Here is a 126,256-nt window from a genome sequence, read left to right on the forward strand (position 1 = left end):
AAGCTATACCCCCGAAAGATCATAGCCTGCGAATAACAGAAAGTTTCCCCCCACCGTGGAACAAGCGTATAAATAGATTCTGTTATTCACAGGCTAGAAAGATCACTGTGACCAACTGTTTCCAACTGCCAACATGTTATTTGGTCCTGGAAACTATATTCACGCAGATTTGTCGCCGTCTTGATAACCGAAGTTTGCTAGAAAAGTTCAACGGTTTCATACTAGTACAAACATGGAAAAAGAAATATCTTCACAGGAGAAATTAACACAGAGCTAAGCGGAAATAAATTAAAATTAAGACTAAAGACTAGCGTACACTGGTGCATATTGCACGCACACATGTCACTGCAAGTTCATGCCAGCCAATTCATATAAACTGTACAGAGGTTATCGTGTACAGACAGACGCTTTGCACAAAAAACTACATCCTTTCAACAGCGTATTTCAATTGCTAACTATGGCGTTTTTATATACAAATAGTGTCATAGTTTACTCACAGAATTCTGTGATCGTGGGAGAGAAAATAGGCTTCGCATTATTGATTGTTTCGATTCAATGATTGAATTAGTTTTATCCATGATGTAATTATAAGTTATCAAAGTCTTTCGCCTATAAAATGTAGGATATTTTAGTATGACATTATCTTAGAATCCAAAACTGGACCCGCCTTTTCTTGGATCAGACTTGGCGAAGATTTTTCCATCTAACTCCTTGGAAATTGCTTGCACAACACAGTGGAAAGATTTGGTTTCGATGGTGTGTCCATAGCCTTTCAGTTCTTTGATGATATATGGTGACAGGTTGCGAGGTGGTTGTTCTATAGCTGTGTAATTAGGAAGAAGTTGGTTGTGGAAATGAGGCATGGTAACGGCTTCACTTGTGTTACGACCAAACCATATTTTGTTCATCGTTACCTAGATTTAGTTTAAATATTAGAAATTAACATATTAATAGTCTGGTTTGGCAAGTGTGGTGTAACATGGTATGCGTATGGTATGGTTAAACATCCTTACCAATGCAGTACCCGTGGTGATCCTCGTACCCCCAGATGCCCCTGCAATAAACACGACATCCCCACTTGTTCTGTTTGTTAAAATGACAGGACTCATGGACGACATTGGTCGTTTGCCAGGCGCGATGAAATTACTAGGAGACGGTTCAACTCCGTATGCATTGGTCAATCCGGGTGTTGAGAAATCGTCCATCTCATTATTGTACGTTATCCCTGTCACTGTCGAACGCACTTTCGAACCAAAACTGACATGAAAAAAATATTAAATGGTATTAAATTAGAATTAATTATTTGTTGGAATTTGATATTTTAGTAACTTAAATGTAGATAGTTTGTAGTTTAGATATCCTGTATCTTGCCAATTTTTAAAAATAATTGCGGAAAAGCATAGACCACCCCAATGCGGGGATACTATTCTCTGAACCCCCTAGTGGCCGGAGTACTTAATCCTCCATTACTTGTGTTCCATGTAGCAAACATGTTGTCTTTTGGTACTCTGGTCTTAGTTGCATCTGGAGTGATCTGAAGTGTCCACGTGGGTTAAATTTGATAAATATTAACTTACTAAGTGTTGATGGTACTGGTAACTGACACTGCGTCTCCATTCGGCGCTAGAACTGACAAGTGAGATGTCCCCGGGGGATCGTAATTTGCATAATATCCGCCATAGTGCCTAGCGTCGGGATATGTTTGATTGGTAATGTTCATACGAATTCGTTTCGCGTAATCCTCATCTAAAAGGTCCTTTATGATCTTAAATAGACGTAAAAACCATGGCATTCTTCACTTGCAACTTTAGGAAGCATTTTGACTTTGTATAGCTGACATGTGTTACATTCTCCATACTAACCTGTGTATCATTTAGAAAGTTTTTGTCGCCTAGCAACGCACGCCTTGCGTAGGCATATTTGAAAGTTTCAATAATCTTGTGATAAACATTCGCTGTTTTTGAATTGCTTGATACGCTTTCGGTAGTGAAATTGTAGCCTAAATGTGAGAAAGTAAATATGTTAAGAGCTATTCAGTATAAACAAAGTTAGTTTAGCTTAGGTTTCTTCTTGTAGTAACACTAAAGAGATGATCCTTACTGGACCTCTACAACTATTTGACAAAATCCTATTTTGTACATTTACAAACCTTTCAGTATATTGAGCATGAACGCAATCAAGATACCGCTGGACGGTAGACCAGATGTATGCAGCTGATAATCCCCAACACTGGCATTGAGTGCTGTCTCAACTTCAACATTATAATCGTTCAAATCTTTTGCAGTGATGATACCACGATTTGAATCAATATCGTTAACGATATCTTCTGCAAGGGATCCTTCGTAAAACGATAAAGGATCGTAACTTATTCGTTCTAATGTTACAGCGAGCTTTCTGTTGACCAATCTGTCGCCCAGTCTCTTTAAACAACCATCTTCCTTCACCAGAAGCTCTCTGAGAGTGGAAAGAAAAGGCCAGGAAGTTTGCACACGGAAATTCCACATGCACCTGTTTTTAGCTCCTTTGTCAAGACTTACAAACTTACTTTAACCCTTCACGTTTTCTGATTTCTTCCTCTTCGCTTCTAATAGCGTTGTCCAGTGCTTTGCTGATAATAAAACCTTCTCTTGCTAGGTTCATCGCAGGTTTAACGAGCTCTTTCCAGTCCAGTTTTCCATATTTCTTTTGAGCTTCGTACATTCCTTTCACCTCACTCGGCACAGCAATTGCCAAACCACCTATAAGAATTTACTGCTTTAACAATTATTTAGCTGTGGGTCAAATTTCATGTTTGTTGTTTTCTTTCCGTTTGCTTGTCAGTTGTAGCTGTAGTTTATTTGTTTATTTGTAAGTAGCAAGAAGACAACATGTCACCTGTCTTAGACGCAGAGGTCGTATCATTCACGAACATGCTCTCGTTTGCCAATCCAGGTGCCTTTTCTCTAAAGTTAAAATACTCGGCAGTTCTTTTTTCCTTGATATAAACAACCATTACGGCTCCACCTCCAATGCCAGCTGAATGCATATTAACCACACCGATACAGAATAGAGCAGCAATGGCTGCGTCTACCGCCGAGCCGTTTCTTTTGAGAATTTCAACTCCAATCTTTGAACATCTCACGTCATCAGCAGACACCGCGGATTCATTGTACGGCCCCTGTTGTTAATTATTATAATTTCTACTGAGCAAACGGCTGCTTGGTAACCAAGCACTCGTGTGCTCGTAACACACATTGTCTCGTAACAAAATTAATTTAAGTGCGATCATAATTAACATGAATATCTGAAAATTTCAGGAATAGAATGGTGACCTAGATTCCTGCTTCTAGTCGTTCAGAGGTTGTACATACATGTATCTAACTTCGCTGAACCGAGTATGTTTCTCAGGCCAGCGATAAATAACAAACAATAAACCCGATAGTTGTGTGGTTCAAAACGCCTAAAATGACTGAAAGATTTGGCGGTTTCGCTAGTATTAAGGCTATGCGGATTGAATGTTGAAACGAAAAGCTTCATCTTACATAAATCATTTGAAATAATAATCAAAATGTACGCTTGCAACCTTCACTGTGAATTTCGTTTCATATACACGCGTCATGTAGAAAAAGTAATGCAACTTCAGCAGGCTACGAGCGTAACTTTCTTTTCAAGATTATCAGGATCTTTTCAGAACTTGGATGTCTGTGCTATATTTACAAAACGGGCCGCCACGAGTATCTTGGCGAGGATAAAAGCTGATAAATCAACAGGTAAAAGCCTCATTTATTTTCATATTCGCCAAACATGCACAACATAAGGCTGCGTTTCCACTTGGAAAACCAGCGAAATATTTGCGTATTTTCTTTTCAATTGAGATTCAGTATTTATGCTGTTGAAATTCAAAAGAAAAGAATGGAACCATTTTTCTCATTCTCTCATTCAAATGATCGTCTCCGTGGAGAATATTCTGGCATTTTTCAATTGTTCCAACTTACCTCCGGATTGTCCGATGGTCCTGGGGGAGGGGAGTCTGTGGGTGTTTGTGAGCAGTTGACACTCGTGGAGGTGGTTTGTTTTGTTGGGGAGAGGATGGTAGTCCTTGGGGGCGTGGATTTGTATGTCGTGGGGGTTGGTCTCCCACTTGGTGACGCAGTACTTGTTGGACTATCAGCACCATTATTTTTCCCTGTTTGACCGCTGGACTCATTTGAATCTGAATCCTTATTCGCGTAGAGGACAGCCAATGCGATGACAGCAGCAAGCAAGATTACGATGACGACAAACGAAATGAGAAGATCCTTCTTGCTATTTGACCTGTAACCACTAAATGAATATTGAATAAGAAGGGAATGTTCATGTTTAAAGGTAAGATTTTTTTAAGAACATGCATCGAAAGTCCAGCGAACTCAAGAAGCTGTTATTAGGTTATTCGCATAAATATTCGGATTTCATGGTCAAAATTGGCCTGGTTAGCAAAATTGGCTTGAATTTTTTCCACCTCACCTTTCCACATTACTTCCGCCTCCCAAAGACAAAGCTGTATTTGACATCGCAAAGCCCTCGTTCTTCATGATTTCTTTTCAACTTTCCTATAAATGAATCGCTATGGTTTGCTAATGTGTTTACATAATATTTACTAATAGTGTAAAACGTTAGAAAAGTTTTTTTTTCCGTGGTGCCATTAGTGTCATAATAGACTTTAGAGTGCCCATCTTTCCAAGTAGGTATTTTAGAAATTATCCTGGCCACTGATCTAAAAATGTCACTGACTGAATGTGACAGATTCAGGGGTCAGTAAGAAAATAAGCATGATATTGTGGGGTGGAATAGGATAGGATACGATAAAGTAGAGCAAAGTAAATTGTGAAAGTATTTACATGTAAAAAAAAGGGAAAAAAGGTGGTTAACTTTTAACTACAATTATTGGCGGAACCAAACAATCAAAATATCTGTATATTTTGGTGCTAACTACGATTAATTGACTACTTGTTTAATACAACTGACACCTGGCAAGATCTGGGCTCAAACATCATTTATGGAGTGTACATCGATGAAACGTTACTCAATCGGCCGTTTCTTCGAAGCCACAAGGGTCACTTAATAGTTAATATAAACCATGAAACAAACGTCGTACCATTTCACTTCACCTAACACAATATAAAACGGTTCAAATAACGTTTATCAATTGTATGATCAATATTGCGGACTATGGAATGAAACTTTGACACAATTTGCCAGCGCTCGTTAAGCCGATTAAGGATAAACCTTCAATGTTTACAGTTCACCTGCCGGTATATGATATTTCACTACCATAGTAATACTCAGAGCAATTCATTATTTAAGCATAAATAATATAATACAAATTATTGGCAAATGTTGATTCCTCTTTTACCTGTCTTTTAGATCGCAGAAGAAAGTCACACCACTGTTCAGCCGCCTTCCGCGCCTTGTAAACGAACTGCCGATGGCAAACAAGCTAAACATCATTTGTTGTATCGCCTCAAAGTTGTGTCTTTCATGTGCATTATTACCATTTGCGTTCAAGCTTGCGTAGTGCGGTTTTAAAACTTACGTTTGAGGTTCAAAACGTACGTTTTGTCACGCCCCCCTCTCATGATTGTAACGAAGTTCAAACGAACTTGGCTAATATCCAAAAACGTTTTTATTTGTGTAACCACAGATGTAACGTTTGCGGAAAATGTTCGTTCGTCCGTTCCACTGTGGCTAGCTGTCTGCAATGTGAATCGGTCACTTTCTCACTTTCGCTTTTACACTTGATGAAGAGCCTCGAATATTCTCAATTTCGGGCGATGAATATCCGTCCCTGGACTGATACATTTTAGTATAGGTAATAGCATGGTTTCGAGTGCAATTTGGATATAACATGCACCATTGAGTTTTTCAAAGACCTCAAAGATCTTTGAAAAACTCACGAGTGCATATTATATCCAAATTTAACAAGAAACCATGCTATTAATAACTTAATAATAATGTATATAATTTGATTCGTTCACAGTGATTACAAAAAATTGCACTTTAGTTACAAAAAATTGCACTGTGATTACAGAAATATTGCATTGTGGTTACAGAAAATTGCATTGTGATTACAGAAATTGCACAGTGATTATAGAAAATTGCACTGTGATTACAGATGTTTACACTGTAATTACAGATTTTTGCGCTGTGATTACAGTTTTTTGCACTGTTGTTTAGGATTAACTGCACTGAAATCAATCACAGTCAAGTGTACTTTTATACAATATTATATTACTCATGTTACTGCGATTGTATGACCTTGCCGTGGCCGTGAAAAAATACGTCGTGTTTCTCCAATCTGAACTTGCATTTGTATTTGGTCCACAATCATGGATTTCATTGTTCAAATTGCTGTATTTATTTTTAAACCGTATGTAAAAAGAAACGTCGTTATAAAAAGACAAGGGTCTGAGCCAAATGATGGCTTTGTTTCATGCGAAAAAAGGAGTACGTCATTCGTGTTAGTAAAAGCGTCTCCCTGTCTTGCAAACCAGTTTAGTTTACTAGTATTTCCCAATTACGTACAGGACAGGAGTATGCACGTAGGTAAACCTCAGCAGAGGAAACTGACATACGATTACCGTTTCAGATCGACTAAACCTGCCAATGGAGGAGACAATACTTGCTTTGATCCGCCGCGAAACATTTCTTCATTTGCCTCTGGGGAACGCATAGTTAAGGAATATATATGGTAGTATGAAAGAGTTCTTTTCAAATTAAAGCACAGTTGGTGCTTTTGAAAATTTAGAAGTAAGTAGTAGCAATATGGAATTGATGTTCCAGACATATAGATTGCTGTGTCAGAGTCAGACTATCAGTTTTCCATATGTTTATAAGTTTGAGGTTTCAATAAGTTTGAACATCAAGTCCATCGACAGATATTACATCAAGTCCATAGATGCCATAGATATTGTCTTTTTGGTAATATATTATTATCTTCTTGAAGAAAGATCACTTTAATTCTTGATCAGTTTCCGGCAACGCCGCAACGGACTTACGGACAGGGATCGGACCTAATTTCCCAACTGAGTAAAGTCATCTCCAGGTCGTGCATATGATATTCGTGCCATAATTTGGCCATTCAATAGTGATGGCAATATGGAAACTGAGATAACTGCGCTTATCATAGACAGCCAATATTTCGTTTACAATTTTGTCGCCGACAAGTTAACGTACAATTTTAAAAATATAGAACAGCAATGACATAATCGCCGACAAATTCTACCCGCATTATTTGTCAGCCTATGTGTTCATTTCAGTCCTTTAGCCGGCCTTATTTCGGTAATAATTCAATGTTTAATATGCCCTATTTAATCTTTAGATTAGGTTAGGATTGTGGTCAGGATTGGGCCTTAGGTTTATAGTTCATCAGGGTTAACCCTAATCCTAGATCTAACGGTAATCCTTAGTCTAAAGGATTAAATTTGTGAATTTAGGATTTGCTCATTATTGATCCTTGTGTGCATGCATGGAAAATTTTCATACTGTAAAATCTTCCGTTCTCTGATGACTCCAGTGAATATAACAAGATCCTTAGTCATATGAACCGATGATGCATTTAGTTTAGCGGCCAAATTTATATTTGGCTTAGACTGGGATACTCCAACTGAAGAAGTACGAACGAAATACAACTGGAAAACATTGAAAAATACGTACTTAAAGTTATTAGTAATATTAGTACACAAATGTTATTATGGTAATGCTCCAGTTCCAAATCAAGAACAATTTGCTAAACGAACCAGCACATACAATCTTAGAAACAGGAACTGTTTATCCTTGCCAAGACCAAAAACAGAAATCATGAAGAAATCCATAACTTACAAGGGATCAGTGCTATGGAACAAGCTTAGTAATGAATCCAGGAATTTAGAATCCTTGGGAACCTTTAAAAACACTATTGATAAACAACAGTACTTAAGCGCTACAATGTTTGACTAATTTTCTTATCTGGAAACATTGCATGGTTCTTAAAATTGTGGGTAATAACTAAATTATTTGTATATTTGTTTTTTGTAAGCGTAATTTGAACTGTTAGGATATAAGTGCACGACCCCATCAGCTTTTGCTGTAAATACATATCGTGTTGAAATAAATGCTATAATAATAATAATAATAATTTTGATTCCCGTGTGAACGAGGTAATGCTGATGCATGCCTTGTGACAATGTGACTTGTATATTGGTCCAATATACGGCACATACTTACTTATATAGGAAATCTAAATCAAACAGAATTTATCGGTATATTGATAGACTTTTAAAAGGAAGTACAAACGATCACTTTGTGATCGTTTGATTTTCACAAACGCTAAACTGTCCTTAGGTAGATTTATGATTATAATTTATGCATGGACGCCAGGCACTGGGTACTATACTGCGCATAATCTGTGCTATAATAATTTTCGATTAGACTAGCAAAAAATTGTTGGGAAACTTGCAATTATATTATTGACTAGAATCAATGATTTTATTTTGAAAAATGATGAAGTATGAAGGCAGAGGTTGGAAAACCAACCAATACGTTGTAGCTTTCGTCTGAACAGAATTTGAATAGCAACGATAATCCAAACGAAACTACTAACTAGACGGGTGCGTGGATAACAAAACGAACTCGACAGACGATTCTGATAACAATGTTCTGAGGATTTAATATAAATCAACGATACTACAGGTATAGACTGACAAACACGAACTCGTCGTTGGGATAACACAGTCGAGCTAGAAACGATTGTCCGTAGATAATACGACTGGAAACGGACTGTAGATCGATTGAGAATCGACTGGAAATCGATTGAGAATCGACTGGATATCGGTTCGAATTTGGTTTGCGCACGCACCAAACCTTTATAGAAAAATAGCGTAGAGTATGTAGATTTCTAGAGTACCAACGTGAATAGATATTGACGCGCCAATTATTTTATAAAGGCACCAACGACAGTTGCTTACTCACAAGCAGGTCCACGTTAAACACTGACTGAAGTTTGCTTGAGTCTCTTATATTTATGCAGAGCGATACCGGAACGTGCAATGGATCTGGAAATGTTGTTTTGCGCAACGGACATTGCTAGGTTAGGCTGGGAAACCGCATTGCGCATTTGCTGACTAAACTTACGCATTTTGGTTTAGCGGTTGTGGCTGCGGAAAATAACAAGGTTGTTTTTGCCAATACAATATTATAGAAAACATCCGTTGGTTAGTCTCTTCCGTTTCGAAACCAACATTCCGGCCCCTTAAAGGCGTTAAATTAGCCTTTACAAACACGTACATGGGTTCGAAACAATTGATAATAATCATTAACTATATAGAAGCATCACCGTCCGTGTGATCTACGTTAAACTTAATTGACGCATGCGCTAGGTATTTTAAGGTTTACTTATCGTTCACTGTATCTGCCTCGGATTCCAGGAATATGATCTTGTCCACGGGTCGCACAAACACAGATGTGCTGGTCTTTACCTTCACCGAACGTACCAGTCCGTCTTTCCGATTTTTGTAAACCTCTAGTATACGTCCAAGAGGCCATGAGCATCGCGGCGTCTTTTCGTCCATGATCAAAACGACATCGTCAACGGCCAGATTTCGTCTCTGTTTGTTCCATTTCTGTCGCTCTTGTAGTGAGGGTAGATATTCCCGTATCCATCGCCTCCAGAAAACATTTGCGAGATGTTGCACTTGTCGCCAACGTCTTCTATCATAGCTATCATCCTTGGAGAAAACGCCTGGTGGAACCTTCGTACCACTTCGCAAAAGTAACAGGTGGTTAGGGGTTAAGGGTTCTAGGTCACGTGGATCGTCTGATAATTTAGTCAGGGGTCGTCCGTTCACGATCGATTCAACCTCGCACATCAGCGTGTTGAGGCCTTCTTCATCTAACGTTTGTTCTCTTGTGATTGATCTCATAACCTTTCGAACGGTGCGAATACATCTTTCCCACACTCCGCCATGATGTGAGCCCGCAGGTGGGTTAAACGTCCACTTGATACTTCTTTGGACAAGAAAATCATGAATCTGAGACTGGTTCCACTTTTCAACTTCCTCGCGAAGTTCTCTTTCTCCCTTAACGAAATTCCCCCCATTATCTGAACGAATTTCCTCTGGCTGGCCTCGCCTCGCAATAAACCGTCTCAACGCGTTGATGAATGATTCTGTATCCAGCGAACTTGCTACTTCAATGTGAATGGCTCGAAGTGTCAGGCACGTAAATAAGATGCCATAACGTTTCGCTGTCCCTCTACCACGACGAATCTGGAATGGCCCAAAGCAATCGACACCAGTAAATGAAAAGGGCGGCTTTGCCGGCGTAACGCGGTCCTTCGGTAGACTTGCCATTTTCTGTTCTACGGCCGATGCTTGTCTTTTCTTGCAGCTAACGCATTCGTTCAATATTTTCTTTATGGTTGATCTTGCCTTTATGATCCAAAACCTTTGACGGATTAAGGATAGGGTGTATTCCAAGCCTGAATGCCCGGACATGTAGTGATAGAATCTGATCAGCAGATAGACTATATGATGTTTCTTGGGTAGTATAATTTGGTGTTGTGCGTCGCATACGATCGGTGCTTGTTGGAGACGACCTCCAACACGGATTAGACCCTCTTCCATGATTGGGTCTAGTTTGACTAAAGTACTGGACTTGTTAGATGTGCTTGGATGACTTGTTTTACTTGACGCGGAGGGCCTTTGAAGACGACGGATGTCGTCTGCAAAACAACTTGCTTGTACACTCTTCAAGATCCAATTTTCTGCTTTTGCCAATTCTCTCAAGGAAAGTGGAGATGTTCGAATATCTGTGGCTCGATTCGGCTGTTGGCGACGTATGTTTGTGATGAAGCGGAGCATCCATGCGATCACTCTTTTTAATCTTGTCCAGGATGAAAACCTTTGGAATATTTCCGCAAACGGTTCTTGCGCTGGCTTCGGTGAATTGCTTGCACATACAACCGAGCTCTTCTTTATCTCGAGATCGTCGTCAGGTACGTTTGAACTTAGTTCAGCTGGTCTTTGTGGCCAGGATTCGGTAGATTTGCGCAAAAAATCCGGACCTTCAATCCAACGTTGTAGAGAATTGGCTGAAACTCCCCTCGACGCGTCATCGGCAGGATTCGACTCAGTGTCAACGTAGTTCCACTGATTGGGTGTAGAAGCATCGTGTATCGAAGCTATTCGATTAGCAACGAAAGTTTGAAAACGTTTCTCTGTATTTTCTATATAACGTAAAACGCATGTACTGTCTGTCCAGAAATACGATTGATCGATAGGTAGAGTAAGTTCATTCTTTACCATTCTTTCTAATTTCGTTGAAACAACGGCAGCTGACAGTTCCATTCGTGGAATCGTTACAGGTTTAATGGGTAGCCTTGATTTTCCCATGACGAATGAACACGTCACTTCACCCGAGCTGTTTTCTGTCCTGAGATACGTCACTGCCCCGTATCCATTCTGAAGCATCAGAGAAATGGTGAAGTTGAATGGAGTTGATTCCTGGCTGATTCGCAGTTTTTGGTTTAAAACAACGATTAATGGCTAACTTTTCCAAGTTAGGAAGATCAATCAGCCACGCTTGCCAACGGTTTAGATGTTCTTCAGGGATCTGGTCATCCCAATCGAGCTTCGAGCGACAAAGATCTTGCAGAATCAGTTTTGCAATTAGTATGAAAGGAGCAGCAAAACCCAAAGGGTCGTAGACAGAACTAACGACCGAAAGTATACCTCTCCTAGTCGAGGGTCGATCCTTGATAACGACTGAGAAGCCAAATGTGTCGGATGACACTTCCACCCGACACCAAGAGCTCTTTCGATGGAGGTTTGATCGAAATCTAGGTTCTTTACTTTTGCCGCTCTTTCAGATTCTGGTACCGATTCTAGAACTTTCTTTGAGTTGGAAACCCACTTCGTGAGTTTGAAGCCACCCCGCGCGAGCATATCTCGTAAATCCTTTGCGAGTTTGACGGCTTCGTTTTCGTCAGCGACTGATTTTAGACAATCATCTACGTAGAAATTGCGTCGAACGGTCTCAACAGTTTTCTCATCAAAATGTTCAACGTTATCTGTTGCCGTTTTCTTCAGCGCATAGTTAGCGCAACTTGGACTTGATGCGCCGCCGAATAGGTGCACATTCATTCGATATTCTTCAGGTGGTTTATCCAAGTCGCCGTTGGCCACCATAGAAAACGTAATGCATTGCGGTCGCTTGGTCTTACGCGTACTTGATAAAACATGGCTTCAATGTCGGATATGAATGCCACGGCTTCTTGCCGGAAACGAGTTAGTACGCCTATGAGTGAATTGGTAAGGTCCGGCCCCTGTAACAGCTGGTCATTCAAGGAAGTATCGTTATACTTTGCAGAGCAATCGAAGACCACTCGGACTTTATCAGGTTTTTGAGGATGGAATACCGGGTGATGAGGAAGGTACCAATCCATTCCTTTCGGACCACCATTATGATCAACAACCTTGCTTGCGTGATTGTTGGTTAAGAGATTAGACATGAATCCCTTATACTTGGTGTGCAGATCTGGATTTTTCCGCAATCGTTTCTTCAAGAGCTGAAGTCGACTTTCGGCTTGAACTCGGTTGTTTGGCAGATTTGGTGGATATGTTTTCCATGGCAGAGCCATCTCGTAGTGACCGTTCTCTAACTTCGCAGTTTCATCCATGATCTCAAGGGCTTTCAGATCATTTCGAGACATCGTTGGGTTTGGATCGTACTGGTTATCGTTAAACTCGAGGTTACAAAAACGTTCAAATTGTCGATCTAGTTTGCTGTCAGCTTGTATTGAATTCACAGTTGGAGTTTTTGTTGATTCTCTTCCCAATGGACCGTTCAATGTCCATCCGAGAGCTGTTCGAGTTGCAAATGGTCCTTCGCCGTTGCTTTCTCTTACTTCAATAGGCTGTAACGCTGAGGGAACGTCGCTTCCAATTAGCAGACCTACGTCCTGGGCGATCGTGGCAATTTTGACTCCGCTCAGGTGGGGCCACCTGTCGACGTCTTCTTGTTTACCAATCGCTTCAGATGGGATCGGTAAGCTGGGTCTCGAATACACCATGGGTAGCTTGATGTCGGCGTTTCCTTCCATATCGGAGACTTCCAAACTGACAAAGGAGCATTCGATTGGTTCATTTTCGCCTTTATTGTCGTGAGCGTTAATTTTGTCTTTTTCCCTTTCGCGCCGAGTCTCTTCAACAGGGTGTCTGTACAAAACGTGGTGTTGGATCCCGAATCTAGAAATGCATATGTTTCTACTGTCCTAGAACTCCCGGCTACTTTCACCTTGACTGGAACGACCGCGAGACCTGTCACAGAGTTGTATTTTGGGATCCGTGACTTTACGTAACCGTTGGTTGCTCCATCTGAGGCGTCTTTAATACCTTGATCTTCTGGAATCCTTTTATTCTCGTTTCTCTTCGAGTCTTCGCTTTCACGCTTGTCCTCAGCGAGTTTTGGGTGGAGGAATGTTGAATGGGTTCCGGTACAACCTTGCACCTTACAGAAGCTTTGTTTGGTGCAAGAACGGACGAAGTGACCAGTTGAGAGACAGTTGTTACAGAGCTTCTTTTCTTTCACGAATTTTTGTCGTTCCTCCAGCGATTGCTTTCGGAATTTGTCGCAGCGAGATAACCAATGGTTTGACCCACAAAGCGGACACTTCAGCGTTTGTTTGGTAGTCTGACTCGAAAACCCTGCGGCTCCTCCATTTCTTTTCATCTTCGGATTTTGGAACTTCGGTGCCTTCTCGGCGGTGGAAATCTTCCCGAAGATGGGATGGGTCGTAGCTCTTGCCTTTGCGGTGACAAAGTCATTTACGTCCCTAATGCTGACATCTCTGGCTTCTCTTTCGACGATCCGATCAACGTTGTCTCGCCATTTGATCCTCATTGGATAAGGCAATCGATCGATTAATTTCTTTAGATTATCGGAGTTGTTCAATCTGTCCAAGTATCCGATCTTTTCCAGAGTGTTTGTACAACTTGTCAATTGCACCGAAAACTGTTGTAGGGCGATCCCATCTTCGTTCTTAATTTGCGGCCCGTTTATAAGCCCCTGTACGTGTGCAGCAGCAACTCTATAGTCTTGTCCAAATCTTTCCTTTAGCAGCTTTCTCGCTTTTTTATAACCTTCATCTTCTCCCATTGTTAGGCAACTTTTCATTAGTTCTTGTGCAGCACCAGACGTGTGCTGGATCAGGTAATACAGTCGAGCACTTGAACTTGTAGTTTTAGCCTCGATAAGATGCTCGAAAGAACGGATAAAATCACAATAATCTATGGGGTTACCGCTGAATACTTGCATGCTTGGTTGAGGAAGGGTTAGGGCTTTAACTCCCTGCTGTTGCTGTTGTATAAGTAGTTGAAGGGCATGACTCTGTTGATCTTGCACTTCGACCAGTTTCTTAAAGGACTCTTCGTGGAAGTTATTCAAAGTACTGTTTGCCGAAACAGGTGTGGAGTTTGACATCGAGAGTTTAGGTGGAGCTGGGGTCGTATTAAGTTCATTGTGTTCAACTTTGGCTGTTGTTACTTCAGGTTCGAGTTTTCTCGCTTGTAAGTTTCTAACTTGAGAGGGTAAACTTCCACTTCGTGTTTCGGATTCGGCCTTCTCGTAGACTTCTCTTTCAGCCTCGGCTGCTGCAATCTCCCCACGTAACTGAAGCTGTTTCCTCCGTTGCTGAAGAGCAAGCTCTTCCATTTCGATTTGCTGCAAACGTTCGAGAAGTTCTACTTCGACTTGTAGGGCAGCCCTTTTAGCAGCAGCTCTTGCTCTCGCGCTGGTTACGCTTGTCTTCGACCCACAAGTTGAGCGCGTACGATACGAAGCACGGGATCCCACTTGACTTATCGAGTCTTCTGGTTGAATGTTCACAAGTTCAGAGTCGGATTGACGCTTGAAGGATTTTTCTATCTCTTGAGCTATTTCAGCAAGCCATATGCCTGTCTCGTGTTCGAAATCCCTCGCAATTCTTTCGACAGAACGACGGTAGTCATCTGATTCACGCAAGTCGACATCAGATTCTAACTGACTATGGTAGGCCTCGTGTACGCCTTTGAACGCTTTTAGTTCATCGTGCAGTTCTCCTAATTGATCCTTGACAACAGCTAAGTTATCTTGGTTTTGCATAAACCCTTTGATTGTGTTTATTTTTCTGGTGATTTTTGATTTTGCGGTACTTCGCGCTTTCTTAAATTGTTCTATTGAACGTGCCTTCTCAGCCATTTGTAGATTTTCTTTAAGCTTCGTGGATAAGAAGGTGGTAATTGATTTATGATTGCGGTAGCTAATCGGATCGGATCACAAGCTGTCAACACAGTCGTGACGCATTCAATTGACCAGTAACAAATTCGTCGAATTCCTTTTGACAGTGCATCAAATTCGAACTAAAATGTAGCTTTCGTCTGAACAGAATTTGAATAGCAACGATAATCCAAACGAAACTACTAACTAGACGGGTGCGTGGATAACAAAACGAACTCGACAGACGATTCTGATAACAATGTTCTGAGGATTTAATATAAATCAACGATACTACAGGTATAGACTGACAAACACGAACTCGTCGTTGGGATAACACAGTCGAGCTAGAAACGATTGTCCGTAGATAATACGACTGGAAACGGACTGTAGATCGATTGAGAATCGACTGGAAATCGATTGAGAATCGACTGGATATCGGTTCGAATTTGGTTTGCGCACGCACCAAACCTTTATAGAAAAATAGCGTAGAGTATGTAGATTTCTAGAGTACCAACGTGAATAGATATTGACGCGCCAATTATTTTATAAAGGCACCAACGACAGTTGCTTACTCACAAGCAGGTCCACGTTAAACACTGACTGAAGTTTGCTTGAGTCTCTTATATTTATGCAGAGCGATACCGGAACGTGCAATGGATCTGGAAATGTTGTTTTGCGCAACGGACATTGCTAGGTTAGGCTGGGAAACCGCATTGCGCATTTGCTGACTAAACTTACGCATTTTGGTTTAGCGGTTGTGGCTGCGGAAAATAACAAGGTTGTTTTTGCCAATACAATATTATAGAAAACATCCGTTGGTTAGTCTCTTCCGTTTCGAAACCAACATACGTAGGTTCAGAGCTGAAAAACGTTTGGTGTGGAGATGGCTGGATCCAAGGCTGAAATTAAGCATAGGCTATTTTGGCCAAGAAAATCAACAAACCATAAGATTATTAGCTTTGAAGTAGTTTGTAAAGATAATTAACGCAGTACACATGGATTTCTCCATTGATAGGTTTATATTCATTGACGTAGCTACACTGGATTGGCAGGTTTTGGTCTCCGGGCGGGGGACTTATTGTGATGACAGATACGTTATTGAGATCTCCTCGACTCTCCTGTTTGTACTTCGTGTCATCCTCGGCGCCTGACGGATTATCCACTCAACGATTGTCTCGTCATAAAATAGGAAATTAAATCCGGGCAAAAAACAGGGCACTTGTCAGTGTTTGTCGGCGAACGGAATTGCGTTGAGGAAAAGCGTAGATGAGCAAGTACCATTGTATGTAAAGATTTATTGTATAACAGCGTTTTTTAAACCTTGAGTTAGGCCGTTAAGATAGGAAGTAATTTGGTGTAATGGCACTGAGAATATGTTGTGTTTTGAGATTAATTGAAGGCCCACTTCAAGCATTCAACGGGATGAACTGCAGAAATACCCTGCACTACAGCACTTTATCACCAAGAAAACTCTTCGGGAAACAAAGGTTCTCAGTATTGAGATGGTTATATTGAGATCAGCATGCATGTCAAGTATCAGTATATGGGTAAATGCTCGAATGCTGCATTTAGCCCCAAAAGGGGAAATGTTTTTCGATTTCTGACAGATGCTCTTGAATAACCGATAAGATGCATTAAAGTTTAATTGAATATTCCGACATCACGTGAGAAGTCACATGCCTTGCGCAAAGATGGCCTGCACGCTATGCACCCGCCCGCCCGGGTAGAGCGGGAAGTTAGTCATAAATAGCGGAAACTTTAACCCAGCATGCGGGCGCTCATTTGCACACACTCGACTGTCTCGACGAATTTTACGCGCCGTTTATTTTCTTTCTTCTCTTCGCCCAGCGGGAATCTACGTGATCATAGAGTTATAGTTCTCTTTATTAGCACTGAAAAAGTGAAAAGATAACTTACTGAACTTGTTTGTCCAGTGTAGGTAGTATTCTACAATAAGCTGTCGTGGTTTGTGTCTGAACTACCTGAGAAAGACATCTCAAACGTGGTGGTCCAGTGTAGGTAGTATTCTACAATAAGGTGTTGTGGGACACAATTGTGTCTGAACTACCTGAAAAAGATATCTCAGTCAAAAGTGGTGGTCCAGTAAAGGTAGTATTCTACAATAAGTTGTCGAGGTTTGTGTATGAACTGCCTGAGAAAGATAATAACTAACCGGCACCAAGGACCAGTCACCAATTGCAGGCTACGATTGCTAGCGGGGCAAGTAAAGCAAGTAAAGCAAGTAAAGCACAGGACCATATACAGTTACAAAAATTTGCATTTAGAAAGAGATGAGGTTCGAAAATGTATATACTACATAGTCTACATTGCATATGTTAGCATGGCTTGATGATTCCTTGTTTCCTTTTTATCGATTATACTGGTCTCGCTCGCTGTGAAACGGCGGGAGGGCAGATGTGACGTCTCGTATACGAAGTGTATCAAATTAATATGTTAATATATGTACAATTTCCAATACTGATCACGTGCCCATTGAGGCAAGCACGAGGTGCACGTTCCAAACAGCATTTCTCGAGCAGCTGAAAGTACATTTATGATACGGAAGGCGAGAGATTGTGGTCGTAATAATAGGCTAAATAGAGAGCAATTTCGCAGATGAAAGGCATGGAGAACTCCGCAGTCGAAGTCGGTATTGATCGTATACAATCGACCTTTGCTGAGCGAGGTAAGCCATATACTCGGAGATACTGAAGAGTGAAGTCTGTGACACTTGTGTAAGTTGTGTTGCAATTTTAAATAATGTATCAAATGTATTTATACTTATATTCCAACTTATTAGAACCCGAAGGAATCCGAGATCGTGGCACATGCATTTCCACCTCTGAAGTCGGAATACAAGCAGACTTCTCCGAGGAAAGTGATTTGGAATGCTACTTGAGCGAGGGCGACCTTCTTACTACAGCCGAGGACAAAAAGAGGCTAAATGCAAGCTCTATTCCTGCCCATTCTCAGTCTGCCAATGGCCCATTGGCTGTGGGAACCAGGACGGCGAGAAAGGCAATTGAATTGAAGTATATTTATGGCGATGATCTCTCAAAGAATGACATTGAAAGACGTATGTGAAAATACGTGTCGTATGCAAAATGATTAGCTATATCTATGGGGGGTTAGAGATCAGTTCAGTCTCCATGAAATTTATGAATTGCCTAAATTTCCCACAAAACATATTTCTTCACTTTTAGTTGCCTAATTTCCGTAAAGTTTATTAAACAGACCACAAATATGAACGTGTTTGTAGCACTTGTTACCTTGCCAGAACCTGTCTACCAATCAGTACTAAGGTGCCCTTTGTACCTTTGTGCAGGCCAACCTACCCATTAAGGCAAAGGACAATGAATATCAAAATCCTAAAATTTTGTACTCTTTAGTTTTCTTTTTGTATGATGACATATTCCAACTCAGTGCAATCAGCTCATAAAACTGATAAAAGTGTGCATTTCATACAATGATCGAAACATTAAGCTGAAAGGTCTTGCTGCATAGTTTCTTAATGGGTTTCATTTTGAGGTATTAGTTAACCTACCTTCAATACCTCTGGGTTTTCCCCAATCATTTTGAGCAATTCACAGGGAGAATAGTGGAAATTAATGTGACTTAGGGTTTATCATTATAAAATGACACAAAATATGGCCACTGAACTATATTCATTACACCGTACTGTGCCAATTAATGAAGGGCTTGGCATTTAAGTGCCTGCAGAGGAGGCAACCACTGCCGTATTCATCATTCTAAATGTAAATATTTATTCTCAACTACATAATTTCAGTCAAAGATGAGGTATGTAGAAATTATATACAATGTATAGTAACCATGATTCCTGCATTTCTTTCACTAGTTAGCAAAGCTGATGTCCTTGTCCCACCAGGATTGCTCATTAAAAACTCCACTATACCTAATGCTGGTCATGGTGTGTTTGCTAATTGTGAAATACCAAAACATGAGTTCTTTGGTCCATATCTTGGCAAAATCATTGATGCGAAGGATGCAAAAAACTATAAACAGTCACATTACGTATGGGAGGTGAGCTTTAATTCTAAACAAGGCATATTAATAATGTACTTAGCTATGGTGGCCGGTCGTTCTCATAGTAGAAATTATAATAACTTGGATATATTTAAAAAGAAATAAAAAATAAATTTCATTAAATATAAAAATAAATTGATAAACAATAAAAATAAAATAATAAACAATGAAAAATATTTCGTTATAATTAAATTACAAATTTTATTTTGAAGGTAAAATAAAAAATAGATTTAAGTCTTTAGATCAAAGTACATTTTAAAAATATAGAGACGGAAAATTATTTGTATGGTGAACTTTGAAATTAATTTGCAATTTTACTATAAAAGCAATCCGTAATGCCCTGGCCGGTCGTTCTCATTTGAAAACATTTCGCAAAATGAAATGTTCCAAGCGGCCGGTTGTTCTCATAGCCCGCGATTATTGTGACCTGTGACAGAAGTAACCACTGACGTCACCTGTTATAGCTCAGTTATATAGCTCAGTGGAAGTAACTCAATAAAAAGTAAGATGGCGGAAGGAAATATACGAAATAACGATTGGGAAAATGACGACGATTTAAAGTCTTTTCTAGAGAAAAATGTTATGCAAAATCTATCACGTAGAGAGATTTTGGATTTGTCCGCCGAGATTTTCCGCAGTACGCGTGGAGCTTAGGAACATTAAGCAGACGTTTGAAGTTTTATGATATCAAGTACGTTCGGTATGATACACCACTCGAAGACGTGGAAAGGGCAGTGCGTCAAGAGATAGAGGGTCCAGGACAATTGTTGGGTTATCGGGCGATGCAGCGAAAAATAAGAGAGCACATAACTTAGCTGTACCCGAGACCTAGTACACGACATAATGGGTTATGTCGATCCAGAAGGGCTGGAACGCCGCGGGAACGTTGGGGAAAAAAAACGACGAAGAGGTGCCACCGTACTTTTACATCATTGGATACCATTGGTTAATTACTCATTTGCCAAGGTCCCCAAGTAGGCCAATAAGACAGTATACGCATATAATTCTTAAATGACATATTGTCCAACTATTTAGGGATCCAATCATACCCATTCAGCAGATGGGCATGATAAGCTCATGGGCTTTATGAATGGCACCTTTCCTCTTGCCGTATATGGGCTACAAGACGTGTTTAGCAACTATATTATATTTGAAGCTTTGGACATCAAACTCAGACCCAAAACTGGTGGGACGATGGTACCTAGAACAATTATACAGATCAAGAGGTAGAGTAGAGTAAGGTATTTTTAGTTTATCATAAAACTCAAATTACCACCCTTATATTTTCATAAATTATCTGGTGAATAAAGCAATTTTTTTATATTCTTTATTTAACAGTAATAAGTAATCACTTGAGGCTTGACAAGGGAACTGAAACAGGTCATATGGCCACTATCCATGCATTTCTAAGGCAGCATCAAGATGAAGAATATAATGTAAATGGTGAGGACACTGTACATTATGGGCCATCAACCAACAACAAGGTAAGATATACAGGGTGTGTCAGAAAAAGGTAGACAATTTTGAAATAACAAGGTGAAATTTCTTTTCTTTTTTTTTTAGTGTTACATTGAGCCGACGATTCTAACATACCAATATTTGCACAATTCTATGCGATATATATATATATATATATATATATATATATATATATATATATATATATATATATATATATATATAGTTTTTAATTATAATATATATATATATATATATATATATATAGTTTTTTAACTATTCCAAAATTGTCTCCTTTTTTCTGATATACCCTGTATACATGAGATCACTTGGATATATAGCAAAACAGTCTAGTAATTAAATAAATACAGTATGTCATTTGAGTATGTTATTGCAGATTGAACGCTGGTGGCGCGAGTTGCACCATCGTCTCGAGAAGTATTTCAAGAGACAGTTACTAATGTTATTAGAACAAGGCCACTATGATCAGCACAATCAAACTGATAGGTAATGCTGCTTTTAATTATTCTATTCTGCTTACTGCTACCAGAGATTACCAGTAGGAGTAGTTATGTCATATATTCGTCTTATGCACGACTAATTACTTTTGTATGCTATTGTTCCTACAATATGTAAACATGAAATATATGAATATACACCGCCCAATTAAGCAGTCTAGCTACGGCCCTGGTGGTTATTACAAATAAAAAACCATTTTATTACAAACTTATGCAAGTCTATTTTCCCTAACAGAGATTTGTTGGCATTTGTTTATATACCAATAATTGGAAAAGAACTGGAGGTGTTCAGAGAAACTATATGGAATTCACATAGAGTAAGATGCCAAAAGGAAGCTCAGTTACCCAAGGGAATACCAAAACATTTATATGCATTTCCTGAGCAATATGAAGCCGAGCAATGTGGTATGTAATTGTATTAAATTTAGATAGTACGTGAACAAAGAGAAAGAGAATATAGTGTTCCTTGTTTGGTCTCAAATAATTGTATGTTTCTTTCACTTCATTCCCCTATCTACATAAACACAGTGAAAAGTGCAAAACCTGAAATATCCAATATGCAATTATATGCAATTGCTTTAATCAAAACTGTACAATTGCTTTAATCAAAACTGTACAATTGCTAGCCTGACATATTCATATACCATACTACATGAATTATATAAATTTAGTTTTTATGCCTGGTGTATCAGAAACTTTTTGTTACATATCTGATTAACAGGTTTCAGTGTAAGAAAAGAAATACTTGATGAGGCAGCCAATCTCTCTGAAGTCATGAGTGTTGGGGATGATTATTTAACTCATGCTGTACGAGAAGAATGTGAAAGAATTATACCTGCAATTGATGATGTAAAGCCAAATGATGCTGCAACAGCTTATTTATTTCTGAAGGCACATTACAATGTGCCATCAGCCAGTTTATCAGAAGTTAGTGAGAGCACCTGATATAGAGCCTGCATGCTGTCCATTCAAGTCTACAAAAATGCTACAAATGTACACAAATAGCAACTCTATAGTGATTTTTTTGAACAATAATAGTATATTTGTAAAAAGACAAGGAATGGGAAGACTTCCATCCTGAGCAACATAAGAAATATTACAGCTTGCAATCTATAAATATTAACCAAAATTTAAGTGTTTTACTGTCTTTACATGTATGGCAGTAGAACAGTGCTTTGTGTTTTAATAACGTGAAGTAACACCTGGATGGGGACAGGTTTTTTCAATGTAGGATTGCGAGTTAGACACTGCCAACTTTCAGAATAGTATCTGTCCAAACCTTTTTGCTCATCAGCTGCTGGTATTAAGTTCATTGATCATATTGCAAAACTTGTTGCAGATGTGTGCATCCAGAAATTCTTCAATACTTATAAAGGAAATATTGCCACAGCAAAAGTAAGCTTCACCACTCTCTGCACGTAATTCACTAGTGGCAATTTCTGGGTCATAAAGGTGGTAACCTGAACCCTGAAGATCAACAAGCATGAGTTTCTTGGAACTTTGAATGTGAGAATAATGCACTAGGCATTCAGCCTTGTCAATAATTGTCATCATGTCAGCATTGCAAACCTATTTACAAATATAGAAGCTATAGTCATATGTACTATATGTTGTATATTTTTAGACTTTTAGTATATAAAGAAATGTGTTTGAGTACTCTGTATTTTGCCATTGAACATCTACACATGTTAATCTCATAATATAACATAATATATATATGCATGTAACTACATCATGACAGTTGGCAAATTCACTAAAAAATAAAGTAATGTAACCAACCTCAGGTCTGCACACTTTTCCATTGTTGTTGACATATTTTCGGAATGTTCCTTCAACAAATTCTTCAACAGTTGCAGGTTGCCCTTGGTAAACTGTGTAGTAGGCTCGGTTAAAAGTGAAGCATTCGCCAAATTCTTGTGGGACTTTGTTGCTAAACACTTTAGTTAAATGCCTTGCAACCGAATGCATTTGTATTTGCTTTCGAGTATGGTCTTCAACAGTTGAATTGAGTGTACCTGTTATTACATTGACAGCCTTTTCATGGTATTTCTTGATTACCCATTTCTCTTTATCTTTTGTCACTCCAAGAAATGCATCCCTGAATCCACCAGAAGAAAATTTCTCTGAGTCCACCAATAAATCAAGAGAGTTTTCTAAAGACACCCATTCTTGCTCATCAAGATGGAACTTTTCTAACCTTAATGATACCTGATTCTTCATCTTAGGTTTTACAAGTTGTCCAGCTTTTAGCAACAAGTCTATTGAAACTGAATTTGGATAGTGGGTATCCTCAGTGTCTGGTGTCTTACTGACATTTATTGGCCCAAACACCATATCTTTAGGATCTGAAACCTCTGGGCTATCCGGATACCCATCACCTAATTGTTCTGTGACCATAAACCGCACAAGGTAAACCTGATAGAAGGAAAATGGTAATATTATATGTCATGAATATAATCACATAATTTAATGCACCACCCTTGGGGTATGGTGCAATGCCATGGTATCCATGGTATCCACATATAGCTTCCAGTACCTTGTCCTTCCTGTGAGGAATTTGGTTGATATTCGTACAAGACGGCCCCTTATTCGTTACCAGTACGTCGCACGAGCTCGCTGGCAGGTGGAAATGGGCTGCACAAGCTTTTTTAAGATTTGTTAGGCTCAAATCCTCATACTCGTAGGCCACAAACTCCCTTGGTTGGACTGCTTTGTATGTTTGCTTGTGATCTGGTTCGGCTGCTAGACGCTGCACGATTAGTTCATGCGGTGCGGAACCTGTCTTTTTTCCCCGTTGATCATTACTAGCCTTGCTTCGCTTGCTTTTCATTTTGTTGTGCAGTTCAGCCCATGCTTGATGTCTTTTGGGAGGCATATTACGATGTAAATAGGTGAAGCAAACCCGACTCTTCCTTGTAAAGTTTCTGTGAAATTTCTTTTATAAACGCGGATTGACAAAATATTAATGACGGAAAGTGGCGGGAATTATTGAAATTATCTGCTCCTGTTGCAAGTCGGTTAGCGGATAGCCCATGACAACAGAATATGAAGTACAACGTATTCATCGAGGAATATCGCGGGCTATGAGAACAACCGGCCGCTTGGAACATTTCATTTTGCGAAATGTTTTCAAATGAGAACGACCGGCCAGGGCATTACGGATTGCTTTTATAGTAAAATTGCAAATTAATTTCAAAGTTCACCATACAAATAATTTTCCGTCTCTATATTTTTAAAATGTACTTTGATCTAAAGACTTAAATCTATTTTTTATTTTACCTTCAAAATAAAATTTGTAATTTAATTATAACGAAATATTTTTCATTGTTTATTATTTTATTTTTATTGTTTATCAATTTATTTTTATATTTAATGAAATTTATTTTTTATTTCTTTTTAAATATATCCAAGTTATTATAATTTCTACTATGAGAACGACCGGCCACCATACTTAGCATTATATAATAACATTACATGGAAATAATTGCAAAATTAAATTTTATTATAGTGGCTGGTCTTTAATTCCTAAGGAAATTGATATAGTGTGGTGGGGGTATTTTTACCACCTTCAATACCATCCTATCTGACATCTTATGTCTGTTCAATAGGTAATCCAAAAACTCTGTATCTGGCATGTGAGCAACCTTAGTGGGTTTACACTCATTCCCTATCATGTATTTGTTTATAACTCCCCTGATTTTTAATTGTTAATTGTTACACATACCCCTCACCTCAGTCTCAATATTTAAGGAACCTCATAGGTTCTTTGTTTTGAGGAGGTTAAGAGGATGGAGCCTTAAGAGAGAGGGTGGATGAGACCGAAAGGAACATATTTTGCATTCTCAAATTTGTATAGCCCTAGGACTTCGCCTGTGCCTGGAAATATGATTTTATAACTTCATGTTTGAATTGCACAACGTTTTTTTAATTTTATGCCAGGGATATTTCTAAAGTGGTTTCTCTATGTAGAGCCATGTTCAAAGAGATTGCAGAAACCCTAGAATTGCATCCTCTTTCAGGTAAAGGATGACTTTGGCAAATTAGTCCATCTAGTTGATGGAAGTGATGCTTCTCAATCGAATTGGTTACGATTTGTAAATTTTGGGAGAAAAGTTAATGAACAAAACGTTCGACCGGTACAATATGAAAACAATATATACTACATGGTGACACGAGATATCTTTACCAATGAAGAGCTGCTTTTGCATCATTGGCAGAAACAAGCGAAGAACCAAGGAACGGGTATTCAGAAAAGAGATGCAGATAGTAAGTTCCATGGCATTAATGCATTGCAAGTTTCAAGAACGATAAATTCATAGGAAATATCTTTAAAAAAATGTTTGTAAACCTCATCATGCACACTCTTTCTCTTAACTTATTGCCGTATTTTTTTGGATAAATAGCTATCACCTAGAGTCAGTTGTTCAAGGTTAGCGCTAACCCTGGGTTTCCCTAGTTTCCGTGCATGTGCACCGCCGCTTGTGTTAAAACTTTACAAAATATGATTTCTATTGAACCAGAAAATACTGATGGAAAAAATATTCAACTTTTGTAAACAAGCGATGAAAAAAATTAATGAAAAATTTGCGTTAACCCTGGGTAAAGTTAACCGGCTTTTGAATAACCGACCCTGAAGTGAAGATGATTTAGCCTTTGCGTCAAAATTTAGAGAGAAAATATTTCTGCGGTGAATCGATATGGATCCGCTGGTTTGTGTTCTGCGCAATTGTCAGCTAACGGAAATATCTCATTTGTTCTCATCAATATAGAATCAGAAACATTCCAGTGTCGAAATTGCAACAAGACGTACTCTGAAGCATCGAGTCTGATCGGCCATTTGAAGTACAAATGCAACAACGGAAAGCAGCGAAGCATCTTCGTTCCACAGCCGACGGACCACGAGGACCCGTTCAAAGTCGACATCCCGGACGAGGTGGTGGTTCGCGAGAACGAGAAGATGAAGAAATTCCAGTGTTCAACGTGCGGCAAACGATTCATTCGTAACTACACTCTCCAGTGCCACATGTTGATACATACCGGAAAGAAAGATCACGTGTGCGAGACGTGCGGCAAGGCGTTCTCGCTGGCCAAGCACCTTCAGCGTCACAGCCTCGTCCACTCCGGCCTCAAGCCATACAAATGTCACCTGTGTGGAAAATCGTTTTCGCAGCAAGGCAGCCTGCAGGCGCACAGCCGTACGCACACGGGCATCAAGCCGTACAAGTGCGATGTATGCGGCCGAGCGTTTTCCCTGCAGTCTCCATTGCTGTCCCACTTGAAGACGCACAATGCTGAAAAGGCGTACAAATGTTCCACGTGTAACAAGGAATTCACGCATCGGAACACCCTTCTTCGCCACGAGCTCATTCATTCGGGGACCCGCCCTTACACCTGTACGGTGTGCGGCAAAGCCTTCACCCAAACCAACGACCTGAAGCGCCACAGCCGCATACACAGCGGTATACGACCGTATCAATGTCACATTTGCGGGAAAGCGTTCACCGTGGAGTTCACGTTGGTCTGTCACGTTAGAACTCACACCGGTGTCCGGCCGTACTCCTGTGATTATTGCAGTAAGACATTCACTCAGCCGGGCGCGAGATTGAAACATATAAGGAAGGCTCATCCCGATAAGCCGTTGCCACCATCAGCAAAAGGAAGAAAGATTCGCGGTAAAAGAGAAGACGCTGTAAACAAACAAGGAGATGTAAAAACGGGAGATGATTTTGTACGGTGATCGTGCGCACACTCTCACAGTTGAACCAGATCCAAGATTATGATTACGGACACCTCTGAATACAATTAATGATTAATTTAATAATGAAAAATAATTTTTTTTGCATTTATTTCAATTGTTTATCTCTAATATGTGATTTTACCTGCATTTCACATTGAAGGGTTGCTGTTACTTCCCATTTACCAAAACTGAGGGCTGTTGTCTTACTTAGATCTTAGATTGAAGCCTGGGTTAACGCGATACCGAATATTGCTGTCGGAACAGCCATAGAACAGCCAACAGCAACGGCGCATTTCCTGCTAACCGTTGCTTTAGCCTTAGATGTTGCGACGGCCAAATCTGGCACCTGGTAAACGAAGCCGTAACCTTCGGCTGGTTGTGGGGAGTCAGACCTTGTAAAATCCCAGACTGATTTTCCTTCAACGAAGGATCCAATACACTTCTCTTTACTAGGAACGGAACGGATTCGCCTAAGAAGTCTTCGAGGAGCGTGTTTTGAGGCAAAAATTTGCGAAGCCGTTGGGAGTTACAACGAACGCTACAGTACAGAACGGAAGTTACACTTAATTTAGTTCTTTTCCAACATTTAAATTTTTGAAGGTTGGTTTCTTTAAAAGTTGTTTCTCTTCGGGTGGTGGTAAATAAACGTCTATAGTTTATAGTGCGAATGACATGACGTATTGCGGTGTGTGCATGTGCAAGTGCATGTCTTGCCAACCTCGTACCCAGGGTCTTTACTCTACTCGTGGGGAGAAAAGACCCTGGTTGGGGCTGGTCACGTGAGCAATTAAAATTCTATCGCCAGAGGGGGTGTGGCCACTGAGCTATATAATAATTCCTGGAGGACCGGTTCTTGACCAGAAAGTGAAGCAAAAAACATGGCGGATTTCGGCGTTTGGTGACGCCACTTGGTTCCTTTTGCTCATGGTAGTTACCACTGACATACCGCGATACAAAGTGAGAAATTGAGTCCGTCTCCCTCCTGGATTTTATGAAAATATTTTCAGCTTTCCGTATGTATTTTTTGTTTTTCATATAAAATGGATAAAAGTATTTCTCTTTTTCCCTGTTCAACAAATGGAAAGGACACGTAGCTTCGTGCTCTGCGTCTGACGTTGTGAATGGCTTAATTCACTTATCGGTAGAGCGAATTTTCTCATTTTGCTCTTATTTTATAACATCCAGGTAAGCCGTTTTTCAACTTTTTTTACTATAAACAATTTCGTTTTTGGCCTTTCGAGTTGGACTATTAGTATAAACTGATTACCAAAGCCTCTGAGACAATAAATCCATCAAAACGTGTGGTACAAACAGTCAATGCAATGTTATATACCCAAATTTTATCATTTTTTCTTAACTTGTGTGGGAAAAAAATTATATTCCTGGCAGTGTCAATCTTTTGAGTTTGGTCTATGTTGTTTTCATGATAGCAAACATCAATGCTAATAGGTAAACCATTCCCCCAGTGAGTCTACTATAGTCACTCTTCTATTGATCCCACCCAGCATCAATTAACATGATCTGAGGGTGCTAATACAAAATAATAAGATGCTGTAAACAGTGTAAAATTCCAACCTCTGATAGTGAGCCCTGTTAAAGCCTAGTTAATACATTATCTTGTTTACCTTGTCAAATCCAAAGTGAAATGATCAATTATCACAGCTTTTAATTTATTTTTTAGCTTCTTGCACCTTGGGAATAAATCTTGATCATATCTCCATTTTTATTTTTCAGGATGAAGTTCATGCATTTTATGACTGTGCATTGTTATTCTTCATTTCCATGTTATCTGATTTTGTTGTTGGCTGGTGTTTTTATACCATTTGTGATATTTATTAATTAATGAAATAAATATAAACATGCATTGAGCAGTGTGTCTTCAATCTGCAGCAACTTTTGTAATTTTCTGTTTATGGTATCAAACTCCGAAGGGGTTATATTCATTAGGCTAATCAGTGGAGCCTATGGAGGGATATTAAAATGTTATTCTTTACTATGACCAGAGGTCCAGGGATGCAATTTGAGAATGCTGAAAACAGGTTTATTAAGGTACAAGTTGATGACTTTAATGAAAAGTATATTATGCAAATATGATTCTTGGTTGAAACTATATTCCTGCACTTAGTATTCGTCAGCTGCCCAGCATTTTGCCTGAGCTATGGCCTCTGTTTCTTTGGATTTTGGATTGTGCATAGATATAAAGTCTTGAAGACAGCATCACATACTGAATACTGTATTACATACTTCCTGCGCAATTCATCAGTTCAGGGTTTAGAAAAGTCAAATTGTTGCCCATAAATTCCTAGTTGTCTTCAAAATATGCGAGGATAGTGCCAAAACATTCAAACATTTGTAAACGTTCATATTGAAATGTATAAATAACAAAAATATTACGAAAATAAAAAATAAACCTGTCAGTTCGTGTCAGTATTAAAATCTTTAGTTTGTCCACATTTTTCGATATTTTAATATATATTTGTTCCCGCATTGGCAAAAACAGCGTGTATGACTTGTATTCATCTTAAAATAAAACTTTATTGTATGTCAGTGCGAAAAATATCAAAAAAACAACCAAAAAACATTTCAAAACAAAAAAGATTTGACGGTAAAAAAAATAAAAACCAGGGGGGAGAATTGTTATTTACAAAAACCAGGGGGGAGAATACTGCTGTAGCGGGCTCATAATTGAGCCTGGTCAGTGGTAACTACCATTGCCAAAAGGAACCAAGTGGCGTCAGCAGAGCTTCTGCGGTTGCGCAGAAGGGCGAAGTCCGCCATGTTTTTTGCTTCACTTTTTGAGAAAAAAACATTAGGAGCACTGAGCTATATAATAATTCCTGGAGGACCGGCTCGTCATTTTTCGGTAACTTCGCCGCCATCTTTTTGAAGCCACCAATATGGCGGATTTCGCCTTCTGCGCAGTGCGCAGAAGCTCTGCTGACGCCACTTGGTTCCTTTTGACCATGGTATTTACCACTGACCAGGCTCAATTATGAGCCCGCTACAGCAGTATTCTCCCCCCTGGTTTTTTTAAATACCAGTTCTCCCCCCTGGTTTTTATAATTTTTTTTGCCGTAAAATGTTTTTTGTTTTTGAAATGTTTTTTGGTTGTTTTTTGATATTTTTCGCACTGACATACAATAAAGTTTTATTTTAAGATGAATACAAGTCATACACGCTGTTTTTGCCAGTGCAGGAACAAATATATATTAAAATATCGAAAAATGTGGACAAACTAAAGATTTTAATACTGACACGAACTGACAGGTTTATTATTTTATTTTCGTAATAATATTTTTGTTATTTATACATTCCAATATGAAAGTTTACAAATGTTTGAATGTTTTGGCACTATCCTCGCATATTTTGAAGACAACTAGGAATTTATGGGCAACAGTTTGACTTTTCTAAACCCTGAACTGATGAATTGCAGGAAGTATGTAATCAGTATTCAGTATGTGATGTTGTCTTCAAGACTTTATATCTATGCACAATACAAAATCCAAAGAAACAGAGGCCAAAGCTCAGGCAAAATGCTGGGCAGCTGACTAATACTAAGTGCAGCAATATAGTTTCAACCAAGAATCATATTTGCATAATATACTTTTCATTCAAGTCATCAACTTGTACCTTAATAAACATTAATAGGCTTTAAAAGTTTTCAGCATTCTCTAATTGCATCCCTGGACCCTTGGTCATAGTAAATAATAACATTTATCCCTCCATAGGCTCCACTGATTAGCCTAATGAATATAACCCTTTGGAGGTTGATACCATAAACAGAAAATTACAAAAGTTGCTGCAGATTGAAGACACACTGCTCAGTCAATGCATGTTTATATTTATTTCATTAATTAATAAATATGACAAATGGTATAAAAACACCAGCCAACAACAAAATCAGATAACATGAAAATGAAGAATAACAATGCACAGTCATAAAATGCATGAACTTCATCCTGAAAAATAAAAATGGAGATATGATCAAGATTTATTCACAAGGTGCAAAAATAAATTAAGAGCTGTGATAATTGATCATTTCACTTTGGATTTGACAAGGTAGAAAAGATAATATATTAACTAGGCTTTAACAGGGCTCACTATCAGAGGTTGGAATTTTACACTGTTTACAGCAACTTATTATTTTGTATCAGCACCCTCAGATCATGTTAATTGATGTTGGGTGGGATCAATAGAAGAGTGACTATAGTAGACTCACTGGGGGAATAGTTTACCTATTAACATTGATGTTTGCTATCATGAAAACAACATAGACCAAACTCAAAAGATTGACACTGCCAGGAATTTAATTTTTTCCCCACACAAGTTAAGAAAAAATGATAAAATTTAGGTATATAACATTGCATTGACAGCACTGTAATGCACCAAAAGGCGAAAATATATCTTTGCTGTTTGTACCACACGTTTTGATGGATTTATTGTCTCAGAGGCTTTGGTAATCGGTTTATACTATAGTCCAAACTCGAAGGCCAAAAACGAAATTGTTTATAGTAAAAAAAGTTGAAAAACGGCTTACCTGGACGTTATAAAATAAGGGCAAAATGAGAAAATTCACTCTACCGATAAGTGAATTAAGCCATTCACAACGTCAGACGCAGAGCACGAAGCTACGTGTCCTTTCCATTTGTTGAACAGGGAAAAAGAGAAAACGCTTTTATCCATTATATGAAAAACAAAAAAAATATACGGAAAGCTGAAAATATTTTCGTAAAAATCGGGAGGGTGATGGACACAGTTTTTCACCTTGTATCGCGGTATGTCAGTGGTAACTACCATGAGCAAAAGGAACCAAGTGGCGTCAGCAAAGCTCAAAATCCGCCATCTTAGTGGCTTCACTTTTTTGACAGGAGCCGGTCCTCCAGGAATTATTATATAGCTCAGTGATTAGGAGCCGGTCCTCCAGGAATTATTATATAGCTCAGTGGGGTGTGGCTGAGTGTCGGATTCAGTGAGCTCCACATATATCTGGAGTAAGAACTTAAGACTTCCGTGAGGCCAAAAAGTGAAGCCAAAGATGGCGGATATTGAGGCGCTATAGTACGTCAGTTTCAGTCTTCCTATGTGTGCGCGGTCAACTAAATTCGTATTTTTTATCTTTATTTTTTCATATTTTTGAGTAAAAAATGAGGGGAATTTCAATGAAAAGTATAATATTAATGCTTTGTATTGAGATACTTTTATATTTCAATTAAATTAAGTTAATTAACAAATAAATAAGCGATATCTTACAAAGAAAGCTAAGGAGTGGCAGCGGATTGTTGATGTTTTCGGCTTTTCGCAAATCACAACATTTTCCCATAGAATATGCTTCCCAAAAAAACATAAATAAAACTTTTCTCAGTTTAATTCATCTATATGAGGCTTTCATTCATGTAAAAAAAAATAGGAACTGAAAACTATGCTGAAAAACGTACGAGTTTGAAATAATATTAATATATGATTATGAAATTTATAAACAAGACTCATAATGCACGTATAAAAGAACCTTAAAAAGAGCCCTATGCTAGGAAAGCTGGCCAAAAAATAAAGGAAAACTAGTGTTAAAGCGTTTCGAAACAAACAACGAAACAAGAAACTCAAAACATAAGTTGGAAATACATGAAAATAACTCAAAATTAAACAAATCTGAAATGCGTAGTTGAATTTATGGCGAAAAATGCATATTTACTCACACGTACAGTCGGAAAATGCGGCACCCACATCGGGTAGATGCAGAGAAACAGATTGTCAGTAAAATGAGTCAATTTTTTCCATTCTTGTGGTCTCAAAATGATGAAAAACACGAAAATCTGAGGGTTTCGGGAACGTCACTCCCGGTCAAAAACAATGAGAAATATTTGGCCGCGCGAGTTAGGAGACTGAAACTGACGTACTATAGCGCTTCAATTTCCGCCATCTTTGGCTTCACTTTTTGCACCCAAAGTTCTTACTCCAGATATATGTGGAGCTCACTGGTCGGATTACATGCTTCCACTTGTAGCGTTCTTTCATTCGAAATCGCTATTATGTTCTTGCTTCGACCATATCGCTTTTTTGTTAACAAACGAGTTATTCTCAATCCAAAGCATGCTTTTTTGTCTGGAAAGTGCCTATTTAGAGAAGAATGTAATGTCTGCATTGAGAAGGGAAATGCAAAGTCCGTAAATTTTCATCTACTGCCCATATTGGTGTTCGCGAAATACAAGTTGCGCGACAAATAATATGCTAATGCTTTCTGGAGAGAAGTATTAAAATTGCCCTGTAACATCATTTCTATTGTCGTTTCGCCCTTAAATTAGACTATTTAATGAAAGACCAATATCTGGCCTAAACATGAGCAGAATCCAAGCGTGTGATAGTTGAAGAGAAATTGCATAGTTTACTGGTATATTACCGTATATAAAACTGTGCATTTTATATTAAATATAACCCTGTTGCACCCAAGTTTACTTTTACAGTTTATTAATTAATGCCATAAAATTTTTAATTTTTATGCTAAATAATTGCAGTTTGCTTTTAATAAATAAAAAATAATCATCAGTAAACTAGTTAAGATTATAGTCCAACTATACTATGGCTAGCTGGACTTCCACACCACCACTAGTTAAATGCTTGTGTGTTAAAAGCAGACAAAAAAATTAGAATGCTGTTCAACAAACTTAAAATTTCCACTTGATACACTGACACATTAACAAATGAACTTTATTTTCATTTTAATATTGTGGAGCATTTTAATTTGATTTTCTAGTTCACTTAAGGTAGTTTTGCAGTAAAGACACAAACTGTGTACCATTTTATACAGATTAAACTTGAGTAAATATACTATTCTAAACAGGAAAAGCATTAGAAGTTAGAACAAACATTAAATGACAAAGAAAATATATTTATGCTAAAAATCAATTTTGACACCAGGCTTTGTAGTGCACAATTCCATGTCCACAAACCTTTAGATGAAGCAAGAAATCCTAATGCAACTTTGTTCATGTGAAAATAAATGTAATGTTTACAGGAGACATTGTAGTTTGCTGTAGAACAAGGGTGTTGATAGTTTGAGACAGAAAACAATGCAGTGTTAAGATTGATATAAGGCTTCAAACTTCCAAGGGCATGCAGAAAGTTATGTGCTTTTAACAATATATCTTAATTTCTTTATTTAAGCTAATTATGTTTGCACATCACTATACATTGTGTTTTAAAAGAAGGGACCTTATTGGCTATTAGATTAACATAGTTGTGATAACTCTTGTGCTTGACAACATTTTATTAGTTTGGAAACATCTTGTTTTCTTTATACACCCTTGGGCATTCAAATTCTAACAAATAATCCTCTTCATAACTTGCAGTTTTTTTTTGTTCACTATGTTTTTAGAATGTTCAAACGTTTCCATCTTATGTGCATATGTAGGAATGTTCTATCTACATAAATAAACTTATTTTATCTACATATTTTTAATAAGCAATAATGAACAGTCCTCAAGTTATCCTAATATTAGTGAGGTTGCCTGCGTTGAAATGTTTTTCCATGCAATGTTATATTTTATATTTCTGATCTTGTCAGCTAATTCACCTGTAAGGTTGTGTATAAGAATGTTTTCTTGTGTCAGTTGATCCATCTGGTGGCCAACTCTTCCAACACCATCTGACATCCATATATGTCTTGTGTTGTCCCCTAAACAGATGGCTCAGTTCTTCTGGCAACCTCAAGTTCTTTGTTTGCCATATCCAATACTGTGCAGTCTATAAAAAAGTAATATATCATTCATACTATTTAGACAAATCACAGTTTTTATGATTATGTATCAATTTTTGAAACACTGCAATATCCTGAACCAAACCATGGTTCATATTTATATTATGAAACATGAATCTGATTAAAATGCATCATTTATTTAAGTCTATCATAACTCATTATCAACGCAGAATATTCTGTAAGAAACAACATAAATAAATTTTAATAAATTTACTTACGTGCAATTCCGATTTCGAACTAGGCGACTGATCGCCGGCAGTGGCAATATTGAAATCTTTGCTTCGCTCGAGCCTTGGCTGACGGTTTTGCCACAGAAGGTGAAATTTCGACACAACGTTTAATACGTGTATCTTCTTGTAATGATCGCCGTGTTTCGGTAACAATATTCTTGAACTGAATAAAGTTTAATCTCCTATTAAACACACGAGGCGCAAACCAAATGTGGAAGGTTGTTTATGTCTTGTCGCAACTCGTTGCCATAAACGACCTCCGCGTTTCGTAAAATTGTCTAATTCCTTTCACGAAAGAGATTTTTACTTTGCCCTGGATCAGCGACACAGTTACAACGTCTACAACGAGAAATAGCTGTCGATTCCCAGTCACTCCCTTCGTTTTGTGTAGAGTTTCTTCGGCGGTCGAGACCCGAGATCGATTGAGTGAAATTTGACCGGATTCACCGGAATTTTTTACTTGTGTAATTTAATATTACTACATGAGTGATGCGTTTGACAACAGGATGTATTTAATTTCAATCCAAGATTTATATAAGTTCATATTAGCGAAAAAGAAATCCAAACTTTTGCGAATTCTGTATAATCAAAACAAAATGATGGCCAATCTAAATTTCAATTTTCAATACAACTCCTCTGTCACCCCTCCCAGATAAGAATTTAAATTTACCACGCGAAATCCGCGTGACACGTGACCAGCCCCAACCAGGGTCTTTTCTCCCCACGAGTAGAGTAAAGACCCTGGGTACGAGGTTGATGTCTTGCAACCTTGTAATGAGAAACATGAAAATAAACGAAAGTCAGAAGTACTGTGTGTGATGATCGGTTGGTCGTTCCGGTTCACATGTCGCGGTTTTTCGTACACTTGTCAACGTAGTAGTTTCTTAAGAAGATCGTGGCTAATTGCTCAAAAGGTTTCATACCATTCGAGGCTTTCGATCATGAGCGATCAGCCGAAGAGTATATGCCTTGTTGGCTCGGGCAACTGGTAAGTTTGACAGCTGGGTTGAAGGACATGAGTGCGGGTATCGAAACTGAAGCCTATGGATTATAATTTTCATTGAATTACTTGTAGTAAGAAGTGAAAGTAATGCTGTAATTCAGAGTACGATTAGCCGGAAGCTCAGCTTGTTTATTAAATTTTTTAATACATCATGATGGGGTATCCACCAGTCTATCTATTACTCTATTAGTCTATTAATTCTATATTAAAACACACACACAAGTTATATAACGTTTGTGTGTGTATAAAAATTTAGAGTATAAGTTAGTTAATCAGATGTATTAGCCTTATGGCCAATTAAGGCTAAGCCTAAGCCCAAGCCCAATTAAGGCTAAGCCTAAGCTCAATTAAGGCTAAGCCTAAGCCCAATTAAGGCTAAGTTTTAATGTTATAGTGAGGTTTGCACCGATATATATGCATGCCTAAGGACTATACGTACTCTACTAGCATGCCTCTTTGCAGTCCTTTATTTTGTATGAATTTGTGTGTTATATTTAGGGGTTCTGCCATAGCCAAAGTCGCTGGAGAGAATGTTGCACAAAAACCGGAAAAATTCAAGCCTCCTGTGACAATGTATGTTTATGAAGAGGTGGTTGATGATCGCAAGTTGTCCGAAATCATAAATACAGATCATGAGAATCCAAAGTATATGCCTGGCATAAAATTGCCAGATAATGTGGTATGTTAATTGCCATCAAGTGGTATTCACCCAAGCATGAACACATGTAGTATTTAATTCTTTTAGGATGCTTAACGTTCATTGGTAAATTTTTGTTTTAGGTTGCGATTCCAGATCTGGTAGAAGCAGCTAAAGAGGCAGATATATTAATCTTTGTGCTGCCACACAATGTGAGTTTCATGAGTGAATTAAAGGTCTCTCACTAGGAATTGACAATGTTTTTAACTTCTAAATTCAGCTGTATTTTATGACAAATTAGTAGAAATTTTAACTGAACAGCATGATTATATGATTACAAAACTGTAAATGTTTTACAACACTCCAATCAAGAACATCAATGTCTGCATGCAACTACCACTAACAAATTAAATTCACGATCAATCTGTAAACAAAACTTTGTAATGATCGACTACCAGCAACAACTTGAAGCATAATTTTTCCCATAATTTTTCACATAATTTTCCCACCTTTTTCCAAATTTAGAAGCTTGCATGCAAAGCCCTTAATTTGTATAGATCATGATCAAAAAGAAAATGTGATTAAGTTTCTTCATTCCATTTAGTTTATTCGGGGTATTTGCCAGTCTCTGAAAGGCAAAATTAAGAATGATGCTATAGGCATCTCCTTAATCAAGGTACGGTATGACAACTTGATTTCCACTTGTGGAATTGAAAAGGAAAGAAATTCAAGATCGCTAAATTCTTGATCAATGATTGCAAATTCTAACCAAAAAAAACAAGGGTTTGTTTTTTTTGCCACTTTGCTTTGGGAAATTCCACTTTTGCAACATGTTAACTAGGTTCATATTGATTAATTTTAGGGACTCGATTCAGCAATTGAAGGCATTTCATTGATATCCAAAGTGATTGAAGATGAGCTTTCCATTCCATGCCATGTTCTAATGGGAGCAAACCTCGCAGGGGAAGTCGCTCAGGAAATGTTCGTAGAAGCAACCATAGGTAATGTTTACACAGGGCCTCATTGGGGGGGGGGGGCATGGTGTGTGCAAGTTCAAATATTCTTCTTAAACCCATCTGATTTCTTTTGAAAGCCATTATCCCTGGCTACAGCTTGACCCCTTCACCTAAGTCTGCCCCTTTACCCCACCTACGTCTGCCCCTTCCCACGTTAGGCGAGCGTTCCACAATTATATAAGGTTCTTTTTTTAGGTTGCAAAGTACCAGAACATGGTCCAATTCTCAAAGATGTTTTCCATTGCAGATACTTTAAGATAAATACTGTCACAGATTCAGCCACTGTCGAGCTTTGTGGGGCATTAAAGGTAGCTGCCGTTAGAGACATCATTCCAATTTATTGAATTACTCCACGTTGTGTTTACCCGACCCGATCATAATATTCTTGGCGTACTTTTGGACTGAACAAGAATCGGAACTAATCGAAAGTCTCCATGAGTGGTGAAAAGTTTCAAGAGTTTTGAAATTAGAACTGTCGGAAAACTTCACGCACTGTTTTTTAATTAACGTATTCTGGAATATTCGACCTTCACTTACTTCTTTCATTAGCAAGGTCGAGTATACCGTATACCGGTATTAAATCTCCAAGATCTAGTTTACCATATCCTGGCATATTCGGCCTTCACAATATTTTATTACCACGCAAGGTCGAGTATACCATATTCCGGTATATCCGACCTTTATAAATGTCTTATTGCCATGGTCGAGTGTACCATATTCTGGTATATTCGACCTTCGATATTTTTAATTACCAAGGTCGAGCATAGCATATTCCGATATATTCGACCATCACAATTTTATTATTACCAAGTTCGAGTATACCATATTCTGGTATGTTTGATCTTCGCTATTATTTATTACCAATGAGTTTATGCAAACTAATTGGATATTTCTGATTGTGCAAGTACGCAGGGACTTGTCGCAGTTATCTTGGGTCGTTCCGTTATCAGTGTCGTTTTTATACTAAAATAAGAATATTTTTTAGAATGCTGTTGCAATTGGGGCTGGAATGGTTGACGCTTTAGAGTAAGCGCTGCATTTTATTGTTCCTTTTTTCTCATGCATTGTTCCTTTTGTCTATTTAATCCTTGTTGACAATAAGTTAAATTAAATTAACCGCTCTCACTATTCTGTGCATGTGTGTATAAAAACATGAACCAGCCATGATTATCATATGTGTGTTTGTAATTTCAAATTTACCTCAACAAATTCGAGAAAAAACATTTATGTTTTTCAAAGTTGAGAAAATAGACGAAGAGAGAGCTTATAAACCTCAAAGCATCCAGGATTCAAAGAAATAGGGAAACAGTGTTTTACATGAGTCAGATCATTTCAGTGTAGGCCTTGAGAACTTGCACTAGTTTGCAAGGATGTTGTTTGCGCTCATATTTTATAGCGAATCATCGCTAAGAAGGGTTATTTTCGAAGTAGAAATCCATTCTGCAGTATTTATAATCCATTATATATATTTTGTTATTTTTATGAAACCCATGATGAATTTTATTTGACGAATTCTCTTAGTCCTTCCAGCCATTTCAGATCACCTGGATACTGAATGACTAAACTTTCTTTATATATAGCTGTGGGGCGAATACCAAAGCAGCAGTTATTCGACTTGGAATGGTCGAAATACTGTCATTTGTTGAGAAATTTTATGGCGATGTGAAAAAAGAAACGTTCTTCGAGTCTTGTGGTGTTGCCGATCTTATTGCCACGTGCTACGGGGGTCGAAACAGAAAATGTGCAGAACTCTTTGTAAGAACCGGAAAGGTAAATAAAGTAGATGTTATTTGTTCACATCAAGCCTACTTTCAACGCCAGTATAAGTAACCCTGGCTTATCCATGCAAACGTCATAAAATTTTCTAACTGCATGCTTGTGAATGATACATGTTTTCACATATGATATTTGCTCTATTTAAATGCAATTCTAAAAAATTCAATGTCACCCTTATGAATATTTGGTTCAATAGTTATTGCAATAGTGATAACATATCAATTTCTGTGTGCGTTTGTGTAGAGTTTTGAAGTTATTGAGAAGGAAATCTTAAATGGTCAGAAACTTCAAGGACCCCACACACTACACGAACTATATAGAATAATAAAAGATAACGGGTGGACAGAAAGGTATTGTATTAAGAATTTTGTTTTTTAAAGCATTTTAATCATCATCATTTTCGTATACATGCACAAAAACGCACACGTTGACATTGTAACAAGTCTGCAAAAAAGCTATGTACTAGTCTGTTCACAAGCTTGTAACTAGATTTTTCGCAATGCTCGCTCCAATTAAATTGTTGCAGCAAGTCGATGGCATCATACAGTACTTGTTCCAAGATATAAACACAACAAGCTTGGGAGCACAAGATTGTAGCAATATTAGGTCATGTTTGTACCAGACCTTGTAACAATTAAATTCAACAAGTTTGTTACAACTTGGTAACAAGTTGTCCCATATTTGTCGACAGCTCGGGACAAGCAGTGCGAACACAAGGGTAATGTTATATATGCATGCATTGTGAAGCTGTATGTCTAGTCACACGTCATGCTCGGCAAACAACAAATTTATTCTAAAACTCTATGTTTTGCTTGTTTCAGCTTTCCGTTATTTACAGCAATATCTAAAGTTGTATACGAGGGCTACCCGCCGCCATCACTAATTGAAATGCTAAAGGATCATTTTTAATGTCTGCTGCGGCAGAATAATCTAGTTGTAACCATGTTTTACAATGAATATGTTAAAAATATTTTTCTATTTAATGTTATAAAACCGAGCAATCAGATGCTCTTAGAGCATTTATCATTATTAACCACGTTTTGCCTGTTATGTACCGATGCATGTTTTAAATCCGAACAAATAAAATCGGACTCTTAAACTTTTTCGAAAAAGATACATAGCATCAAATTGGATGAATTGACGAAACAAGAATATACTTAGAGGGGTAGTGGAGTTCAAGAAAGTACAGTAGGAGTGCCAAAGAGATAAAATAAAGCTTTAAATTTAAAAGGTTTCAGCAAAAAGGATATTGCAATATTGAGCCATTTAGATCCTCTGACCTCCAGCAAGTTTTTAGTAAGTGTCCGTTCTTGCTGTTTTGGAGAGGGGTGGAAACAGTGTTCCGCTAGAAAACGTACTTTTGCCAAACTCGCCCCTAGATCTTTTCAAGCCCTATTTATCTACAGAGAACACCCTGGCCTGGGTACGAGCTTGGACAAAGACAGTTTTCCACTAATAATCAAGGTCAGTGGGAATTTTGTGTAAATACAATGTGATTATAAATTTAAAAAGTAAGAATTGGACTAATGAGCCTGGGCAATTCTTTACTGCTTAATTATAAAAAGGGTGTAATTAGGTATTTGCTTGACGTTATGACGCCACGCTAACGACGCAATGCACGAAACCAGGCCCATTTCAATACGATTCAGTATAGAGGCACACAACACAAAATTTAAAGTTTGTAAGATTATATTTTCGAAAAAACATTTGACGGACATGATGCAAAAGTGTGAAAACGCGATGTCATTAGCAAGAAAATGTTCACGAAGTTTGATGTGTTAAAACACTCCCTATTTTGTTCCATATTTTCCTTTAAGTTCTTCGACTTTTGCTATGTACGTCTTCTCTGCATCATCTGGGTTTGTTCCTGTCACAAAAACGAGTGCACTTCAATGAATATGAAAAACTAGGGACAGTGTAAAATTGTGCGCACTTTGCTCAAAGAAAGCCGTTGTGAAAAATAGGTACGCATTGTGTACTGACGAACACTTGACGACTTTTTTCGGATTCATTTTGGGAAAAATGACTTGAGTTTAAGTGTAAAAATTATGCATGCATATTACACAATATGCTTGAACAATACACAATATTTTTTTCTATTTTGATTCTCTCTCAAGAGCTTGTAAGTACATATATAATCAATGTTCAGCACCTTAAACTCGTCACATGTACAGTATTTATACATTACACAAATTAACATCAAATCCAACTTGGCAAAAATTTCAAACAAAAATGCTGACCTTTTAATGCATTCCATGCATCCCATTTTGCTTTTCCAGTAAAATCAAGGAACCCAGGTCTTTCTAGAAAGCAAAATATACCAGTTTGTGTTATACCAGTTGCCAGATTTATTAATAATAGAAGTAGAGGGTAATATTACAATGATCATTGCCATTGTTGAAATGAAGTCACTTGGGCTGGGAGTCATATCCAAAGAGTTGGGATTCACAAATCATGACATACATACAAGTAACATTCACATACCAGTGTTACAATCTCCTACTGTCACTTGCTTATAATTAGCATACATATCTAGCATTTCTTGATCTGTAGGTTTTTGGACTAAAGTTTTTGCTTCACTGGCAGCTTTCTGAAATGCCTGAAATAGAATATCTATTTGATAAGCATTAATCAATTGTATTATCTGGCCTCATATTTTTAATACATGTTGATGTACATATTGTCAACCTTCATGACATAAATTTTATTTTCTGCAGGCCGAGTTTTATACTTAAGATCTAAATGTTATACAACTAGCATACTGTTTTTTTAGCAAAGATATATAGTGATATGCTAATGTTCAAGAAATTAAGAGCACAAATTAAGGGACACATCCAAGGGGGGTAAGACATCTGATGAGCAAGATTCATCTTGGTTTGGACTTTGTACATAAGTAATGGAATAGAAGATGAATATGGCTATATCATTTGCCAGAAAATTTTGATCGCAGTAACAGATCCCAAGCTATAGCTTGCCTTAACTAACACCACAGCATGCAGCAAAATTGTGACAATCCACTGATTATAATAATGATTGTGTGCGTTCTTTTTTTACAGTGATTGCACAATATGAATACTTTATATAAACGATGTTCTGCATTTATGCAATACATTACCTCTGATCCCTGTGACATTATGCTTACTCCTATGTATCCTTGTGAAACTAAATTTAAATATTTGAGTACTTCTACCCCAAGGACCAGGAGAGCTTTTTCACTTATAAATTTTGGCCAATTTACTAAACAAAATGCCCTGGGAACGAAGTTGTCCAATATAATGTGACCGCGGTGAGCGTGACCACGAGGTGTGACGAGTGTGTAAGATTTGCAAATTGCGCAATCAGTTCCACTGACCTACAAGTGGGTGTAACTGGTGTAACCCACTAAAGTGTGACAAGATTTTAGCAATAAGCCAATTACAAAAAATTACAATGAGAGTTAAAAAATTACCACTAAGAATTTTGCTGACCGACCTCGTGCGGCTCCTAGTGCCTAGTACCCGACCAAGTGCAACCTCGCAAGCCAGGCTCTTTTACCTACGCTCCACGGCCCACGCTGCGGCAAAGATTTAAAAAGTAAAAATTGGACTAACGCTGTCTTTGCCGCAGCGTGGCCGTGGAACGTAGGTAAAAGAGCCTGGCTTGCGAGGTTGGACTAAGCGAGGCTAGTGAGCCTAAATTAAAAATTTCCTGATGTTTTATAGAGCGCCGACCGTGCACTTTAACATAGAACCAGTTAGACGAAATACGATTTTTTATAGCCTGGAAAATGTCTAGGATTTTATTCTAGACGAAAGACCTAGTATTTGCGCCTAAAATGCAGGAAACCCATCTTCAAAATAGGCAATAGGATACATTTGTGAAAATTTTCAAATCCAGGCTAACAGCTATTAAAGAAATAATGGCGCTTTGTCAATTCGTCTGGTAGAGTATCAAATACCTGGTCATTATTCGAGTCATCAGTATTGTCGGATCACTGTGTCGGATTCATGAGTGTAATGAATGGATGTAATGATGCTGGATGTAATAAAGAATGCGGAATTTATGCGGTTGCGGAAAGTTAGGTAATCAAGTGGAAACAGATAGTTAGAGAATTGAGAGTGACTGAGAGGTTACAAAGTGTATTATAGTTTATAAATATTAGAATATTTATATTAGAATATTTAGAGTTTCATGTTCTTCCGTTCTTGTATATTCTTTGGTCATGGTTTGAATGACTTAAACTCCCTGGGAACCTTGCAATGTGAATAAGCTTTTCATGGGTAAACGTTTTTTAATGAGAATCAAAAGTAGTTGTGCTGTTGTAGCAATGAGGTGGTCGGAAGTTTACGTTGGTTGTGCATTTCAATGGTGAAAGTCTAAAAGATAATTATTATTGGGTAGCTGGCAAACACGATCGGGTATGGCATTGATACAGAGAAGGGTGAATTTTGATGAAACGTGGCAAAAAATATCTGATACCGTTGATGCAGTTATCTGCTTGAAGAAGGTCACAACAAAAGATTGGAATGAAAGATTCACATATCCTTTTAAAATTGTTTGTTTATTATATGAGATTTCAATATCTTCGCACTAAAAAGTCAAGGGAAATGCCATATAATATTTTTAACTAATGTCATGTAATATTTTTAACTATAATGCATGGTGTTAAGATTGTTTATAATATTTCCTGTGTATATACATGTATATTAATTAATTTTAAAATAATAACAAGGGGAATCAAAATAAGGATATAGGCATGGCATGATATAGGATTGTTGCAGAAAACAAAATTAATTGGCTGTACATATTTGATAAATGAATCTACCATGGGGAATTCAGAAAATGTAGCTGCTATGTTAATAATGCAAGCCTATTTAAAATAATATTGCAACAAGACTAGTTTGAAGTTTATATATAAATTGGGTCCAGGAAATGATAAATATATAATTTCATTATTTTTAAACTAGAACTAAATTTCGTCTGGAGAAGATACAGTATGATATATTCTCTTGATTTCATGCATTGACATTCGGAATGCACCTAATAATTAACTGTGTAATAATAATGCATTGTTATTTTGAAATTATCATTTTAATTTTATTCCTTTACTGAATCTTAAAGATGTGTATTCCATGTGTGTTGCTTACCCTGAACCTCTTGTGGAAAGGTTGTATGAGGAAGTTAAGAAGCTACTCACTTCCCATGTAGATAAAATTTATAAAGTAAGTCCATAAAATATAGCCATGTGTAATGGATAAAAGCACATAGGTAGAGGCATGTCCTATCCTTTCTTTTTTTACTTATTCTTATGTTCGGCACCTTAAGGAAAACTCTTTGGAAAGACGTAGCTTTTACTGTTACCTTTCATTTTTTGTTCATGCTGGTTATACTGGTCATGCTGTACCAATTATTTGGTTTATTTAACACTAAAAACTGACAGAACTGTAAATGATTGAAATATTTAGACCAATACAATTGAATTTATAGTGATGTACTACATTACCTATGTATATTTCTATATTGAAACACTTAATTAGTACTGCATATGATTTTTCAATTGGAGATGACATTTTATTAATCCTATACTAAAAGAATCCTATTTAATGAAATCATATCATTCACACCTGATTTTCATGGAATTTTCCAGGTGACTTTCCATATTAATATCCTGAAATTGTGTCAGAGGATTAGCACTAGGATTAAGGATTAGTGTTTGGATTAGGGTTCAGCTTAGGATTAGGGCTGTGAACTCTATGTGAAGCCGTAGTCAAATCTAAAGCTTCCTACTACAGCAGTGTACTATGAATAGTTATGGCAAAGTTTTAAAGATGTTGGTTGTCATAGTGCAAAGATTGTTGGCTACATAATGTTCATAATTTGCATATTGTTAAAGATTTATCTCTATAGAGAGTTGGTGGACTAGCTGGTTGTACTGCTCTTGAAATATTGTGTCTTTTGTTTTATTGACTGGGGAATGATTATTCTACTTTCTCATGTTAAAAAAATGCCTTGTTTTTTAGGAGATATCTTCTGAAACATACTACCTTCAATTGTATCATAAACATTGGTCGCAATATTACGGCGGATGCCGCTTTTTAAATCTGCTATTTCGGTAATTAATTACGAATTTTTTTGTGTAATTAAACAAATAACGGTGCAAGGAGTTGGCAAAACAAAACGAATTAATTATATATAGAGACATATCTATGATCATTAGGCAGGGGCGTTGAGTCAATGTTGCTAACAGATCGCAGAAACCTTTTTGATAGGGTAAATCAGTTTTTTCTCGTGTAAATTAAATTAAACGTTCTTGATTGAGAGAACTAACGCATTTCGTCTATGTGCTCATTGTGTTATACATTGGTTGGATTAAGTTGTTTTAACAAGTAAGGAATGTGTCCAATAAGTAAAATTGACTTAATATTTAACAGTACACAATTCAAATGCATTAATGGTGGGCATGATAGATGGAAAAACAACATATAAGTAAATGCGACCGATCAAAATGATCGGCAAAAGAAAAGCCCTTATTTTAGAAGTAATTTTGCTTGTATTATTTTAGCCATTTAAATCAACATATTAAGAAGGAGAGACAAGATGGTGGAGATATTTCACCGTTCGTCGTCGCCGGTTCCGAGGTTGAAAATATGCTTGAAGTTGGTGAGGTAACAGTGTACTTTATTCATTTTGACTTGTTGCGTTTTATGGTTACGGGTCCCTTGAGCGCCAGTCGTCGCATAGGGCAGCTACAAATTCCACTGTTTCTCCACCCGGTCGCCCGCCATATGTGCAGCCTCGCGCCAGGTCGCCCACTCAAACGATTGTCTCTTTTTGTCCACCATTCGTCGCCATGTCTTCTTGGGTCGGCCAACGTTTCGTCTCCACGCCAGTGTCCATCTCAGAACCACTCACAGTCATTTATCGGTCTCGTTCTCAAGACATGCCCTATCCATCCATCAGAATATCTGATATCGGTCCAATTCCGTTTGCTTATAAGGTTCGCGTTAGATATTGTTCGTGGCCAAAAAATTTCCATGACTTTGCTCTTGTTGATGTTAATGTACAGTCCGGTTTGTCGAGCATAGCGTTCCAGTTCGTTCGTTTTTCGTTGCAAACTCGTTCGTGACATTGATAGTAGAGTTAAATCGTCGGCAAAGTCCAAGTCTTTTTGTGTGTCCAAAACCCACCTCAGTCCTCTCTTTACTCTCGTGGTGTTCCTCATTATCCAGTCGATGACTAATAAGAAGAGCAGTCCTGACATCACGCATCCTTATCTCACACCTGATGGCACATCAAACCACTCTGACAACTCTGCCTCGTGGTCGACTGCACATCTAAATGCACTGTAGAACATTCTCACTAGATTGACGAGTTTCTCCAATATTTCATAATTCGCATTTTTCCACAAGTTCTCACGGTGTATACGGTGTGTCAAACGCTTTACGGAAGTCGACAAAGTTAGCTAATAAACGATGGACCGTTCCATCCCGCGCACTGCTCGATGATACTTCGTAACAGGAAAATCTGCTTCACGGAGGCCCGCTAGCTCTTTCCTCATGCAACGTATGCTCTCACTCGTCTCTAATTTGTTTGATGACACTCTATACTCAGCACTTTCCCAGGGACAGACAGCCTTTATTATCACCCTTTTTGCTAGTCTTCAGGGGTCTCCTCATTGTTCCACATCAACGCGAACAGCTTTTCCAACGCTACGGCCGTTGTTCTTGTGTCTACCTTCATTAGCTCCGCTTTGATGTTTTCTATTCCTGGCGATTTACCGTTCTTCAATAGCTTTAATACTTTTCTCAATCTCCTCCAGTGTCGGAGAATTTGTATTGATGTCAATCTCAACTTACTCTGTGGAGTCAATCTCTACCGGTTTTGCTTTTCAGCATTTAGTACTTTCTTTAAATGTTCTTTCCACCTTCTCATCTGTTCGGCCTCACTCTTGTTTCAGCTTGTTTCGTGCGATAACGACCTCATGGTCACTTCCCATATCGGCGCCTTTCTTCACACACACCGCTCAGTGATCGTCGGAACTTTAGGTTTATGATATGGTCCGCCTGTCCACTGTCATTTTGATTCATTTTTATCATTTTGTAGAAAAGTCGGAATGTTTGTGTCTGTTTCTGTAAAAACGTTCTTTTACGGGGGTGAGTTTTTGGCCCACCGCCCAACCCCCAACCTGGGGGACCAGTTGGTTGTATTCAGTCTGGAATCTTCCCCTCGAGCTGTCCGACATGGGTAAACCTGCAGGCAGACATGGCGTTCATTTTGAAATTTGAATCGCTCCAGTGACTTGACGCTCGGTAGAGTGCCGTGCATGTTTTCTCAGTTTTGATTAAAACGTTTTTTTTATGTCATAGTGTTTTTAAGGAAAATGCTCTGAACACTGGTTAGAATATACTTACACGAGTTAGTCAAGGGGCTGCTTAAGCGAGTATGACCGGTCTTTAGACATCGTAGTTTTGACTATTTTAGGCCAGTCATAGTTAATTTTCGCTTTCCACCCTTTTGGCTATAAAAATCCTCTACTTCTTTGTAGCTTGCATTGGAAATTTGGAGAGAAGCCGTAATAGAACCCATGAAGGAAAAGTTAGTTGCAGAAATCTTGGTCGAGATAGGAAGGTTGGTATAAACATTACCGGTGGTAGTTATATATGATGTTAATAAACTTTTAGATGGATTGTTAAACTCTATCAATCGTTTCTATATAGAGATCGAAATGGTGAGAACACCCAGCACAGCGTAATCAAGGCAGCCATTGAATCATTTGGTAATTCACAGGAAATTGGGATATACCACAGCATGATTCACATGAGTTCTAACTGTAAAACAATTACTATTTATTTTTCTTTGGTAAATTGGTGTAGCTGTGAAAAAGTTAGCTGCTATTTTTTTCAATCAAACTCAAAATAATATCCGGGTTTTTCCTAACAACCGATTAATTGCTATTTAACTGCCATTCAATTTATTCGCAGTTGTCGTTCAAGAGTATTATATTCGAGGGAAACTACAGGTAAAATTTAGTTATAAATATAAACGTGAGCAAAGACTGCCAGAAAATTCGTTATAGTGCAATGTAACCGACTCATTGTCTCTATATTGAAGTAATAAGTATAGAGATGCCCGAGGCTCAAAAATCTTATACCCGACATATTTCTTTCTCGGTAGCTTTACGAATCTGAGTTCGAACGAAAACTGCTGGAAGAAACACGAGAATTTTACCGAACGGTGTCTGCGCGACTTGTATCTGAATTCACATGTTCCGTTTACTTAGTCAAGGTACTGTATGTATATAAATAGCGCATATGTCGAAATCATGCATGGATGTGTTTATATGTAATTAAATGCAACTTAACTAGTGTAAAATTGATTCATATACTCCAAAAGGCGTACCGAAAATATAAAGCGAGTTATTAAAGGAACGATGTAACAGTTCTCAATTACTGTAATTCACATTATCTTAAATGCAGTATGTTTGAATGTTTGAATTTACAATCTCATTGCTATAATTCCAGGCAGATAATTTGATTCGGGAAGAAAAGATCCGAGCTTCACGACTTTTTCACAATTCTTCCACAAACAAAGTGAACAAAGAATGTGAGGGACAGTTGGTTGAAAGTCATGTAAATTTACTGCAATCTGAATGCAAACAAATGATAAGAGATGAAAATCTTGAAGGTGAGGAAGATTAGGATCTAATCTAGTTTTCCCTTTATGGTAAAAAAGCAAATTTAAAGCTTGTTGGAAGCTGTCGATTTCATTGTGGATAAAAAAGCAAGCAAGAATGCTCTCCGGCCCGTACTAATAAAAGTTTAACACTACTGTTGCATATTATGAGACACTAAATTCATTGTTGTATCACTTGCATGTATTCTCATGTTCAGATCTTGGAAGAATGTATTCCTTGATGAAATCTAGTGTGACTGGTTTACGGTCGATGGTTCAACTTTTGGAGGACAACATAAAAGAGAAAGGTACCGTATGCATGTATTTGTAGGAAGAATACTATTTGACATTTAACATTTCTGTGGTACTTTTTACTGACATGTGAAAAATACTTTAAAGAAATTGATAGCTATGGCCAACAGTTCCATAAATTGCTATCATCCTGCCGAAAAAGTTCATGAAAACTCAGCCTTGCACAGTTAAGATTGTTCAAAATATATCTTATACATTAATTACAGCAAAAAATTACTACAAAAACAAAATATTTTACCCTATTTGATTAAGATGTAGATATTAGTGTAGGTATAATCATGCGATGGCGAGTACAATTTGGAATTAATAGTACGAGTGATGTTTGAAAATTTTGCCAAAATTGGACGAGCCGCCGGGGCAATAAAACCTTCAAACATGACGAGTCAAAAATGTTAAATCAACTTAGGCTATGCCAGATTGTTAGTTAGAAAAATCTTTGTAAGTAAAAATTCAAACATTTTTTACGGAATTATGACTTTTGCGTGACGTTATCTGGTATTTTTATTATCCTTTGCTTTAACACTGTTTCTCTTGTGTAGGATTGGAAACCGTACGTTGTATTGACGCTGAAAAGGTAAACGAACTCCCTTATCGTATTAATGTTGGTCATGCACGTATAAGATCTCTTTATATTATACTGCATGTCAAATTTAACCTAATATTTTAAAAGAGGGATATATATTGAGGATTTAAGTACAACTTGTTAAATGAATTGGTCTTTTTTGCTGATTGATATTTTCCTGTTTATATTTTTGTGTGTATATCTGTTTATTCATCTTTTTTTCTGTGATTTTAATTGTATTAGAATGCCATGCAGTGAATTTGTCTTTTTTTAGACTCCGCATAATTATGTCGATGCTTTACTACGAATACACAGAAAGTATTTCAACCTAATCAACAACACATTCAATGGCGATAAAGCATTTTTTAAGGCTCTGGATCAGGTAGGTCGACGTATTGGCCTTTGTAGAATTTGTTCTTTTTATTCCTGAAATATTATCTTTTGTCCATTTTTCTATTTAAATGCCAAATGATATCTTTTGAGAATTATTGGGTTCATTTTGTCATAATATGTAAAGGCAGTTGCGGTGCCCGTAATTTGTTTTGGGCCAAGTTACATGTGGTCGGTGTTATGTTTTGGGTATTTGTGTATAGAATATTCTTTTGGCATTTAGGCATGTTACGTTATTGTCAATACCGAAAAGTCCTCAAAGAAGAGCTCTCAGTCTGCAGAATTGGTAAGCATCGCGACGTTGTTAGCGCTTTGTACTCGCAAAAGCATTCGTATTATTTGACACTTAATTGCATCCCTTACAGTTGGCGCGCTATGCAGATTCGATTTTAAAGAAAAGCCAAAGAAATTTAAACGAAAGCGAACAAGAGGAGAAAATGGCTGATATAGTGAGTTTCCCATGATAACGAGGAAATTATTATACATTCACCATATGCTAGACCCGGATGGATTGGTGTCGATTAGTAATCATTGACAAGTGATGCCACCTATTTCTATGCGTTTGATTTTTTTAAAAAAAATTAGAAACATTCAAAGTACTGACACAAATGCATTTCAATTTCTCATCCGAATGGATAAGATGATCCAGAATTAGCACTATAGCCTAGTTGAGGAAATACTAAAACTGCAACACATCGAAAAATAGTACACTGTACACATACATATCTTTTGTGGGTGAAGCATGAAAAAATGTCTGAAAATATTATCACCGTTCGAATGAGCCGATTTGAATCTTTTACTTTTTACGTTCATGCTGACGTGTTATATTTACTTTCATGAATCACTACCGTGTATTGTCGAGGCCTTTTGCAGCGACAGTTATTGTAACTGTAAGCAACCTACAACCGTAATGATTTAACGAAATAATTTTTATTTATAGATCATAGTATTTAAGTATCTTGACAATAAAGATGTCTTTCAAATGGTAGGTATTTTCACTATTTTGATAGCTTGTTTGATAGAAATTGATTACTTTTACAGTCAGTGAATGCAGGGCAATTGTATCGCCACCCCGAATTTGCATCTGTTTACAGCTGTGAAGCTCGGTATAAAAAGATTGCAAAAAATATCTTACATATTTTAACACATTTTTTGTCAACTCAATTACCTCACAAATTTTGTTCTATTATTTGGTCGTATTAAGTATGTGTCGTGGAATTGGAATAAATACTATATTTTATCCTGTTTGGCATCATGTATATTTCACATTAGATACGTTATCTTAGATGACGAAACACATGCATATTTATTCGTAAATATTTTGATACGTAAAGAGGCAAATGAGAACCTGTATAAGATTACTATAACAGTGTAACGTTCTTTCATTAATCAGGAGGCAAATACAGTGGCGTACGGGAGACGATAATTGGGGGGGGGGCACATATTCATATATTCCTGTTGTGCAAGATTACAGGTCTGTTAACATGAATATATGAATATGTGCAACACCTCCCAATTATCGTCTCCCGTACGCCACTGCAAATATAATTCCCATTCCTTTGATTTCTAAAGATGATGTAAATGAATTCATCACAAACTATATAAGCAGGTTTCCAAAAGTTGCTCCTCCACCGCTCCTCCATCTGTGATAATATCTCTGATTAATCGTTTAGTTTTTTGCGAAGATGTTGGCAAAACGTCTAATTCATAATCTGTCAGTTTCCATGGATGCAGAAGAAAATATGATCAACCGCCTGAAGGTAAAAATTCCAGGAACTTTGTAGTAATTTAAATTATATGCAATGGTTGGTATTATGGGGCAAACATGTCAATGGAACATTGGAACTTAATCATGATATCAAAAGGTTTCTTCAAAACAAATATTGTGGGCTATGAACGTTGGACTTGGGACTTACCAAGAAGTAGCTACTACAGAAATGACAAGTCTGTTTTAGGCCTGTACGAAAAAGGCAACTCTGGTTAATTTCTTTTTCGGTTGGCTATAGCTGCTGTAAAATAATATAATTTTAATGACGTTTCAGTATGCATTTTTTTCAAAATATTGCAATCATTTCATGATATAAGCAGGGCGTCTATAAATATAAGTTTAGATTTCGCTTGGTCCGGAAATTGTTTGTTTGGATTAAATTGGCGAGGGGTTATTGCATGCATGTATTTCTAGTTTATAATATTTTGTAATTTATAACTGTTTTCTTGTTCCTTTGTTTCTTACAGCATACTTGTGGCTATGAATATACGAACAATCTTCATCGAATGTTCACCGACATGAGCTTGAGTGGAGATCTAAACAAAAATTTTATTGATGGGTTGAAGGACACTGATCGCAGACTCGAAATCAGCACGTCGTTTCTTATACTGCAGGTTTCGTATTAAGGCCGTGCACCTTGTGACTTAGGGTACTACCGTACTACGGCATACCGAAAAGAAGTCGTAAACGTAAACCCGCATGCATGCAGCATTTCCATCACAATTTTCATTTTAAGAGTTTTTGCTATTTTAAGAAACCAGCTCTTGATAATTTTCATCTAAGAACAATCATGGACTTAGTTCCTCTGCCCTTTAATCCAGCATGTGAGAGATAAATAGTTTTATTTCCTTTTACACCGATGTAGTTGGCATTGATTTCATTCATTGATTTCATTCCGCTTTTTAACGTTGTACCTCGGTATATGGTATTGGATAATGTATAGGGTATCCACTATAGCCTTGTTTATGTAATGCTGTTTTCAGTGTCAAAATACTAAAATAACGATATTTAACTTGTAGTCCGGAGCTTGGCCACTTGCTCAGAATCCTGTTTCTCCTCTAACGATACCTCAAGAGTTTGCGCAAGCAATTACTTTGGTATGTGTATTATACCTTATAGTAAGTCGAACTAGCAATATTTCCAGCATTACAAGAAGTATATCCAGAAATGAATATGACAGCCGAGAGAAGAATGTAAACTTTATGACTTGACACTTTTTATCACAGTTAAAAACTAAACTAGTTGCATTTTCTACTCCCAAGCTGTGGTTTATGTTTAGAAAAGATATAATGACAAAGTACCTTGGTACAACCATGCATTTGTATTGGCGCTTTAACACGTTTCGTTGTTTGACAGTTTGAAGAGTTCTATAACAAAAGATTTAACGGACGGAAATTAACATGGCTCCATCACCTTTCAAACGGTAAGAACCACTAAGAACACTGCAGTCATAAGTTGCTTTATTTAGCAATGAGGAAGCAAACTAATCACTACATTAATCGTGGCTTTAATATGCTTTTTCAGCAGAAAATTAAGATATAATCAAAAATATAGATTTTCCAAAAATGGTGCATGTAAAAGCTTTTACTTTACTTTATTGTAAGCCGATTTATAAGTCTATATTTCTTATTTATACTGACCACAACAATGGATACACTCACAAAATGTAAATTACACAACTGTAAATACTACTTCAATTGTACCAACGCTTGATTTTTTTGCAGGAGAAATTCGTTTGAACTACTTAAAGCGACCATACATCGTCACAGCTTCAAGTTACCAAATAGCTGTTTTACTTTTGTTCAATCATTCCGATTCTATCAACTACAGGTAAAAATATACTATAAATATAGTAGATTTTATTATTTGCGGTTTAAGACCAAGTGCATTATTGTTGACCTATTTCTGCAGGGAAATTTCTTCCCAAACCGATATCCATCCTAAGGAGTTGGATAAAACTTTAAAATCACTGGATGATGCTAAAATTCTGGTATCAACTAAGGTGAGCTAATTTTCTCCATGGCATAATTTCCCCTTCCTGTCAATAATGTTTCTTTTTATGTTGTTTTTGAATATGGTCTTTCGTGAAAATTGGAGCCCTCTACCACGATTTAAGCAATATATAATAATAGACTGAATAGGAAGGCGTGCATGTGTATTATTACTAAACAAAATGAGACCGACCCTTGAGGCAAAGCACGCGTCATAACATATTAACATTGTCTTCTGCATGGCAATATTTAAGTAATCGCGTTACTGACTGAATTCTGTCTAAATGGTCATTTCTGAATGAACTCGGAACTATTTTCGAGCATGCATCTGAGCTTAAACGAAGGCGTCGTTCTCTCGAAGCGCCCACTTCTGGAGCTGTGTTTAAAAATTTATTAAAACACTTATCCTATATTTAAAAACTCCGAATAATGTATGATAGACAGCATTACAATAAAAGTCGATACTATAGATGTGAAACCCTGTTATATTAATTTTTCTGTTTAGGAAGGTGAATTAGAAAATGGAACTTTGTCCCTCAACACTAATTTTACTAGCAAAAGAACAAAATTGAAAATTACCGTTCCTGTTATGCGCGAAACTGCCCAGGTTAGAAATATTGGACGACTTCTTGCACCATACCATTTTATGCTAGTGAACATTCATATTAAAACGTGAAGAGGTTAGATCTGGCTAGCTCAGGAAATATTTTGCTTCATTCGAAATGGCGAAGGGTTGCTGCATGCATATATTTCTAATACTGATGTATTCTGAATTTTGTTTTATATTTCTTACAGGAGGTCCATCAATTCCGTACCTCAATTGACGAAGACAGAAAGTTGTATGTACAGGTGATAGTACTATTTGATTTAATCCTTTAGTCTTGACCCTTAGAGGGACCGTACGAGATAGTGGTGTTCCGTATTAGGGTGGCATATGGTTGGTATCAATACTGTCTAGAAATGGAGGATGGAAACACTTTTCTGTCGTTCTTCTCTTCGCTGCGTTGACAGTCCTATTTCAACGTGTTTTTGCTTTTGCTTAATTTAGGCAACAGTTGTTCGGGTAATGAAAGCGCGGAAAGTTCTTAAGCATAACGTTCTGATGCAAGAGGTGGGTGTTTTATCGACGTTTAGTAATGAATGGCATATTGAAAAGCAAATGTGCATATAAGAATAATTTCTCTCCAGTTCATAACTGATTTTCACGAATTTAATCTCACTCACGTAGAATATAATCTTAACTTTGCGCAATTTCAAAAAGGACAAATTGTAGGCGTAATGTAAGCGTAATGACGCTGACAAATAATTTCTAAATCTTGCTTGGAGAGTTATATGAAAGACAATAACTTCTTACTCGTTCTTATCACGTTTATTGGCATTACAACCATGTACTGAAAATACTAGTAATGCCAATGGTATGTACATGAAGTTAAAATATATCGTCAACGCGTCATAACGAGTACGGTGTTTTGCGATATAGAAATTCGGGAATGCAGAAAATAAGATCCGAACTAGATTGCAAGTTTGGCATTATGCTTTCCAATTGTCACAGTGATTTTATTATCAAGAATTGATTGTAGCTACAATACATATTAATAATCTTCGAATTAGCCACATTCTTATTTCATATCTTCAGGTAATCAGCCAATCAAAGACTAGGTTTGCACCAAGTGTGTCCATGATTAAGGTAGGTATCCAAAAGAATTCTTGTTATACATCATGGCTTTCGGCTCCAAACATTTGAAAAATATAAATGCTTGGGGCTATAAAATGCAATTATATACTTCGGACTGTCGGACAATTACATTTTGAAAGTTAACTTTTCATCGAATATAGCCTACATCAGAATGAATACAATGAAGTGTTGCTGAATTTATTTATCGTCCCTTGTGTTGGTTCTTATATCAATGATGATAATCATGCAGACGTTATTCCAGATATTAAGCAAGCGATTGTAATATATATATATATATATATATTAATATATATATATATAATTATATATATATACACACACATATATATATATATATATATATATATATATATATTTATATAGTAAGGGGATATATAGGGTATATATATATATAGTAGGGGGAAAAGATATTTTAATACTTAATATTTATAACTTTTTAATACTTAATATTTTCTCAATTTTTTTTTAATCTTAGAAAGCCATCGAGTCCCTAATTGAAAAACAATATATAGAACGAAAAGGAGGGAGCAAAGATGAATATACATATCTGGCGTAGTTGCAGTAGTTACAAAGGAAGGAATCTTTAGAAACCGAACTCGGACAACGATGTGTTTTCGAAAAAACTAATTCTGCTTTTTTTAAACCCAAAGTAATGAGTCGTGTTTCCTTTTGGTGCATTGTAAATAGACGAAGCTACATAGGGCTACCACTCAATTGATCGTCATTCTCTTGCCGAAGTTTTGTAATTTTTCTAATAAATATATATTGATCATTTTTAAAGCAGTCGAAGTGCTTAACCCGAGATGTTAAACCATTTTGTGCCATGCACCCGTAGTGTTAGTGTTTAGTGTTTGTGCCAACCCTTGAAATCATTATATGCTACTTTAGCAAACGGTTTAAGAGCGCTTGAAAAGTCCTCGATGAGGGTACTTGTAAATTCAGATGTCTCTAAGGAGTTAACGTTAAATAGAATTTCCATGAATTGAACAAAAATTCCACAAACAACAAGTTTAAGTTATTTATTCACTTTCAAAATTGACGATTTTCTAAATGTGTTAACATGCTGAAAATGCCTTAAAATGTTACTAAAACGATCTTTTTTCGTTTTTAAGCGCATTTGATTTCTTTTTTGAACATTGAAGAATTTGTAAATTTCAACCAAAATTAAAGATTTTTGAAAATTTTCTAAAATGTGTTACATGCTAATATAGCTTCAAATATTTACTAAGGCTAATCTATTTCGTTTTTGAGCGTATTTGTATTGGAGCAATGAAAAATTCAAAAATATGATTTAATGGAAACGAAGATGTGACGAGCGGATAGTACTGTGTAAACGCATTCTAAAAGAAGTAGAGTTATTTAATATCTGTTGCGTTATGTTGGAGATTTGGAGTACAATTTGAGCTGTGAAATAAGTGGCAAATGTTGAAACATTCTAATGAATCTGAATTACCATTTTCCTCAAATTTTAATTTGTGACCTGTACAATCAGACTTGCCTTCATTAAAAATACAAAACAATTGCACCGTAACCGTTAGCTTCACCTGGGCCGCATATAACTAGCTTATGCCAACGTAATGCTGCTCCTTTGCTCAATGGAATCCATACCTGTGGTATTTTTGCGTCAGCACAAATGTTGATATTATTAGGTTAAAACTACGGAAAAGATTCAGTTTTGTGCGTTTTAGACAAGAAAATAAATTATCATTATCAAAGTAAACTGGTATAAATGTATGTAAAATCCTTCGAAAAAAGGTTGAGTAAAATAGAATAGTGTAGTAATTCGCCTGAAGTTCTGCTGTTCTAGTGGTTAAGGCAGTGCTCTCCCATGTTTCAAACCTGGGGTTCGGGTCCAAGCATGTCTGTTTTTTATTATGTCTTTCCAGAAAAGGATAAAGTAAATCAACTAACCATATCCATTCAGCACATGATCTCGTAGTCCAGTGGTGAGGACAATGGTCCCCCAATTGCCAAGTCGATGGTTCGAATCCAAGTATGCCATTTTTTCATCATGTCCTTCGTGAAAAGGATAAAGTAAATTAAATAAGCTTAGCCATGCAGCAGAAGATCTTGTAGTCTAGTGGTCAAGACGTTGGTCTCATAGTGGACGACAGTCGAAGGTTCGAATCTCGTTTTAGGTGGAAATTTTCGTTATTAATATTACATGGTAAGGTGATGGAAAATAAGTTGGTGTAGGCTTCCAACAATCACCAATTAGCCTTGTGGTAAAGTCGTGGACTATCAAGCACAAGACCGAGGTATCAAGAACGGGATGGTACGTTTCTCATGGCGGTAAAAGAAAAAAAAAATGGTAGGTATGTTGCTCCCGGGAGGTTTATACTCGGTTAATCTTTGGAAATTAAAGTTAATCTTTAGGGAAATCAATGGATAGATAGGGTGAATGAGGGGTATATGAGTACAAAAAGACTTAGTAATTGGGCGGCCTCGGCTCCCGGAGCAAGGGGGAGGGGTATAGGTGAGAAAACAGTATGTAAAATGTTTAAGTCTTTTTGTACTCATTTAAACCTCTTTACCCCTATTTATCCTCCAATTTACTCCTATCTATCCCTAATTTTTCCTATCCTCACATATCCCTAACTATCCCCTAACACAATTAAATGTTTGAAGAAAGCTCGTTTTGAAAGTCGGGAAAGGCGGGGGAAAGAGAACCCCCCTCAGTCTACTCCTCGCCCAAGGCGAGGGCATATTCGCCCTCTCGCTCTACTCCTCTCACACTCACAAATTCTCACTTTATTACCTTTTTTTTTTCGGTTTATCCAGGGCTTGAACCATACACTGTATACTTGGTAGATCACCGTCTTCACCACTACACCATCAGTTCTTGTGGTGAAAGCCTACAGTTTTTTATTTTACTTAATGCTTCTTTGGAAGGACCTTTGATGAAACTTAATACCTTTTGGGAGGATCTCAAATGAAATGCTGAACAATTTAAACGAGTTCACTTTAATGATAATGATTTATTCTCTCAAATCTCACACGGTGTATCTTTACAGACTTTACTATCTTATTCGTAGCTTGTAACATATCACATACAGATAAGAAGTGCCTTAAAGTACCATTTTTCCATAGTTGGTTATATGCGGCCCAAGTGAAGCTAATGGTTACGGTGCGATTGTTTTGTATTTTTAATGAAGTGAAGTACAAGAATTAAGAATAGCCGAATACACATCTTACTGAGACTGGAAAGTTGACAGCCGTAAACTGAACCCGTCTGAATGTGAATTGGGATATGGAAAATTTGATGCATCGTTCGGGTAATGCGTAATCATTACGATAATAATTGTATATTTTGCCTTGTTCTGTCCTTGAGCGTGCTGATATTTCTGAAACTCGTCTGATTTACTGATCCGTCTAAATGCAAAATTATTAGGATAAATATTGTAGGTTGTGCACGTTGGACTTGGGACTTACCAAGAAGTACTACAGAAATGTCAAGTCTGTTTTAGGCGTTTATGAAAAAGGCAGCTCTGGTTATAATTTCTTTTTCGGTTGCCTATAGCTGCTGTAAAATAATATAATTTTAATAACGTTTCAATATGCAATTTTTTCAAAATATTGGAATCATGTCATGATATAAGTTTATAGATTTCGCTAGGTCAGGAAATTGGTTGTTGGGATTAAATTGGCAAGGGGTTACTGCATGCATGTATTTTTAGTTTATAATATTTTTAAATTTATAAATGGTTTTTTGTTCCTTTGTTTCTTGCAGCACACTTGTGGCTATGAATATACGAACAATCGATTCCCACCGCGGTCAAATAGAATTTTCTGCTTGCCCGGTTTGTTATACTTGTGCAGAAGAACAAATACACCTTACATATATATCCACAAGTGAACACATGGCTCAATTGAGAGCAAAAGTACATATATATATATATATATATATATATATATATATATATAATTATATATAATATATATATATATATAATATATATACACCATTTGCAAAAACGTTGGCCTCAGATAGATAGATAGATAGATACTCGAAGTCTAATTAGAATTGCATATGAATACATCTTTCGGGTATCTATATATATCTATCGGGTATCTATATATATCTATCGGGTATCTATATATATATATCTATCTAATTATATATATATATATATATATATATATAATTTAGAATAAATAAGTTTCATGTTATAATTCATGTACTAAGCTTGTTTGGCATATAAATTTATAATAAGGTTTCTAAAGAACGAGGCAACATAGTTGTATGTAATACTTCTAAGCTCACAGTCATTGGCGTTTGCTTACCATTTTTGCCATCGGTAAAAAAATGGTCGGACTGTAAGGATGTTTGTCGAATGGATCGGATCGATCGATCGGACCATTCGACATTCACACGCTGCACATTGAACGTGCACTACCACGCGAGACACGCGCGCAGTAACCCTCACAGCAGGCCTTTATTTGTTTTCGGGCAACCGGGAAAATATTGTCCGACGGTAAGCAAGATTGTCCGGTCGATCCATCCGTACCATCTGTAAGACTGCTTTGTCGATCGGATACCGATCGTCATGCAGTATTGGACATTTATGTTAGCGTGTCGTGAATAAAAATACTACCTATGCCATCACAGAAAAGTCAAGAAACTTTGGAAATTTTAGCCTACATTAAAACTATACAGTTATATACGTTGCTCCCATGCAAGTATTAACTTTCGTTAAAGATTCGTCAGGGCCTAATATGCACACTCTGCAGTCAACCACCCCATAACTAAAAAAACGATTCAGCTATTATTTTCGTCATTCGTAACATTGAATCGATAGATAGCTATCTAGAGATCAGAATGTGTAAAAATAATCACAACCTTGACATGCATGAGCACATGCAGATGATTTTGCAATTACAGGAATTAGCAAAACGACCTATAGGAATCCAGTTGCAATTCCCCTCACTATCTAACCAACACAAGATTTGTTCCACAGTGGCGTTGAATCAGAAAAGGCCATGCAACTTAACTGAATTAACATTGAAATGATATGATATGATTATTCCTCGAGGTACAAAACTATTTACTTTTTCATATGCTTGTTGATTCAATTTGTTAAAATAATTTAATTAGATCTTTTGATACATCCTTAACGTCGATATTGAGCATTCTTTCAAATTACACTGATATATATACAGGGTGAGCAAGAGCTTAGAATGCATTTTAACTCCTAAGGGGAACAAACTTTTTGTTTTAGGTTAATTATAATGGGTTCACTTATTCCATATGCTTCGTATATGGAATAAGTCACTGCAGCAAAAATAGAAACCAGTCAGAAGAGCGGATAAAATTTATTAACTTTTACCGTGTATTGTATTCTATAAACAAAGACAGTCAAAGAACTTTGAACTTGGTTTATAAGGACCTCTTTACCAAATAAATAACACTCAAGCCCCGTTTACACTACACTCGATTTATTGGCACGGCACGGCTAAAATGGGTACCAATTTTAGCCGTGCCGTGCCGATAAATTCAGTGTAGTGTAAACGAGGCTTCAGACACAAATATTCATTGTCCTTTAAAAATTAACATAAAGGAAACACTCTAACGTTCGCCCTTGACTTGTGGAGGCGCGCGAGGAAAAAAATTCAGAGCGCAGTACTAAGATATACACTGATAAAATGGCAACGTTTCTTCATAAACATACATTAAAGGTCATTAACCCTCATACCGTCTCATACAACAAAAAAGTTCATGGATCATGATAGTTTAGCTATAAAAGCGTGTAATCCCGTTTAAGTAAGCGAATGAAACACAATCATTTTGGCTTATGCGAGTTTCCTCTCGATCGCGAGATTGCAACAGCGCGCACGTATGGAAATGCTCGTCCAATTATTGTGTTGCATTGGCAATTCTAATAAACGTAAGTTTATTAGAAATAATAATTATTTTACTTTGTTCTAATTCTATGCTTATACAGGGAAAAAAATCAGCATAAGAAAGGTATATTGATTTTCAGATCGAAGTGTTGATAGAATAGAATTAATTAAGGATCAAGTCATGCCGCCATGTTAGACGTAAGCGTTGCATCCGGCGATGATGTGAAGAAGCGCTTAGATGACGAAGATGCTGACGCTCGTTTTTTTCTTTTTAGGATTTAATATTTACTAAAATAATAGACAAATCCTATCATTGGTCCCTCATACTTTACCAAGAGTCCCTTGCAATGAACAAAAGCTTCTAGAGATTTATTAATATATTTAACTGAACATATGTAATTACTTCACAATATATACTTGTACATATGTAACATCATCATCATTATTTTCCTGATGATGACTATAAAGCTTAGTAGAAATGCCGAAGATCATATTATTTAAAATGTTTACTTCTTACGGAGTTTCTATTGTTTTATATTCCACCTTGTTTCTTAGTTAAATAGGTGTAACTACCTCTATATTATGATGTCAAAAAATTGTCCTTAATATCAAAGGAATAGCCAAAATAATTGTATGCATGGTAGCTAATAATATATATGATTATGAATGTCTACGATTTGGATGATTTGACGGGTAAATCGATCCTAATCGACCGTGTTGAACAGTATCCATGCAAATTCTAAGAATACGTACATGAATTCATAGGCTCCTTGCAAGGACTTTCTCATAGTTCACTCTTTCCCGCGTATGGGATGAAATGTGCATTTCTCATTGTCGTCTCACATCAATTACTGTCGGAATGCTGTCATGTGGTTGGAAAATGCGACGAAACTCCATGATGCCCCCCCCCCCCCTCTAGGGTAAATTTGACTCCAAAAATCGATTCCTGACGTAAATTCACTGAGCTATACTATAATTCCTGAAAAGTGAAAAGTTCGATTCAGAAACATGTTATCATATGGAGTGGTCATGTACGCTGCGTACATATTCTTTTGATAGAGATTGTTTGTATACGCTTATGTGAAAATGAATATATTGATATTGCTAATGTTCTTGACATTGAATCTGTATTATATATCGAATATCGTGCAAATGTCAAAGATGATATATGCAGAAAAATGTTGCATTGTATGTCGTGATTCAATATTATTTTTAGCATCAGCTGACTTCACAATGCTATAAATATTCTATATCCTTTTACAACTAAAACAACATAGGATTTATGAATTGAGTAATATCGACAACATCGATCCGATTGCTCATTTTGTCGAAAAATAAATGAAAAATGTTTAACATGCATGACTCGGTCCTTATTTATTTTATCAATAAAGGAGGTCCGGCGTCTGCACATTTGTTCATTCATGCAGGAACCGAAACGTATACGTAATATAAATCGGGGAATCGCTTTTGTCATCTTTGACTATGTATATACCTATTTTCCACATTATCCATGTTATGAACGTGAAATGATGGACTGTGAAGGTTGTGAGGATCTAGAAACTATTTGTTAAGCTGTCGAAGTGAGGACAAAAGAAGACGACGACAAATTAAAGATGGAGACTATATTAATTTTGAATACAATACAATTTATGTGTATTGTTAGAATTTGGATATTATGCAACACGGACATTCGGTGTGGTTATAAATAATTTTGGCGCTGTACAGTATTTGTTATAAGTATATTGTTGTGTATTGTAGTTACACTTATTTGACGAAGAGACACGGTGTGTTTTAGCTATACCTCTTTTATCCGTATTCATCGAATATCAAATGTCGAAGATGACGTGCAGAAAAACTTAGTATCATGTGTCTTGTTTCAATATTATTTTCAGCATCACCTCACTTCACAATTCTAGAAAAATCTTTTCACTCAAATTAATATGATCCTCGTTTAAAGTAAACTTCCAAAGAATACATTAATATCACCATAGGATAATTACATAAATAACAAAACGACATCGATCCGTGCGGTCATTTTGTCTAAAAGTTAATGAAGAATGTTTAATATTGCGGCATGAGTCGGTCCTTATTTAATTATAAAAATTTAGTTATACCACCTAAATTTAGTTATAATTTATTTAACGATAATAATTTAATATTATTTTGTCAAGTCTGATCAGGTCACATTTGTGCCCCCTCAGTTGAAAAGTTCGATTGAGAAACATTTTTGTTCTTTATTGCACATCAGCACATGTGTCTATTTGTTACATGACGTAGTAAGACTCTAGCATGCACAATTCGATATTTTTCGTCTTGTCTTCTTTCAGGCCGTCTCTAGAAGCTTACAATTAGGGGGAGTGGTCATGTACGCACATATTCTTTTGATAGAGATTGTTTGTACACAGTACGGTTATTTGAAAATGAATATATTAATATTTCTAATGTTCTTGACATTGAATCTGTATTATGTATCGAATATCGTGCAAATGTAAAAGATGATGTTCAGAAAAAATGTTGTATTGTGGGTCCTGACTTCACAATGCTATAGATATTCTATATCCTTTTATTCAACTCGATATGATCCTCCGTTCAACATAAACTTCCAAGTATTTGGTGAATGCAAAACATTAAACAAAGGAGTTATTACAAAATATAATGCAGCTATCAACAATGTTATAATGTCAACGCCATTATAGCTGAAATGAATGCAAAAGAAGCTTCGATTCAAGTGCCATTTTCCTCTCGGCGTATACCGAGAAATCTTTTCATTTTCACAATATTTCGAGATTATACAGTAAACGTACTTTGTGGATGCTTTTCAGGTTTGCGAAACATTTTTAATGCTGAAAATTTTAGTGCTGTTGCATGAAGATATAACTGAGGTTTTGAACATATATTACGCGACATAAAAAAATATGTCCTCTTAATTATATTGCATCAACACTTCGATCTGAAAAACAATATACCCTTTATGCTGAATTTTTTTGCTCCACTTTAAATTCGAATGCGTAAAAGCTACGATCTTCCCGGCATGGAGAATTAACGAATTCTTGTTTTATATGAGTATTCGCAAAGAAGAATCAAGATGTTTTTAAAACATTGACAGAATTATTTTTATCAATAAAGGAGGCCGGCATGCATCTGCACATTTGTTAATTCATGCTGGAACCGACACGTATACGTAATATAAATCGGGGAATCGCTTTTGTCGTTTTTCACTATAAATATTTTCCGCATTATCCATGTTATGAACGTGAAATGATGGACTGTGAAGGTTGTAAGAATCTAAAAATTATTTGTTAAGCTGTCGAAGTGAGGACAAAAGTAGACGACGACAAACATTGTTTGTCCGACAACAGTACCACTGCAAACACAATGGGCGAGAAAGCTGTCTCTTTCGGGTGAGGCAACTTTGCATCTATTAAACTTTGTTTGATAAGATATTGATCTGGTGAATAAGAAAAGCGCATTTTATACCATATGCAAGGGACAAAATGGACTCCAGAGAGTCTTAATTAAAGAAGGAGGCTATTAATTTTGAATACAATACAATTTATTTATGTGTATTGTTAGGATTTGGATATTATGCAACACGTACATTCGGTGTGGTAATAATGTTGTGTATTGTAGTTATACTTATTTGACGAAGAGACACGGTGAGATCTGCATTTCGAAACAGCACGATTTAGCTACTAGGATCGAAATTTTGACACGAAAGAACTATAGCTATAAACGTAGACATAAAAGTAGACATGCACATCCGTTATTTTACTCCTCTTCAACTAACGCTACTGGATAACATTTTGAAATAGCTACACTTCTGTTACACATTTGAGTGTGAGGAAAAAAATTTTTTCCTCCCGGTATGAAAGATTAATGAGACAACAAGAGTATAAAATGCAACTGCATCTTCATGCTGCACTATTTACAAGCAAAAAGGGTTCATCAAAGTTGTAGAAATTTTTAAAGAAGAAATATGTAAGTGCATCTGTTATTTAGGTCCTCTGTATTTCAGCCTATGTTGAAACGATGTTAAGTCAGGATGTTTTCGGGATCCTTGCATGATGTAATATTTTATGCAAAATAAATCAGAGTAAATGTAAAATTAACTATAGATAATTATTAAAGCGCAAATATAATCCTTTGCTTGTTAAATTTACTTTGATATTAAATTTTACTTACTTAATGTAAGGCTTCATTTATAGTGCATTAGAGATGCATGACGAGAATAAAATACAATAAACTTGGTTAACTTCATATGATTTTATTCAGTACAAATTTGTTTCTATATACCCTCTATATTGTCTCTATATTTCAATGATATTCATTTTTTTGTAGAAAAAGATGTTAAGAATTTGCGTTGTTCTCGTCTTTGCAATATTTGAAGCAGTCAATGCTGATGGCGGCTGCTGTAGTGAATGCAACACTACACCTCTCAAGGTGCCAAGTAAGAGAGTGTTATTTCGCTATTTATTAATAGATTCAACTGGGTTGTAGCCGGAACACATATACCTTCGTTTTGCCCGCCAATATATTATAACTTAAAGGTTGGGGATAAAATGCGACTGAGGATAAAATGCGGATTATTGAATAAAATGCGGATTCGGGAATAAAATGCGGGCGAGGGGATAAAGTGCGGACGAGGGGTAAAAATATGCCTGTGTGTCTAACTTTCGAATTTGTTTTACGATCGAGCAAGTATTGAGGTTTTTTGCCACTATTTAAGGTTATTGTTCGGTTAATAGTTTAATATTAATTTACATTGCCGCTATACGGAAAAACTAAACTGAATATTGTATGTCCGCCAAGGCTTTATAAACATAAAGGCTGGTCTATTTAAAACTTTCTGCTCCTTCTCAGAAGTTACAAAATATCTCAAGTAAAATTTACAACTTTTAAAACGACAAAAAATCATTTTGAACACAAAGAATGATTACACTTAACGATATAGTATTAACATAGTAAATTACACGTAATTTAAGAATATATTAAATTTTTTTTAAATCAGCTATATCATAAGAGAGTCATTTTCACAATTTCACAATTCATTGTTCTGCCGCTTGCCTCTTTGGGGGAGTTCGTTTGGAAGAAGATGATGCAACTTGTCACTTGTGTTGAGGGTTAGGCCTAGGTTATACGTCGCATTTTGGTCGCGTCGAATGCAATTCAAACAATAGATAACAAGACGCCGGCTCGGCGTTTACCTTGGGTCGGTGCATATAGGGTTTGTTTGGAAACTTTAGTGTGGTATAAACCATCGTTTAAAAGACTATTAAACTATCTGCAATGCTAAAGCTCCGTGACTGCATGATTCATTCTGCCACATATGAAAATTGACCATTCCAATGTAATTGTTTACGAATCAGGGTCCCTGACCGTCAAATGCCTTTGGCTTCTTCTACAACCGACAAAATGAATTGAAGCAATTGTGCTTGCGAAGCTATAATCCAATGGTGAATAGCTAAGTATTTGAATGTAGAGTATTAAAATATCGAAACCTGTCTAAATAGACAGGATTAGTGAAAGGTTTCTATTACACAAAACCCATGCACTTGCATATATTAGCTCCCCAAGAGTTGGCCAAAACAAGGAGTAACGACAAGGGCGAACCCCAAGAAAAATGATCAAATGGAAAACATTGGTCCTTCGACGGCGAACAAGAAATCAAAATTTGCTATGCTGTGGATTGTAGCCTTACCCTGTAATGAAGCTTATATATTCAGAACGCTTTGCCTAATTAAATGAATCCCGAGCCACACCACAAATTAAACCACTGACTAATGATGATTTGAGATATTTTTACAAAATTAACACACACAACTAATTATGCTTGTGAATTTTTATGATGAAGTGACTTGCAAATTTAACGTTTCATACGGATTAAATATTATTATTTAAGTATGGAGTAACAGTTGGTTTATCTAACACGCAAAGTCGAATCTATCAACGAATCTAAATTATTAAATATTATAATTCCCACACAATTCTGTCATTTTCATGTGTTAATTTACACTCAAAATAAGCTTCGATCGTAAATCAATTATTTTCAGTTTAATTTCTTGGAGATCCATTAAGGCAAATTCAATTTCATCTGTCTTCGCATCAATAGACAAGCCAGCTTTGTTAAGCAAAACGGTAAAATGGTGTTTTCGTAACCTTCGGAAAACTCCATAAATGTCGTGCGATTCGAAGATTGAAGAGTAAGAAGTTGCAGTAATTTATGCGCCGTGGCCGCGAGGGAGACTGCTGCCTAGAACCCCACCAAAAAAAAAATAATAAAAAAAACAAAGCCGAATTTATGACCTTGTGTCTACCGACCCAAGGTAATGAGATGATAAACCTCATTTAGCTTCATTATCATCTCATTATCTATTGTTTGAATTGCATTCGACGCGACCAATATATAACCTAGGCCTTAGACATGTTATGTATGAGATCAATGCGGCATCGCAATTCGAGGGTAGTGCACATTTCTGTTTCAACCAATCAGTGCATAGCTTCGTTCTTTAGAAAGCATAGAAAAGCATTATCCAATTGGTACGAAAGTTTCCAAAACGAAGGTCTGTGTTCAGGCTACTCGGGATGAGTAGACTAAAGCGGTTAAAAATTAATTAGGTATGTTCGTTATAGCAAGATGGTACACAATCACAGATCAGCGGTTCTTAAAAAGCTCACTCGCACTTATGTGACATAGAAATATTACTTATTCATTTGTTTATTCACTTATTCTTTATGCTTTGTAAAATTCAGCTGAATTTTGTCTATTAAACACAAATACAATAACACAAACAACAAAATACAATGTTATTTAGATTGCTGAGAAAGCTATTCTTAATAAATGGAAGGATTTAAAGTTAAATTATAAAAGTCAAGCTCTTATTAAGTGTAGATATTGTCATGGAAACGTTATGAGAAGATTGATATCACCGGGGGATCATCTCTTACTCAATGAGTTTGAGTGTGGATGAGAATACAGGCGTTCAGTATTGTTCTTCATGACTAATAAAACTTAATATTGTTCTTTACTGTGCCACATGCAATTGAGATAAAGATTTTGGGAGGGGCTGCGCGTCAGCTGCTGTCTACAAATATTATCACTTTTATCCTTTCAGACATAAAAACTACTTGTACCGAATCGTGCAGAGTGCGCAAAGAATTCACCCACATGACGACGAACGAAAAGTGTGCCTACATCGATGCAATTAAACGTGTTTCGACGGAAGAGCCGTATAAAACCAAATATAAAAATTTGTTGTGCATTCACAAAAAATATTTCCCGCACATCCATGGTGACCATCCGAATTATTTCTTTCCATGGCATCGTTGGTTCATTTTGCAATATGAAAATCTTCTGAGGGAGGTTGATTGCAGTGTAACTGTTCCGTACTGGGACTGGACAACCGACGCGAATGGTAGGAAATGGTACGACAGTAGCGTTTGGGATATTTACAGCGGGTTAGGTGGTGATGGTAGCAAAGATGATGATAATGTTGTCGTCGATGGCCCATTCAAAAGTCCCGATTGGCCCATGGTTCCCGATAATGAAGATTGTAACGAACATCCTGTTTTGCTTAAAAGAAATTTCAATGAAAGTGGAAGCTACTCAGCTATTCACATCCAACTTTCGCTACAAATTCCTAGCTTTCCTCAATTTTCTAATACTGCTGAAGCGACATATCACGACAATATGCATGACTTTATAGGTGAAATCATGGGAAGTCGTCGTTCTGCCTTCGCACCCGAATTCTTTTTACACCATGGTTTCATAGATAAAATTTGGTCTGACTGGGAAAAGAATGAGACACGCGTAAATGATATGATGAAATATTTTCAGTGCAATGATAACGAGTTGGTAGGAACCTTGGGGATGAACGCTAGTAATTTTCTTAATTTGACAAATCTACCTGGAGACATCTGTGTAAGATACGAAGATTACAACGACTCCCCAATGAGTTTGTTACAAGGTTGGTTCATTAACGTAGATATGCTCCGGTCGTTTACAGCTATTTCAGTTGAAGTTATAAATTGTCTGTGATAATAATGAAATACACAATGTGAGCTCTAAAAGATAGTTGGTTTTTGTCAGATTTTAACAGATCAATTTCAGCTTCCAATTCGCAGCAATATTGCTGGAAAAACATTATTCTATTTTAGGGGAACTTGAAAAAAGTTTGTATCACTGGCCTTATGATGAGAAATGGGAATACAGTCCATATATAATACAGGCGCAACCTTTATAATACCCTGGGCCTACGATCTATTGCAAATGAATAAAACGAACATATATGAATACTAAGTGGTTGCAGTTTTTTTTATACAGCCTGTAGTTTGTACCCCATATTTCACGCATTGAAGGACAAACACAGGGTAAATACGTGGTTATATTATTATAGTGTATGTTAGTGTTAGTATAATTATAGTGTATGTTTATTTTATTTTCAAATGCTAAGCTACAGCCATGCTAAGCTTTTGTTTTTTCATCGCTCACATTGTGTATCGAGTACTGCCTCGCACAATTTAATTTAAATAGCTGTACAGTGCATGGGAAAAATACCGCTATGAAATCTAGTACGACTCCAAGATATTTTTCCATGCAATCGAGTATCTTTATATTCATCCCTCATATTAAGGATTGACTCTTGAACAACTACGAAACATTCCTTTTGTCCCGCCGCCACCGATTTCCCAACATGGTATAAAGTTGTTCCTCTTGCCGAAAAGTATGGTGCACGAAGTTGAGAGGATTATGGACAATTTGGGCCCCTTGTGCGTTATACCTCCTGGGATGACGAGCCGAAAGATTATGAAGATGGGATTTAATGTGGATGATATTCAAAGGTAAATTGACTAATTTTGTACCTAATGATTTTCAGCTATACTATACATCTCTCAAAGTACACGTCTTTGTTTATAATCTAAATCGTTTTATAATTGCTATATTACTACCAGCTGATCTAGGTATAAAAATCAACCAATCAGATACCACTTCATTGCATATGACTTCGACACTCGCAAAATATCAAGTAATTTTATTACATTTATGAGAAAACACGTTTATTTTTTTCCAAACTGTAAATTAGAATTGAAATTTTAATTTTTCGCCCTTTATACCATGGCGCAATAAAATAAACAAAACATGCAGGTCTTCATAAATGGGGAGGCGCTGTAAGAAATGTTAAAAAAACACGCTAGTTTAGCTCTCATTAATTATCCTAGCTGCTCATATAGCAAAAAGGAGCACTTTATTGGTAAGACTCATCCACTTTACCTTAGCACACCCAATTACCAAACGACTCACCATATATCTACTGCAGATATCTTCTAAATAAACGGAAAATCATTTCGAAGTAATCGTGAATTCCTAGCTGCTCAGTTTAACCGGCATTAAATTTATTAAGCTTTATGCAACGAATATACAATATTTGGTTCCCCAATTTTGATTTTCTTTCTTTTTTTCAGAGTTCGTGTGGGAAAATCGTGTGCTTTACATCACGTTCGGAGTAAAAATGAAAAAAAGAATGAAAGGTAGACTTTCTATTACAGGCGGAATTTTGCGCGCGAAGCGGTATTTCTCGTTGCCTGCGGGCTTTCATGCAGAACTGTAATGGAAAAAAACACAGGAAAACTCTGCTCCGCGTGCAAAATAACCATAGTTGAACTCAGGCTTGATATTTATTTCCTCGAAAAGAGACATAATTATATACAACACAATTAATGTGGTTTGTAAACTCGAACTGTTCACATGCAGATCATGTAGCTCAGTATGCCGACTTTCTGAGGATTTAAGAAATTAATTCTTTATTTTACCAAGTATCAAAGATCGATGAAAAAATAACGTTTGAACGCATTGATAATACGTGAATTGTTTCACTCAAGAATATCCTTTATTCAAAAATTCCTAAAATTTCAAGAGTATCCTTTATTTATGATATATTATGATACTAATATTCTACTATGTTTTCCAATTACAGAATACAAAGCAGCGAATTCATGAGATTTTTCAATGTGAGAGAGTAAAAGATATTCAGCTTTCCGTCATTTAAATAACATAGAATTCAATAGATGCATGATGAAGTACATACTGTGATGTATTTGATAGGTTAGGAAATGCACTCTTTGCTTAGAAAATGTCGTTTTTTGTTCGTTGTTGTTATACGTTTTATATAAACGTTAGCCAATGTATACCACATATACGTAATAGTTCACTTCAATTGAAGGCTTTTAGCAACAAAATAAAATAGTTATGAAAAAAATTGAAATTGCGTTGAAATTCAGAGTGGTCCCACTGTAGAATATGGATTGATCAGTGTCGTCATGCATATATAGTAAATAGGAATATGGTCATATTATCATAATTATTTACAAGCCATATTACTATACTTAAAAATTATAACTATTTTAATTCTTAATTCACATGCAAAAAAGGGGTTGATTACTATTTTTCCCCTTTTCCTCGGATGGCAATTATTATTGCATATTACTAAACACGTTATTCCAGGTTATTCAGAGGAACACAAGAATTGTATAAATGTGCACTCACAATAATTAAGAACACCAGACACCCCCAATGATGGAAATGGACATTTAACTAACTAAGTCTCAAAATGCTAAACATCACCTTAATACTCATAAAGAACAATCCCTGCAGATTTTGAGAGCTTTTCACCACAAGTCCTGATTATCTGGAGTGAAGGAAATAATCTCTCGTGCTTTAAGTCTGCGGTTCGGTTTTTCCCACCAAAATTATTTCATATTAAAAACGGATCCTTCAAAAAAAGGATCAAATAAAATAAGAAAACTGCAGCCACAAGATCTGGTGTTCTAGTGGCGACGACGTGAATCACAGAAGCGTAGCCAGGATTTTGGGGAAGGGGGGAAAGCAAAAACCTATAGGTGGGGGCAGTGCGACTCGAGACAAGTTTCATGCTAAACATTCTGGGCACGATTTTTTTAAGCAGTTGCCACCATAAAATTTATATTGTTATTACGTCGTGAGCCCATAAGTATCGTGCTTAATGTCGATAGCCTAATTTATACCATGTAAAAGTCGTGATCTTGGACATATCGAAAGGGTATTCATATATACATATCGAAAACCATGCACCTTACCATTTCGAGCAAAATGACAATAATTTTTTAAACGTCTTAATTTATTATCATATTTTTTGACGTTTTAGGAACATTGAAGGAGACGTGATTGACTTAAAGAACTATCCTTATCACTTTCGAATACTTTACCGAAAAACAGTAATTACTGCGGTTCAGGTACACCGTTAAATATGAATAATTGTCGCGTTAAGTTTTAACCCTTTTGCGATGTCGTTTCCAGGTGGATATTGACACGTTTCTACGACGTGCCTTCAATGTTTATGTTCAAAATTCAAACGTTGCTGACAAAGATGACTAAAATACAATGCCAAAATGTCAGAGCGTTAAAGCCACTGCGAAAACGGTTAAAATGAACGCGAAAACTATTCATATTTAACGTCTATCTGAATTGGCAGGAACGGGTAGTTAGTGGAAAATGTGGAAAAACACACCTCTGATTGAACCACTGACAATACGTTTTGGGTAGTTTTTGGGTTGGGGTCTGGTTTATTTTCGCAGTTTACTTTGTCCTTTATAAGAGTGTGGGTTTTTGGTGGATGGAGAACAGGTAAACTTCAGCCGACCCTCTCTCTTGAAACATTCTAATGAAACTACGAAATGAATTACCATTTTCCTTAAATTTAAATTTGACTTCATTGAAAAGGCAAAAGAATATTTTTCCCATTGAAATTATTATTTCATGAAACATCCTTCCAAGAAAGGATTAAGTAAAATGAAAAACTATAGACTTTCCCCGCAAGATCAGATGGTCAAATGGTGAAGAGGATGATCTGCGAAGTATACTGTCGATGGTTCAAGTCCTGGCTAAACTGAAAAAAACAAGGTAGAGAGAGAATTTGTGAGTGTGAGAGGCGTAGAGAGAGGGCGAATATGCCCTCGCCTTGGGCGAGGAGTAGACCGAGGGGGTTGTTCTTTCCCCGCCTTTCCTGGCTTTAAAAGCAAGCTTTCTTCAAACATTTAAGGGTGTTAGAAGAAAGTTCGGGATAATATGGGATAGAAAAAAGTAGGGGTAAGGAGGAGTTAATGCTGAACGGCCACTTTATCCTTTTCTCGAAGGACGTAATGAAAAAACAGCAATGTTTAAATTGGGTTCAAACAATCGAATTATCTATCATTTGCGAGATTATTGTCCTAACCACTAGGCCACGAGATAATTTGTTGAACGGCCATGTTTATTTTACTTATTTCATCCTTTTCCCAAAGGTCATGTCGAAAAATATTAGTGCTTGAAATAGTATTTTTGCGAGGACTCGAACCATTGGCTTACCACCTGGGAAGCAATTGCTTTTGCCGCCGAGATCTTCTGCTAAACAGCTAGACTTATTTAATTTACTTTATCTTTTTCTCTGAGGTTATAATGAAGGAAGTATTGCTTATATTCCAACCATCGATTTGCCACTTGGAACAACCTATCTTTACCACTTGACCAGAGACGATTTTTTTAGCGATTGACCCCGCACATGACTCCATTCATTTGGGAGGGGAAAAAGTAAAACGCCGATACTTTTTACATTTATATTTTAGCGATGTAAACTTTCTTGGTAGTTTACGTCTGGAGTTTCCTTCTAAAATGTTGACAAAATCCAAGCATGGACCCGTACCGTAAAACAAATTTAGGCACCCTCATTTAACCTTTTTTTATAATGTTAGCGTCCAGGACAATAATATTGCTATTTGCAAATATTTTTATTTCTATTTTTAGACCATAAATAATTTTAGTAGTAGTCGTAGTAGTAGTAGTGGTAGTGGTAGTAGTGGTAGTAGTGGTAGTAGTGGTAGTAGTGGTAGTAGTGGTAGTAGTGGTAGTAGTGGTAGTAGTGGTAGAAGTGGTAGTATTCGTAGTGGTAGTAGTGGTCGTAGTGGTAGTAGTGGTAGTGGTAGTAGTAGTAGTAGTAGTAGTAGTAGTAGTATTAGTAGTAGTAGTAGTAGTAGTAGTAGTGGTAGTGGTAGTAGTGTTGGGGTAGTTAGTGGTAGTGTAGTGGTAGTGGTGGTAGTGGTAGTGGTAGTGGTAGTGGTAGTGGTAGTGGTAGTGGTAGTGGTAGTGGTAGTGGTAGTGGTAGTGGTAGTAGTAGTGGTAGTAGTAGTGGTGGTAGAAGTGGTAGTGGTAGTAGTGGTAGTGGTAGTGGTAGTGGTAGTGGTAGTGGTAGTGGTAGTGGTAGTGGTAGTGGTAGTGGTAGTGGTAGTGGTAGTGGTAGTGGTAGTGGTTGGTAGTGGTAGTGGTAGTGGTAGTGGTAGTGGTAGTGGTAGTAGTGGTAGTGGTAGTGGTAGTGGTAGTGGTAGTGGTAGTGGTAGTGGTAGTGGTAGTGGTAGTGGTAGTGGTAGTGGTAGTGGTAGTGGTAGTGGTAGTGGTAGTGGTAGTAGTAGTAGTTAGTAGTAGTAGTAGTAGTAGTAGTAGTAGTAGTAGTAGTAGTGGTAGTAGTAGTAGTAGTAGTAGTAGTTGTAGTAGTAGTAGCAACAGCAGCAGCAGCAGTTGTAGTAGTCTTATATAGTCCGACCAAATCAATTCCAATTCAAGTGTGACAAAGAGGGATTCAAAACAGTTAAAAAACGTGTTGGGAAACAACACTGGCGATGTATAGAGAGAGAGTACGTTAAGTGTGGTGGTGGTCCTTCATCATCGAAACCAGACGATAAAGCTGCTGCTTTTGCTTTTATGATTCCGGCACAAATAAACAACTTAACTATAATGTGTTTGATGTGACCACATTCCCGCTATATTTGAATCATTATTTAAATCACAAAGTACAACTACTGAGCATAACTGAGTGTAGCTCAAGGGACGTATGCCTCTCCCTCACACTTCACTGAAAATCTGAGCCTCATTTGAGTGTGAGTGGTGTACATTATAGTACTATGTGAGTGTGAGTGGATACTCATTGAGGATGAGCGTCCACTCAATCAGAGTGAGTTTGAGTGAGGTTTTCGATTACAGGCGTTAGTTCTTAGTCTTGATTATAACTAAACAAACCGTATTTTGGGTAGAAATCAACCGATATGCAGCTTGACAAGATACCCTCAACTAAGCCGAAAAACTAAAGACTAATAGACTAACGTTATTATTATACAAGTATTTTTGTCATAAAAGTTCAAAATCATATGACACCCTCTACCATGACTCGGTTGTCACCCCCTGTTAGATTCGCCCTCATATTTGCGCACTATACCTTTTTTACATTGTACTACATCGTATATAACTCTTTAATTCGCTCAGCGACTAGTTTCCAAGCACTAAAAATGGGAGGAAGGATTTTACATAACGTTGAACAACAATTTCCAGAACAATTGACTAGATTTTGAATAACATAGCCGACAGTATTACTTTAACTAAACATTGTCATAAATCATAAACATAGATTTAACTTGTGCAAAAATATTTAAAGAACAAGGAAAAGCAAGAATTTTCTCCTCAATCTCCTGAAGTTAATCCAATCGAACATTTATGGGATGAATTAAAAAGAAAAAAAGTATAACATGAAGTTAAAAGCCATGAAAAGTTATGGGATGTACTTTCTGCATGCTGGAAAAACATTATATGATCAACACTTCTAAAACGTTCAGACTATTTTAAAGTTAGGGAGGACACACCAAGATCTGAAATATATCTTTTGTATAAAAGTAAAATAATATTAAACATTGTTGTGACAGAGTGATAATATCTTTCAAAATTAAAAAAAGCTTTCAATGCTACCAAATGGACTTATTTTTTGGCGCCTACTGTATGTACATCCTCTCCCATAGGCCCTGCAAAACTTGGCTAATTTTTAGTTCAGGGGGTGCTATTTCAGCCATTCTAGAAGGTTTAATTAATAATTCTTTCTTGCGCGCTGCCTAGAATGGTGGGTCCTATGCCAGTCAATCATCTCTTAGCCCCTAGGTTCAATTTCTTGGCGCTATGCCTGAAATAATTAATCGCATAATACGTCTTGGGGTAACTTCCAACATATTAAAGTCTGTTCAAATTGCACCCCAACAATATTGCTAATCTCACATGTACTCAATAATTATAATCAAAATATTCGACAAATCACATATTTAGCCTAGCCATGCTCTCTCTAAAAAGTCTACCGCTAAACACCGTCTATATGGATTGGGTTTATTGAAATAGAATATGAAAATGCATATTTTGGAAGTTATGCTATTAAATAAATCTTATTAATAACATTCGATTGGGTAAATCGGTTTTTCTTTTTTTACCTGGTCGTTTACTATCTAATCGGCTATGGCTATATGGATGGTCAAACATGAAAAGAGTTACATTCTACACAACAAAAACGTTTATTTGGACAAAATTCACAGTGAGTATCAGCGTGCCAACTTTCAAACTTGACCGGCTGGGATATGGAACACTGCAGAAATTGGTGTTTTTGAATTTTCAACCCGAAAATGCGATCTCTGGTTCACAATTGTGCATTTCTATATCGCTATCAAGATAATTCTATTGAATGAGTGAAAAAAGTTGAATTTTTCTTTTGAGTGCGCGTTCTGCAATCTTTGACAGCTCATCATGCACATCTGACTGATGTTAGATGGGCATTTTGAGGCCTAAATTATACACAGAAGCAGGGTAGAAACTAGAGCGATAATTAGGGGGATGTTTATTCATATATTCACTGCCCGACAGATTTCTTTCAATTCCTTTTTACTTTGTGCAAGCCATCGATCACTTGCGAAAGTTTTCCGTGCACGGGCGAAATTTTACGCGCAGATTGAGATCTTTCTGAAGTTTTCTAGCCGAAGCTAGTGTTCCATTCACATTCATCCATTCAATAGCTTCAAGATTTTTGTATCATAGTACTCACCCTTTTCTAAGTTAATCTTGTTCCAGCTGCTACAATGAGACAGACCAGGATGAACGGAAAGATCTGTAGGAAGACCGTTGTTAGCCCAGGGGCTTAAGCACAATGACAAACTTCCATTGCTAGCGACAACTAAATGTCTGGCATTTGAATCGTAAATCCACCTGTCGACATCGCAGTTGGAGGTGAGTACGAGTAGTTTGCCCGGTCTCTGGTTGATGCACCAGCCAGTGTTTGTCTCCTGCAGTGCGTTTTGATTCGTAAAACGAAACTGAGCACTTGGATGAATACGCGAGAATTCGAGGCGTTCAATCTTGTTATAGGTACCATAATAGCGCACGTAGCCATATGAGGAGGATGAAATGCGGTACCTTACGGTTTCACGGGAGACTGGAACGAAAATACGTTGAAATGTATGACACTTATAATCAAGCGTGCAATAATATTAATACCACATTAAGTGGAAGAATAGTAAGCTGAAGCATTTTAATAATCTAATAATAATTAATTACAAAAATAATAATTTGCCCAAATTTCCTAGAATCAGATATTTCTGGGGAGGCAATTCCCCCCCTTGGCCCAACCCCCCCCGGCCTCGTACGTCCATGGAGCAGGCGAGCGAAAAGTCGAATTGTCCCGCCTGCAGGAAATTGCTTGTAATTAGATTACTATAGCTTATTTATATTTTGAGCTCATTTATTTTTCCTGCGCTAATGATATGTGCAAATAGAATGACGTCACATGATAGTGCGTGACTTTTGATGGTTGAAATTTTGACAAACCTTCGGCCAAACTTCGACCAAAATACTAGTCAGAAAGAAAACGCGAGAGGAAGGCTGGGAAAGTGTGTTTACCGCGTCATATCAAACTTAAAAAAGGACTTTGAGAAAGTATAACCGTTAACAGATTTATGGTTTTATAAATAGAATGATACGCCTAATAAACGGGCGTGGGTATATAACTATAGCTAGAATTGAAACTGTCGAATAATGATAATCATAATTATAATTATAAATACCAGCGCTGTCGTTCTCTACAACATTTCCTAGGCAACTTGCATTGTATTTCTAAACAAGAATAAGATTAAAGATATGATCAGTGATCATATTATCATTATAATTCCAAGTATAGTGGCCTTTGTGCGAATTAAATACGACACTCCTAAACACAGCTACAAAAAATGCCTTCAGTTTCTTTGCCCGCATCATAGATTCAGCATGCACGGAGTTCCCTCTAACAAACACTTTATTTTTTTCACTACCACTACCTTTTGTGGATTCACGAGGTATGAATAATCGTAGGAAGCGTCTTTCAGCAACTGCTCTTTTGATGTATTGAAAACCACGTCGTGCAACAATTCACAGTTTGTATCGTTCTGAAATGCTGATGTCCTTTTGTGGTTGATGGATCTGCAGCATGGCTCAGTCGCACACTCCATTAGGCAATCTACCCGTTCCGAAACCATTTTTGTCGTCAAAACTGTTGTGTTTAGTTTGAACCCTGGGGAAAAATTAGCACAACAAACTCACAACGAATTACAGCATGTGCATTATAACGAATTTTGTCACATATAAAGGCTGGCCATTTTGTTTATTTTTGCAAAATCATATATAATACTGTAGACAATTATCAAAGGTAATAGAGCGAATAGGAGTGCAATTAATGCCAAAATCAACCAACTCAATTAATAAGTAATAGAACGAATTAATTCATTTGCTCTATTACTTATTAATTATATAATTATCTCAATTCTGTAAAACATAGGTGTAGAGTTTTGTTTTCTTCTGGGGGGGCTCAAACTTTAGATACATGATATCTAGCTAGCATTACCTTCTGACATTAGATACAATTAAATAGAATAAATTTCCTCTTGATATATATTTGCATCGGTAGTCATGGTTCATATGGCCGATAGTTGTGGGTAAAAAAAGTTAATGAAAGATAAAATGAACAAGCTACCATGTATTTTATGATTTTATAACTCGAAAATTAAATTATATATAATAATACCGTTTCATGTGCATGTATAAGGACGCCTTTTCAAACATTCAACATTGCCCTGATGCGATTGATGCGATTATTACTTTCTGGAAAATTTCTAGGTGTGCTCCAGCCCCTCAACCCTCCCATACCCTACGCCTATGCTGTAAAAAATACAATTCATTGAACTTCAATATAATTATTAAATTTATATCACAATTGGCAAATAGTACAATTTAGAATTAGTAAAACTTATCATAATTTAATCCGACCAAGTGGATTCTTAGCAGCGGAGAATTGGACTATAAAGAGCGTTTGGTCGCTCTGCATCTGCTGCCACTATCTTACGGCCGTGAGATTAAGGACTTGGTTCACCTGTATAAGTCCTTGTTTGGTTTTCTAAACGTAGATACTGAAAACTACGTTACGTTTGTCAACCATGGTCGCACCCGGTTAAGCCGTAAATCCCCATACATACTCCAATCTCAATCGTGCAAAACCAGTACTTTTCAATCATCCTTTTATAACCGTATTATCAAAACCTGGAACTGCCTATGTAAGGACATTAACTTTGATCTCATCACAGATCCTAACTCTTTTAAAACTTTTCTGAAAAGAAAGTACTCTTTATTAATGGACACATATGATGTCGATAGTCCCTGTTCGTGGTCTCTTGTTCGTAGTTGCTCGTGTCATAAATCCTAAATAGTGACTTACTGTATCATTTCTATTATGTTTGTGATATTGTTTTTAATGTTTAATTCTTGGCGGGTATCTTGCATGGTTCTTGCACTAGTTCCGTTTATACTTTGCCATTTAGGATCATTATCTGTTTAGTATTAATTTTGTATTCTACCGTATGTATTAATGAGTGATCCTAATAAAGTCGACAATAATAATAATAATAATAATTTGAGTTCCGGAATTCATATATATTTCGTATCCTAAATCCTAGTTGTATATAGCTACTAGAGTGATGATTTCGCAATGAGCAAGAGTTCAATAATTACAATTTAAAAGGTTACACCAAAAAATTTAAAAGGTGACCATTGACCATAACAAAAAAGATGGCTGATGTACATTTTACCAGAATGCATTGCGGTCGGACATCGTTTAAAAAAGCGAACTGACATCTTTTAAACGACAAGCGTAAAATAGGTAGTTATTTTCTTCGCTGTGTTAAAATTTCACGTCATTAGGAGTCTTTCTTGCCACCTGTTTGCTGTGAATCATTCTTAATGCCCGCAATGCATTCTGGTAAAATGTACATGCCGTCATCTTTTTCGTTACGGTCAATTGGGCCGCTATGGAGGCATGGAGCTGCTAGGAGTTGTAGATCATGAAAGTTTTCATAAGTGGCTGCGACCGATTAATATAATTGGCTGTTTGATTTTATAGTAACTGTATTTAGTTCTTTTTGGGACTTGCACGATAACGATTTAAAAACGGCTGTTTTCAATATTAGGCTAAGTTCTGTATTCGGGTCAATTGTTAGTCAAAGCTACCTTTTCATATTTTTATCATCAATAATAATAAACTCGTTTAAGAAAAATTAAAGCATTATAAAGATAAAGCTGATTTATAAGGGCCACTATAGGATACGATCGTTGTTAGGTACTGTGAAAATCATACCTTCAAGACTTGAATTGTAACAGACGGTCCGGGTTTCGCTTGTATATTCGCCATAAATGATGTCCAGAAAAGCAATTGTCTTTAAAGAGTACAGCAGAAATTTGTTCAAATGCCTGGTTGCCTAATGAAAAAATGATACCATTAAAAAGTATATAATTCTATCAAGTACATCATACATAAGCGTTTATTAAACCCGCCTTCAACTTTCGTAACAATACGGAAAGTGCCCGGTTTCATCGACTGGATAGTAAGCTTCGTCAAATGTAAATCACAGAGAGTAACGATAGTTGGGCCTGGCTTTTTCTAATTACGATTAACGACCGTACTGTATCCCACCCCTTCAATCTATGAAATTACGTCGATGATTCAACCTTCTCAGAGACTATATAGTAAAAGGAGAACTAAGCTGTGCGCAGTCGGCGGCAAATTGTTGTAATATTACTGCAAACGTTCCATTATTACTGAAATGGAGCAATATTATTGCAAGCGTTCAACATTGGATTACGCATGTGCTGTCATTATGTTCTCCCGATTTATCTTGGGATATCTAAGACTTCAAACACATCCAGAAACTAGTTTTAAGGTGCATCTTTCCAGGTATTCCGTATTGTATATATAGTTATAGCTACTGTCGAAACGACGAAACACTCACGAATAAATTAATAAATTGTCTCTAAACTGCAATATTACAGTACATATTACAAGAAAAACATGGATCTAAAACTCTTGTTCTGTGAGTACAGAACCCCTTAGTAATGCCGGAACTGAAACTAAACGTTTCTCTAATTCATTAAAAATGCCTGGTAGTAGGGCATACAATCATTTAGGAAATGGAAAGTTTACATATCATTACGTTAAAGAATTTTTAAAGTCCTTTTTACAAAACTTTGTAAATATAACAATTACCCATTATTTTTAAGATTTTCATGAATAAACATTCGATTTCATTCGGCTCGCCCTCAGTTCGTGTGTTATCTCCGATTAAACGCGGACACAAATATGTACATCGTTATCCTCAAACCAGGGACGCAGGATGCGGATGAGGGATGTGTAAATTCCATCTCACACCTTAAATCGTGGACCGCGGAGACGGGGGGGGGGGGAAATTGATATCACACTATTTTTATGAAATAATTTTGTATTCATTTTCTTTATTTTGCAATCCATGCACAACCTGCATGTAAAGAAATAGTGTAATCGGCATAAAACGAAGAAAAATGAGGCACTAATAACATTGGGGTTTGGGCAATACGATGATAATAGAACATTATTAAAATGAAGAAAATATTAATGTTGTCAAATAAAGTTTCAATGATATAGCCTGACAAGAAAATGCATTAACATCCCAATAGCAAAAATAATAATAAATATGCCTAAAAGTCAAACAAATCAGCTGCAGTATAATTATTTACCGCTTGTATTTGCTTGGAAGATTAAAAAAATAAATTGCTATATTACTGTCAAATTAATAACACTTTACACTATACCCAGTACTCTCACTTCTTTATTAAACACTAGGGGAGTTCATTGCTCAGTGAAATTCTTGGTCCATTCGAATTTTTTTTCTTGTTTTTGTATAAAAAGCAGGGCCTATTCTAAGGAGTTTCATTACTGCACAGAAGTATCGAATAGAGACCGAGGCGTCGAGGTGCCCTATCATGATATATCTGAAATACATGTCATGACTGAGATAGCCAACATGGATTGGGTAAATTATATACAGCTTCGTATACATTTTGCAACAATTTTTCAAAATCATTTTGCGGGGAGAAAAATATTTCAATACCGTTGAGCTCTGCCTTTGCTGAAAATCATGTTGATTTACATTATACATGCTCCATATAGTCATTCTTATTGGATTAATGGATTATAAAACCGATATTTTTCAAATTTCGATCTACATATTGCATAATATACTTTCCTATCAATACATCAATAATCAATATCAATATCATAATATATCAATATCAATTTCCTATCAAAAATTGGGCTATACTGAGCGCTAAAATAGGCCCTGATAAAACGTTTTTTAGTACTTTGGTGTATAAGTCATTGATTTTCTTAAAAAAATCCATACTATGCATGAAGATATGCTATAGCTACCCATACGGTTTCCACACTATATCCATAATATCGTAATCATTTAGTATGGATATCATACACACTTGCAAATTGGCATTCATACTATTTCCATAATAGATGGATTCTGAAGAAAATTTTCAGTAAACACAATTACTTCTGGGGCGCTGCAGCCCCCAAACCCATGCCTTCCTGTTTTAAACCGTGCGAGTATTTTGTTCACACTTCGACCGTGCATTTTATATTCATTAATTAATAAACACATGATCTTTTTCTCTACATCTGTAACATTAATTTTGTATTCTCATGCAGACAGTATATTTACGAAGAATGCACAAGAAATCTTACCGAGTAGCTTATTTCTCTTGTCATGACCAAAATTCGAGTTGATTCTGCTTAAAGTTCTTCGTTTGGGTATGCGTTGAAGTCATTAATATCAATGCCGTGTTTAATATTATATATAATACAATCGCATCATATATTTTTTTAATTCAAAAAGTACGCCGATTGTCAATAGAATTAAAGTCAGTTTTGATGAAATAAAAACAATGCCCCGGAAAGATTAGTATTAATATATGTATAATATTATGAAATAAGATTCAGCAGCGTTTTTAATTTTAGCTTGTTTGGAGTTTTTATTGAGAATGTGATATCTCTATTTTGGGAATGCCTCATCTGTTGCAAAACAAGTTGCCATTTTATTAAAAATGAAAATTATAATCAATGACAATGATGCATGCATGCTGTGAATGCATGCTGTGAATCAGTAGTTATGGTTATATGAAAATTCATTTACCTTGAAAACAAGATAAAAAAATTCAGGTGGCCGATCTCCTACATTTTATAATGATAGCCGACTATCTGTCAGACTGTGACAACTATTTAATTTACTTGTCATGCACAACTATTTTATATTACTATATAATATTGTTAAATTTGCTGCACATGCATGGCAAAGATAAATGAGTGTTTGGTCCTCTTAGTTTTAACTAAATGTAAGTTGAAATTATTTGCATTTCCTAAAATATGGCCTGGTTCCAGACCCGTAGCTTGACTGCTTAATTAGGGGGGGGGGGACTACATATATATCTTTTAGGTATAATAATTGACGAAGCTTGTGGTTTTTAGACCTTATACAGATTGGAACAATCTGTTACATAAATACTCATGATTATCTTTAACAGGTTTAATGTTTAACAGATTAAGAGCGTCAGGATAGTTACACCGTATCAGTTCATTCTTTAGATACTATTGCATAATCAACAATAGAGCTGATGCACAAAGTGTAGAATAATGCTAAATCTTTCAATTCCACTTGGCGCGTTTTAATTGTGATAGAAATCTTTCATTGTGAACTTTCCTAACCAACAACATCTATGTGTTAATTCCATTCCAATTTGTTGTGTATGGTAAGTCTTAAGATGTTAATGATCTCCACAACCTCCGATTCTTTATACAACTTAGGGATCCATGCAGATCAACAGGCTTTACATTAAATTTAGGAAATGCGTAGTTCTCTGTATATTTCTGAATTTAGTAGCATCTTGTTCTATTCTGCCCGGCAGGACATTTCATTCACTAAGCCTTCAGCTTTACTAATACTGCATGTCTTTCGATACTATATCAGACGTTGTAGAGCCGTCGACATTTTTGCAAAGATCCCCTCGAGATATATGTAAGTCTTTTATAAATTAACAGACAAACAGGGACCTAAATTCGTGCCCTGAGGGACAACTGATAGAACAAAGTCCGACAACGCAATTGCGTGAGTTTCCCAGCTTGATTCTTTGGAATCTGTTGGGGAGAAAGTCAATAATTCACTGTGTAGCAATGTCGGTATATCTATAAGTTTGACCGCTTAATGCCTTTCGTGACAGCCGCTCACGGTGCATAAGCCCTCACGGGCGCTTTTGGTCGCTACTGAAATTCAAATCCGACGTGTCAATGGCTTAAAGTGAAGTTGCAAGAACATCTGCAGAATCGCCAAAAGCCAGATACTGATAGTCGTCACAGATTTGGCTTTATTGCCAGTTTGCAACCTCTGTGGGCCTCTGCAGCTTATTTGCATGTGACTGTTTTCATGGGGGGATAGCCACAAGAGAGACAAAGAACTTTTAAAAACGATGCATAATTTATCTTTTAACACAAATCCCTCTCACTCTCTCTCCCTCCCTCCCTCTCTCGTTATTGTAATTTTGAAATAAATTTTCTTCAATCGTGGAAGCCTGGTTGGTTCAATACTCGGCACGCATGTGGCAACTTTTTTTAAGAGATTTCGCAATTAAGGCTGCTTTCCAGTTTCCACTGTGGAGTTTTTTGTACGTATACGTACGTACTAAAAGCTTAAAACCCTCTAAATTGTTGTGTAATTATTTTTATGCCTGAAAAAGCCGGTATCATGTAAATGATTTTAAACTTTTACGTTTGTATACGTACGCTTGTACGTACGTACAAAAAACGTGACAGTGGAAAACAGCCTTTACTCAAATTCGCACAGGAGCTGTTAATGAATGGCTTCTTTATCTTCATCTTTATTTTTATTCGTGCTCTAAAGTCTGGACGCGATATGTCTGAGCCCTTTGCCTCCCTTTCGGCCTCCCCAACCGCTACTATGCGACAAATCGTCGTCATTCTTCACTTGTCTATTTTATTTTGGCATATAAACGTCACATGCAGTAACAATGATGTGTTGTGGATCAGTCCATCTGTGGCGTGAATATAAAGAATGACATTGACCGATCTTTTTCTTTACATCTGGAGCAATTGTACATTTACCGGTGAAGAGGAACGGTATATCGTGATTGAAAATAACAAACGGGCAGTGCGTCAAAGCACTCAGTTCGAAAAACAATGTTATCGATAATGACAGTCAAATTGGTAGATTTGAATGGCGAGACATTCCTGCCCCCAGCATCGATCTTAAAAACAGATAAATCTTAATTTTCTACTTATATGAATAGAACAAAAGCACATAAGTGAAAGCTATTAATTAAGGCTTATTTTTAGACATTCACTATTCTTTAACGTTACGCGAGGTTAGTCCTGTTATTTTAATTGTAGATGCCATTATCAAGCCGAATCAGCGTTCCAGCAATTCATTTCTCTTAATTTTTCATTTCAATTCCATCTCAAAATGAAAAATATGTTGAAAAATAGGATCAACTCATTACCAATATTTAGTAATTTATTCATTGTAACACATTCATTGATGAACTTGCTGGCTGTTGCACACCATATAGCCGCTTTGGTGCTTTTTAACAAATGGCAGCCAGTTAAGGCAGGCAATTAATCTTTTTTTGGTCTCTTTGTGTTGTTGAGTAATCCAGTTTCATTTGGAACTTTATGTTAATTTTCAAACTTATCGCACCTACGCCGTTGGCTATCGTTTCCCACTCATATAGGCACTCGTGCGTAGCCAAAATGCATGGGAAATAATCTACATATAAACAATATCTATGAATCAAAATGTTTGCAAAAATTTTATTATCACATCGATTCTCTTGACGAAGTCCTTTGTCTGTGGGTATGAATGTCGAGAAGTTTTTCTTCTCTATTTTAGGCACTTGTTATACCGCATTATTTAGGTGAGAAATGTGTTCAAAGAGGCTTCCACGCTGTTCCTTTGGTATTATTAATTTCTTTAGAATTTAAGTGCTTTTACTACATGGGAATGAATACCTGAATGTTATACCAGGCCAAGCACGGCTACAATTCTTGACGTACACTGATGTGAGAAAACATTTCATATGGCAGCTCAATCTATGTACGGAAATCCAGGACAAAATAAACACACTTTCGGGAGATTTAACACTGATTTTAAATTTCAGCTTGCGTGCAGATGCAAATAAAGTATGCAGGCTAGTATAATAAAGTATGCAGGCTAGTATAATAAAGTATGCAGGCTAGTATAATAAAGTATGCAGGCTAGTATAATAAAGTATGCAGGCTAGTATAATAAAGTATGCAGGCTAGTATATAAAGTATGCAGGCTAGTATAATAAAGTATGCAGGCTAGTATAATAAAGTATGCAGGCTAGTATAATAAAGTATGCCGGCTAGTATAATAAAGTATGCAGGCTATTTGGGCTCCAGCAGTGGGCTTCAGTCATTAATTCTGGTTTGTCTGTGTTAAGCTGGTTTTGCACTAGCGATATTTTTCGCGCGAAGAGATATTTTACTTTTCTTTCAGAGCTCTCAACTGCAACAATCTGGAACAAATTGCTCAAATACAAAAGAATAAAGTCGCTTCGCGCGAAAAATATCGCTAGTGGAAAACCGGCTTTAGGCATAGCCATAGGCCCTGTTTACACTATGCCTGATTCGTATGATCACGATATCAATTATAGCTCTCAGAATTCTAGATGTCAGAGTTTTATCCCTAAAAGTACGATAGCATGATTGCCTAAATCCAGTAAAGAACAAACTCTGCCGGATTTGTTTCGATATATTTTTCAATCCATCTCAGGCTACTGATAACAACTAATATAAGTTTAGAAACTTTATTACGATTATTAAACACTTTTAATGCCGTTTTTTATATTTTAAAGCCCGCCGCGCACGTGAGCTAATAGCGAGCTTAATGCACCAAAGGACTTATGGGCGCTTTACTTTAGGCGCCCAAAAGGTTCAAACCGGTCATATTTTGTATTGAAATAGAGTATTTAGTTAACGAACAAGACTTGCATTACCACGTTTTTTCGTCATCGTGACAATAATATCGTTTTCGCAAAGGGGAACTTGTCTGTTGTTAGTGTAGTACTGATAGTATACACAGTATAGAGCTTTATATGAGCAAATGATGAACAGGTCAGCATGTAATATAATAATAATGTGCATGTTTTGAAATAATAACTGTGCATGCAGTGATCATAACTAGCCATTGTATCATACGGTAATACTATTATTGTAATTATTTTATCGCTACCTTTCATTAGCTTCATATTATCTGAAAGGTACCATGTGACGACGAGCTCTGTTTTCTGTGCTCCAGATCTCGTACATGCAATAAATAAACAACTCAGACACAGAGTTGGAATATTTTTGGGAATGTGCGTAATTGTATATAACGCACTTGCCAATTTATTTATTTTTTTAAATTAACAACATATCAATTATTAATCAACAAACACTAAATTTTTATTCCATTCAAATACCATGAGACACGAAATATTATAAGAAAAATTGCATTAGAAACAAACATATTTTTGCTATGACAGACAAAATACTTTAATAATATTATACTATAATACTTCTTAATGTTTATATGTGAAAAAGAGCTCCTGGGTATATATGTAATCTCCGTCTGGAAAGAAATTACTACAATCGATATCTAACACGAGGACACAGCAGTCTGCTAAAAACCCCGGGGGCTTTAGCAGTGATTTAACAGAGAGGTTAAGATACCCCGGTTCCGGTGTACGAGTACAGGTATATACCCTTATTTTGTTCAATGAATCTTCATCAGTGCTCCTCGAGTTTTTCGAAGATTACCTCGACAATTCTTTTCCAGCAGACTTCAGCCTCTTAAGGCAAGCATGCTTTGTATCATGAAATGTGCAAACAAGAAATTTCAATGAAGAAAATATGGCTACTCGTCCGGGTAGGGTCGCAGTTCCTCGCAAGAATGATTTCCATTGGCTGAACTTTACAATACTTTTCTGCTTCAACCAATAGCATAGCTTCGTTCTTTAGAAAGCACTGAAAAGCATTATCTAATTGGACGAAAGCTTCCGAGCACTGCGATATGTCCTTTACTCGTACCCGTATATCGAAACCGGGGTATCTTAACCTCTCTATTATTGTCATTTTCGCGCCAAACTCGACGCCTTTGTCTACACTCGTAGTCATTGGGCTTTTGAACACGCAACACTTATAGCGATATTGAACCAACTTTAACCGTGATGCCTGATGTTCTTTGCTATCACCTATTTAAACAACGATTTTTTTCTGTGCAGTAAAAATTTCCCAACGTGATAAATAATTATGTTTGTTATATATAGGTGCTTTGTATTTTAAATGTGATTGGTTCATTCGTAGTCACATGACTTTAAATAAATGCAATGTTTCCCGCCAGGGAAACAAGTGAAAAATTGATGCCCGCTTCTTGTGATAACAAAGCAAAATGGGTTTCTTTTTTAAATGAAATTGTTGTGTAACATGTATGTTTTTGTTCCTTTATAACAAAACGCTAAATGTACACTACCTCGGGAAATAGTGAGTTGAGTATGCTCCCTCAGGAGCATACATTAAGTGCATGTATAATAATATACAACACCATCTTGTTGATTTTAAACTACAAATGTAACAATTGTACTTTACTTTTCCTCGATTTGCATGGGCCGGGACTAGGTTCCAGGTACTGAAAAGAGGTATAAAGTCACAAATAAAATTCATTTAAAGAAGATTGCATAATTACATGCTCTACACATGCTGAATTATAATGGCCCTAACGCTCACCTTCTTCCAAGGTGATCGTGTTCCAGCTACTGCAGGCGGACAGGCCAGGCTGGACGCTAATATCTGCCGGAGGGCCTTCGTTTTCCCAAGGACTAAGGCACAGTGAACCATCACCACCTGTGACAACTTTCAAATATCCTGTGTTGGAATCGTAAGCCCATTTATCGCCATCGCAGTTGAAAGTGAGTACGAGTAGCAAGTCGTTCAGCTTGTTGATGCATTTTCCTGTATTTGTTTCCTGCAAGGCCTTTTGATCCGTGAAGCGAAATTGGGCAGGAGAGTGGCTTTTGGAAAATGCAAGACGATCAATGCCGTTATAGAGACCATAGCGGTACACGCCACCGTAAAAGACAGATTTTATATAGTATCTCTGGTCATGAGCGGCTGTAGAGAAAAATGCTTGGTCACAACATACACAAGTGCTTACCGCAATAGCCAAAGGCAATTGAGGAATGTCTTAAACAAGTTAGTTTGTATAAAGTTCCCAGCTTCTAATGTACGAATGAGATAGCTTATTGCGATGATCGCCAAAGATCAAGCATTTTCGAAACATAATCCTTCCCGTTTTTTTTGAATTTTTCATGATAATTATAACCTTTAACATTAGACCAAGTGTTTTTGTTCCTCTTAATATTACTATTTTGGGTTGGTGCAGCAAATTTAAATGACGAAATAATAAATTTTAACTACATGGGTTACACGACATTACCAGCATTGTTTTTCTTCGAAGCATGTCTTTGGCAACTTGCATTGTATTCCTGTACATATTATAAGAAGATAAAAGTAAAGTTGTCAACAATGTTGTAATGATAAAATAAGAATAAAAAAAATGAGTATTCGATTTATATTGATATGTGGAATTTCTTTGCTTCAAAATAAATTCTCAATGAGTTCAGTTATAGTACAAAAAGAAAAGACTAACTGAAAATTTAATATGCTTAAAAAATTTATGGAGATACTAATACTTTTTAAAATCGGTACATCATTTCGGGAAGTCTAAAAATAATTTTATGCAAAATACGATGATTTATTGATTTTATTCCTAAGCCTATTCTTAAACGATTTTATTCTTAAATACAATTGTAATGGACCACAAACCAAGTTTACGTTCCCTTTAGCTGATGAAATTTATTTCTGTGTAATTTCTTCACTGCTTAAAAAGTTGTTATTAATAAACCGGAGTACTTTTTTTAAACACCGGTATAATTATGTTCTTGCATTTGGAATTAATCATGCAAGGTAATTCATGCATGCATGTATGAAACGTATATTCCTGTACGCAGGATTAATCTCGTTTCTGGGAACATGCATGATCGAAAAACTTATACTACGAGAATTGCCTTTTTTATTTCGTTTTTAACGTAATAATGTAAGGTAACTGTTAAATTCCTTTCCACATGCAAGATTAACATTCAGACTTTAAACATGCAGATCAAAAGTGTGCGTGCTGCATGCCTCCATAGTACGACGGTGTATAATTTTAATGGCTGTAAATTTTGATGCTTTTCTTCATCTCGTTCATTTTTTAACAATACAAAAGATCCAAATAATTCCATGCAAAACAATACCAAAACACGAAACGCTCTAAATTCTGTGTTAAGTGTTAAGTGAGTGTAAATCATCCTACAAGTGTTAGGTGAGCATAAATCACCTCGCAAGTTCAAAAACGTCCAAACATTTGATCAGTATAGCCTCCTCCGCGGACCGTAGGTTTAGTTTTATTGCTTAGAGGAGTAACAATATAAGTAGGGCAACCTCTGTAATCCCAAACGGGAAATTTTTGAGAAATGCGGCGTACTTTTGTATTCGCAAACGGTGGAATTCATAAATATTTTGGCCGAGTTTAATTGAATACATGTTTTGGCCGAGTGTTACCTGAATATAAGGGATTGAGAACAACTAACTATTTGCCGATCAGTATTTGACTAAATACTTGTTCTATAACGATCTTTTAAACTTGTTTAGTTTTTTTTACTCAAATGAAGACAATTAAAAAATACTTCAAAATATAGTACGTACACGATACAGGTATAGAAGCACTACTGCATGGTAGAAGGCTTGTGTCCTCAACTTTTAATTAGTCTTATAAATTATTTACCAAAGCCAAAGCCAAAGCTAAACATTTACATGCACTCACCTTTTGTGGGTTAACAAGATAAACATAATCTTGAGAAGAATTTTTCTGCAACAGATTTTTTGAAACATTGAAAACCACGTCATGCAACATTTCACAATTTGTCTCATTTGCAAATGCTGATGTCGTTTTGTAGTTGACAGATCTACAACATGGTTCAGTGGCACACTCCATCAGGCAATCTATCCTTTGAGAAACGACTTTTCTCTTCAAAGCTACCGTGTTCAGCCTAAAACCTTGACGAATGTAACGATAACAAAAAAATGATTAAACATTTCGAAGTCCTACTAGCACGTATTCCGTGAGTCAATTTATGTTTTCTAAAAAGCATTTCCACCCGTGAAATAATTTGTCAGCCTCGGGAAGACTCATATGAAGTCATCAAAAGATTGCTAAACTTTGATTATACCCGCGGCTCATTTTTTTCCGTCTATGTAGGTTATAATTAATTTAAATTTGTTAATTAACTGTAGATCTATTTATAAAATCCGTTCCTAGCTAAACGAATGTTTTAGATATGATTTAACTAGATCTATACTGGAAAATCATCTGGCACTGCCTCCCAGAACGTGATTTGACCCTTTTGAAACTGGTATCCTCGCTACGCTGCGCATTCGGTCAAGCATTCAGTTACAAGTTCAGGTAGCTAATTTTATAACCAGAATGATCACGGAAGGAAGAAAAGTAAAGGCAGTTTCACTTTATATATACGCTTCCCCATGTAGAAAAGCAAGACTGCCAAAAATTTTCGTCATGCATGACCCTACAACTTCTTAATTTTCTCGAGATGAAACATGTGTATACGTATTTAGAGAAAACGACCTACGACACTTTGTATAGTTTATATATACTTAAGGCCCTGTTACACGGTGCAAGTTTTCTTGCAACTTAAAATACAATTCTACTTTTGAGAGATGTAAATATGGCAACTAGGAAACGTTTATGTTCATTACACTCCCTGGACGTTTCTTACACTTTACATTTTGAAGACTCTGCACTAATTTACATCTCTTAAAAGTAGAACTACATTGCAATTTGCAAGAAAAAATGCACCATGTAACAGGGCCTTTAATCCTGTATACAAATTACAATCAAGTTTTCGAAACCTCAAGTTTTCTAGTTTCAGAACTGAAACTTTAAACATGAACAATATTATCAGGCAATGTCTCTGACTCTCTGCGTTAAGCCTTGCATGCATGTTTGGGCCACATATGCAGTCGGCTCGGACGAAATTACATGACAATTGTTTAAAAATCGTACCTTCAAGGCTTGAATTATAACATATCGTTAAAACTTCACTTGTTGATTGGCCTTTCATAACTTCCAGCAACATCGTAATTGGCATAAATAAGTACAACGGCAACCTATTCAATTTCATTGCGACCTATAATGAAGAATAGAAGCATCGCGATCTTTAATACTAAAAAAATAAAATAAATAAATTAATCTTAATATAAGTTAAAGTCATTTTTTCCCCACATACGCGAGTAAATTTTATTGAGGAACATTGGCAGGTTCATTGCAACGCAATGGAAATAATGGCGAAACGCAAAATAAACGAACTCTACGATGGCTGATGATGCGACATGCATGGGGCGTACAAAAACGGAGGAATTTGAGAAACGTGCTGATACTGACGTACAAATTGCGTGTCAGGCTATCAAGATTTATGGGCTTGAATTTTTTTATTCCAGATATTAATAACATAAAATATTTATTTGCAACATGTTAGCTGGATTTTCAAAACACCTGCACGCGGAATAATTTCAACGAAGCCGATCATATAGTATGAATTTTAATATAATAGATCAAAATACACACCTTTGCAGATCGAACATCTATATATCACCCGAAAACTGCCCTAATCATCCATGTTGTTTTGTTTTGTTTTCTTTTGTCAATAAAGCATAATTCTTAAGACCAATGAAGCTATCACCACATGCAGTGGCGTAGCCAGCCGGACGATTTTGTCCCACTATGTAAATTTCGAGTTATTATTTATGTATTTAGAGATCTATTGTTTTCACAGTCAGTGAACACCGAAATATTAACATGGCTATCACATTATCTGGAACTAAAATAACCTATTACAAAACAGCACTTCTTAATGCCTGCAGCAAAATGCATACATGCATGCAAAATACATACAGCGACAAAATAATTAACGTATCTAACGTAACCTCTCTCGGGGTTCACCGAGGAGAAATGAATACTTGAGTCGAAGCGATCGACTTTTCTGTTCAGTTCAATGATAATTTGCGTTGACATTTACATTATACATTTACGGGATTAAAGTATGGACCGTTATATTTTGAAAAAACGCTTTGTGTTTGCAATCACCATTTAACACTGTTCAGCTAGTCTGTTCTGCACTTAGTATCCCACAAAAGGTAAATAGTAAAGGTAAAATAAAGGACTTTGTTTACGCTGAAAAGATTCTATGCCTGCTTTGAAATTTTTTCGACGCAAAATACGCGACATAAAAAAACTCGCACATTAGTTACGTACATCCATCACTAACAACACATACGATGAATACATCGATTACAAGCGAGAGTTAAAAAGTACTGCACAAACCTGTTCAACTATAATAATATAGAAGTATATACTATGATTTTTTTCAAAGTATGTATAACGTATCCAATTGCTCTTTAAGACGACACGCAGTACAAAAATTTGATGTGAAAGATGCATTCAGTGGGTCCCCATGCATGCACTTACAGCTGAGTATGGATCATACCCCGTCTATATACCTGCAACCGCATGGAATCATGCCGGCAGCGCGTCATCTAATTTTAAAATGCTTACCGTTATATAATTGAAGAAAAATCTTTTTGTTCGCCTTTATTTCGAAGAAGACCTCATGCAATTTCATTTATATGCAATATCCGTAGTATAACTATTATATAGTGCTGATAATGTTTCGTAAATTAGCTATACATATATACATAAAAGGAAACATCCATGCTCCCGCCTAGATATATTACAGCAAGTTCGTATATACAGAGACATCAGCACTTACCTCGTGGCTTTTGCCAAAGTTATGTTGTAAATAACGTCGCATATGTTTTGTCTAGCCAACCTTTTGATTATATCCATTGCCGCGGAAATGCGTTAATTATTTAAGGATTAAAGCCAGGGGTTCATGAACAAGGGAAGAGAAGTTCTTTAATGTTTTAATGCTTTATGCTTTAAAGAGTACTTTAATGCTTTTAATATTCATTTTGAGTAAACACATAAAGATTTTTCTTAATACACATAAAGACTTAGCTAAATCAATAACATATGTATGCTTACCTTTAAACACGAAGAAATCCTATGCAGTTGCTCGTTTCGTATATGGTTAACTTGGATTCATCTACATAATTTTTCAATTTTGTCGTCGCTAAGTTCGGCAATTAAGTTTTTTGTTTTTTTCCGTATTAATTGCCCCCTTTTTGCTAATGCAATACATTTTAAAACAACGAACGGCACTGAAATCGACTCACATGGAACAAATCGACCAATCAGAACGTAAGTTTACTGAAAAATTAATAATAAAATCATGCATGATGGTGATTATAGTATTAAAGCATTTTATTATTCTTATATACTCTTTTTATCAAGGTTATTATACAAAACGCGCCTTCTTTTCATGTCGATGCGCCAGCTTTTTTTTGGTTTTTCTCCATGCAAATGTTTACGACGTGCAAGCTGGCTGAATCAAACTCTATTTAATATTAAAATGGAGTTCTTCTCGTTTGGAGATCAACTTATCTGTCGGGAACTGAATATATGCACTAATATATAAATAAGGGGGTATTTGCAATGTTACTTAAAGGTATAGTATTTAAAACGCGAGAAGGAGCGTTTGATCATATTTTATCACGTCAAAAGGTAAAGTTTACAAATTATATAAAGTGCCATCCGAATTAGCATTAATGCATGGTACTTGTTATGATATTAAATTATACTGTCACACGTAATGTTATGCTTTGTTTATTATCATAAATATGCGTCTAAAATACTCAATTCGTCAATACTTAAATCACATCTCTTCTTCCTAGCCTCCAAAACAAAATCTCCTCATGGTCCGTACTTTTCCCAACTTTTCCCCACTAATTATCGTCTCTTCGTCACTACTTAAAAATGGACTGTTCACGTGTTCAGCGCATGCCATTGCTATTGTTATAATTATCTCGTAACATTACCCCCCTCTGCAAAAAACAAGCCCCCTGGCTTGTTCAGAGGAAAAACTAACTTGAACCAATATAAAAATACTTATTTATTAAAGATTAATTGTTAACGTTTGCTGTTGGACGGTGTTCGGGATGTCGGGCATAGAAATCTGTCCAAAGACGTTGATCCAAAATGTGGTCTGGTGGTTCCCACGTATTGTGCCGTTTTCCATATCCGCGCCATTTGATACGATATTCAGGTTTTCCATGGCGGACGCGATGACCAACAATTTGCTCGGCATCATAGATGTGGTTTACATTTTCTTGGGCGGATGTGGTTACTCCGGTCGCTGGTGCGTCATTAGAATGACTAAGTGGTGGGCAGTTTGTAGAGACATGAGATACACAGGAGGGGAAACTGTCCGCTGGTATGTCATGATCATGAAGATATGGTTCACTATCCATATCTGGATCTTCTTGCGGGGCTTCGATCGGCCGATCTTTCGGATCGAAATATGGTTTTAATCGGTTTGCATGAACTGGAGCGTGAACTAGTTTGTTTTCCAAGGTTCGCAGCTTAAAGTGAACAGGGGATAATTTTTCCACGATCCGGTACGGTCCGTGGTAATTGTGGAGCAGTTTCTTTGACAACCCTTTACGGTTTTTTGGTGTAAAAACCCACACTCTTTGACCGATTGTGTACGGAGGTTGACGCGCTGACTGGTCATACCTGGCTTTCATTTTAAGTTGAGCCCGCTGGGTGTTGGATTGGATAAGCTGTTTGACTTCCTCAAGGTTGTCACAATACGGGCGCGATGCTTAGCTACAGACGGGCTAAGATTGGTAGGTGGAAGTAGGCTAACGTCCATTGGGAGACGAGGTTCACGACCATAGAGTAAGTAAAACGGTGACTCTCCAGTGGTAGCATTCGGAGATACTCGGTAGGCAAACAAGACTTGTGGAAGATGTTCATCCCAATCCTTTTGGTTGGTGCTAACATACATAGAAAGGGTTTGTGCCAGGGTACCATTGAATCTCTCTACTAACCCGTCAGTTTGGGATGGTAAGCAGTTGTGTTTAATTTAGCTGTGTTCATCAGTTTGCACGTTTCCTTGACAAGGGCTGACAGGAAGTTACTACCTCGATCAGAAAGGATGGTCCGGGGTGCACTGTGTCGCGTCATGATCTCGTTAATGAGAAGGGAAGCGATACGGTGAGCTTCACAAGGGGTACGGCGAATGCCTCAGGCCAACGCGTGTAATAGTCCGAAAAGACGACAATGTAACGCGAGCCAGAATTCGTTACGGGAAACGGACCGAGAACATCCACAGCTACGCGGTGGAATGCTCCTTCGACGGGGATGGGAAGAAGTGGGGCTTGACGGCGATAACGGGGCGACTTCTTCATAGAACAGTCAATGCAAGATTTGCACCAATGTTCGATATCTTTGAACATTCCAAACCAATAGTATTTTCGCCGTAACTTCTCATAGGTTTTTTGAATTCCTAGGTGTCCACTAGTAGTGTCGTCGTGAGCATTAGTAAGGATTTCGTGACGCAGAGAAGCCGGAACTACTAGTTGGCTGAAGAGATTACCAGCCTTTCGCTTGCCAGGGGACCAAAGATGACAGAGGATACGGTCGTCGTTAAGGTAGTAATCATCAACGTGGAGGAGCAAAGTTCTGGCTACGCGTTGATCATTTGGCAGTTCCTTAGATTCGAGATAGGTTATCAGGTTTTGCAGGTCTGGATCTCGGCGTTGCAGATGACGAATGGTGTCAACTTGGACTCCTGGGGTGTCGATGGCTGTGATGTGGATATTTGAGTATGGTAAGCGAGAGATTGCATCGGCATTACCATTCGATGTGCCTGGGCGATGGATGATCGCAAAGTCATACTGTTGAAGCTGGAGGGCCCATCGTGCCAGTTTGCCGGTGGGGTCTTTGATGCTCATCAACCACTGTAATGCATGATGGTCTGTATGGACATAGAATTTTTGCCCATAAAGGTAAACTTGATACTTCTTAATAGCTTCAACAACCGCGAGTGCTTCCCGTTCCGTAGTGCTATAGTTACATTCAGCCTTATTGAGTTGCCGACCGCCGTACGCGATGACAACGTCTCGCCCTTCGATGTTCTGACCGAGAATATAGCCGAGTCCGGTTGCACTGGCATCAACATGTAGATGAAAGGGTTGGGAGAGATTTGGATACGCCAAAATCGGTGGGTAACCAGGGCGTTCTTCAGGCAATTAAAGGCTCTTTCACATGACTCATCCCACTTAAATGCGGTATTCTTTCTGGTCAACCGAGTGAGGGGAGCGGCAATTGATGAAAAGTCTTTCACGAACCGGCGGTAGTAACTTGCAAGGCCAATAAAAGCACGAATGTCCTTTACACTTCGAGGACGAGGGAAGTCACGTACCAATTGTGTTTTCTCGGGGTTAGGTTGGATCCCATGTTGGGAGATAAGGTGACCAAGGAAAGACACAGATTGTTGGCCAAAGAAACACTTACTCGGATTCAAAGTAAGGTTAGCCGCTCGTAGACGATCGAGAACTAATCTTAGGCGGGAAAGGTGTTCGTCGAATGTGCAAGAAAATACGATAATATCATCCAGATATATTAGGCAGATGTTCCCGTCCAATCCTTGGAGTACTTGGTGCATTAAGCGTTGGAAGGTGGAAGGTGCATTGCACAGACCGAAAGGTAGCACACAGAACTCGTACAAACCCGATGCCGTGGCGAAGGCTGTGTACTGTTGAGATGATTTGTCCATTTCGACTTGATGATAACCGCTACGAAGGTCGAGTGTACTGAAGTATTTGGCTCCAGAGAGAGCATCTAAAGCATCATCTACTCGTGGAATTGGATAGCTGTCCTTACGTGTAACCGAGTTGAGCCTACGATAGTCTACACAGAAACGGGATGAGCCATCTTTTTTCTTGACCAGGACAACTGGAGCACTCCACGGACTATTGGAAGGTTGGATCAAGTTTGCATGCAGCATTTCTTGAACATGGTTTTCAATCTCTCGTCGTTTGGTGTGGGGGGCCCTGTATGGAGGTTGGCGAATTGGGGGACTAGGCCCGACATCAATTCTATGTTGGACCAGGTTTGTTCGACCCAAGCTTTTGGTTAAATGAGACAGGACGTCGGAGTATTCGATAAGCAGTTCTGAGAGGGCTTGTTTCTCAGGGTTAGACAACACGGAGTTGGTCAGGTTGGGAAAATCAGAGGGCGTGGCTGAAGCGGAAGTTGGGCTTGGTGGGGTTGGTGTTCTAGGTGGGTCTTGCAGATCAGCAAAATCAGATTGGTGGATTGTGCTTGCCAAGGGGTTGATAATAGGTAGTGAGGTGCTTCTCTGAGTTGTCGTGGGTAATCCTGTACATGACGTAGGGGTGGGCGGATCAGTAAGAGGTGTGGTCTCGAAATCTTTTTGTGTGAACTGTCCTAATGTGGCACCACGGAAGATTGTGACAGGCTCATCAGTTGGATTTAGTAACCGGAAAGGGATATTTCCTTGTATGTCTGGGCATACCAGGGATGCTGCACCAGCTAGATGGTATCTGTTGAGGAGTCTCTCTCCTGGCTCAATTAAACCAATAACATTATTTGTTATCTGACCAACAGTTGCTGGAATGACAGCTTCGCAATGTGCATCAATTACTTGGGTTTGACCACATTTAACGGGCAAGGAGCTGGGTGGGCAATTTTCATCCGCAAACATGAGCACATTGTCACCCAAAATTCAACGGTATGGGCACCCATATTGATGATAGCACGGTTTTGTTGCAGAAAGTCGCGACCGAGAACGGTGGAATAGCTAAGACCGGACACTACATAGGCGCTGCAGCTGTATTTTGTATGCCCCAAAGTGAGATCAAAGGTCACAACGCCTTCAATTGGTATGTGAGCACCGTTTGCCGTTTTGACCGATCGGAGCACTTCACTATTTTCTAGGGGTGTTGATGTACTTAAAACTTTATGGTAAAATTCTGTACTGATTACTGTCACAGCAGCACCAGTGTCCACAAGAACTTGTATAGGGGTTAGTGATACAGTACCATTAATCAAAACATTACTGAATTGGGTTGACTGATCCAGGACATTAGTTGATGGGGAAATGGATGGAATTTCCGATCTATCACGTACATTTGGCACTGGGACTTTAGGGGAAACATTAATATCTCTAGGTAATGTAATTTAATTTTAATTTAATTTAATTTAAAAAATTTCTATTGCGCGTGTTACATAGATAGATGCTCACTCGCGCATAAGGGTAGAAGGGGTGGTTGTGTTTGTATAAACTGACTTTGTTGGCTGGGTTGGACATGTGGTGAATAATGTTCATTGAAATGTCCACTCGTTTGCCAAAACGTGTCTGGATAAGAGCTGTTGTGATATCGATTTGGTGGGGAATATCCAGTTACTTGCGGGCCCCCCTGTGTCCCCATATGGAAGGCCCTTGGGAGTTTAAATACCCAGCATTATTCTCAGGATGTGGTGGTGGTGCTAAGGGATACTGATAGTTATGATAAGGGGGCTGGGGAGGAGGGGCATAGCGACTTTGGGGGCGGACTGATAAACGGGACGTACCTGCTTCCTTGCAATACCTTGCAACATGCCCAACTCTTTGGCAGGTATTGCAGATTGGCTGCCCGTCCGTTGTTCGAAGGTTTCGTCCTCTGCTGTCTCGCCGGGGATATCTGTTTCCTACACTGAAATCCTGTCGGTCTGTTGGGGCATTTTGTGGTGTGTCTTTCCTGATTTCGTCTCGAACTGCTGCTATGATATCCCTTTTCATGGCGTCGATATCCTGGGTAGAGGGAGTCTGAACAGGGGGATAATTGGTTGAAATAGGTACTACTGTGGATGCTCGTGGTCGGTCAATAGTGGACATTAAAAGTTGCACTTGGCCCTCGAGCTCTGCTAGGCGTTGTCGTTCTCTGAGGTTATCATTAGAAATTGTTTCTACTTGTTTCTCTGAAGCTTTTTTCTCATTTAGGAGATCATGTATCTGATTTATTACATTATTTGGAGCAGGTAACTCTGCTTTGCCACATTTTGTACTTCTGCTGACAGTATCTTTCAGGCGCGCCAAGGATTCGGCTTCCTCAAATGTTGTTGGGCGGTTCAAAATGACATGCGATTTTAACTCGTCGTTTAGTCCTGATATGAAACAGTTCATTCTGTTGGTGTCATTCATAGGCGTACGAGGCGGGGGGGGCTGGGGGGCTGCAGCCCCCCCAGTTTAGTCAGAAATATTAATTAGTCGGGCAATTTGTATTTACGAGTCGGGCAATTTATACTTCCTCCTCAAATATGAATCCTCAAATATGGTAGAATATGGTCGAATATATATGCTTGCAGCTTGCGTAAACCCGAATTAAAGGAAACGAAAATAATTGAAATAAACATGCTTTATTCTGCAAAATCTCACGCGGAGAATGCAGGAAATCACATTTGCGGGTCGCTAATTTTCAAAAATTTTCGGGGGGGCATGCCCCCAGACCCCCCTAGCATGGCACACGCTTTCGGCTTTCGCATCTCGGCTCTCCAAAACACTGACTCTGGCTACGCCGCTGCCTAAACTCGGTATTAGAGAGGTTAAGATACCCCGGTTCCGGTGTACGGGTACGGGTAGCGCCATTTTGTTTTCCATTTTTCGCTGATGTCAGCATATTTACCCGTAATATCTACCCGTTTTCCCGTTGTAAACGACGGTCTACACGTAAACAACGAACGGGTAACTACAAAGACAAAGTGGTCAAAGTTTTTTTAATAAAGGACAAATGGAGAAGCGGGTGAGTGTCTTTAACACGTTTAAAATACATTTTACGTATTAATATGGTGTTCATATTGTTCAGGTTTCTCAAAAATGGTTTGCAAACATAATTTATGAACGCCATCTTGATATTTTTGATTTTAAAAACAAACACACGAAATACTATAGTTATATAAAAGTTAAGTAGGACTTACAATGGAAATGTATAATACATATTTACTTTTATAGTCAGTTTTTACCCGGTGTTGTTCTTACCCGGAATTTAAGAAAATTCTTAAGTTGCAAACCGTACCCGTCTTACCGGTAACGGGTACGTGTAATTCACCCGTACCCGTACACCGGAACCGGGTTATCTTAACCTCTCTATTTCAGCGTTTGTACGTTCCAAAATACCGGGGGAGCAGACCCTGGACCATCCTTGTTTTTCTCGGTCTTCGGCACTCGTCGGGCAGAATATCCCCGCCCCCCCCAATATTTCTAGGCCCGTACGCCTATGGTGTCATTAAGTCCAAGTCGGCTGCATCTACGAATAATGTCCTCTGTGTAACTGTTAAGGCTTTCGCTCTTACCTTGCTTTCGGTCATTTAATTGTTGTCTCTGAAGGAACTCTTCGTTTGGTGAAGCAAATCGCTGTCGAAGGGCCGTTATTAGACTAGCATAATTGTTCCTTGTCTCGTCAATTGTCTCGTCTGGTACCGTATGTAGCCATGCCAACGCTGGGCCTTCAAACAATAGCATTAATGCAGACAGTTTCTTGGCGTTTGTCCAATTATAAAACTTGCTGTATCGTTCAAATCTTTCGATAAAGTCGGTAATATCCTCATACGAAAACCCACTGAAGGATTTTGGGCGAAAAAATGACGATGATGATTGTCCTTCAATGGCAGCTTGCATGGCTGCCATCTGCGTTCGTAGTGATTCGACCGTTTCTTCGACGTTTCCGGCTTCTGGAATGTCAACTATAGCGTCCCTTTGCATCGTTCCTTTTGACGGCTGTGCTTTGTATTTTGTAAACAATACTTTCTCGTCGGGGTAACCAATGTTATGATATTAAATTATACTGTCACACGTAATGTTATGCTTTGTTTATTATCATAAATATGCGTCTAAAATACTCAATTCGTCAATACTTAAATCACATCTCTTCTTCCTAGCCTCCAAAACAAAATCTCCTCATGGTCCGTACTTTTCCCAACTTTTCCCCACTCTATACACGCATAAAGACAAGGGTTGATTTGATAGGCTAAAATGCTTATAAATTATTAATCAGTTTTAGGCCAAGGGAACCAATTTTGACATGCCTGTAAATTGACTCCATTGTAAACAGGTTTTTTCTCAATGGATTGTTAAGCCGGTTTTCCACTAGCGATATTTTTCGCGCGAAGCGACATTTTACTTTAGTTTCAGAGCTCTCAACAGCAACCATCTGGAACAAATTGCTCAAATACAAAGGAATAAAGTCGCTTCGCGCCAAAAATATCGCTAGTGGAAAACCGGCTTTAGAGCAAGGCAGTCAAACTTAAAGCTACTTGTTCTGTATAGCTGTGTGATCATTTATTGCGAATTTAGTATGACTCACTCTTCATGCAGAAGTTTGACAACACGCAAATATTCAAATAAACACGGAAGTTCGCTCTTTTATAGTATGCTTAGCATGCTCAATACAATATTAACATATATATTTCTATATTTCGTGGTGCTTTTTGTCATGATTCGTGTCCGTGACAGCTGTTTCCTCTTTCATATTCGGTTCGTCATATTTCACAAGTTCTTCGATGTACTTGTCCTTTATCCATAAACAACCTCAAAATAGAACAAAATGTAAGCTGGGATGACGCATGCATGATAAATTATTATATCGCTCATTGGCAAGGGTTGCATGCTTTAAAAGAATAAAGGCAACTTCCCACTAGCACTAATTCCGTCTTGTGGAAAAAATCCTTAGTTTTTGCAAGAGGAGATATGCGCAGTAAATCACGATCATGATTGACTCGAAATTCTCATAAATATTAACTCCAATAGACTCAAGATATAGGAATAATCTTTGACTGAAATACAGCACATAAAAACATGCCAAAGGCAAAGACCAGAGCCTTTTTGAAGCGTGTCGGTGCACCAGAAAAAAGGACTTAACCAGTATATTAAAAGTATGGGAAGGCGGCGCCCAGAGTAGGGGCAAAGTTGGAAATCATCTCGGGGTATTATGAACACCCACGAAATTAAGGTAGAGAACTACTGGCTGGTATATATTGGTATGTAAATGTGGGGTTGTTGAGGTGTCGGTCAGCGTGCACGTGAGACCTACATTCTTCATCGCATGCTTACTAAACTCTTGAGCCTTCTGTCCAGATGAACTTATATAATATATACAGTGGTCCAGGAAAATTTACCTTCTATGTTGTAAATACTGACTTAAGCTTCAGGAATGACATGACATGCGCAGGTTACAATTGGGCTGCTTTTTACCTTGGCTACTTCGCCGAGACAATACTTTATTGGCACATAACCATTTTAGAGGGTTGCTCTCCTGCGATGCGTAAAACCATCTTCGAATATCGTCTTGGTACTTCACCAACATATTGTAACACTAAGTGTAAAAGGTATGTTAGGTTACCGCAAGAATCCTGTCGGTAAGGAAAGAACGCAACTCTTGAATACAAATATGCAAACCTGTTTCTCGAGTCTTTTTATCTCGCCGGTTGGATCATCAATATCTGCAGCGTCAACATTCCAAACCCATTGAACATTAGGCGCATGCGCTGTCATTTCATCTGCCTGTCGTCGCAAAAAACTTTTTACTAAATCATAAGGCAAGTAAGAAAATCATTTCATCAGAAAACCTCATTATAGAAATCTAAGTTTAGCTAAAACACTAAAATTCTCGAGCGCGAAGGAGGAATTAAAAAATGATTAAAAATATAAAATAGATTATTTACCGGTCTCGTCGGTCCGTATAGGGAAATATTTCCCGCGGTTTTAAAACCCTTTACGGACCTCCAATCCAGTAAACAACATATACATATTTCAAAAATATTTGACAGTATAAACATTCGTTTATTAATTATAATGGGCGCCGAAATTTACCAGGTTGGCATGCATACAAGGTGGCTTTTTTCAGCCATATAATTTAATTATATTTTATTTATGTTCTGTTGAAACATATATGGGTGCTACCTCCTCTACGATACCGAAAAGGTGTTTTCTTGTCAATATTGTACTTTTTCATTTCCGCGCAAAGTTCGTCAAATACGTGCCAAATGACCATGTCGCTAAAAAACAATAGTAAAATCTCAGTTAGCGTGTCCAGTGTAGCGTCTGATTGACAATGGAGAGGAATGACAATGTCTGATTGACAATGGAAGACGGAAGTGTGTTCTACATATCGTGTTTTAAAGTACAGTCACTATTGCATACATGGTTATTAACTCCGCCATAATGCAACCATATACTACCTTACTGTACAATGGTATACATCCAACGGTTTGTTTAACCAACGAAATCTATCATGATACTCAAAATGCACAAATTAGAAATCCATAAACTCACTCTTTATAATACACAGGACGCCCTTTACTTGTGACTGTTTTTACTTTTCCAAATATTTTCAATTTTCTCTGAATTTCGGTCACCATCAGTCGGCAAACTAGAAGAAATGTTACAAAAATCACAATATGCCATATTGACATTTGGTAGGCAGGCATATATAGTACGGATATTATGCAATTATATTATCCCAGAAAAAATTGCCGAAAATTTCATTCTTTATCTTTCATATTGATCTTTGGCTTATAGTTTTACGTCATATAATTATAATAATGCATGGACACAACCTATTCACGATAGGCGGTCTTATTGACAAACCTTGGCATTTAGTCGGTAATTTCTTTGTGTCTTCCTTGCTCTCGTTATACAGTTTAGCTTCCTCCTCATCAAAAATGTCTTTCATTTCCAACATTTCTTCTTTTGTCTTCTGTTCCAACCGAACATTCATTTGATCCAATTTACGAACACGGATGCCATCGACTGCAATAAACTCATCTTCTACGCCTATGTTTTCCGAAATAAATGTAACACCACAGAATAAAAGAAGAATATGCAACGAACTGAGATACATTCTCGAGCAAAACCTTGCCTAAATTAAAATACAAAATGATGTATACTCGCGAGTTGGTTCTACATTATTACTTATTTTGTCGTATTTTAATTCTATACGCTACGATTATGATATATAAAATTAAAAGTAAACATAATGTGAGCATATTCGTATAACACCTATTAAAGAAACACTGCGCATTCAAATAGAACTAGAGTTTTATACACTCAGCTGTTTGCCTATGATAAAGGCCTATTGAAAATACTATAAGTCTATATATAGCCTGCCTTCAAAATTGCCTTTTTAATATTGAAGCTTTAATTTCAACGGAATCTTACATTGGCTATATTAGTTTTGTCTCAAAATTTAACTACTTGATTTATATAACGATATACCAGTACGATATACTCGTTTCATTTTCCATCAATTTTCCTTCCGATATTCAATTGCTTTCCTTCCGATATTCAAGACCGGCTGCAAGGAAACGGGCTGCATATATCCCCTGAAGTGTTTGTGACAGTGACCCTGTTCGGACGTTTCTTAGTTTTGACGCCGGATCTTAATGCGTCCAAGTCATGCACATTTCAAGTATTTACACGAGTTCTAATTTAGACGTTCATGTATCTTTCAATCTCATAACAAAAAGCACACATAAATTGGCGCCTGAACAAACAATCGCTCATATTGCCTTTGCTTTCGCGAAAATATTGTGTAAACAAATGCTCACATGCACGTATGCAACGGTCAAGACTATAGGATAACTTTGAGTCAAATGATCCTCGCATTGCTTATTAACAATAAGATTGCATTCAATGCATATAGTTATAAATTAAAGTATTTGAGGTAAAGTTTCACCAGTACAAAATTTGGTCTGGAAATATAATATTTAATGGCACGAGTAACTGGAGTCATGATGTTCATTGTATTCGTCGTCAAACGAACAGAATCAAACGCAGAGGCGGAAACACAGCAGACAAAACCGGATCCATACTTTGAAGAGTGGAAAGACAATGCGTGGCAAAGACCAAGTCGATGTCATGGTAAGAAAGCAAAAAAAGAGAAATGACAACAAAGCTATAAATCTTAATAATATTAAACTTAGTTTGGTTGTGATATGATAAGCTTGCTCATATATCTTACGCTACCAAATTAGGTTCAGAAAAACTTAATCATGAGAAATTTGACGTAGCTATTATATCCTTTCAATGGTTTAGTGGAATGGCGTTAATAATACTAGTCTGTACTACAATAATTTTGGACACATAACATAGCAAGTTCATTTAGGATTTCAAGCATTGATAGTATGCAATAGCCAATAAATGGAAGAGAACACCTATCCACCTGTTGTAAGCTATTTTATTATATTACCTATATGTTTATAATATATCAGTTTGAATTCAATATTTTTTTTTTTTCGCAAAAGTAGCCTACATCACAGTAACCTTCCAACAGCCACTTGTGATGATTCCTAAACCACTTAAACTGTCGCTTTTGTATATTGTTCCAGTTTGTCGACTTCTTGTCAGAGAGCTGTACGAGTCATTTACTCGGACAAAGAGGAAAGATATACTTTACACTGAATATCAACTTGATGAACAACCGTTGAAGAAGAAGATAGTATATGAAAAATCGTAGGTTTAATTTCACGTCAATATAGCCACAAATAAGGAGGTTATATGTTTTTTAGAAACAAAAAAACAGAACAAAATTCGAAGATCAACGTCCTGAAACCCAAAATATAGGTTGAAACAAGACAAAGAATGAGTTTATTCGATTATTTTTTTAATGATTTTTCGATTTTATTGCAAAATCATCATCAGACTAACTAAGATTACAATATATACTACACAAGATGTTATATATATGTATACGATCGGTAATCCGAGGCAGCAAAAAACGGAAGTCTCAATCAAGGAGCCAGCGACAGGCTAGCAGTGAGAGATGTGCATGATGATCTTTAGATATAAGTAAATTTTAGAAGTAGGTCTAGTTTTAAGCTGTTCGTAAATGTTTAAGATAATATGATTAATAATTAATTCAAAGAGTCTAATTATGTTCACGTATACAACGAATGCCTATTATAGAGGTGTTGTATCAGACCGTCAGTCCTTACAAACATTGTAATTGTCATTGACTATATATAGTTATATATATAAAATGCTAACTCATACCTACAGACTTGATTAAAGTTGTAATTAAAGTAACATACGACAATAATACGAATTCTTTCCACAACTTGCCAGCTCGATGTCTTGTACATGCAACATCTTCTCAATATATACTTTTATATAATCAACATGTGCATTGCAAGTCATTCTATTTCACATTGTTAGGGAAATAAGATTGCTTGAAACAATGGAAAATGTTTGTGATCAAATGAAATCCTATGTTTCCAGAGCTAGACGGAAATTCCCTTACGTGAAAGGAGGTATGTGTGGAATAGTTAAGGTAAATATTCCAGATTATTCCATGTTTTTTCCGCAAAATATACAAAACTGATTACTTTATTCAACTTGAACATAGCAAAAAGTCATTTTCGGGAAGGATTAGACAATATGCTGGCGAACTCTACAGTGAAGTTGAATATCGAAGCACCTCCGGACGACTTGGTTGATGATAGTACAAAAGAAATTATTCGACTGAAGTTCAAGGTATATTTTATCAATTCAATTTACTGTGTATTCATGCCTGTTATAACTTCTCTTTCCAATGAAATATAGTCCAGGGGCCAGTGGTAGAAAAGACTAGTTAACTTTTAACTGTAGTTAAGGACAGAATTGGCCAATCAGAATTGTGTATTTCTGAGTTAACTAGGATTTAACTATGCAAAATCTAGCTATATTTAAAGTGGTTTATCATACAACCGGAACCTTCACAACTACGCGATAAGTCTATTTTTATTTTTTTATTCATTAACATTTGCCACATCATACTAATATTACAATACAAAATGAAAATGTAAATGTAAATGTTTGATGTTTTATGAACTTTAGACCTCAGGGAGCATTTACGTACTCCCTTATAATAGAGCAATATATTATAATATTATATATGCTCCCTGATGATTGCTTGTTGCATGAAACTTGAAATAGCAACTTATTCATTTTAAAAAATTGTAATGAAAACATTATATTATATATATTAATTATCTTGTCAACGTAGCCGTGAAATTTCTTTAAGATTTCAAATGACGTAGTCCTCTGTCATAACTCGTTCAAGGAACAATTGTTTTATATAATAGCATGCGCAGTCGTTTTATTCTTCAGTGCGTACATATGCTGGAAGAATTTGAAGAAGACATTACAGAATGGTATTTTAACTATAGAGAAGAAAATCTGTTGGAGTGGTTATGTAAATTTCGCGTGTTAGCGGTAGAGGAACAAGGTAGTGAATAAATTGCCTTAATTGCAATTTGAATTTGTTTTCTTAGTTGAATTTATTTTGCGGCACAACGATCAGCAATCACTGAATATTTCCCAATGCCGCATATAGTATTATAAAATAATATCTATCTATCTATTATATACCACTTGTCAAATTTGATGTTCGTAGCGTTTCATTGGCGAGAGTGAATCACGCGAGAGTGAAGGCGGATTTCCACTTACAGCGAAATCGTTCGCTAGCGAAATATTTGCATATTTTCTTTTGAATTGTGACCAGTCAAACCGCCCTAATTTATTTATGCCGTTAAAATTCAAAAGAAAATATGCAAATATTTCGCTAGCGAACGATTTCGCTATAAGTGGAAATCCGCCTTGACGAAATTTTGATTTCGCCAGCGCGACCCCCTGCAGAGTGTGATAACGTGTTATCCACTGGTGTTATCTCATGGGAAATAACAACTTTAATCACGTGTGGCGCACTTGGATGTGCGACCCTTGGACTGTTTATCCATTTGAAACTATGTCTTTAATGAATAGATACTTTGTTGTTTACCTTGTAGTTTGGTTTTTCTTTCACAAATGGTATATAATAAAAAACTTGTTTACCGAGAACTCAGAAAACATTATGTTTCCTTCGTTCGCAGTAAATAAGTGTTAAATAACGCGTGTTATTATATACCACTTGTCAAAGTTTTGTTTTCGTAGCGTTTCATTGGTCGAGAGCGAATCACGCGAGAGTGACGACATTTTGATGTCGCCAGCGCGACCCCCTGCAGAGTGAGATAACGTGTTATCTCATGGGAAATAACAATTTTATTCATTTGAAATTATGTCTTTTATGAATAGATATTTCGTTGTTTACCTTCTAGTTTGGTTTTTCTTTGACAAGTGGAATATAATAACTCGGCTTTGCCTCGTGAAATATCGACAGGTCTCGGATCCACAAAACATAATGTTTCCTTCGTTCGCAGTGAATAAGTGTTAATTAATTTGATTGGTCGAAACCCGTTTTTGGATCAGTTTCAAACACGGAAACCGATAAGTAATTGTTTATTCTTTTATAGGTTTCCCCCCCTTAAGGTACATGCAGTATGCGTTAGCTTTGCGTTCATTCTTTCATATATTTCCTACTCTTGATAACCGCAGAAGGGAAATTAATCCACTGTGTTCTAAAAACACAGAAGCATCGCCAGTCATAACACAATTAAGGGCTTTCACTATAGCTAAAAAATGGAAAATTTTGCGTTAACTGATCACTTTATTTCAGGATGTCTACATGAATCGGATGAAGTTGTGGATCCTGAAGATGACACAACGACAACTGTTTACGCACTTGATGAGAAGAATGAAATTAAATCCACTGTTCGAAGTGAAGAGAAAGAAGAAAAAACGGTTGCTCAGGAAAGCCACAGCCAACACGGATCTGAGTATGATTGGCATAATGGAGATGAGAATATCAATTTTTCCGAATCACACTTGGATTTATAGCTGTTGGTTCATTATAGAGAACGAGTGGAAGAGATATTAAGCTCTTTACCTAACTTGAAATTAATAAATCAATATTAAAGGCCAGCAGTAACTTTCCAACATTTGAAGCACCTCGAAAATACTTGTAAACTGATATATACTAACATGCATGTATATATATTATACTAAAATACTTGTGTAGGGCCTACATTCCAACCGGAGTGTGCTGCAAATATATTGCATGTGAGACCACAGGAATATCATTATTATTTTCTTGTACTCATTACCTGAACTTGGATATTCATTATCAAACCTCACTTCTGGTTTTGCTTAGAAATAACCCACTTTTTCTAATAGATTTGCTCTGTGATATTTGATATTATACTAAAACACCTGTATCATTCCAACCGGAGTGTGCTGCAAATATATTGCAATTGACCACAGGAATACCATTATTATTTTCTTATATATTAATTCATTAGCTAAAATTGGATATTCATAATCAAACTTCACTCTCCCGGTTTTGCTTGGAGAAAACCCACTTTTTTAACAGATTTGCTTTGTCTTGGCAAACTTGATTTCTAGGCATCGAATGAATTTGTGGAAATCAATAAAGAATAAGTTTTTATCTCGCTTTATTCAACGTGAACAAGTTAACACGTAATTATCGTGGATTCTTACAGGGAAATTAAGAATCTTTCATAAAAATCAATTCGATTCATGTTATATATTTATTAGTACAGTTCATTCATTATTAATAATTATAGTCTTATATCTCTAAGCGCAACACTTTGAACACGCGTTCAAATAGTGAACCATTTGAATTGTTACTAAAAATTCATATATTATTGTCTCAAGGTCAGTTGTTGCGTCATTGGCATGAAAGCTGAGTTCGATTATTTCAATCAAAACAGGCCTAATGCTAATTAAAAAAAGTTAGCCAGATCTTAATTCATGGTCTCTCTGTCCATTTCTACCTCGCTGAGGTCGACGAACGAAGGCACAAACTCTTCAACATCTTTGACGCTTCGTTTCTGAGTAATTTATTTCCCCAAAAGAACACCAGGCAGTCTAATGACGAGGCCATTAAATGTAGAAAAGTTCCCCAGGTGACTGCAATCATTTGATCTGTAGAACTCAACTGTGTCCTCAGCATTTGCATGATGACAGGCAGCATGAGGGACCCAAAAGAGCATGCCACAACGATGAAACAGGACTTCGCTAGTTTCAATTTCATTAAAAGTTCCTTTTTAGATTTCGCTTGCGACGAGTTTTGTTCGGAAGGTCCGATTGCTTGACAAATATGTCTTTCTTGACTATTTGTTTGTCTGTTTTGACCAACAGATCCGTTAGTATCTGCATTCTGCCGGGATTGGACATTGTTCAAATTACTGTTAGTATCTGCATCCTGTTGTCGCGATTGGACATTGTTCAATTTACTGCTACTATCTGTTTCTTTTTGTTTCAATCGTCTCATAGCAAAAATGTAAATTTTTAGGTACATGAAGACAGTACTAAAGAAATGCAATGCTAATACAAGTGCGAAGAAAGGAATAAATAATTTCCTACTAATCTGAACTGAGCCTGCGCAAATGCCTAGGAAGACGAAAGAAAGGCAAGTAATGTATACAAAAAGTCTCTTTTTTGTCAACTTATTACGATGGTAAATTGCATGCAAGATGCTCAAGTATCTTTCAATATTCATTGCGGAGAAAATAAAAATAGAAATGGCGAAGCTTATGAAAAATGCGAGAGTGAAAGCAGAATAAACGCTACAAATATCACTGCCGACCAACCGCTGAACCACATTAGCTGAATACAACGGTGAAGCTATCGCAGAAATTCCCATGTTGTTGATTGATTGAACAAAGACTAAAAAAAAGCAAAGCTTTTCTTGCAATTGTTTCGAAGAACGAAATGTCATTATTGTCGTTAGATTTAGCAGGAAAGTTATGACAGTAAACAATGTGTTTAAAACGCATATTACCACCACCTGGTTCTCTAAATCTGTTTCCAATGAACGCTTTTGAGCTATTTCGAATTCAAGTTTGAAAATGTAACATGTTTTAACTACGGCGATGTTTTCTAAATCAGCAGTAGAAGAGTTGTTAGCCATCTTCTCCTCTTCTTGTGTCCGTTTCGATGTCTTCTTTTTAACTATTTTCTCGTTCGTTGCTTCTTCTTTCAAGAATTTTGAGCAAATTGATTTTAAAAGTTCATGTTACCGCAGGCTTTATATATATTCCCAAATAAAACTGACAGCTGACAGTTTCCTTATTTTCTGCGCCTAGCTCTTTAGTAAAATTAATTAAATTACTGTTTGTCGGCGGTGTAATTAAACCATGCATGCATTGACCATCATGCAGCTAGAAAAGAAATTCGACCGAATCAACATAGTATTATCCATTAAATATATAAATTGTAGCTGTATTCAAAAAAGCAATATTTCGTTCGTTAGACGAAAGTAGAAAAAAAATAAGACATCGTTTAAATGCAATATATACTTTAAGGTACACATCACATTAAGTTGCATGTTAAGTTGTGTGAATATATTTCGTGAATGAAAAATGAAATGCGTAATGCGAATGTTTCACTCAGAAACTTGAAAGCCTGGGAATAATTCAACCCCGTGCAGTTTATACAATTACTTAAATACCTGTCTATTAAGATAAGTTGTAATAAAATGGCATGCGCAGGGAATCTGTTAAATTTATGTATAAAAGTGGGCAACAAATTGAAAATAAATTTTGAGAGCTTACATGTGAATGTTGTCGTTGAACAATGATTGTCACATTGATTTTGAATATCGAAAGTCTATATTTTGCGACATTCATCTGCTCATATCGAATTCTAAGCGTATATATATTTTTGAAAGAGAAATAGAGATAATAATCTGTCAACTTTATAATATTCATTCGAAACTAGCAATTCATGAATTCGTATTGCCCAACAAGCAGTTTTGAATCGAGTTTTCAAAGTTGCCATTTTGCAAAGTTCCACGTCAAATAATTTATGCCAAATATAAGAGAAAATAAATAACGAGCTTATCATTTTTGAAAAATATTATCCTTCGTTATCCTTCGATAATATGTTTTTCTTGTATTTTATTACTATACTTTACTGTGTTCAACACATGAGTGTATAAAAAGTGCCTGAAAATAAGAGTGAGATTGGAAAAACTAGGCATGTAGGCTAATTAGTGGAAAAAATTACAAATGAAATTGGATGTTAAAAAACTAACCGAAATGTGAGGCATTTCACCTGAATACTTATTGTCATTCGGCACATTATTCATGAAATTAAAAAGGGAACGCTTGATCTTTAAAGTTATTGCTGTAAAACCAATGACTTCGATAATTGGGGGGCCTATATTCATATCAATTATTCATTTGCATGAACAGAGAATTTCAAAAAAAGACCGAATTCAAAAGATATTGACAGTGCATGCAAAACATGAATATGCGAATATTGGTCCCCTCAATTATCGATACTTCCTATAGGCTATATACGTATTCAAATTTGCCGCAAAGCAGCGGTAATGTGACATGAACAAAGGTTGCCAAAAATTAGACCAATTACAAATTCGCGAGTAATTTCAGTGTGGAAGGCAATAGTTTTTTGTATCTGCGAACGCAGATATATTGTCATCGCAAACGTGCCGTATGTTAACACATAATCATTTAGCGATGGGCTCATATAGTTCGCAAATCAGCGATTAGGTTATAACGCGCTCATACCACAACCTAAAGCATGCAGAAAATATAAACATACTCGTGACTCGTCAGTGAAATTTTGGCTTCAAAAATTCTGGTTCTGTGTTTTTTTTATCAAAGTTTTTCTGAACATGAAAACTTATTCTCATGAGGCAAATAGTCAATCTCTTTGAAGATGAAAACAATCTCTTCGGAGATCTAAACAATCTCCTCGAAGATCGAGACAAGCTCTCCGCAGATCCAAACAATCTCTTCGGAGGTCAAAAACATCTCTTCGGAGATCTATAAACAGTCTCTTCTGAGACGATTAACGAAATCGAAAGGAACTCACCAGCAAAACATTATACATTTATATTGTATAGATAGCAGCTGTGTTAGGTTTATAAATTCAGATCACTATACGCGTAGCTGCTGTTGTCGCCGCCGACCGACTGTACGGAAATTGACAAAGCAAGAGAAAAAGTAGATCCACTCTACTGTAAAGCGTTATTAATTTTTCAATATTTTGTAAGAAATGCCCCTAATCCATTTTAAATCCCTCATCCATTTTAAATAAAATAGCTAGTAATTTCAAGCAATGTTCTTTTCAATTTGTGCAAATCAGACATATTTTTCATTAAGTAGAAAAAAAAATTATGTAGTAAAAAATCATTTTGCAATGTTTTATACAGTCAAAATATTGCAGGCAATATGCTAGTAAACAATATCACATATCTCAAAGAAAACTAATGATGTCAAAAGCGATATTGAAAGAAATCCTGCTCCTGTTCAAGACAACAGCCCCGCTAACAAAGGCTACAACGCTTTTATTTAAGACCATTTGATGTTGGTGGTGATGGGGACTGCTTTTTTCGAGCTGTGTCTCATCAGTTGTATGGTGGCCCTGAGCACCACCTACAAGTTCGAGCATTTGGCATTGCTTATATGAGGGCTAATCCTGAGAGATTCATTGAAAGTAACACTGAAAAATCATGGTTATAGAATATCTCAATAAAATATCCATGCAAGAGTCATGGGGTCATGCTATGATTTTACAAGCTGGGGCTGATCATCTGAATTTTTAAAGATAGTCGATCATTAGTGAGACACATGCATGAACAATTTTCTGAAGTATATACACTATATTTTCACCAACAGATCAACCTAGAGATATTTTTTAGGTCATATAGATGAGTATCATTATGTATCAACTTTGCCATCAGGTACTTCTAAATCCTGAACAGTCAAATAGGAGCTCTCAGGCTAAGCAAAGAAGAACAGAATATATGAAAAAGTACATGAAGGAAAAACGAGCTAATAAAACACAGAGCCCTGAGACTAAGCAAAAGCGAAGAGCATTTGCAAGGGAATAGGGGAAACGCAAACACGCCAGTGAGACCTCCCGGGAATAGGGGAAACCCAAACAAGCCAGCGAGACCTCCCAGCCCTTAAAACAGAGCAGGTCTATATTAATGTCATCACTGACATTACTACATAGTATATTTCCTACTGCTTAAACAGCGGGAAAAAATACTTTAGGTAATCATCAAGCCCCATTCACCAGTAGACGGAGAATTAAAAATCATGGCCAAATCCATATCATATGGACCATATGGTCCATTTGCAACCTCGTACCCAGGGTTTTGCTGTTCAAACTAGATTGCTGGGAGCAGATACATGTATATATGCTTAGCATAGCTACCTATTTTTAAATTATATTATATTCACCTAAATGGGGAACAGGTGCTCCGCGACGGTGTTTGTATGCCCAGCTAATCTGAATACAAACATCTGCCAATCAGACTTCGAAGAAACTGAATTTTCATTTTTTTCATTTTTTCTAGCTATTTTGCTCAAAACTTTTAAATAATACCATTAATTTCTTCAAGAGTACTTCTATTTCTCAGTCAATTGTAAAAGAACGGGGGCAAATGCTTCCTGCACGGCCATACATGACAACTCAGTTTTGTCGTATAATACCGTCTTATTACGATATATAGCTGGGCAGGGCTGTAGCTAGACCGCTTAATTCGAGTGGGGGGTGTATACTCATATATTCATGTTTATCTACTACAGGAACAATAGCTTACAAAAGAAATAAGTCGGGCATAAGATTACTTATGAATATACACCTCCCCCCCCCAATTAAACTTCTATAGCTACGGTCCTGCAGCTGGGTGCAGTAATACGTTTATAATCTTGTGAAGAGTTGAAAAAATCTTCTTCCAATTTCAGGCTTTGTAATTATATTGTAGACGGAGTTTTTAAAGAAGGCTAACTTTATGTACATTTGAACGTTTTATAGAACTAACTCAATTAATCTGTGGCGCATTTAGGAAAATTTAAGTTTGAAGCCAATTGATCCGATTCGTCTCGTTTCACTACGGGTTCCAATTGAATGCAGCAGAGCAAGAGTTACAAAATTGTAAAACTGAGAACTAAAAATCGATATTTCTGGGTCTCATTCCGGTGGCTGTAAGTGCGTGCATGAAAGGTATTTTGTAAACGAGATACTCCGACGAACAATCAACTCTGTTCAACATTGTTGTTTATTCAGTTCAAAAATTTTATTATACAAAAGTAAAACTATCTAATAACTTTTTCTAACAGAGGTCGTCGTATAGTACGTATAGAACTGCCCTGTCAAATCAATTAATTTAATTGATGCCTATACGAAAGTTAGTATTCGGGCAAAAGCGAGAAAAGCGGAGTAAGGCAAGGTTTAATGATCTTCCGTATTCAGTGGGGCAATACAAAGGAAATAATTATATCAAATGAATGAAATGATACAGCTGAAGGAAAGGGTGATTTTTTTTAAGTATAACGATTATGCTTGTATATACATTTATATAAATTAATATACTTTGATCAGCAAGCGTCAAGTATTTTTTAACAGTACATGTCATTGATATATCTTCTTATTAATGCTTCTTTCCCGTACTACACTACAGTACTTGCAATTTAATTCCTTATACATTTGTTTCTTTTACATTTTCCTTATACATTCATTTCCTGCAGTTTTGAACCTTCGCTTTTTCTCTTACATGGCAACTGCCATTTGGTTTTTCATTGTGATGCTTTTTCTCGCATTCTTTAGCGAGCAACATGTAATATCAATTCAAGCTAAGTTTTAGCCTATCAATATTATATTTTTCTACCGTCAATATTCATGTTATTTACAGTTCCATTCAGGGGTCGCGAAGATCGTTAAGTGTGGGGGGGGATATTCATGTTATAGTAGACCGTATAAACAATGATGTTCGCATTATATAAAAATCGAAACTTTATGCATGGAAACATATTTATTACCGTTCAGTTTCTTTGTAATTTTGTTCAATAGAAGTTAGACATTCTTTCCGAAAGATTTGAGATGTGCTGAATGTAAAAATATCTTGAATATGAGAATTATGTTTTGAATCCAGTAGCGTAGCCAGCCTAACAATTTGTCCCGCTATGCTAATATTTTGGTGTTCATTGACTGCGAAAACAATGAATTTCTAAACATACGAATAATTATAATAACTCGAAATTTAACATAGCGGGACAAAATCGTCAGGCTGGCTACGCCACTGTTTGAATCTCTCTCCTATATTTCGACGCCATCTTGAAAGAAAATGTAAACAAATTGCCGCCAAAATGTCATACGACAATTTTTCACGTGTGAAGAATATCGTACGTCCAATCAAAAGCCGTGTATGGCTTTTTTTCACACGTGAAAAACATCGTACGTCCAATCAAATTGCATGAAATTAATTTACACAGTGAAATACGATTTTTATTTCATCATTCTGCTGTGCATAAATCTCTATACATATATAATAAAATACAAAGGGTTGTCGGCCCGAGTTTACAAGCACCCGGCTGGAAACTTTTCAAAGTAGGGACACGAACATTCTCAAATGCACGGGAAGAGTTGGAGGGTATACTCCGACATATATCGACAAGGAATTGTTTGTAAAGAAACTTATAACACACACACACACAGTCAAATTATTAATTTTGAAGTTGCAAACACGATGGCATCATTGCGTGAAACATGGTGGCACCCTCAAATTGTAAATGGTGTTCAACTTCAGGCAACCCAAACAACAGAGTTGGGTTGCAATCTGGTAAAGTCCCCCTTGGGGGGGGGGGGATTTAGGAGAGACTTATTCGTGAAATTAAGAAAAGTTTTTACAAAACTTTGGGAAAGTCACATCTTTTCTTTGAAGGTTTGGAATCGGTCGTATTAAACATCGAAAGCAATATGAACAACCGGGCGTTAAGGAACATACTCATTCGGGAGGAGAACTCTCACATGCTCGATGACGGTTGACAAAGAAGATGACGAGCTAACAAAAAGGCAAAGAAGACTTAAAAAGGCAAAGGATGACGCGTGGAAACAGTGGGAGCGTGAATATTTGCATATTTTATTGGACAGTCAATGAGTAAATAACCAGGTTGTAAAAGCACCGCTGATTGATGGCATTTTACTGGTTGTGGGAGAAGAGAAAAACAGGGGAGAGTGGTAGAAAGGAAAAGTACTACGTCATGTTCGTGGTAAAGACGGAGTAGTCAGGAAAGTTCTGCTGTTATGTAAAAGCCACACCATTGAGGGACCGTTACAATTAATCTGTCCACGACCTTAGAGACAACCCGCAAGGAAAGCAGTTTAAAGGATACACGAACAAGCGTTGGCAGAAGAGGACTAAACATTTGCATGTATGTTGATATTGTGTTAAGATTATAATGTAAAAAAATAGAATTATTTTTTTTAGGGGAGTGTATAAAGAAAGGTTCAGTCCCCCTTTTGAAGGTGCGGTAATTTGATTGACATTTTGTGCGAAACTATATTAGAAAGAAGTCAAAGTACTGTAGGAAGGGTTCAACAACAAGGTGAGAGAGGACTGATGAGACTGATTGTGAGCGTGAAATCTTATAAAGGAAGGTTTTTGTTCAGCCCCCAAAAATATATATATTTATTATATGTGTATAGAGATTTATGCACTGCAGAATGATGAAATAAAAATCGTATTTCACTGTGTAAATTAATTTCATGCAATTTGATTGGACGTACGATGTTTTTCACGTGTGAAAAAATGCCATACACGGCTTTTGATTGGACGCACGATATTCTTCACACGTGAAAAATTGTAGTATGTCATTTTGGCGGCAATTTGTTTACATTTTCTTTCAAGATGGCGTCGAAATATAGGAGTGAAATTCAAAACATAATTCTCATATTCAAGATATTTTTACATTCAGCACATCTCAAATCTTTCGGAAAGAATGTCTAACTTCTATTGAACAAAAATACAAAGAAACTGAACAATAATAAAAGTGTTTTCATGCATAAAGTTTCGATTTTGTTGCTCGCTGTGTTTTTGTATATTAAAAGCGTGTCGTTGTCAAATTGATCTCTATACACATTTATTAAACAAATTACTTCATGGTTGGCTCGTTTGTACGATTTTTACTATGCACTCGTTGCGAAGGATTGCAAACTACTCACTCGTTCGCTGCGCTCACTCGTTCGTATTGCGATCCTTCACAACTCGTGCATAAAAATCGTACGCACTCGCCAACCATGAAGTAATCTCTATATCTCTTCGTTAATTAACCTTTTATTCACATTTGCTAGGCGTCTTCTGCTTCGCTGTTCATTAGTAGCTGACAACTTTACTGCAGGAATCCATGGTATATTTGCTTCATACCGACCGTCCTCTTGTCTTGTTACCGTTTCCCGAAAGTCAGTCAGTATCGCCATTTGGTCTTTCTCACTGCGATCCTCGACACTAAGCACGTCTAATCTGTACACAACCAGGGCCGAAACTAGAACGATAATTGGGGGGGTGCTTATTCATATATTCAGTTTTGCCCGAAGGATTTCTATAGTAAGCTATTGCACTTACAAAAGAAACCCGTCGGGCAGAACTGAATATATGAATGAACACCACCCCCCCCCAATTATCGTTCTAGTTACGGCCCTGTACACAACCATTCGCTTCACGACAAAACATCCATTGTTTATGCTGAAATCATCTCCCCTGTAGGTAAGCCAACCGAATGTGGTTTCTTCAACTACTGGATCACCTGCGTTTCTTTTGTGCACTCGTTCCGTTCTAATCTTGCCGAAAGTCTTATCTCCCCAAATGAGATGTATTTGATAGTTTCCTGATCATACCATATAGAAAATTTTTTCCTTCGCATGATCAAATTTCTGTTTCAACTGGCTAATGTAAGGTCTTTGTACTGTGGTAAAATCTGACAACTTTGAACCTGTTACTTGAATATCTTCTTGCACAGCTCCATCGAGAGAATTAATACTGATTTGATAAATTGGCGTGGATTATTTACTAACCCCATTCAAAGTTACAATTTCTTTAGACTCATGGTGGATCGGTGTCAATTTTAGCCTCTTTGCTGCTTCAGAAGAAATGAAATCTCTTCCAAATCCTGTGTCGAGAAACGCCCAGTGGCGTAGCCAGCCTGACGATTTTGTCCCGCTATGTAAATTTCGAGTTATTACATTTTCACAATTTTTTAAACCCTCCGGCTCAAGGGAGACATTATAAGAATCTAGAAAGATGTGACCACAGTGTACGAAGGTCTACGAAAATCTACGACTAGTTGACTTTGCAGCGGAAAATCATTGGTATAATTTCGATAAAATCACCGAAAATTGCCAGTGTAACCGCTTAAATTAACAGACTGACTACATTTGTAGCTGCAGAATATTTCGGGGTCGTTCTGCCATTCATTAAAGATGGATTTTTCACATGAGACGGAGAATAGTGTTCATGCAAACTCCATCTGAATGTTACAATAATTTGAAGCTGAGCAGTAGCTGTTTGCACTGTTTTCCTCGTCTTTTGAATGCACGATCCATTTTGCTGCCTGCATACTCAGTGGTTTCTTTGCGATAACAACAGTATGTTTAAATTCGTTGACTGTCTTGACATTTTGGCGTACATACAACTCGTTTGATTTCCCTCGTATGGGAGCCTCTCTTATGCATCTCTTATGTATCATCTCTTATGTATCAAATGGTAGGCATCTCTTATGTATCAAATGGTAGTATAACAAAAAAATGTGAGAGGACTGGTGAGACTGCTTGTTAGCGTGAAATTTTATAATAATTTTTTATAGTGTTAAGAGCAAAAATCGTTGTGATTTACTATCGCTGTATGCCGGTAGCAGCAACTTATCAAAGGGAATTCGGTATACAAAATAGTGCCGTGACCAGGATCGTTTGATTCGTTTCGACGGAAATCTAAATTGAAATATGTAGCGGCACTAGCGCGTGATATTCAAAACAACAAGTCCGCACATATCGCAGAAAGTGACAATGAGCGAAGGGACTGAAACGCAAAAGAAAGCTGAAATAGACAAGAAAATTGAAAAATTAAAATGCTATCGATGTTGATATCTAATAAGGCGATTTTGCAGAAGTTGAGATTATAAAGAAAAGAACGGACGCCATATTTGACAAACTTAACAATCTTGTCACAAGTGTACAAGAGCTTAAAATTGATCGAAGGGTTGAACAAAGAACAATACGACCATGGAAAAAGGACATCAAAGATAAGTATGCGCAATGGGCGTTCAAAATGAACGAGTTAGCGGAAACACTTTAAAGCAGGGACGAGAGATGAACGACGGGAGCAGAGAGACGCAAACAACATATAACACGTGAGAAGGACGAGCAACGTTTGATCGATATGCGAGGGCGAGAAAGATTAATATGGGATGAAAAATTCTTTCTTAAAAATCAATTCGATTTATGCATGTTATATATTAATTTTTATTAGTACAGTTCATCTATTACTGATAATGATTGTCTAATATCTCTAACGTAACACTTTGCGATCAAAAGGTGAATTAACCATTTGAATTGTTACGAAAAATATAATATTGTTTTAAAGTCAGTTGTTGCGTCGTCATTGGTGTGAAAGTTGAGTTCAATCAATACAGGCCTAATGCTAGCGATCCTAATTCATGGTCTCTCTGAGTCCATTTCTACCTCGCTGATGTCGACGAACGAAGGCACAAACTCTTCAACATCCTTGACGCTTCGTTTCTGAGTAATTTATTTCCCCAAAAGAACACCAGACAATCTAATGACGAGGCCATTAAATGTAAAAAAGTTGCCCAGCTGACTGCAATCATTTGATCTGTAGAACTCAACTGTGTCTTCAGCATTTGCATGATGACAGGCAGCATGAGGGACCCAAAAGAGCATGCCACAACGATGAAACAGGACTTCGCTAGTTTCAATTTCATTAAAAGTTCCTTTTTAGATTTCGCTTCCGACGAGTTTTGTTCGGAAGGTCCGATTGCTTGACAAATATGTCTTTCTATACTATTTGTTTGTCTGTTTTGACCAACAGATCCGTTAGTATCTGCATTCTGCCGGGATTGGACATTGTTCAAATTACTGCTACTATCTGCTTCTTTTTGTTTCAATCGACTCATAGCAAAAATGTAAATTTTTGCGTACATGAAGACAGTACTAAAGAAATGCAATGCTAATACAAGTGCGAAGGAAATAATAAAGAATTTCCTACTAATCTGAATTGAGCCTGCGAAAATGCCTAGGAAGAGGAAAGAAAGGCATGTTATGTAGACAAAAAGTCTCCTTTTTGTCAACTTATTACGATGGTAAATTGCATGCAAGATGCTCAAGTATCTTTCAATATTTATGGCAGAGAAAATAACAATAGAAATGGCGAAGCTTATGACAAATGCGAGCATGAAAGCAGAATGAATGTTACAAATATCACTGCCGACCAACCCCTGAACCACAGTAGCTGAATACAACGGTGAAGCTATCGCAGAAATTCCCATGTTGTTGATTGATTGAACAAAGACTAAGAAAAAGCAAAGCTTTGCTTGCAATTGTTTCGAAGAACGAAATGTCATTATTGTCATTAGATTTAGCAGGAAAGTTAGGAAAGTAACTAACGTGTGTAAAACGCATATTACCACCACCTGGTTCTCGAAATCCGTGTCCAATGAAACCTTTTGAGCTATTTTGAATTCAAGTTTAAAAATGTAACATGTTTTAACTACGGCTATGTTTTTTAAATCAGCAGTAGAAGAGTTGTTGGCCATCTTCTCCTCTTCTCGTGTCCGTTTCGATGTCTTCTTGTTTTCTTGTACTCTTCATTTGAAAGTTCATGTCCCCGTAAAGGCTTTATATATATTCCGAAATAAAAGAACTCACAGCTGACAGTTTCCTTATTTTCTTCTCCCTCATTAGTAAAATTAATTAAATTACTATTTCCATGTTTGCGGTGTATTCCATGTATTGACCACCAGCCAGAAAAGCAATTCGACCGATCAACAAAGCATTTATGCTTTCAATCCCTAATTTATTTGTCGGCATTTTTGTAAAATTACATAATTACATTTACGACGTTTAAAACGTTAAGAAACTTTGCTCTACCTAAAAAATGTGCTAGGTTGAAGTTAAAGCATGTTATTATGTTTATTTTCTTAACTTGGACATTTTATACGATTCAATACGAGTTAATACATACCTACATTTGGTTGCATGTCCTGTGCTAATTTTATAAAAACGATATAATATTATGCATGAAATATATAAATTTTTTAATTGTACTCAATAAAGCAATATGCGTTCGTCAGCCAAAGAAAAAAATAAGACAAACGTTTAATATAGCTTTTCTCACGATGACGAATATTTTGCCACCTTTTTTGGGGGTACTTTTTTTCAAAGCAGTGAGCGTATGACCTCGTAACAGCGACTATCTTTAATTATAGGCTGATTTTTTTCTTTAAATGGTCTGTTGATTTTAAAAAGATGTTGATTTTTTGATGTTGTTATAATTTTTAAAACGCATTTTAGAAAATTGAAAGTATCCCAAAAACGACATCGCGAGCGAGAAAGGCTAATTGCAATATTTACGCTTTAAGCCAACATACTATAGGTACACAACACATTAAGTTGCACATTAAGTTGTGTGAATTCGTTTCTAGAATGAAAAATGAAATGCGTAATGCAAATGTTTCACTCAGAAACTTGAAACCTGGGAATAAATCAACCCGGCCCGTGCAGTCTATGCAATTACTTATCTTAATATATAGGTTGTAATAAAATGGCATGCGCAAACTGTTTAATTTATATATGTAAAACAGTCCGCAACAAATTCAAAAGAAACTTTCGGGAGCTTACATGTGACCGTTGTCGTGATACTATATACGATTGTTCCACATTGAATTTTGAATATCGATTTATATTTTGCGACATTCATCTGCTCATGCATATCGAATTCTTAGCGCATATATATTCTTAAAAACGAAGTAGAGATATTAATCTGTCAACTTTATAAAATTCATTCGAAACTAGGAATTCATGAATTCGAATTGCCCAACAAGCAGTTTTGAATCGAGTTTTCACAGTTGCCATTTTGCAAAGTTCTACGTCGCATAATTTATGCTAAAAATATAAGAGAAAATAAATAGTACGAGGTTATCATTTTTGAAAAATTTTCTTGTATTTTATTGCTATTTTTTACTGTGTTCAACATATGAGCGTATAAAAATGCCTGAAAATGAAAATAAGATTTTAAAAACAGGACATGTAGGCTAATTAGGTAGAAAAAATTGCAAATGAAATTGTATGTTTCAAGCCCTATATTTCACATGTACCGAAAATATAAAAAACTAAGCGAAATGTGAGGCATTTCACCAAAAATATCGATCGATTGTCATTCGGCACATTATTTTTGAAATTGAAAAGGGAACGCTTGATCTTTAAAGTTATTGCTGTAAAACCAATCACCTCGATAATTGGGGGGCCTATATTCATATTAATAATTAATTATTCTTTTGCATGAATAGAGAATTTCGAAAAAGACCGAATTCAAAAGATATTCACATTGCATGCAAAACATGAATATGCGAATATTGGTCCCCTCAATTATCGATACTTCCTATAGGCTATATACGTATTCAAATTCGCCGCAAAGCAGCTCTAGGAATTCATGAATTCGAATTGCCCAACAAGCAGTTTTGAATCGAGTTTTCATAGTTGCCATTTTGCAAAGTTCTACGTCGCATAATTTATGCTAAAAATATAAGAGAAAATAAATAGTACGAGGTTATCATTTTTGAAAAATTTTCTTGTATTTTATTGCTATTTTTTACTGTGTTCAACATATGAGCGTATAAAAATGCCTGAAAATGAAAATAAGATTTTAAAAACAGGACATGTAGGCTAATTAGGTAGAAAAAATTGCAAATGAAATTGTATGTTTCAAGCCCTATATTTCACATGTACCGAAAATATAAAAAACTAAGCGAAATGTGAGGCATTTCACCAAAAATATCGATCGATTGTCATTCGGCACATTATTTTTGAAATTGAAAAGGGAACGCTTGATCTTTAAAGTTATTGCTGTAAAACCAATCACCTCGATAATTGGGGGGCCTATATTCATATTAATAATTAATTATTCTTTTGCATGAATAGAGAATTTCGAAAAAGACCGAATTCAAAAGATATTCACATTGCATGCAAAACATGAATATGCGAATATTGGTCCCCTCAATTATCGATACTTCCTATAGGCTATATACGTATTCAAATTCGCCGCAAAGCAGCTCTATAATGTGACATGAACAAACGTTGCGAAAAATTAGACCAATTACAAGTTCGCGGGTAATTTCAGTGCGGAAGGCAACTGTTTTTTAAATTATATTATATTCACCTAAATGGCGCAAAAGTGCTCCGCGACGGCATGTGCATGTCCAGCTTATCTGAATACAAAGATCTGCCAGTCAGACTTCCTCATTTTCTTCATTTTTTCTAGTTATTTTGCTCAAAACTTTTGAGGAATTCCATTAATTTTTTACAGGAATA

At 36.8% G+C, this 126,256-nt stretch overlaps 9 protein-coding genes and 1 pseudogene across 9 annotated transcripts; 5 read left to right on the top strand and 5 right to left on the bottom strand.

The window, feature by feature from the left end:
• Nucleotides 1-644: 644 nt before the first annotated feature.
• On the bottom strand, nucleotides 645-4,550 carry LOC114531296 (glutathione hydrolase 1 proenzyme-like). Its single transcript, XM_028552929.1, has 9 exons — nucleotides 4,483-4,550; nucleotides 3,975-4,302; nucleotides 2,875-3,157; nucleotides 2,546-2,738; nucleotides 2,150-2,454; nucleotides 1,863-1,999; nucleotides 1,578-1,765; nucleotides 1,014-1,257; nucleotides 645-914 (listed from the first exon to the last, which is right to left on the bottom strand). Exons 1-9 carry the CDS (start codon nucleotides 4,548-4,550, stop codon nucleotides 645-647), a joined length of 2,016 nt encoding a protein of 671 aa, XP_028408730.1.
• A 12,704-nt stretch (nucleotides 4,551-17,254) lies between these two features.
• LOC114531259 lies at nucleotides 17,255-22,445 on the top strand (annotated as a pseudogene).
• Nucleotides 22,446-22,536: 91 nt separating this feature from the next.
• Nucleotides 22,537-24,442, bottom strand: LOC114531260 (transient receptor potential cation channel subfamily M member 6-like). Its single transcript, XM_028552900.1, has 3 exons — nucleotides 23,803-24,442; nucleotides 23,046-23,681; nucleotides 22,537-22,835 (listed from the first exon to the last, which is right to left on the bottom strand). The coding sequence occupies exons 1-3, from the start codon at nucleotides 24,139-24,141 to the stop codon at nucleotides 22,557-22,559; spliced, it is 1,254 nt and encodes a 417-aa protein (XP_028408701.1). The 5' UTR covers nucleotides 24,142-24,442; the 3' UTR covers nucleotides 22,537-22,556.
• An 11,298-nt stretch (nucleotides 24,443-35,740) lies between these two features.
• On the top strand, nucleotides 35,741-40,795 carry LOC114531242 (glycerol-3-phosphate dehydrogenase [NAD(+)], cytoplasmic-like). Its single transcript, XM_028552878.1, has 10 exons — nucleotides 35,741-35,971; nucleotides 36,485-36,665; nucleotides 36,767-36,835; nucleotides 37,228-37,299; nucleotides 37,486-37,624; nucleotides 37,835-37,947; nucleotides 38,625-38,665; nucleotides 39,220-39,409; nucleotides 39,659-39,765; nucleotides 40,237-40,795. Exons 1-10 carry the CDS (start codon nucleotides 35,802-35,804, stop codon nucleotides 40,322-40,324), a joined length of 1,170 nt encoding a protein of 389 aa, XP_028408679.1. The 5' UTR covers nucleotides 35,741-35,801; the 3' UTR covers nucleotides 40,325-40,795.
• Nucleotides 40,796-41,086: 291 nt separating this feature from the next.
• LOC114531243 (acyl-CoA-binding protein-like) lies at nucleotides 41,087-42,725 on the bottom strand. Its single transcript, XM_028552879.1, has 4 exons — nucleotides 42,531-42,725; nucleotides 41,900-42,014; nucleotides 41,656-41,718; nucleotides 41,087-41,282 (listed from the first exon to the last, which is right to left on the bottom strand). The coding sequence occupies exons 1-4, from the start codon at nucleotides 42,546-42,548 to the stop codon at nucleotides 41,206-41,208; spliced, it is 273 nt and encodes a 90-aa protein (XP_028408680.1). The 5' UTR covers nucleotides 42,549-42,725; the 3' UTR covers nucleotides 41,087-41,205.
• A 526-nt stretch (nucleotides 42,726-43,251) lies between these two features.
• On the top strand, nucleotides 43,252-56,595 carry LOC114531241 (cullin-2-like). The gene is made up of 26 exons (XM_028552877.1): nucleotides 43,252-43,933; nucleotides 44,514-44,616; nucleotides 45,415-45,506; nucleotides 45,957-46,059; nucleotides 47,940-48,022; nucleotides 48,112-48,170; nucleotides 48,376-48,413; nucleotides 48,569-48,679; nucleotides 48,916-49,078; nucleotides 49,285-49,374; nucleotides 49,918-49,952; nucleotides 50,215-50,322; nucleotides 50,554-50,616; nucleotides 50,696-50,779; nucleotides 51,271-51,315; nucleotides 52,004-52,090; nucleotides 52,566-52,712; nucleotides 53,118-53,195; nucleotides 53,455-53,521; nucleotides 53,823-53,928; nucleotides 54,010-54,100; nucleotides 54,595-54,696; nucleotides 54,885-54,938; nucleotides 55,138-55,200; nucleotides 55,726-55,776; nucleotides 56,261-56,595. The coding sequence occupies exons 1-26, from the start codon at nucleotides 43,815-43,817 to the stop codon at nucleotides 56,339-56,341; spliced, it is 2,223 nt and encodes a 740-aa protein (XP_028408678.1). The 5' UTR covers nucleotides 43,252-43,814; the 3' UTR covers nucleotides 56,342-56,595.
• An 8,961-nt stretch (nucleotides 56,596-65,556) lies between these two features.
• On the top strand, nucleotides 65,557-71,864 carry LOC114531328 (tyrosinase-like protein). Its single transcript, XM_028552963.1, has 6 exons — nucleotides 65,557-65,604; nucleotides 65,965-66,073; nucleotides 68,739-69,590; nucleotides 70,257-70,464; nucleotides 71,086-71,151; nucleotides 71,598-71,864. Exons 2-6 carry the CDS (start codon nucleotides 65,971-65,973, stop codon nucleotides 71,641-71,643), a joined length of 1,275 nt encoding a protein of 424 aa, XP_028408764.1. The 5' UTR covers nucleotides 65,557-65,604; nucleotides 65,965-65,970; the 3' UTR covers nucleotides 71,644-71,864.
• A 5,626-nt stretch (nucleotides 71,865-77,490) lies between these two features.
• Nucleotides 77,491-81,230, bottom strand: LOC114531297. The gene is made up of 4 exons (XM_028552930.1): nucleotides 81,144-81,230; nucleotides 78,799-79,031; nucleotides 78,550-78,598; nucleotides 77,491-77,921 (listed from the first exon to the last, which is right to left on the bottom strand). The coding sequence occupies exons 2-4, from the start codon at nucleotides 78,994-78,996 to the stop codon at nucleotides 77,491-77,493; spliced, it is 678 nt and encodes a 225-aa protein (XP_028408731.1). The 5' UTR covers nucleotides 78,997-79,031; nucleotides 81,144-81,230.
• Nucleotides 81,231-103,329: 22,099 nt separating this feature from the next.
• On the bottom strand, nucleotides 103,330-105,967 carry LOC114531346 (protein canopy homolog 4-like). The gene is made up of 6 exons (XM_028552980.1): nucleotides 105,617-105,967; nucleotides 105,302-105,398; nucleotides 104,930-105,024; nucleotides 104,426-104,553; nucleotides 104,222-104,342; nucleotides 103,330-103,558 (listed from the first exon to the last, which is right to left on the bottom strand). The coding sequence occupies exons 1-6, from the start codon at nucleotides 105,867-105,869 to the stop codon at nucleotides 103,440-103,442; spliced, it is 813 nt and encodes a 270-aa protein (XP_028408781.1). The 5' UTR covers nucleotides 105,870-105,967; the 3' UTR covers nucleotides 103,330-103,439.
• A 770-nt stretch (nucleotides 105,968-106,737) lies between these two features.
• Nucleotides 106,738-109,243, top strand: LOC114531298 (protein canopy homolog 4-like). The gene is made up of 5 exons (XM_028552931.1): nucleotides 106,738-106,888; nucleotides 107,356-107,479; nucleotides 108,182-108,276; nucleotides 108,372-108,499; nucleotides 109,115-109,243. The coding sequence occupies exons 1-5, from the start codon at nucleotides 106,738-106,740 to the stop codon at nucleotides 109,241-109,243; spliced, it is 627 nt and encodes a 208-aa protein (XP_028408732.1).
• The last annotated feature ends 17,013 nt before the right edge of the window (nucleotides 109,244-126,256 follow it).

Source organism: Dendronephthya gigantea, unplaced genomic scaffold, assembly GCF_004324835.1.
Source record: "Dendronephthya gigantea isolate DGI-Jeju-01 unplaced genomic scaffold, DenGig_1.0 000070F, whole genome shotgun sequence".
NCBI classification, from domain to species: Eukaryota; Metazoa; Cnidaria; class Anthozoa; order Malacalcyonacea; family Nephtheidae; genus Dendronephthya; species Dendronephthya gigantea.

What these genes read in the sequence shown, in the direction of transcription:
- LOC114531328 (XM_028552963.1), top strand. Translation starts at nt 65,971, where the DNA reads ATGTTAAGAATTTGCGTTGTTCTCGTCTTTGCAATATTTGAAGCAGTC. An exon ending in TACACCTCTCAAGGTGCCAA is followed by an intron (nt 66,074 to 68,738) that starts GTAAGAGAGTGT and finishes TTATCCTTTCAG; the next exon opens with ACATAAAAACTACTTGTACC. An exon ending in CCCAATGAGTTTGTTACAAG is followed by an intron (nt 69,591 to 70,256) that starts GTTGGTTCATTA and finishes CCTCATATTAAG; the next exon opens with GATTGACTCTTGAACAACTA.
- LOC114531296 (XM_028552929.1), bottom strand. Translation starts at nt 4,550, where the DNA reads ATGAAGAACGAGGGCTTTGCGATGTCAAATACAGCTTTGTCTTTGGGA. An exon ending in CATGCTCAATATACTGAAAG is followed by an intron (nt 2,000 to 2,149) that starts GTTTGTAAATGT and finishes TCTCACATTTAG; the next exon opens with GCTACAATTTCACTACCGAA. An exon ending in TCACCACGGGTACTGCATTG is followed by an intron (nt 915 to 1,013) that starts GTAAGGATGTTT and finishes AACTAAATCTAG; the next exon opens with GTAACGATGAACAAAATATG.
- LOC114531346 (XM_028552980.1), bottom strand. Translation starts at nt 105,869, where the DNA reads ATGTATCTCAGTTCGTTGCATATTCTTCTTTTATTCTGTGGTGTTACA. An exon ending in ATTACCGACTAAATGCCAAG is followed by an intron (nt 105,399 to 105,616) that starts GTTTGTCAATAA and finishes CATTTCTTCTAG; the next exon opens with TTTGCCGACTGATGGTGACC. An exon ending in TTTTCGGTATCGTAGAGGAG is followed by an intron (nt 104,554 to 104,929) that starts GTAGCACCCATA and finishes CTTATGATTTAG; the next exon opens with TAAAAAGTTTTTTGCGACGA.
- LOC114531297 (XM_028552930.1), bottom strand. Translation starts at nt 78,996, where the DNA reads ATGGTTTCGGAACGGGTAGATTGCCTAATGGAGTGTGCGACTGAGCCA. An exon ending in ACCTCGTGAATCCACAAAAG is followed by an intron (nt 78,599 to 78,798) that starts GTAGTGGTAGTG and finishes ATTCTTGTTTAG; the next exon opens with AAATACAATGCAAGTTGCCT. An exon ending in TGTAGAGAACGACAGCGCTG is followed by an intron (nt 77,922 to 78,549) that starts GTATTTATAATT and finishes TTTTCGTTCCAG; the next exon opens with TCTCCCGTGAAACCGTAAGG.
- LOC114531243 (XM_028552879.1), bottom strand. An exon ending in AGTAGGAGATTGTAACACTG is followed by an intron (nt 41,719 to 41,899) that starts GTATGTGAATGT and finishes TTTGCTTTCTAG; the next exon opens with AAAGACCTGGGTTCCTTGAT. An exon ending in TGCATGGAATGCATTAAAAG is followed by an intron (nt 41,283 to 41,655) that starts GTCAGCATTTTT and finishes TTTTTGTGACAG; the next exon opens with GAACAAACCCAGATGATGCA.
- LOC114531241 (XM_028552877.1), top strand. Translation starts at nt 43,815, where the DNA reads ATGGCATTGATACAGAGAAGGGTGAATTTTGATGAAACGTGGCAAAAA. An exon ending in ATATGATCAACCGCCTGAAG is followed by an intron (nt 52,091 to 52,565) that starts GTAAAAATTCCA and finishes TGTTTCTTACAG; the next exon opens with CATACTTGTGGCTATGAATA. An exon ending in TTGCGCAAGCAATTACTTTG is followed by an intron (nt 53,196 to 53,454) that starts GTATGTGTATTA and finishes GTTGTTTGACAG; the next exon opens with TTTGAAGAGTTCTATAACAA.
- LOC114531298 (XM_028552931.1), top strand. Translation starts at nt 106,738, where the DNA reads ATGGCACGAGTAACTGGAGTCATGATGTTCATTGTATTCGTCGTCAAA. An exon ending in AAGACCAAGTCGATGTCATG is followed by an intron (nt 106,889 to 107,355) that starts GTAAGAAAGCAA and finishes ATATTGTTCCAG; the next exon opens with TTTGTCGACTTCTTGTCAGA. An exon ending in TTATTCGACTGAAGTTCAAG is followed by an intron (nt 108,500 to 109,114) that starts GTATATTTTATC and finishes TTTATTCTTCAG; the next exon opens with TGCGTACATATGCTGGAAGA.
- LOC114531242 (XM_028552878.1), top strand. Translation starts at nt 35,802, where the DNA reads ATGATCGGTTGGTCGTTCCGGTTCACATGTCGCGGTTTTTCGTACACT. An exon ending in TAAAATTGCCAGATAATGTG is followed by an intron (nt 36,666 to 36,766) that starts GTATGTTAATTG and finishes TTTTTGTTTTAG; the next exon opens with GTTGCGATTCCAGATCTGGT. An exon ending in AGCTTTGTGGGGCATTAAAG is followed by an intron (nt 37,948 to 38,624) that starts GTAGCTGCCGTT and finishes AATATTTTTTAG; the next exon opens with AATGCTGTTGCAATTGGGGC.
- LOC114531260 (XM_028552900.1), bottom strand. Translation starts at nt 24,141, where the DNA reads ATGCCTCCCAAAAGACATCAAGCATGGGCTGAACTGCACAACAAAATG. An exon ending in TTCCTCACAGGAAGGACAAG is followed by an intron (nt 23,682 to 23,802) that starts GTACTGGAAGCT and finishes TCCTTCTATCAG; the next exon opens with GTTTACCTTGTGCGGTTTAT. An exon ending in GAAAAGTGTGCAGACCTGAG is followed by an intron (nt 22,836 to 23,045) that starts GTTGGTTACATT and finishes ATTTGTAAATAG; the next exon opens with GTTTGCAATGCTGACATGAT.